The sequence below is a fragment of the Python bivittatus genome, unplaced genomic scaffold (genome assembly GCF_059951505.1).
Source record: "Python bivittatus isolate LINGU-HERP-01145 unplaced genomic scaffold, Pbiv_v1 ctg000020_np1212, whole genome shotgun sequence".
Lineage (NCBI taxonomy): Eukaryota > Metazoa > Chordata > Lepidosauria > Squamata > Pythonidae > Python > Python bivittatus.
Window position 1 is genome coordinate 98627131 of NW_028277030.1, and position 130265 is coordinate 98757395.

The 130265-nt window shown below is 39.9% G+C and overlaps 2 protein-coding genes across 8 annotated transcripts; one reads left to right on the forward strand and one right to left on the reverse strand.

Moving 5' to 3' along the window:
* Positions 1 to 22819: 22819 nt before the first annotated feature.
* On the reverse strand, positions 22820 to 39813 carry MRPL14 (mitochondrial ribosomal protein L14). 2 transcript variants are annotated; one of them, XM_007437487.4, is made up of 3 exons: positions 39649 to 39813; positions 27388 to 27481; positions 22820 to 23698 (listed from the first exon to the last, which is right to left on the reverse strand). In XM_007437487.4, the coding sequence occupies exons 1-3, from the start codon at positions 39758 to 39760 to the stop codon at positions 23335 to 23337; spliced, it is 570 nt and encodes a 189-aa protein (XP_007437549.3). In that variant the 5' UTR covers positions 39761 to 39813; the 3' UTR covers positions 22820 to 23334. The 2 variants fall into 2 exon arrangements, with proteins under 2 accessions (XP_007437549.3, XP_088001256.1); XM_088145130.1 differs by lacking the exon at positions 39649 to 39813 and adding an exon at positions 39116 to 39251.
* Positions 39298 to 120656, forward strand: TMEM63B (transmembrane protein 63B). Of its 6 annotated transcripts, XM_088145108.1 has the most exons (26): positions 39302 to 39451; positions 52067 to 52219; positions 54574 to 54643; positions 82647 to 82848; positions 84522 to 84605; positions 87155 to 87189; positions 92021 to 92111; positions 94239 to 94276; positions 96111 to 96253; positions 97477 to 97528; positions 97667 to 97775; positions 98166 to 98236; positions 98695 to 98775; positions 102401 to 102524; positions 103108 to 103241; positions 104030 to 104167; positions 104435 to 104588; positions 106074 to 106180; positions 106936 to 107022; positions 108082 to 108147; positions 109428 to 109590; positions 112650 to 112755; positions 113399 to 113566; positions 114722 to 114837; positions 116181 to 116264; positions 117938 to 120656. In XM_088145108.1, the coding sequence occupies exons 4-26, from the start codon at positions 82669 to 82671 to the stop codon at positions 118100 to 118102; spliced, it is 2496 nt and encodes an 831-aa protein (XP_088001234.1). In that variant the 5' UTR covers positions 39302 to 39451; positions 52067 to 52219; positions 54574 to 54643; positions 82647 to 82668; the 3' UTR covers positions 118103 to 120656. The 6 variants fall into 6 exon arrangements, with proteins under 6 accessions (XP_088001230.1, XP_088001250.1, XP_088001234.1 ...); XM_088145109.1 differs by lacking the exon at positions 54574 to 54643; XM_088145113.1 differs by lacking the exon at positions 52067 to 52219 and having other exon boundaries at positions 39303 to 39451.
* Positions 120657 to 130265: the final 9609 nt, after the last annotated feature.

Consider the following 130265-nt stretch of genomic DNA (forward strand, 5'->3'; position numbering starts at 1 on the left):
TGATTCCCAGTTGTTCTTATTCCAGAAAACACTGTGTACTGGATGTCACAGCCCCTTTATCTTTCCTAGATTCAAACTGCTCCTAAACTGGGTGATTTTGGGCCAGTCACTCTCTCTCAGTCCAAGCTACCTTTCAGGGTACTTGTTGTGGGGATAAAATGAAGGGAGATCCCCAGGCTCCTGAAGAAAGGAGGAACGGTGGAATATAAATCTAACAAATAAATTAATCTAGTCCAGCTGTCAGCATGAAGCTATATGCAGTCATGTTGATGCAAGTCTGATACGTATTACAATTGAGGTAGACTGTGCGTGGATAAGAGTTCGTTGAATGCAACAAGCAGGGCTGAGTCCTGGGAAGCAATGAGAAGCTTGGCTGTACGGAAAGAAAAAGTTTTCTCTGATCTTTCAAAGCAAAAATGGCTTACAGCTAGCAAACCTCTTCTGACTCCCTCCTTCTGCTTCTCTCCAATGTTCTCTTTCCAGTCACTTTCATTATCTTTTTGCTCTGTCCCATCTTTGACCCTTTTCCACCTTCTTTTTGACCAGCCTCTGTAGAAACCTAAAGCAGAAACTTAGCATTATGTTGCCACCTAGTGATCCCTTCATGTTTTGCGGTCACCTCTCCAGATAATGACAAACCATGGTTTACTTTCTGATGTTTTAAGACAGGAATATAAAGTATGCAACATGGGGGCCTCCCTCTCCTTTTGGCTTTTTTCTTGTTTAGTTTTGGGGAGGGGGTAAAGAAGAATTTCATGACTTTAAACCTCCTCCAAATCCTTGCCCCTCTTGCTTTTGCTGCACAGTCTGAGGTAGCATTTTAATCCAGTAGTATTGACTAGAAAATTGTTAGCTATTTGTCCAATAATGCTGCATGGATGATGATGATGATGAAGAAGATGATGATGATGATGATGATGATATATTGGATTTCTCCAACGCCCATTTCCCCCTTAATAGGGGACTCTGGGCGGTTTTAAAATCACATATAAGGCTAATGTAAGATTTTATACTGCACATCATAGATTGTTATGCTACAGTTCTGCAATTCAGAAAAACCACATATACAAACATACCATCTAGTTCATATACAGATGTGGGTGATGGTCCTCCAGCGGGCTTCCCTTCTTCTTCATAGAGACCTGCCTGGGATACAAACATGACTGAATCAAGGCATAGTTCAGTAAAAACATGATGGCCACATAATCATCACGAAAGCCAAGGGAGCTGCAAACGTAATGCAACAAACAAAATCAACTCCTACAATGCTAATTGAAGAAAAAGATTTTGAGGTGATATTTTTGTTGTTTAGTCGTGTCCGACTCTTCATGACCCCATGAACCATATTGCGCCAGGTGATATTTACACGACCGCAACACTGGTCCCACTCACTCTTCCATCATGAGGGCAATCCATAGCCAGGGCGATGCTGTAGCTCATATTCCCAATGAAGCGGTAGAAGATGATCAGTAAGCGAAGAAAATCGGAGTCTTCCCTGAATCTTAGCTACGACCAAGGGAAGGGAAGGGCACTCTGACAGGTACTTGTATCACGTCATACCTAGGAGGAGGACTGGGACCTTCCTTTTAATCCCTGGTTTTGGGAGGGGGGGGGATTTCTTCTAAACCAAGTAAAGGCTATTTTAGAATTACACCACTGTTTCCCAGCTGGCACCAGCAGTATCTTTCAGAGAAGAGAAGAGGCAAACAGAGCAGCCCTTCTAGAAGCAGTGAAATTTGACCCATTCGGCTCTACTGTACGAGGTAAAGTTGCCTATCCTAATTGAAACTTCTCAGTTTCAAAGGTAGTCCCTCATCAAAGGGGTTGGCATAGCCTTGCCACCCACCCCTCCTGCACCCCGGGAACTTCAGGGACAAGCAACCCAGTACCTTTCACTGTTTTAGACATCAGCTGTGGAAACTGTATCTCAAGTGGAGGCTACCATGTTTTGTACCTCATTCTTCCCTTTAAAGCCCTCTTTACCTCCTATGAGCTGCTCATGGAGGTGCAGGGTTAGGGAGCATCACACAGCCACAGTTCACCGTGCCTCCATTCTACTTAGATTCTACTCTACTTAGCATTCTCATGAGCTTTACGATTCTGAGCAGGGAAGTCTGGGAGCTGAAGTTCCAACAGACCTAAAAGCAGCAGGTCTGTATTGTGGAAGGCAGGAGATGTTGGGCACTCTTTTGCTCCTTCCTAAGCAGGTTCATCCTTCCCTTAGCTTCCTGTAGAGATGTCTTTGATGGAAATACGCAGGAACCATTACACAGGCAAAAGTGCTGAAATATTTTTTAAGTCCAGAGCAATGAGATAACATTCAGAAGTGGCTCAGGCAGATGCTTCCCTAATTCACTGGAGTATAAGAACAAGGTTGATGTTAACCCCACCAGGAAGGCTAAGACTACTTTTATTGAGAGTGGCTATAATACCAGAATCTTGCAAGTCTGATTGTAATATATCTCCTCCCATGTGAACTAGGGAGATGTCTGTTTGAGTCCCTTCCAAATGTTATCTTCTTGTTCTGGACTTTAAAAAGGTTTCAGCCTCTTTTGCCTAGGTAAATGGTTCTGGCATATTTCCATCATGGTCATCTTCCTTACTCTCTACACTCCCCTATGAGAATACTTTCCTTTCCTTGAACTAGCTGAGCATCACAGCAGTTGCCAGCTGCCAACACTCCACAGGTGGTTTGATAGCATGTCCCTGGCTCTGCCTAAAAATGCATGATGTGTAACCTAGCCATTCCCAAGAAGTGACAGCTGAATAAAAGATGAGATATTGGCTCACTGGGAAGGAACTGCAGAGCAGTCCTGCTCACCTTTAGGGTGCCTGTTTCTCATCTAGCTGAGCCTGGGCTAGGTTAGGATTAGCAAATGAACAGTTTGCTGGCACAGTTTGATCTTGAGATGTTCTCCTGCTGCTGTTGCATTTTAAGAGGTACAGTATGTAGCAAATGCTGCAGTTGCCTCTGACCAGTTGTACATTTCGATATCCAAAATAATTGCCAAGGTTACCTCAATTTGGAAACCATTTTTTGATTATAATTCTATATATGGGCTTGTACCACATCCAAAATTTGGATTTCTCTTGACAAAATGTCTTAATATTTTAACATGTAATGATCTGTTAGATGAGGATATTCAACTGCTTGGATAGAAATTACTGCAATTCTTAACCTACTTTTATGATTCATACTATATTATTGCTGTGGATACTGTATTTCTGTATTGCTTGGATTTAGCAATGATCTGTAATTTTCAATGCAATATAATATGCTCTGTTACATCCAGTCCTCATTTAGCAACCAAGTTCCATTCCAACAAGCAGGTTGTTAAGCAAAACGGTCACTAAGTGAACACATGACTGAGAAAGCGAGAGAGAGGCTGTGAAGATCACTGGTTGCTGCCTTATCATTCAGATAAAGTTCTCTCATACAGCTATGCCAGCATTATTCTCACTCCGGCATGCATTGTCGTCAGGCGCATGAAATTTGGTCATAAATGTGTGCATTAGTTCAAAAATTAATTTTTTATTTCTGTTGTATTTGTGAATGGTCGCTAACCAAGGTAGTTGCTAAACAAGGAGTGGATGTATTTATAACTAATGAACTATTGAAAATGTTATCTTAATTCTACCCTTATAGATTCCTTGTTTATTCATGTGTTTTCTTTTTCTCTTTTTTGCCTTTTTTTGCCTTTTTTTCTTTTCTAAAAAATACTTAATAAAAATATAATTTTTAAAAAAGAAGCTGCCAATGCAGAAAAGGTTTTCTCTGTATCAGGTTAAAAGGAGGAGGTTTCAGAAGACACTGCGAGTCTTCTGCTTCCCTGAGTTTAACTCAAAAGAAATGTTTCCAAAAAGAGGTCTATTGTTGAAAAGGGCAGCCCAGTTTCATGTTTTCTTCTGCTCCTCAGAACATAGAACCACCATATAATACTCCTCACTAATACAGCAAACTGAACTGCATCTTACACAGTCGAAAGAAAAGCCAAGCCAGGCCTGCTCTTCTGACATTCCTGTGTTCCTTGAAACGTTTAGTACTTAGGCCTACAACAAACAAACAATCACCAGACAGCAGCAAAGAATTTGGGGGCTTTGTGGTTCTTTGCTATCACTTAGCAGTTGTCCAGATTTTTGTGGCCCAGATCCAATAGTCTTATTAATGTTTCCTTCATTTTGCCAAAGCTTCTCCCAGAAGGTGGTTTGCTCCACGCCTTTCCTGAAGCTCTCCGAACCTGCTCCCTAACCAGCCTGCCTAACTTCCTCTTTTTGCTTCTGGCTCCCCTTCTCTAAGCTGCACCTGAGCTCATAGGAAGACTGTCTTCTTTCACATTTCTTCATAGTGACTTGTTGACTCCTGGTGGTCTCTCAGTACCTGAACACACCCCACCTGCTGTGGTAACACTCCGTAACCCAAAGGTGGGATTGTCTCCTCCCAGGCATGTTGAACTGCACTCCAATCTTTTGGGCACGTCCATGCTGTATTTTATTAAAAGTATTATTCTTTCCTCTTGGCTGGTGGCAGGTCAACCACTTGCTTTGCATTTAGCAGCCTGTCTACAGCTCCTGTTCCTCTTCCAGCTGGAAAACATTTTTCATGTTTTGCCTTGCAGGAAGATGTTTTCAATATGTAGCTTAAACTGGAAGGGTGGCAAATGTCTGTGATTACAGAGGACAGTTCTGGCCTTGGGATCCTACTAAATATGAAGATGGAGTCGCAAATAAGATGCTCAGTTGTGCAGCACAATTCCCAACAATACTCCATACTTGGGATTGACCCGAAACAGCAGCAGAAGGGGCTCAGGTGGTCTACCACCCTACTGGCAAGCTGGTGCCTTCCAAATATGTTGAATTTCTGCTCTAGCCTTTTCAGACAATATGGGGACAGGCTGATTAGGGATTACAAGAGTAGGTCTGACACAACTGACTAGCATTGCTAGAAGAGCCATGACACTGGCTGTGGTGAAAGAAATGGGCAGGGTGAAAGAAATGATCCATAGGACAGAAAAGGAAATTGTGTAGATTTGCCAAAGAATAGACAGTTAAAGACTGAATTCCTTCCCCCTCTTAAGAAAAAATCCACACTGGTAACATTAATAGTGCTGTCTTAAAATGTTGATGTTCCATTATAAAAGGATTTCTGCATTTCTTTAACTACATTTTTCTCTGGCAAACTAATATGCTAAGAATGACAGAAACTAGAAGGCATCTCACATGTAGAAGTTCCTAACATCCTCAAAACGATATAGCTGTAATTAAGTACGCAAATAATACTTAGTTTTCTCCAGGCACAGAGAAGCTTGACATTCCTATGGCACCAACAATAGCTTGCCCTGCAGAAAGATCATCAGGGAAAGGTTTTCAGAGCATTAATGTCAAATCCCCCTTTAAACATAACAGCTGAGTGAAAAAAAATTGGCAGCTGATAGATGAATCATCTTTAAAAAAAGTTTATCAGCTGACATCTTAATTCAAGCTCCAGAAGTCTTCCTGATGAGAAAACTCAGCTGCAAGTTGCTCATTGGTTACTTAGATTTCAAGGTGATGCTCACCATCCGCCAAGCCAAACGGGTGTAGCAGCCTGAATCTCTTGGCTTGCTAGTTGCCAGGCTAGAGGCAAGGAAGTGCTCCCTGGTTGCAAAGCTGGAGCACACCTGCTTTGATGGAAAAGCTGCAGGGAAGGGCCTGGATCCAGATCTAGAATATGCACACACCCACTCCAAAATTTAACAACAAAGGAAAGCGCCAAGACGGGGTGGAAAGCAGCTACGTGAGCTTTCTCAGGGAAACCCAACCTTATTGTTAAAGCTGCTGCTTCCCAAGGCCTTGAAAATTCTCTTGCTTCAGTTTATTTTCAGCTGTAGAATTTAATACGCCCGTGAACAAAGCTTTCCAAGGCATGCCAGGGAAAGAGTGAAAATGTGAGAAGTCTGAATGGGTTCACCCTTCAGAGCACTTAGACTTCCAGGCTGAATCACAAAGTCCTTTCAAATGAGTTTCCACTAAGTTTGGATTGGTCACCAGATTTCATGAGCTCCCCAGCATTTTAAGGGTTTGGGTGCATGTAATTTTGGAAGGATAGTAGCATCTCTTCCCATTTTTTTCCTTCTAAACCAGTGTTTCCCAACCTTGGCAACTTTAAGATGCGTGGACTTCAACTCCCAGAATTCTCCAGCCAGCCATGAAGACACATCTTAAAGTTCCCAAGGTTGAGAAACACTGTTCTAAACATTCCCCACTCCCATGCAAATTCTGGTATTGGTCAGGTAGGCTCTGGCATTATGAGAGCAAGGAGGAGGGGAGGACAACACTTCATATCTTTTCAATCATTATTATTATTTTAAAGCTTCCTTTCCCAACGACTAGGTTGGGCTCTGGATTTGAACAAACTCCAATTTCCAAGGTAGTTTGGGGTAATTTGGAAAAAGTCAACCAACTATGTGGTTTGAATTTAATCATAAATAAAATAATAAACAGCTTTAATCTGCTGTTAAAGCTAAAAATCAAAAGCTGCTGCCTGAGCATTCACAGAAGAGGCACAAGTGACAAAAACGGTATCAGGAACTAAACTCTGCACCCTTCATTAAGTTGTGATATCACCCTCAAGTATGTAAGGGGCAGAATTTGTATTGTGTCATCATTCCCATATTTTGCCATCATTCTGGCATCATCAGGGTTAGCTGCAAACACTTCTGACTTGTTGCCAAGTTCCAGTTTCAATCTACAGGTAGTCCTCACTTAGCAACCACAATTGGGATCAGCAACTCTGTCACTAAGTGGGGTGGTCATTAAGCGTGGTCATGTGACTGTGTTGACTTACGTCAGTTTCGGCTGTGATTAAGTGAATCACCGCAGGTCATTAAGCACAATGTCATGTGACCATGACTTGCAACTTCCTGCCGGATTCCCCCTTGACTGTGCTTGTTGGAAGCTGGCAAATGGTGATCATGTGACTGTGGGACTCTGTGTGCCAGTAAATGTGTGCCGGTTGCCCAACACCCGAATCACAATCTTGTGACCAGAGGGATGCTGCAATGGCCACAACTTCAAGGACTGGTTGTCTTGTTTTTTTAGCACTGTCATAACTTCGAATGATCACTGAATGAGTAGTCAGTAAGCGAGAACTACCTGTATTGCTTCAGACCTTGACAGCTGCACAAAAGGGGGGGGGAGTTTTGCCACTTGCATAAAATACTATAGTGAAATGAAAAAGGCAAGGACTGTATTAAATGAATAAGTTCCTTCTAAGAATAGTGTGATCCCTGTGATCATACCAGCATGGGTTGCCCAAATCACTGCTTATTTACTTACATATTTGCATTTGGATGGAGAAATCATGTAACAGGGTCTGTTTGGATTGATTGGGCAGGCAGAGCTGGCTGGAGAAGTTGAGGAAAGGAGGAGCAGGGACAGCTTTCAATCAAGCTGAGCAGAAAAGATTGGGAGTTCAGGAAGTCTAATCTGAGAAAGTAGTTGCTAACTAGTTTTGAGATTCAGAGAAAAAATTAAAAATATGGTTAAAAAAGCCTATGTTGAGATGTGTTGGACTAAGACATAGGGCTATGATCCTACTTGAAGACAGCAGAATTGCTATCAGGAGAAAGGATGACCAAGAGAAGGTCAAGATGGTATTTGGAAAAAGGAAACACCTCATTTTCTTTTTCCCTTCTTTTGCAGAGGACCATTCTGTCCCCCCTCTGTAGAGAATGTGCAGTATGCCTTGCGTGGTGTTACAGTGGAGAATACATTCAGTCTTGGCCTTTGTAAAGAATTCATCTAGCACTGTCTTATGCTGGTCTATGACCATAATAAAGATTTCATTTGATTTGATCTAGAACTGTCTTCAGAAAGCCTAAAGAGAGGAAGGTGGGCGGAGGAACTCCAGTTGCTTTCTGAATTAAAGAAGAGAAGAGAGAAACATACTCCTGAACGGAGCAGGTTTTCCTCAGTACTATAGGGAGAACAAATAGTTGTTTCTAGATTATGCTCAGAAACTGGGAATAAGTTGGGATAAACTACCACTACTACAATTATTTTACAGCCTCAGATCCAGCTTTCAAAGTGCACTGGACAATCATTGCAGGACCAAATAATCACTATGGAGTTTCCATGCTGGGCTGGAACTAATGCTTCATCATGAAAATTAATGTTACCTGATGAAAAAAAAAAATTAATAGGAAAATGGCAACAATACATAACGGCATCATTCTCTTTCACTCTATGCTGAGCTTTAAGTGACACTATTTGGGCTGAACCTTGCTTGGTGACCTGTGAATTGAAGCCCGCAAACCTGGCAGAGAGAACTCAACAATATGGCAGAATGAGCCACTGTCATTACTAGATAATTCCTTCCTGAGTTGCAGCTTGGTTGTTTTCCTCATAGCTGGAACTCCAAATGAAAGAATGAGCATGAGTGGGACTGGTTGATCACATTCTGAAATGTGAATATACATTTTCACACAAAGAGGGAAGATGCCACATCAATTGATTCTTTGACTATCCCAGAGACAGCTGCCTTGAGTAAATTCAATGGGAATACGAGAATTCCCATGACTTGGACATTTCCCCACAAGCACTCTGCCTTGACAATAACTTGAATGACTGCTGAAAACTTGAGACTTTTCCAAGACCTTTATTTTGGAAAGACCCATGAAAACTCAGAGCCTCTTCAAAACTTGCCACCGAATTGTAATTACAAAAGTGACCAAAGGGGGAAACTATTAAATGCATGAATAATCATATTAAGCATTCAGAGATTAAAATATGTATTTTCCCTAGCCCCGTCTACTTCCTTGTCCCAGCCCATTTACTTTTTAGAATACGAAGGAACAAGTGGAGTTCTCCCAGCCTCCTTCCTCCAATGCAAGAATGATTCATTCTTAGGCAAAAAGGAAAATAAAACTAAGCTTTGATTTTCCAAAGTATTCTCACGATCAGGAGACTTTGATATTGACCTTATTATCAAATTAATCACAGGACCAGTTGTAGGGAGTTTCCAGATTTCTAGGCAAATGTGACTGCTGCCCCATCTGCCTTCTCCACCCAGGGAAGTACCTGGTGATTCTAATAATATCCTCTTAGGGGAGACTCCGGTAGAATCTTTCAACAGATTGTAGTTGAATCTGTTGAAAAAGATAATCCAAACTTCCACCTAGGCAATCAACATATTCCGTTTGCACTGAAAAGCCCACCTCCACTATCCGCCCCCAGTCTAAGATTTCTCACATTCAACTTTGCTGCTTTTGTCTTGCCATCATCTCCTGTGGTTTGGGAATGCACTGATGGGAGGATTTGGGCTATATAGTGTCAATCAAGCTTATGACAATCTTATAAATCTTGTCATTCACACACAGCTCTTAATATCTACACCACGTCTACCCTCTAGTGGTCATCGGAGACATTCACAACTTCAGAAGCAAAGATTTCCTTTCACACAGGATAAGGACACTATTTCACACCTAAGAAAAAATAGGGATTGTTTATTGATTATCTTAAATACCTTGGAACACATATCCCCAAAAAGAGACTTTTTGAGATTTAATGCTTTAAATGCTTTAAAGAGATTTAAGCATTTTAAATTGCAATACACAGATTGATACAAATTCTGAAAATTCCAATGAGTTTATGAGGAAGAATAAATGTGAGCGAAATGAGAATGTTGAGATCTATTTATTCTTAGAGGATTTTTAATGTTAATTCTGTTGAGATACTTTAAACATATTGATAAACTATTGAAAAAATCTGTATGGGATAGACAGATTCTTCCCCTGATTTCCATTAAACATATGAGGATGGTGGACTTAAGTTTCCCGATTTTCAACAATATAATTGGTCTTTAATTTTGATTTCTGTGTTCAAATGGAATGAAAATAATTTTGAATATAAACCATTATGGGTACAACTAGAAAGTTATTATTTGATTTCTTTGAACAGTTGCCAAACTCTTGGTTCTAATTTTAGCCAAAATTCAGTTACTGTTACTGTTTTAAAGATAGCGAGATACATTTGGAAAACTTTAGTTTGATCCTGGTTCTCATGAGAAACTGATCCTTTGGGATAACACTAATTTAAAAATGGTGGATAAACGTTTTGTTATTTTTGAAAACTTGGACAGAAAAGAGAATTATACTTTCAATCAGTTGACTTTAATACTGTACTCAGTTTTTAACATTTCTGAGTCACTACAAAAAGAATCTGGATTGCCTAAAAATGCTCCATGGCATTATACCCAATTAAAACCTTTCTAATAGTTTCTAATAATAAAAATGCTAAAAAGGAAACAAAAAGACCAGAACACCTCCTTGCCAGCAATCAACACCCAGATAAACAGGAATTAACACCAGGATTAACACCAGACAAACAATCAAGCAGTAAACAACAGCCTAATCAAGAAACAACCAAGGAGAAAACAACTCCCCCACCAACATTGACAGGACAAGCTACTGTATATAAACAGAGAGCAAACCCCACTCCCTTCTAACACTGAAGATGTTACCTAGTTGGGTAACAAAATGCCTGCAAGAAAACAACCAAGCTCAGAGAACACCAAGGACTCCATAACACTTTTCTGTTTCAACTGATACATTGGCAACTTCTGAAACTCGCAAATTATTGGGCATATTAGTGGAACTTTAACCTTCAGCTCAGTCATATAAACTGCAGATAGTTCTTGGGTTATGACCACTCGTTCAGCTACCATTCAAAATTACAATGGTGCTGAACAAGGGGGACTTACAACTGGTCCTGAGTTCCTGCTGTCATAGTGAGCCACAGTCACATAATCACCATTTGCAACCTTCCCTGCTGGATTCCCACAAGCAAAATCAATGAGGAAGCCATCAGGGAATGTCACAAGTTGCTCCCATAAAGTGCTGCTGCCACTTTTTCTCCCAAGGAGTCCCACTACAGCTCTCATATTCCATAGCACCTGCCTGCCCACCCGTGCTCTGTAGCAGCGCCCACTGCTCCACCCACCGCCTCTGCCAACCCACCTGCACTCAGTAGCACTGGCCTGGGGCGTTCACCCACCCACACGCAGCTCTTGTCAGCAGCCTGCTTGCATAGGACTCCAATCAAGTGAGGTCCTCTCTTAATGACCCGCATGGTCTCTGAGTTACAATGGCAACTGGGAGTGCTGGGATTACCATTACTACGTAATACAGTCATGTGACATTGCATTTTATGACATCACTTAGTGACAGAAATTCTGACCCCAATTGCCATTGTAACCCAAGGACTACCTGTACTGAACAGCACCAAGATAAACACTGATAATTTACTTTGGAACAAAGAACTTGAATATCCTATTTTACCAAATCAGAGGTCTGTCATTCTAAAGAACATCAGGAACTTATCTCATGATCATCAAATGAGATTATTTTATCAAAAATTCTTCCTCATTATTGACACCCCAAATGTTTAAGAAGGATTAACTGTTAGATTTTGAGATGTCATAGATGTAAAGGAACTTTGTTCTTTTGTTTTATTTTGACATAATATTGGCTTTATATTTATATGATATTGGAAAAAATAAGTACTTTTAGAGATGTGAATGCAATACTAAATTACGTACTGAAAATCTGAAACAAGGAACTTTGGATATAAAAGGCTTGGAGTGTAGCAAAAAAGATAATAATGCATAACTGGAAAGAGACTATAGTTCCAGATATAAAATTTTGGACTGAAGAATTATGATCACTTTCAGCCTTTGAACTGGCCGTTTATAGACACAATGCAAAGACTGATCTATCTAACTCCATGTGATCAAGGTTCAATCCGTTATTCAAAAAGTGGCCCCTTTATAATGTGATCACCTTTTTGTCATCTTAGTTTTTATATTTTTCCTTCTTTTTCTTTGTATTTGAGCAAATAAAATAAATGTGATTTTTTTAAAAAAATCTTATACATGACACAATTGTAAGCTAATTTTATTTTTATTAATCTGGAGCAACCAGACTAACAACCTTTTTTTTAGTATTACTGAGACTATAGCTCCAGTCCAGTATTGACCAAGCAGTAAATAAACCTAATCAGACAAAGGTGATGGGTAGGAAGCCCTTCTCTCTCATTTGTCCTGCTTCCTACATAAAAAACATCATCCACCTCTCCTCATCTTTCAGAATTCAATGGCAATACAGAGGTGACATCAACATGAGACTTTTTCCAGAAAATAATTTTCTCCCTTGCTGTGTCCAACTGGCTCCCACAAAATTCTGGGAGCGATCATTCCCATAATATGATTATTGCTTAAAGAGATCGCCACAGAAGCTGTTGTAAATCTTGAAATCATACCTATCAAAGCAAATGTACCTTTTAAACAGCAAGTAGAAATGAAGCAAAATCAAGTCTCCTTTATGCTGAGCTTGACTCCTCATTGACTTCATAGATGTGCCCATATCATTTTCTTTGCAATATTACAGAAGTATTTTGTTGCTTTCCCCTTCCAGAATATCTTCTTCTATTTCCCAGTCTGGCCTACAGTCTTGGTATTCCCTGGTGCTCTCCCATCCAAGTGCTAGCCAGTCTGCCCCCGCTTAGCTTTTTGAGATCAGCTAAGATGTTGTTGTTGTTGTTGTTCAGTCGTTAAGTCGTGTCCGACTCTTCGTGACCCCATGAACCATATCACGCCAGGCCTTCCTGTCCTTCACTGCCTCCCTGAGTTTGCTCAGTTTCATGCTCATTGCTTCAGTGATGCTATCTAACCATCTCATCCTCTGCCGTCCTCTTCTCCTTTTGCCTTCAATTTTTCCCAGCATCAGGATCTTTTCCAAAGAGTCCTCTCTTCGCATTAGGTGACCAAAGTATCTGAGCTTGAGCTTCAGTATCAATCCTTCCAATGAGCAATCAGGGTTGATTTCCTTTAAGATTGACTGGTTTGACCTCCTAGCAGTCCAGGGGACTCTTAAGAGTCTTCTCCAGCACCACAGTTCAAAGGCATCAATTCTTCAGCGCTCAGCCTTCTTTATGGTCCATCTCTCACAGCCATATATTACTACTGGAAAAACCATAGCTTTGACTATGCGGATCTTTGTCAGCAAGGTGATGTCTCTGCTTTTTAATATGCTATCTAGGTTTGCCATAGCTTTCCTCCTAAGGACCAAGCTAAGATACCAGTGGCTAATTCCAACCACTCATAGGACAGAATACAGTGACATTGGCACTGGATGTAATGTAATTCTTTTCTTTTGTTCCAAGATCAAATTATTTCTTCTGAGGGAGAGAGAAAAAACACACAAGAACCATGTTATTCTTGGTGGGAAACAGGCTGGTCTTCCATACTTAGCCAGAGTTTAAAAACACTGCAGTGATGGAAATGTGCATTTTTCTATTCTTCTTAGCAGATATACTTCTTTCTTTCAAATACTGTAGAACACCAATGAAAACTGTAGATGGCCTCATAATAGGGAAATATTTGCTGAGCTGTTTGGCGTGCCTCCTTAAGCTCCTAGGATAAGGGTTTATTCAAAATATTACACATAAAATATCTTCCTGAGCCAAGATTAAAATACACCCATTGTCTTGTCTGATTCCCCTGCTACAAGAATTCAGCATTTAATATGGCAGCAGCAGCAGGAGGTATTCAGTTCTAAAGAAATTCATAACCCAACAACTCAGTAAACTGAACAACTGTCTTTTAAGCCCAAATTTTCTTTTGTTAGGATCAGAAAAAATGGTTAAAAAAGGATTTAAAAAGTCAAAGATTTTAAGTAACAAAAATGTAGATTTTTGTACAGGAAAAAAAGATTTCTGAAAAAGTTAAAGTTAACGGGATTTTGAAATATCGTTTTCAATCAAGGATTTGCTATTTGCAAGATACAAGTTGGAAGGAGAATACATCATCTCTGCCCAACCACAGCTTTCTGTCTTCCATTTACTCTCAGATCATTCCCTCTTCTACCTACATTTGTTTGCAATTCAAACTTCATTCATTCTCTCCATGTGATCAATCCACCTCAATATCTTTTTTCCTACTCACTCCCTTTTGTATTTGACCCACAATTATTCAGCAATTCTGACTGGGCAGAACAGGCTGAGGTGCCTGGGGTATGGTCTAGTGGTGTGATTCAGGATGAGTTTGAGCCGGTGACCCCTGAGGAAGTGGACAAGGCTGTCTGTGCTGTCAGTTTGGCCACCTGTACTGGATCAGGGTCCCTCTTGGGTCATGAAAGCAGCCAGGGAGATGACCCGTGGTTGGGTCCATGCAGTAGTGTCAATCTCTTTGATGGAGGGGATGGTGCACCCAGCCTTGAAAGAGGTTGTGTTGCACCCCTCCCCCCTCAACAGGCCATCCCTGGACCCAAGAGTTTTCAATAACTACCGACTTGTCTCCAACCTTCCCTTTCTGGGGAAAGTTGTTGAGAAGGTTGGTCTGTAGCTGATCAGAACCCTGGAGGAAACGCATTATCTAGACCCATTTCAGTCAGGTTTCAGGCCAGGATTCAGTACTGAGACAGCTTTGGTCATGCTTGTTGATAACCTATGGTGGAGCCAGGATGGTGGTGGTGCATCCATCTTTGTGCTCCTTGATGTCTCAGCAGCTTTCAATACTGTCAACCACAGTATCTTTCTGAGCCAGCTCCATGGGTTGGGATTGGGGGTGCCATTTTATAGTAATTTTCTTCCTTTCTCCAGGGTTGGTTCCAGTCAGTGTTGGTTGGCAGGGATTGTCCCCTAGGCTCATTTGTGGGGTGCCACAGAGTTCTATTTTCTCTCCCCTCCTTTTAAACATGTACATGAAACCACTGGGTTTCATATGCCAGTCTGGGATTTGTTATCATCAGTATGCTGATGATACTCAATTATATCTTTCAACTCTGGGCTGGCAAAGTGAGGTTCTGTTCCAGTGCCTGGAGGCTGTGTGGGTCTGGATGGTATAGAACTGTCTCCGACTCAATCCTACCAAGACTGAATGGCTTGTGGGTGTTTGGATCGCTCAGATCTGGGGATATTCCAACTCTGACCTTAGATGGGGTTGTACTTCCCCATCCAAGGATGGTGCACAATTTGGGGGTCCTCCTGGATTCACAGCTCCTGCTCAATGAGCAGGTGGACGTTGTGTCCAGGAAGGCTTTTGCCTTCAATTTCATCTGGTGTGCCAGTTGTGCCCTTTCCTAGATTGGGGAGTCCTTCAGACAGTCACTCATGCCCTGACCACGGCTAGATTACATGGGGCTGCCCTTGAAGACCACCTGGAAGCTTCAACTAGTCTAGAATGCAGTGGTGCGGGCAGTGATGGGCATGCCTTGGTATGCCCACATAACACCTCTGCTTTGCAAGCTGCACTGGTTGCCAGTTTGCTTCTGAGTGATTCAAGGTGCTGGTCACCACTTACAAAGCCCTACATGGCACAGGGCCTGATTACTTGAGGGACCACCTGTTTCCCATAGTATCTCCCTGGGCCAGTTCAATCTAGCAGGGTTGGCACGCTCCGGGTTCCACTGATTAAACAAAGCCATCTGTCAGGACCCTGGAAGCACGCCTTCTCTGTAGCAGCACCTGCCCTCTGGAATGAGGTTCCCCCAAAATTTGAATAGCTCCCACCCTACTGCTATTTCGAAGAGCCTTAAAGACCTGGCTCTTCACCCAGGCCTTTGGAGAGGATGACTGGCCCTTTCTTCTTTTTCATTCCCTTCTGGGTTTATTTTCTCTGCTGTCGTTGTTGTCTTTTTTTTTGGAGGGGGGGGTACTGATCTTTGTTCTTAAATGTTTTTAACAATGTAACCCCCAGAGTTGCTGGGAGTCAGGCAGCATATGAAAAAATTCAGATGTGATCAGTTTTACAGCAGCCTAGTGGAATTATTTGATGTACTACGATCAGTAGAGACAGCGGCTGAATACAATACAGTGGGGCAAAAAAGTATTTAGTCAGCCACCAATTGTGCAAGTTCTCCCACTTAAAAAGATGAGAGAGGCCTGTAATTTTCATCATAGGTATACCTCAACTATGAGAGACAAAATGGAGGAAAAAATCCAGAAAATCACATTGTCTGATTTTTAAAGAATTTATTTGCAAATCATGGTGGAAAATAAGTATTTGGTCAATATCAAAAGTTCATCTCAGTCCTTTGTTATGTATCCTTTGTTGGCAATGACAGAGGTCAAACATTTTCTGTAAGTCTTCACAAGGTTTTCACACACTGTTGCTGGTATTTTGGCCCATTCCTCCATGCAGATCTCCTCTAGAGCAGTGATGTTTTGGGGCTGTCGCTGGGCAACACGGACTTTCAACTCCCTCCAAAGGTTTTCCATGGGGTTGAGATCTGGAGACTGGCTAGGCCGCTCCAGGACCTTGAAATGCTTCTTACGAAGCCACTCCTTCGTTGCCCGGGCGGTGTGTTTGGGATCATTGTCATGCTGAAAGACCCAGCCACGTTTCATCTTCAATGCCCTTGCTGATGGAAGGAGGTGTTCACTCAAAATCTCACGATACATGGCCCCATTCATTCTTTCCTTTACACGGATCAGTCATCCTGGTCCCTTTGCAGAAAAACAGCCCCAGAGCATGATGTTTCCACCCCCATGCTTCACAGTAGGTATGGTGTTCTTTGGATGCAACTCAGCATTCTCTCTCCTCCAAACACGACGAGTTGATTTTAGACCAAAACATTCTACTTTGGTTTCATCTGACCATATGACATTCTCCCAAGCCTCTTCTGGATCATCCAAATGCTCTCTAGCAAACTTCAGACAGGCCCAGACATGTACTGGCTTAAGCAGGGGGACACATCTGGCACTGCAGGATTTGAGTCCCTGGCGGCGTAGTGTGTTACTGATGGTAGCCTTTGTTACTTTGGTCCCAGCTCTCTGCAGGTCATTCACTAGGTCCCCCTGTGTGGTTCTGGGAGTTTTGCTCACCGTTCTTGTGATCATTTTGACCCCACAGGGTGAGATCTTGTGTGGAGCCCCAGATCGAGGGAGATTATCAGTGGTCTTGTATGTCTTCCATTTTCTAATTATTGCTCCCACAGTTGATTTCTTCACACCAAGCTGCTTGCCTATTGCAGATTCAGTCTTCCCAGCCTGGTACAGGTCTACAATTTTGTTTCTGGTGTCCTTCGACAGCTCTTTGGTCTTGGCCATAGTGAAGTTTGGAGTGTGACTGTTTGAGGTTGTGGACAGGTGTCTTTTATACTGATAACAAAGTCAAACAGGTGCCATTACTACAGGTAATGGGTGGAGGACAGAGGAGCCTCTTAAAGAAGTAGTTACAGGTCTGTGAGAGCCTTGCTTGTTTGTAGGTGACCAAATACTTATTTTCCACCATGATTTGCAAATAAATTCTTTAAAAATCAGACAATGTGATTTTCTGGATTTTTTTTCTCATTTTGTCTCTCATAGTTGAGGTATACCTATGATGAAAATTACAGGCCTCTCTCATCTTTTTAAGTGGGAGAACTTGCACAATTGGTGGCTGACTAAATACTTTTTTGCCCCACTGTATAAGTTAAATCATCATCATCATCATCATCATCATCATCATCATCATCATCATCACCACACCCACTTCTTAAGTACCACAGTCTCATTGCAGTCAACTTTTTTTAGTTTCCCTTGACATCCCCACTGTCTCTTCCACATAACAAAAGGGGCAAAACTCAGCCATGCTTTTGACAAATACTCATTTCTCACTACAACTGTCCAAAACATCAGATGCAAAGAGAAAAAGATGCTTTCAAGTTGTTTTTGTTGGTGGGGGTGGGGGTATACTAACAGAATGGCAGAAAGAATTTATGAATAGGGGCTTTGGACTCTGTCCATCAGCAAGTAACTCTCCAAAAGATCAAGATCAAAACTGGGCAGAATCCAGCCAAGGACTGTGGAGAAAAACATCCTGAAAAAAAAATCCCTAGTGTGTCTTTATGGGAAAGGCAGATGGGCAGTAATTTCACATGTTCACCACTGCGCTCTTCTAAGTCCCCTTCTTCCTGGTCACATCACTCAGAACAGCATTTATGCAATTTGTCCCATGCTCCCAGTACACACATATACAGAAGCCCACGCAGATGCTACATGAGGGGAGAGCAGATTCATGTCACAGATGCAATTAGGAAAGCTTGTAGAGCACAGCTTCTAGAATTTTTTCTAAGCCAGTTAGCCATGTTCTGCAAGCTTTCCTTAGCTTGTTCATATTTCCCATTAAAGTAACTCCACACTCTGTAACATAATTACTTTCACTTAATACCAAGTAGCTTCTACATCATCTTTCCTTACATCTACTTTCAATTCATTCAGTTAGGGGACTAATCTATCTTCTAAGAGGACTTTCTCTTCCTGCAGCTATTCTATTTCCACTGCAATTTCTTCCACTTCTGTTCTCTTTCTAGGTCTAATTTTCCCCCAAGATCCATTCTTGACACTACAAAATAAAGGTCTGTCCCACATTCAGAAGTTCATTAATTCTCTCAATCTTTCATCACAACCAGCCAACTCAATCATGCTTTTAGATTCATTCCTTTGCCCTGCATACGCACCCACAGACTTATGCATAAACCATGCACTCCAAATAAACAGAGCTGTCCCTAAGCAGATGCTTGCTAGGCACCCTTCTCATTCATCCTTGGGTCACCAAATGGCCCAATTATCTTTTCTGTACTCTTTTGTCTTGTTCCACCCACCCACTCATGTCACCTGACAGAATACCATTTTCTCTACATTTATTCCAAATGTTGTAGTTTTTCCCCAAACTCATACCTGGTGCTTCCATTATTGCTACAGTGACCATATATCCTTATTATAAAAGACAGTCCTTTATTTCAGACAGCTGTCCTTTAGATTTATTTAATTTAATTATTTTCTTGGGTTTGCTCTTGAATTTTCCTTTGTAAAGCAAAGTTATAAATCTAAACAATTTTTTAATCCTTATGAACCTCTTTCAGATTTGCCCCTTTTTCAAGCCTATCCTTTACTTTTTCTAAGAAAATATGCTCACTGTGATTATTATCATTCACTGGAATGTAACAAGCTGCTATCACCAACCTGTGGATCCCTATTTTCAAACACACCCACAGCAATTTAGATGACACCAAGTTCAAACTTTCTGACACACGTATTAGCTCTTTCCTTCATAATAAAACCTATACCTTCACTTTCCTGGATATATCATCAACTCCACTCCACAAGATGAAATCACCATTCAAATCCGTTACACCTTTCCCCTTTGTGGGGAAACACACAACTTATACATTCTTTTGTTTGTCAATTCACTCTTTACCATTTACTCTGTTACATTTCAAATTGCAAAGTTTCCTATGCCATGATTGCAAAGAGCGGATTCCACTACCATCATGGCTTTGGTAAGTCCAGGCTTTAACATAACATTTTTTAGTAAGATAAAGTATACAAGGTTACCTGCTTTATTTGTATCCTTGCCATGTGAAGCATTCCCTGTTAACACTAAGGAGAGTACCTGTTAATTTTGGCCCAATTCAGCCAGCATGCCACAAGCACAACCAAAGCTGTCTTATTCTAACCATCATCCAGCTATTCTATGCAAGTCAGAATCTTTACTGTAAAGATTGTCTTGCAAGCCAACATACTGTTACCCACATCTCACTAACTAGAAGGTACATGCTGTGTACCGACACACTCAATATATACACTGATTCCAAAGGATAATTTATGATCTGTAAAATTTCTCTCAATCAGTATAGGTTACAGTTTAATTCCACAATTTTCCTACCATAAAATAGATCAGTATTTCACATCCAATTCTTGTCAAGTCTGCAAGTTTTGTGGAGTTGCATGTTCATAATACAGAGAATCCAAAATGCAGCCCAGGGACTCTTTACTCAAAAGTAAAGCTTGCTGACTTTAATAAGGCTTATTCAAGGTAAAGAATTTTCAAAGAACTGACATGGAGAAAAATGAAAAACTCATGTATAACCATGCTTTTTAATGATGATTCGGTATTTTTATATATATCTTTTAAAACAAGGAGGGAATGAGAAGTCAAAGTTCCTTATGAATGAGCACAGACACTACATGATGGTATGCCTCAACAACTGGAGCCACTGAGTCATCCTTGGCTGATCTCAGAAGCTAAACAAGTTCAGCCCTGGTCAGGGGATGAGGAACCACCTGGGAATTCTAGCATTGTTGGTTAGACTTGGAAAATCCCAGAATAAAATCCCAAAACAAGGCAAAGACAAGCCACATGCATAACACTATCAAGAAAATTGCATGGATACAATTCACCAGGAGTCCTTCTTGTCAGTCTTTCACCTTTAGAACAGTAGCCCTGATGTTTACCTAGACACAATACATTGTGATATCCCTAAATTAAATTGCAAAATCCCATGTACATCTCCTCAGAAAGAAGCACTGCCAAGTTCAGTGGAACTGACTACCAAGTCACTGGGTGAAGAACTCCAGCTTCAGCTGGAGCTATTGGTTTTACAGGCATTTTTTAAAGGGCAGCAGAATTCAGAATCTTTTGGGCTAAAAGATTTTCAGCTTAGAGGTAACGTTGAGCTAAACTATGTATTTTAACATAAATTTCTGCTCTGAATCAGCAGAAAATGAACCAGCCAAAGCTTGAACATGAAAGCTGCAGCTTAAATCAGAATTATACAATTCACTGACAAGAGACAGAGAGAATCAAGATATTTAGTAGTTACTAAAACATTAACAATCAAACCTGGAGGTAGGCAGATTTCTCCTCTGCAGTCTATTGTACTGCAGTTTATAGCACATGGCCCAGCTTCCATCCCATAATTAGATTCTGAGCACAGTTGTACAATCTCTTTGCATAGTACAGCTTATAACTGGAAGGCATGTACTAGTAAGAGGAGCAGTGAACATACATGAGTTTCAAAATTGAAGTCAGCCCTTTAAGGTAGGCCAGGTCAAGAAACAGACACCATAGAGATTCCAGGGATGCTATTGTTATGGGGTGTAATAACAGTATCTTGAAAGCCTGTCCAAGTTTCCCTTTGTCCCTTCTGAGACTACAGTATAGGAACCCAGGGAGGGATTATTTTGACTTTCTTTCTCAGGCTTCCTTCAAACTCTGAGCTGTGCAATCTTTTTTATAAATCCTTCCTAAATGGCTCATTCATATCTTCCCCAAGGTCTGCTCTATATTCCTTTACAATATGTTTAAGATATGTAATAATTCCAGAGAACTATTGCAACTGACTTGAAAAGAGACAATTAACTTTACTGGAGCAAATACAACAGCCACCAGCAATGGTACCAATTTGATCACCTAAGTAAAAGGGAACTCTGTGATTTTTGTCCTTGTTCCTTTCAGACAATTGCTTGTTTAAGTATTCACTGTTAATAGAGGGGAATAAAAACACTTTACATATATTCAATACTGAGGAACTTTTCTCAACAAATAAAATCCCTGAAATCAAGCCAGCAGCACATGCACAAGGATTGCCACAAGATGGCACAATGAGAAAAAAAAAACCTCAATGCTCCCCACAGACTAAACCAACTAAGGATTTTCACTCTCATTTCTTACATGTTAACTTTGCTTTTAAAATGCTAAATACTGCACCTCCTACATATTTTTCCCACTACCTTACATTTTTTCTACCATTTCAGACCTTACATCCTTTGGAGGAGCTACACAGAGCCTGAATATTACTGGGGAACAACCAAGGATTTAAATGTTCACTATTTCAAAGCTTTCTTAAGAAAGTATACTTGATATAGGAACAGCAGTCAGCAGGCAGAATGGCAAAGCATTAAGTACACTTCCATGCTGTGGGAATCCAGATTATTTGCCGTGATTATTTTGTCTATACTGTACTTTCTGCATCAAAGTAAAACAGAATGCGGAATCAAGGCTTTGCACAGCGGTATCTCCTAGAAGTCATTCATCAACAACACAGAGACAACATTCTCACTCACGAGATCTGTATACTGTACTTGGATTTATTCACTGTCCCTAATTTATCCAGGGCCAATACAGAATTATCAATACAGAACTGGGGTTTATTTGTCAAGGACTGCACAGAAAGACACAGGACTGAGCAACTGGAAACCACCCTGATGGAAGATGGGGAACCTGAATATCCTAAGGTCTCATAACTTATGAAGGCCAGAAAGATTGACACGGTACCAGGATTTAATTTTGAAATGGCATCACAGAAGCCTTCTGCAATCCAGCACCTCCCAAGTGGACTACAATTCCCATCACCCCAAACCAGCACCCTGCATAATGGTTATCATAGGGTAGCAGCACAACATATCTGTAGAGCACCAGTCTGGGGGAAGCAACACTGCAATGCACACAACATGCTCTTTCTTACACTGTATTTATTTAAACTGCCACCCATAAATGACAGGGTGGTGTTGGGGTAAAAGCCCTGCACTTGTATCTGGGAGAGCCAGCTTCAGTTCCCCCCTCAGCCATAGCAATTCACTGAGGGATTTCAAGTGACACGCTCACTCTCCGCCCAACCTATCTCACAAGACTGTTGTTGTGGGGGGAAATGGGAGGAGGACATGCTATGTTTGCTACCATGAGCTCCTGGAGGAAAGGTAAGATAGAAATCTTACAAATAAATTAAAAATACATTATTCCCAACACTGAAAAAAGCAAATAATGTTTAACCCATTGATAAATAGGTGACCTGTATTCTCCACATCTGTTAGTGAAATTCCAAATCATGGATATTTAGTTCAGAACATAGAAAATATCTGTAAAACAAAGAGGGAAGACAAATATTAAAAATGCAAAGGAAGAAATTATAACATGACAGAAAAAAATATCATAGTGAGGAACCTCATAATAAGAGTAAAGTAAGGTATTTTCTAAGAAAGCCAGGAAGAGAGAGAAACAGGAATAGTAATATCGTTTATGACATTCTTTTATGTGCTAGTTCCTTTTTATTTGTCTTTATCAATAACACAAAACAATGCTGGAATTTATTTTAAAAGTTATTCCTGGTTGGAATGTGGACAATGCAAATATAGAATGTTTTAACAGAATAAAACTGCGAAAGAAAAAACCCACAAAAATGACTGGAGATTAATAGAGAACAACAGCTGCCCAAATCTGTTGACCCTTTGAATGGTCCTCTCACATTTCCAGTCCTTTGCTTTCTCCTGTACTACCTCTTTCAAAAGCATAAATCAATCAAAACAAAAGTTATTAACCCTCTATCTTTAATTAAGCTAGAAAAAAGAATGGAAAGCGTCTTTCCCCAAAGATGTCTTAGGAAAAAGTTTTTAATTTCTATACAGATACAAAGCCTTCACACACACACATCCCACTTTTTTCAAATTCTTCTTCCTCAATTCTGGGAAGGAAAAGAGAAATGCAGCTCAAGAGCCTGTCCCACAACGTCCCTTTGCTTGTCACACAACGCCCCTTGCTTGTCAGAGAAAGTTGGAGGCAATGGCCAACACTTTGGAGAATTCTTTTTTCTTCCTCAGCAGAGAAGGCACGGGAACTTTGATTCGTGTTCCAACTGGGTTCCCATTATCTTCAATGAGCACCACGTTGTTAGAATCAAACCGAGGAGTCATGCGAGGCCCAGGAAACTTGCACCCGACAATTAATGCCTTTTTCTTTTCCCCTTTGATAGCCAGAAGGATTTGGTCACCCACTTTGCCCACACCATTTTTAGTGTAGACGTGGATACATTTTGGAGGTCGGCGATATGGTGTGTTTCCCAAGGTGCTGTTATCAACCACTCGCACACGAGTCATCTTCTGGATGTAACTGCACACACTGCTGAGGCTAATAAAAGAGAAGAGAGAAGTCTAAATACAGGCAGATCTCCTGGGGACACTAAGTGAAGCAAGCTCACTTCAGGATCTAAAGTACAGGACTCTCTCTCTCCCCAACCTTGTGCCCTCCAGATGTTGGCCATGCTTCTTGGAAAATCTGGAGGTTGTCACTCAATATAATTGGGGGAAACCTGCATTACAGTGACTTCCTTCAGGATGAAAACAGTACTGTGCCAGAAAGTTAAACCAGCAATATAGACAATGAGGGGCTGAAAGTAAACATATAAAAAGTTATTAAAGAAGCATGATACCTCTTTAGCAATGCATACGCATCTCTGTGGGGAGTGAGAGTGACAGAGAGAGAAAGCACCCATCCCATTATGAAGCTTGATTTGCTGATAATGCTGATTAAATCTTTATCTGGCAAACTTTTCTGGCTTGTCCTCCGCCACCCCCACCTCCACCACCCTCTTTGCTAGCATTAGAGTTTTAACAAATGACTTCAGTGTTCTGCCTCTTAAAATCAATTTATGTATGGCACACTTCCTTTATAAAATAAGTCACTTGATTTTTTAAAAGAATTACAGCCATACAAGACACAGACATTTTAATCCTAATAGACTTTAGAACAGTGTTTCCCAACCTTGGCAACTTTAAGATGTGTAGACTTCAACTCCCAGAATTCTTCAGCCAGCCATGGAGACACATCTTAAAGTTCCCAAGGCTGAGAAACACTGTTCTAAACATTCCCCACTCCCATGCAAATTCTGGTATTGGTCAGGTTGGCCCTGGCATTGTGAGAGCAAGAAGGAGGGGAGGACAACACTTCATATCTTTTCAATCATTATTATTATTTTTTTAAAAAGAACTACAGCTATACAAGACACACACATTTTAATCCTAATAGATTTTAGAACAGTGTTTCCCAATCCCATGGCTGGCTGGGGAATTCTGGGAGTTGAAGTCCACACATCTTAAAGTTGCCAAGGTTGGGGAACACTGCTTTAGAATAACCACTCACTATTTTAAATCTATTTGTTCTATTTTTTTCATGTGTTTCAGGTGTTTGCTACATGAGGACTCTTTAACCTAGTTCTGTGCATGAAGATGGATCCAAAGGGCAACAGCTGCTTCCAAGCCCACAGGGGCACTAATGAAGCCCCAGTCAGCAACTCCTCAAAAAAGCTGAGTCTTTCCTCTGGGACTGTGTGGCTGCTCTCTGTTGCTGCAGTGTGATCCCAGGAAAAGAGGCATTTGGTTTCATGAATTGCCAACAGCTGCTCTGTATATGTAACTTTTTCCAGCTGATCCAAGGTACTGCACAACCCCATTGATTATATGTCGCAGGATGTTTCATTGTGATTGTACACTACTGAAAAAGAATGCAAAACTAAACTTCCAGGAAAGTTTGTCAACCATTATGAATCTTCCCACTTTGTCTCCAGCTACACTCCCAAGGTTCCCTGGAAGTCTCTATTTCTATTGTATATCTATACCAAACTTTGTCCCCACTAGACTTTTTCTTCTTCATGGCCAAGGACCATGCTGGCTAGATATTCTAAAAATTGCAGTCTGGAGAAGCTAGGTTCAGGTCAGTTGGTACAGACCATACTGAGCTAGAAGGACCAATGGTCAGTGTTGGGTTTCCCATAACATAATGGCATAGTCTAAGTCACAGTTTGTTGAACAAGCCCTAATAGCCTGATTCACACTAAGATTATACAACATGTCTGACAAGCCATAACTCCTGGGTTCACAGTTCCCACTAAGCCAAAATCAAGCAAACCATTTTATAACTTAGTGTGATGTGAGATCCCAAGCAGTATGGAACCTTTTGGTGTTCTGAATCTGGCTTTGAATATGGAGAGGGCAAATAGGCAAAATAGCAATACGAAGCCACATAAGTTTAAATATTTTTGTATTCTCATTTCTGAAGAACACTCTAGGTGAGTTATTGGTTCTAGAGAACACATTTGTTATGAACTGCATCTTGGAAAGTACTCATCTGTGCAGAAGACACTTAGCTGGCCTCAGGGCCTTCAAGGCCATTTCTGCTTTTAGTTTACAAGGATCACTCCAAAAGTTGAGGAACAGCCAGCCTTTCTCTCAGGCCTTCTTTCTCTCCACCAAGTATTCATGGACAAATCACAAATGTCAAGGGTCTTTGTTCCCTCTTCAACATCAAGTATTTTGCAGAAATATTTCCCACACACTTGTAGAGGAGCAATGTAATGACAAAGGGGGAAGGGTACATATCTTTACCTATCTGAGTCTAATGGTTTTTGGAACACAAAGCTGACTTACTGAATTGGATCACTGATAAAAGAAATTAAAATACTGTCTACTCCAAAAAGCAGATGTGTTCTATAAGGCTGCACAGAAGGCTTTCCTTGGTGTTATTATTTAAAATAAATGTTTCCCTCATAACATTTGATCATGTTTGTAATATTGAAAACTGTTCTGGGCTCTAGCACTTGCTGGGGATAGAAAATCTGAAGATACTCTAGTCACTCTTCTCATCAATGAGTTTATTACAGAAATAGATACTTGATAATCAACCAGAAATATATATCCTGACACATTTCCATAAATTTGCCTTTCTTTCTTTTTCTTTTTACTAGTCCAGCCACTAATGCAGGTGATTTGTTCCCCTATTTTATGGAAAAGCTACTTACCAAGTCAACACACACACACACACACGTACAATCTAGTTGTGTGGGCAACAATTGCCTCCAAGTGACTACCTGACCCACAACACCTCTTTAAGGCTGCTGCTGTGTTTCTTCTACAAGTCATAACAGTTGCCTCTCCTAGCTCTGAAGGAAAAGCTGGAAAACGGCCACAATGAAAAAAAAGCCTTACAAGAAAGACATAAAATAGGGCCCCATGCAACGTGCAGAACCTGAATAAAGTACTACTGAATATTATTTTTCAATGGCAACAGAAATTAGTAACTGTAAAAAGGGGGGCAGCTTTTGGGGAAGTGAGAATGGAAGGCCATGTCACACCCAGAGCTGGGTCCAAATGACCAGGGAACTGCCTCTACCGCCCTGTAGTCTCCACCACCCAAGATGGTGTTTTGCAGAACTGCTTCTAATACGTATTCTCAAGCACTATGAAAAGGTGTGGGTGGCTGGGACATGGGGTACTTTAAAACTATTTTATCATACTAGAATATATTTAAGATGGGGAGAGAGCATTATATAAAGCATGCATGAGAGTAACTGTGTAGGGAATCAAGCTAGCGAGGGTGGAATCAGCAGTTCCGAAACCAGAGAAGCATTATAAACACTAAGGGGTGCATCTCAATTTCAAGGCTGGGGAGAGAATTTAAGCCTGGGTGGGTGGGTGGATGGATGCATGGATGGATAATGTTGCTTTCTCTGTACTACAGCAAGCAGTTTTCCTGTGCAAATGTGCCTTCATTCTGGAGTGCCACTAAGCAGTTAATCTAGCCATGTGGTGCCTGAAAGCTTCTGCTTTAACCAAGCTCCTGAATATGGGGTTAAGTGCCTGGAGAAGAGTCTTTGTAAGAAGAGGCAGGTTCCAGTCCTCACTCACCCACAGAGTGAGCCAATCACTTTCTCTCAATCTAATCTACTTCACAGGATAATGAGAATAAAATGAAGGGTAACCACACATAAATTGCCACGAGCACCTTGGAGAAAAGACAAAACATAAATATAATAAAATAAATACCTGAAATATCGTTTATTTGTCGCACTGCTGATCTGGGGAAGAGCCAACCCCAGGTACCGATACAAAAGAACCATCAGGATTCCAATAAGAAGCCCTGGGTAAAAAACAAAAACAAAAAATGTTAATTTTTATTTATATGAATAGAGCAAACTCCTAGGGAAAAGCAGAATTTTTTATTCTGCTATCCCTTGAAAGATCTCAGATGCTTGCATTGTACTGTTAAATCACAGCACCACACTGTCCTCCAAAATAAATAAATAAAACAGAATTAATGCGAGGCAGTTATACATAACACAATGGTACTGTACTTTAAAAAAAACACACTGCAGGACTGCTTTCTTCAAGGGCACAGATCCTCATTGTCAAAATATCTTTCTGATTTTACAATTGCTGGTTGTTAGCTGCTAATCTTTGAGGACATGAGTACAGAGCACAGTCATTTAGCACAGCATTCCCTACCCTGACTGTCTCCAGTGGATTCTGAACTGCTGGCTTCACAGCTATAAAAGAAGGAAGTTTTTTAAAAATTCAAAGGGCTGACAGAGATACCCATCCCTTTGTTACTTACCACTTTTTCAGAGAGACTAGCACAAGCATTTTAAACTGCATAATTTTAAAAAGCTTATTTGGTACCAAAATTAAGGATGCATCCATTTAATTGCTTTATTTGCAATGGGCTGGTGGTATGGGATTTCTCACCAGCAGTTTAGAAACTTAAGAAAAAAATTTGAAGTCATCCAATAGAAATCAACCAACAATATTTCTGGAATAAAAATCCATTTTAGGAATATAAATAGAATTTTTAAAAAAATCTTTTGGAATGAAAATCATAATTATTCCATTGTGGTTACATCCTTTAATGTAAATCCTATGAATATACTATACTAAATTTACTTTGATCAGTTTAATAACTGAGTTACATTTGCATTACCATCAAACTATTTATTTTTGACCCCAGGCACATTATTGCAATAGAGAACCTCTAATTCTTTTCCCAGCTTCAAAAATACAATGTACAGTAATTATAAGCAAGATTCTCTGCCCAGTTTTTAAGCCATCTCCAAAATACTGGTTTTACATTAAGATCAAATTATCAAAAGTCATATTTGTATGCATTTTTTAAAAAATTTGTGAGTGTGTAATTATATACATGTGTGTGGATTCCTAGGATATCACAGAACTCCAAACATCTTTCAGATGCATGGAACAAGATCTTCTGGGTCAAAATGACGCACATGGAAAGGTGTTCTTAGCAATCAATTGATAACTTCAAAGTATTTGCGTATGTATTATTTGCTTTATTTATTTGTTTGTTTAATCAATTTAGGTAGCTGATCATCTCGTCATTCCACACTGGTGGAACATTTATCACTAAAAAAGATGTAAATCAAGTCAATGGACAGTCTGTCTCTATTATCTGCATTCCAATAATACACAGGGGGGAAATTTATCCTCTTCAGTCTTTTTCGGTTGAGCAATTGAGTCAAGCAATAACTCTAAAGGCTGTCTTTTCCAACTGGAATTCAGAAATACAAAGCTTCATGACAAAATGGTGTGAAGTATACCGGACAAGCCTTGTATCAAGGAGACACAAGACTACGTAATAGCCTTCTCTATGGACTAGGTATAATTTGTTTTTTAAAAATTGAACTGTAACAGTGAAATTGAAGAAAATTATCTTCATTTCCATATTTGAATATTTTTTAATATTTTTTCCATTTTGGGGATGTTTTTCTTCCTTTTTTGCATGTGTGTGTGTATATACACCATACATATAAATAAAGTGTGTGTTTTGTTTCTGAGGATTTTTTCAAATAACAATTAAATCAGTTTTTTTCTTTTTTCCCTCATTTTTTTCCTTAGGTAGTTTAGGGTAGGGTTTTGTTCTTTTTTTAACCATATATTTTATTATATAATAGGGTTTGTTTCTTTTAAAGTATATAGTATTTTATATAATAGTAATGTAGCTGCATAATTACATACTGCAGTTAATCCAAAATACTACATATTAATAAGTAATAGTTTTTAAGAACTGTTAAAATGCTGTAAATTGAGGTAAAACAACTCTAAAATACCCAAGGAAGATCCATTACCTGAAATTAACATAGTCTCGAATATTAGGATTAAAGACTAATCCTGCTCCAATTTAGATCTATCATCCCGTGCCATTTTTTCCTGTATATTTAAGGACTACTTTCAATGCAATGATATATAAAGAAATGCCATTATCCCTGCACAAAATTAGGGGCTATTTCTTCCTTTTTTACATATAACTATTTCTTCTTTTATTCGTCTTTTCATTCCTCCTAGTTTTCTGATTCTCCCCTCAACAGTCAATCAGTATTCAATCCCAATGTGAATACTCAGTACTCAATGACTGAATTTATATCACATGTTAACTAAGACAAAATGTTGTAGAAAACCACCCACTGCATGATGGGTCAACATGGCCATCACATTAAGTTATAATATGGTTTATCTGTTGAGGCATAGCATGTTATGTGAACACAGCAATTCTTTTGGCTAACCTGGTTTTAAGGTTTAGCATGTTGAGTAAACTGAGCTAGAAGGGCATTTGGGAGGGGACATACCCCTTGATAATAATTTCGTCTGTACTTCTGCAAACTCTAAAGTTTCCTCAAACTGATAATTCATGACTGGCTGTTACATGGAGACTCTATTCTAAAGATTGCAGAAAGAATCTAAGATGTGAAATACCCAAGGTAGGCAAGAAAAAGGATATCTGCAATTCTTTATTATTTATATCACAAAAAGCCATTTTTTCAGGCAGACTTTGACATTTCATTTTTTTTAATTCAAACTCACTGATAAAAAATAACTGGTAAACCAAGAACTAATTTGTATTCAGAGTGTAAAGCTGATATATTGAAAAGTGAGTTTTGACACAAGAATATTCTCATTACTAGCGGCACAGTTTTCATAAATGGAAACATCAAACACACAATTATTTTCTAACGTTAAGCCATAATTGCAGTTACTTAACCTCCTAAAATCAACCATTTACATAAGCATAAAAGGGAATCATTTGAATACTTTGAATCAAGACCTATTATTTTATCTCATTCCCTTTATCTGCTATGAATTATTTGGGCACAAATCCAATCTGAATTCAAAATAAACTGCATAAAGAATGGAAAGAAAGAATTTATCTAAGTATGAGAGTAGACATTTGGAAAATTACTTAGGACTTTCAAACTTACGTTCTTCTCCTAAGGCAAATTTGGGGAAGCAAGACCTACAGGGAAGATGGAGGGCTCAATTCTTTCCTTACCTGCAAAATCCACAGATCATTTCAAATAGGACTAGCACAACTAGATTCTAAAATCAGCCAGTTTGGGAGCAAAACAGCAAGATTTTGCAAAGATGGAAATTCAGCAAATGTAGACAAAGCCTCCTCCATCTGTCAGTTGCTCAGAAAAAGTGTAGCCCTGTCCCCAAATTATGTCCTGATATATTGTTTGTAAATAACAGAAATGCACTGGAAATCCTTCTGTTCTGGAGTGACAGAGATATCCCTAACATGCTAATTTTATATGTGCAGGAAATTATTTGAATGTGACCTGCAGTCTGACATGGGGGGGGGGCTTATTCCCTCAAAAGGAACAGGATAGAATTCTTTGGCAATAACCTTAAAGAAAAAACAGAACAATTCAGCCAACAGAAGCCAATGTTTGAAGTACAGCATTAAAAATCCTCAGGGATTCCATGTAGGCTTCATACAAGGAAACATAAAGCATTTTTTGAAAGCTGGATTCCAACTAACAAAGCCTTAGAGTCCTCCAAATTATGTAGATTAGCACACTGACACAAAGACTAATTTGTATTGGTTTATTCTCCTGCTGAGATCTTCCTGAAAATATTTTTATCTTGACGTGAAAAAATATGAAGTGCAATTACCTTACATTTTAACATTTCAACTGCTCTGACAGCAGAATATTTCATGCTTACTCTCAAATATCTAACAGGAATTTGAAGTACTTTGCCACTCTTGACTGGAGGAGTTTCTGAAATCTTGCAACAAGATTCTCAAAAGCCCATGGGAGTGTGGATTGCTATACTATGTAAGTGTCAAGTTAAATCACCTAAGTACACCTTCCTCCAGCATCTTTCATAGCTCCTTTCCATCCCACACAAGAAAACTGAGGGCCTTTCTTGAGTTATTTCTTGCAGAAAGGATAACTAACAGTTACCAAAACAGTGAACAGATGGAAACTGCCCCATTGTTCAGTTCAATCCCCTGCAAAATAAGAGTGAAAGAAGACAAATAATTTTGCCACCACATTGCTTATACAGAAGTGTTTCATCTGGAGGTGGAACACTCATGGGAATTACAGTATTGTGTTATCATTGTGACCTTCCTTCTAAAAAGACTATTAATCAGAGATCTTGGATTACTGTTCTTTGGATGAACTCTTTCCAGTCTGGAGGAAGGTCTGACTCTTTTCATAGTATGTGAAGCCTACAATAAAAGGGAAATTTAATCTATATTAAGGAATTCCCTATGTATGCACTGACATTAAATTCTGAGCAGGACCCCAATTTGGTAATTTAGAATATCATCTCAGAGCACATCCCAGCCCCCCCTCCAAATCCAAATCTTGGCTCATAATTCCAAATCTATATCTACCCCTTTTGAAATAGTGCAATCACTACTGAGGGCACAAAATGTCCCTCAGTTCATTTCAGACAAACAAAATCAGGAGGCTTTGTTCTACGTATCTTTAAATTTTGCTTTTTAAAAAAGGAAATTGCCATTTTGTTGTTGTTTTAATTTCTTAGCAGAATTAAATGAAATTTACAGGCAAAGTTGCTCCTTTTGGAAGTTTTATATATTACAAGTTTCAAAAACAGCCTTTCCAATTAAGATTTCCTCAAAAAATAAAACAAATCCAATCCATCAGCATCCCTATAATTTGGGGAAGTAGTAATTATGAAATGACACAGAAGTTGCCCCCTAACTAACCTGCCAAAATTTCAAGTTGAATGTTAAGCATAATGAGGGAGGGCAAAATGGTCATAAAGTTAGTCTTAAATCTGAGTGTAAGAAGTATATCAAACCTCTTAGATTATAGGAGCTAATTAGATCAACTTCAATAAATGTTCTTTAGCTTTCAAGTCTTCCTTAGGATTTCAGGGGCAAAGAAACATGATTGCCCCCACCCCAATTTTTAAAATATAAGATTTAATACTTGCTGGATCTTACTTAAACCTTAAGCATTTTAATGGAAATGTGGCAGACCTGACCACAAACATCAGATACAGTGGGGCAAAAAAGTATTTAGTCAGCCACCAATTGTGCAAGTTCTCCCAGTTAAAAAGATGAGAGAGGCCTGTAATTTTCATCATAGGTATACCTCAACTATGAGAGACAAAATGGGAAACAAAATCCAGAAAATCACATTATCTGATTTTTAAAGAATTTTAAAGAAAATTACAGGCCTCTCTCATCTTTTTAAGTGGGAGAACTTGCACAATTGGTGGCTGACTAAATACTTTTTTGCCCCACTGTATATTGCTTCAGTTTGTTCTGTGTGTGCTTCCAGTTGTTTCTTGGGGTGATAGAACAAACTTTTTTTAGCATATTAAGGATATTGGGGAAGACAGATCCTTCCTGTTTTACAATCATTCATAGCATTCCACAATGCAAAGGATGCAGCTCAGATGTTTTGAAGTATGCGCACATGTTATGTTCTGACAAATGTAACAAGTATGTCTCATTGCTAAAGTCTTATGCATGCCTATTTGAGAGTATAAGAGTGCACAAGAGTTTAGCTTTGAAAAATTGATCAGCAAATAATTTTCTGCATTAAAGTAACATTATTACAGCAAAGCAATGAGTTATTTTTATGCAGCCAAGTATTGTGTAATTAAACTAAAAATAATGTAACTTAAAACTCAGCTGTCTCTCCATTAGGTTACTAACAGCCCTACCTGAGTTGCCCTCTGAACCTCAATTATCAGCACATATATTGTAAATAGAAACAGAACCACAGAGTCCATTAAAATCCTTTGCATCTATTTGCAATCTGGTTGCAATTTTCAGTCAATCACGCTGACAATGAAGAAATAAAATCTATACTTGAAATCAACTTTAATTCACTGACTGAATTAAAAGACAGCGGAAGATCCCATTAACCTCAGATTTGTTGTTAACAGAGGTAAATGCAGCAAAAAATTCTAAGTCAGTTTGAAAGTATTTGCGGAAGAATCACAGAGTTGTACCCAGCCAGGATAATATCTGGGCCACATCAGAGATAAGGATGTTGATTTTGTAAATGTTGGTGGTAACTTTGTGTTTAATTTTCTAACAAATATGTGAAAAGATTAAGCTTAATTCTTTGTTTTCTTCTTTTCTTTTCTTTACTATTGTTTTCATGATGTTTATGTTGGCAAGGGAAGAGGTGGTAAGTGTTAATTTATATATACAATTCAAAACATGCAAATGTGTATATATGTGTGTGACAAAGTACAATGTGTGTGACAAATGACAAAGTACAAGATCCACCATCCAAAGGGAGTTGTTTGACACAAGAGTTTGACATAACAGTGAATATACCCTCAGGCTATATTTCTAAACGGAATGATCACTTATTAAAGAAATTTGAGATTAAAAGGACTTAGTGATATGCGGATACTTCTGTCTTTAAATCATTCTGAAGAAAAGAACAGTCCACCTTTGCTTATTAAATATGTGCACATACATTAGAGCATATTGTCTCAGAGGAGACAGTAGACAATCTCTTCTAAGAAGGCACCAGTTCCTCCTAGATTCACTAAGTGCTTTCATTTTTTAAATCTGTACCAAGTTATTCAGGGGAACATTTTTAACTGACCAAAAAGCTTATTGACTGAAACTAAACAAATGCTCTTGAAATAGCCCTAATTAATAAATCAGGTTGTTTTCTCCACTGAGAATCTTTGATCTAGCAAAACCTAGGAGAGTTTTTGTTGATTCACTATTTCCTCTCTACTATCCTAAATCCTTCCCCAAATTCTACACAGAATTATACACCCCTTAGGGAAAAAACATCCCTGCTTCTGCTCACAAAAGCCTGTACTGGATCAAAGAACTACCCATCATTGAAGAGATTTAATTGTATATAATACATGATGTAGTGGCACTTTGGATTCAAAGGGAAGAAGGGGCTTCAGAACAGGCAGAATGCCTATGTAGCACCTATCTGTAACCCCTCAAACCCGTGTTTTTCATTCCGCTGGCTGGGGAATTCTGGGAGTTGAAGTCCACACATCTCAAAGTTGCCAAGTTTGAAAAACAGTGCCTTAAAGCAAGTGCATCTTTTCCTGAGATTGTGCTGCAGCTGCAGAAGCCTGTCATGAGATTTTGGGAAAAGACTCAGCTGCTTTAAGGAACTGTGGACAGGTGCTACACAATGCCCTCTTCCTCCTTCAGTTCCGAACTGCTACACAGTCCTACGGCATAGTATGAGGGAATCAAAAGTACAACCTCCAAGACTATTACACAAACAATCTAAACTTCAGACACAAACATACATTTTATATTTATAAATCTGGGACTGTACCCTGCAAATGCTGAACCAGTATTCCCATGCACAGCAGTTAGCACAGCAATGTGGCAAGACTGTTTTCAGGCCAAAGTGAAGGACCTCTCCTGGCAGTTCCCTTGGATAACCCTTAAGAAACATTAACCTAAAATTAATCCAAGCTATCAATTTGTTCTGTAACAACGGCAACAAAATGCAACCAAATTGCTTCCTGAAACTGCAGAGTGAGAAATTGCCTTTCAAGAGAGCCAACTTTTCTGTCCCACTCTAATCTTTCCTCTAGAATGCTCAGTGTTTCTGCCAAGCTGCAATCTCAGCTTTAGATCCACAGCAGTCAAGAGCAAATATTATTTTTAACATGGAACTGTTTGACATACAAATAATACCCCTGGATATCAGCAGTTTGAAGTATTCTGTGGGGGCGAAGAGAGGCTTGTGGACAAATTGCCCACTATCAAGTAGCTCACAGGGCCTGTCACTGAGTCAATCACTCTCTCTCTGCCCTGTCAGCTGACTGGCTGGAGTTCTCAGAACTCCCTTAACCATGTCACTTAAAGGCCCTCCCCAGCTGCACTTCTCCACAATGTCCACTTCCTCCTTGGCCCCATGACATTGCCCTTATGTCACTCTAGCTCATGAACAAAGCAATCTTAAGTTGTCCCTAGCTGAACTATCTAAACAGAGGATTCCTCCCTCATTTCAACATCATCCAATAGTAGCCTCAAGGTGTATAACATTGGTTAGACTTTGTTATCCATTTTCTTAGAGGAGAAATCAGGTGAGCAATCATAGGAGTTAACAGAGGAGTACTGTAGGAGTGTCTAACTAACCAGCCTCCACTGCAGCCTTTTTAATCTCCATCAGCACAATGGCTTCTAGACTCTTTTCACTCTCCTGCCTCCCACTTCCAATACCAACTTCTCTCAAAACTTTCCATAAGGAGGGCTCTCCTCCACTATTGTATTTGGGGAAGACGAGGGATATGTTTGTGCTAGCCCACCTTAACAGTATTTTGAAATCTATTTCTGCTATAACATATAAAAGCCCCTCACTGTGGTTTTCAGAAAATAATGAAGGACACTGAACTGGCTGCCGTTGCTTATTCATTCATTCCCCTGTATTTGTCAGATTCAATTATTGCTGCCCCCTGCAAGTAAGAGAGTGGTTACCCAACAGTTGTTCCATTTCAGTTCTATCACTCCCAAGGCACAATCATGGCAGGATTTGCCTCCCTCCTCTGGGTTCTATTTCTGTCACAGGGTTGTTATTATGGGAGTAAAATTAGGGGAGACTCCCACCCCAATTCTGATGTCTTGAGAGAAAAAGGTGGGATACTCACAAAGTAAATCTAAACAATGTTGGGCCATAACTCTTTGAATTTGTGGACAGCACTAAGATTCTACAATTGTTTTCTACAATAGTACAGGTAGTCCTCATTTAGCAACCACATTTGGAACCTGCAAATTGGTCGTTCGGTGAAATGGTCACTAAGTAAAACCACAACTGTGCTTATGATCTTATTTCAACTTTTCTTTGCTTTACAGACCTGCAAAGATTATAAATGTGAGGATTGGTCACAAAGTTACTTTTTCATCACCATCATAACTGCGAACAGTCACAAAATGAGGATTATCTGTACTCTTAAGTGTTAATTGTAAGCAACAATTAACTGTCAGACTAATTTAATGCATGTCAGCAGCTAATGACTGAAAGGGAGAGTTCCACACTTTTCTTACCAAATCTCCTTAGAGTTAAAAAGAGAAATCTTTAGTTGCACAAGTGCTACTAGATTTGATTCCAGCAAACCCTAATTCATCTTGCAGTTTTTGTTTGCCTGGATATTTGTTTTCTTATTCTTATTTTTCTCATCCTCAGTTTTTCATAGCCTCTTATGCAGATATCCCACCCCCCATGAAACGTAAAACAGGTAGATATGAGGAGAAAGGTACCACTTTTAATAAGTTAAACTACGTCTCCTCCTATCCCAACTTTAAAGAAAGAAAACATGGGTAGGATTCATGTAGTGTCTGACAGAACGTTAAAACTCAAGGATGCAGATGAAACCTTAGCAAGAGCTAAAAAGTCATTCACCACTATTTCATCTCACACTGGATACATCTGATGAGGTGACTGAGCTTAACAGAAGCTATGTACAAGAGATAGGTTACTCTTTAAAGGCCCACAAGAATATTCTTACTGTTATGAAAATTTGATATTCCTGTACTTTTTTCTTTGTTAATTTTGCTACTTTTATGTTACTGTAGCTTTAAGAAGAAAAGCCAGACTCAGGTGCTTTGACCTTCTCTTTCAGATGAAACTACTGGTCATGAGTGCCTAGCCTACACTCCTGGGCCAGGAAGAAGGCAGAAAAGCTTCTCATCCATCTCCTTTTGTACATCTCTATAAAGACTGTCTTTAAATGTCCAAGTGCCGACATTGGCAATACATACTAATAATTGTGGACATTTTATTTATTTATTTATTTATTTATTTATTTATTTATTTATCACATTTATATAGCTGCCCATCTCACACAAAGCGACTCTCACATGTTCTCAAAATGGGTAAAAGTACATCCCACAGCCAAAGCAGACACCAAGGTGCAAGAATGCTTGCTACAGGGTCCAGATCAGCCTTGCAACAACCTCAAGCCCGGGAACTGGAACTGCATTAAAGTCTTTAAGGGAAAAGACACCCTCCAGCGAAGATGGAAAGAACTCCTACAGATTCTACTAGCTACCAACACAGCAATTCATTGCCAGGACTACTGTACCCCACTTGGCACTGTAAGAAAGCACATCTCACCAACTGATCAACTTCAATGCAAAAGGTCTCTACCTCCATATTTTCTTTCTTCTTGTTCCTCTACCCTTGAATTTCCCTGAGTTTCCAATGCATCCTCAGCAATACTGGATCTTTCCTCCACACTGAGGAGATGAAGCATTTCAGATGTAGTTCAATTAAGACTGACCTTTAAGTGCCCCTATCTCAAAGTATTGAGAATCATTGAATCGCCTGTCCCTGATTACAGTTAATAGTTCAACCTCTTGATCACTAAGTCTCATTAGGATGGTCCCTCTATCAAAATATTTCCTCTTTGTTTGTACTGTCCTATTGATTTAAAGCTTACCTATGTACAAGAAATGTATAAAAATCTGTATTAGCATGCTGTAAGGAAAAAGGGACAAGACCCTGTTTGGTGTACTGGTGAGTTCTAGTCCTCCCTTAGGCACGAAGCCAGCCAGGTGACCTTGGGCCAGTAACTCTTCCTCGGCCCTAGGAAGGAGGCAGTGACAAACCACTCTGAAATCTTGCCAAGAAAACTGCAGGGACTTGTCCAGGTTGTCACCAGGAGTCAAGACTGACTCAAAGGCATACACATACACAAGGGAAAGGGGTATATCAGGGTAAAGAGAGAGATGCCTGTCCCAATTTCAGATTTTAAAATAAAGCATTATTCCCTTTTGCCCTACCTGCAAGTGCTGCAAATTTCCACTACATTTATTTGGGAGAAACTGCCATGGACCTTGGTGGGATTTTGTTCTCAGTACAGGACAGAAATTGCTGTAATTCTGAACAACACTAACTGAGGGGGGACCTTCAAGCCTGAGCTGGTTTAATACTGCTGAGTTTAATGGGCTTAATCCCAACTGTGTTTAGAGGACTGCGGTCTTATTCTGAAATTCTGCTGATCTGGGGACTTACTGCTCAGCAAACAAAGACAAGAGCCCAGTCTTCTGGTCTGTAGAAGGACTGTACATGTATTCGAAATCGTAAATGCACTTACACACGAGTAAGTACCATACAATCCAACGGCCTTATTTGTAAGTAAAATAACTTAAAATAGCACTAAAAGGCTGCAATCCTACTCAGGTTGATCTTCCTGATTTTCCAACTCCGAGTGGTATTCAAGGTTGTGATGCAAGGTAGGCCTTCTCGAGATTAAGGCTGCAATGGTAAAATCACTTGCTTAGGGTTAGGAGTGAACCTCGCACAACTCGTGGGCTTTCTTCAAACGAGCTGTACATACGACCGCGCTGCACGGCCTAGCTTCTTTCCCACCACTGGCATGAAGTCCCGTCCTAATTTTAGCTATTCCGGCCCTCCAGCTCAAAGCCGCAAGAAAAAAAGGGAGCCGCTCCCACCCAAAAGGACCCCCCTCTCTCCCAACCCCCATCACTCACGCTCTCCGGCCCAGACGTTCTCCTGAGCACGCAGGCGCAAAACAGCCTTCCGAGGGAAGGGGGAAAGGGCGCACATGCGTAGAAGGCGAGACTCTTTCGCCGGCGCCGGGCGAAAGGCCACGCCTCTTCGCTCTCCTCTGCCTCGCTCGCTCGCTCCCTCCTTCCTTGTTCTTTTAGCCTAGAAGAAGCTGGAGCGGAGAGGCGCGAGCCAATCAGGCGGGGAAAAAGGAGTCTTCGTTTAGGAAAGGGGAGCGTAGCTAGGTCCGAGTGCGCTGGAGGAGCGAAGGAGAGCAGAGGCTGAGAGGCAAAGAGGAGCGGCTCTATCTTGGACGCGGGGTAAGCCGCCTGGTTGTTGCTCCTAGTTTCATTGCAATGCCGCTTTCCTCCCCCCGCCCCCCACCCGCAGCGGTAACAACTCCACAACCCTGTTTCCCAGGGAGCCCGGGAAGCTGGGTCACCCCGAGAAATCCTGTGGGAAATGGCTTTCCGTGTTTTCCTCGGCTCCCTCTCTGCGCCGGAGTCTGTTTACTCACGGGAGATCTGCGGCTGAGCGTTGTTGTTCCCTCCCTCTGCCTTGCGATAGAACAATGGAAGCGGCGGCGTTGCTGCTCGGGGTTCCTGGCGATCTGGCGCAGGCACACGCATGCAGAGGTGGCGGCGAGCGGGGAGCGCTGCCTCTCGCCCTCTACGTGTGCGCTGCCGTCCCTTTGCGGAGCCCTGCGGCAGGACCGAAGGCTGGCTTGCGTCCCGCCGCGTTCCTCCCGCTTGGTGGGACTCTCTCTCTCCCCCGCTGGGCCGGACGCAGTCTCCTTCCTCGCCTTCTCCCACCCTGGAAGGCCACCTGGGCGAGCTGCTGCATTTCGTTGCAGTTTTCTGGGGTTTCCTGCACAATGTCAGAGGGGGAAAGGAGGAGGACAGGATGGCTATTTGCCACCAGAAGGTCGTGGCCTTGGTTTTTTTCGGACCCGATGAGCCTGCATGGGTTGGCTGGTCCTGTGTGCGTAAATAAGGCACAGGTATCTAGATCAAGATGGCACGGAGAGAAAAGGAGCTGGGCGCTTCTTTGTTGCTGTTTCCACTCTCGCCGGTGTGATCATGATCATGTTGGTCCGCGATGCTGCAGTCACTCCCCCTCTTCCTTGTGCATACAATACAGCCAGGAAGGAAAGTAGAGGGAGAGCCTGTGAGGGAGCAAGTTGTCTCTTTCATGCGGCTTTTGTTTGGGAAAATTTTACTGCAGCTTTTGGAAAACACACCAGATGCTTCTGGGAAATAGGCCACAAAAGCGGCAGGCAGGGAGGAAATCAGATCAGTTCCAAGCCATCATCTTTACCTCCTGCTTTCCGCCACAATAGAAGCTTTCTCTTTTTTTCCATGGATATTCTCCTGGAGATACAGTACACGAATTGACTTGTTGCTGTCAGTCAAAACATCTTCCCCTAACAGTACTGGGAGAAAAACGCCCTCCATAGCTTGGTATCCATTGGCTGTGTTGAATTTCAGCTCCATAGTCTCCATTCAGTCTGACCTCTGGCTGTGAATTATAGGAGTTGAAGTCCAACACACCCTAGGAGACCAGGTTAGGGAAGGCTGGAGTAATGATATGCTGTGAAATATGACAGGCTACCAGAACAGGCATCTTCTCTAAATGTTTCTCCTCTGTTGTAACATTATAATACTTGGGCTGTTCTCCTCCTTGCAACATCTAAGTCTACAAACCATTCTAAGACTAAACGATAAGGGTTTGTAAAGATGTTTTAATATGGATCAGATCTGTTAAACTTTTTAAAAAATCTGCTTCTGTACTGGCTTGCTTTGCCCATTTTTTCTTTCTCCCTTTAATTCATTCATTATTTCCTCCTTCCGCTACCTTACATTTATCTACTTCCTTTGAAAAGTCCCTTCAGAGTACCTCTGCTTTTTTTCTGATTATATATTGGATTGAATGGAAAAGCAAGCTGGATGGAAGTGGGGAGGAAGCTGTAGAGAGAGTCCTCTGAGATTCCATTCCGGATGATTATTATTATTTTGCCATTGTTGTTTTCAAAAATCAGTGTTGCCATTTATTCTAGATTTTGGCTTAATCTTAGTCAGGTCTGCTAATGTGGGTGTGCCTGGATCTCAGTGTGTCAACATCTGATGATAAACCACTAAGACAGAGGTGACTTGCTTAGAATTGGTGGAGCAGACTGAAGGCTGAATAAAGAGGTCTATGTTGAGCCTAGCAGTCAGGTGGAACAGAACAGATGTTTTGTTCCAAAGCAAAATGCTTGGCAAGTAATACATGTTTTTTGATATTGGGAAAGACCTGGGCTATGTTACCTGCCTTTAGATGACGTTTTAACTAATGATTGGCTTCTAGATACACAAATGCTATATGAGCATTTTCGGAAATTGGTAAAAAATGGATATCCATTATTTGCCATTGCAAGTAAATGTATCCTCCCATTGCAAATGTAAACCTTGAAGGAAGGAACTGTTATTCTCATTAGAGAGGTGGAGCTAAGCTAGGAAATACTGACCTTCCCAAGGTTGCCCAAGTTGTTAATGGAGTTTAATGCTACTGCCCCAGAGATCTTTTCTTCTCATTGAAGCATTCAGGTCCCTGGTTAACTTTATCCAAATGTAAATTTCAACCATTGATGGTATGGCATATAAAGATTCCTTTGAGACCATCTTGGCTCCTGGTGGCCTTCTGGGCACATCTTTGCTGTTTTCTTGGCAGCAGTATGGAAATGACTTGCCATGGCCTTCTGGGATTTTTCCTTTGTCTTCCCAATCTAGCTTTCAGCCATGGAATTCCCTGGAGTCTCCCATCCTGTGCTAACCAGGGCTAAACCTGCCTGCCTTCTGAACTCATTGACAAGTGAGTCAAATGCTGCCACCTGCTGAGGAGTGCTGAAATGCAATTGTGCTGTAGGTAGAGAGTCAGAGAAAATGAGTTGGAGCAATAGCCTTTGGATCTGAATTTACTTTTTTCCCACTTGAGTCCTGCTTATTGTAATGCAGCCTGAGAATTGACATCCCTGAATAGCTTGTAGTTCTTCATCCATTACAACTTAGGTGAAGTGTAGTCAATCCTTATGTCTGTCAAATGGGGGTGGGAAGAGAGAGAGTTTTGACAATGTATGCTGCATCAGTTTCCATAACTGGCAGTTATTACTAAGAAAAAAGGAACTAGCTTGTTGGTAAAGTATAAGCACTGTGAAAGTGTGTAAGCGAAACTCTACTTCAAGGGATGGTTTATACCAAAAAATAGTATTAACTGAAAGTGCAAGATCAAGGCATATCACTATCCATATAACTTCATGTAATTAATATGGCAAGTACAAGGATTTACTGTTGGATGTTCTGTATTTCTTAAAATGTTAATTCATTTCTGATGTTAAGTGAGAAATGATTCCGTTCGTCTGGATGTCCGATAATTGAGAAATCAATTTGCTAGTAATTGCCATTATATATTCAAATGCAACTGTGCTCATTTTGTTTAAGAAAGGAAGTAATGTAAGCTTAATGCTTCTATTTATTTATCTCCAGTAATTGTCAAACGTGCAAACCTGGAACAATATAGTGCTACATAGCAGTAAAAATCACATTAATCAACAATGCAAAAATGTGAGAATTATTTATTACACTGATTAAAAGACTAGCAATTACCCAAAAAATGAAGATATGTAGGCTGTCCTGTCTACAGGCTTCCAGTCCCTGCCCTCCCAAAAATGGAGGATATTGGCAAGAGTTTTACTGCCAAAAAATTGCGTATATAAAAGTGTCTCATTTTAAAGTAAGATACTGGCTGGATTTTTTGTGTCATAACTTTATAACTTTTCTTAATAAATATTATCGATCAGAGTTGCTAGCTCCTTGTTCCTTGGATTAACTGTTTCCAGCATAGATTAAAGAAGGGAACTCTGACAAATGATAAGACAACAAAGAAGGGAATATTTCACAGTGGCCCAAAAAAGTCAGCTGGTATGAAGCAGGCAAATTCATTAGATATGCTATTATAAAAACGCTTTGTTGCCAATTCCTTCCAGTAATGCATACCTGATATTTGGAATTGTAGAGGAATACGCAGCTACGTTTTTAGTTATTTGAAGGTCATGCAGAGCAATGATACATATGTTGGTTTAAATACAAGTTCCAATGAGCTTGGTGTTTGTTCCCTAGTCCCTCTCTTTAGGATTTTGTACCATAAATAAGCCTCCTAAGAGATAGGAGGTTATCAAAGACATGGGCAAAATTTTAGTAAATTTGCTCTTTGAACCAAAGGTTTCCTCTTTCTTCTAAGGAACTGGAACAATACTATAAAATGGATATGCTATAAATCCAAAGTTGTAATTCATAGCTTTTTTTAAGGTAACAATCCCAAGGGGATATAAGTTTGAAAATTTAAGGCAGAGGATGACATAACAGCAAAGTCACATCTGATAACTTCCATACTAACAAGATTTGAGTCAGAAATTTAAAATAAGCTGCTTTATATATTATGGTGAGGTCAATTAATTGTTAGATATTCTTTAGAATACATAATGCCAGCTATAGGAACTATAGGTTAGAGATTTAATAATACATTTGAACTTTCTATGAATATTTACAGGAAAAGCTATATTATTTGATTGTTGTAAGAAAGAAACAGGTATAGCTAATCTATTCAGATTCAGAATTCTGATGTTATCCATATTGTTGATTCAATATGGCTTTTAATATTATGAAATAATTTTAAGATGTAATTTGGAAACACTAATCTGATTCCTATATTTCACTAAGGCATAATGTGCCTTGTTTGGTTTTGACTCAATGTGTTGTGTCAACCCAACCATTGTGATCTGTAAGCCATGTGATTTACAGCTTTAGCCTGTTATATGAACGTTGTCACTTGTGGGTTATTTGATAAAGCACAGTTAAACAATGGCTTAGTTTTATGTGTGAACTCTCTCACCATCAATGTATAATGTACTTTAACTGTACTGGGCTCACTCCTTGTCAGTATACTATGCATTTTAAGTCTCCTACCCTGGCCTCCTTTTAGGGAAATAGCAATGTGAAATAGCATTGATTTTTGCTTCTATACATTTAGATGTAAATGTATGTGTAATTTGCAATTAAACAATGAATTGCATATATGAAAAGATAGTAAGGATGTGGGGAAATGTGTCATCTGCTTCTTTCTGGGATCCTTCAGGGCACTGAGGTTAAATGGAACTCTATAGCCCAGCAGCTGTTCAACTTGCCGCCTGTGTCAGTGCCCCCATGCTGTTGGCTAAGTTCACACACTTGGCGGAGGCTGCCAGCTGCTAGGCTGCCTTCTCCCCTTGTGTGAGTGAATTTACAACCCTACCCATACCCCCACATGATGAGATCTCCAGCCTGGTACCCACTGTCTGAACAGCCAAGCTTACCTGTGGGGGGAAAGGCTGAGACAGGCTGTTTCAGCAGTGTTCCTGCCATGGGGTTGTATGTCTTTGTGAGGGGAGTTACTGGAAAGGTTCTCAGTAGGGTCTCCACAACCCCCCTTCCCTAATTTGGAATCATTCTGCCTTGTTGATAAGTGTTGCTTTGAGGGCTTGAATTAACCAACCTCATGTCTGACTCGTGTGTTCGTACTTGGAATACCCCACAACAGCTCACACATAATATCACTGCTCCCAATTATAACAAGGAATCATAGAGACTGCACTCTTGGAATCTTCCTCTCTATCACTTATCTGGATTACTCTGCGTAGCATTTTGCTAAGCAAATTTTGATATGATGAAGCATAGCATTCCATTTTCAAATCATTTTCAAATTTTTTCATTCCTGAAGCATGGCAGCAAACACCACCCTGCAAGCATCCATGTGCTGCCCTTTTGCCTCTGGTGGTTTTCAAAATCAGTAGGGCTGGGAGGACAGTGGGCCTTTGTTGATCATCAGGGTCCGCATTTCTGGGTCTGCATTTCTGAACTCTTTAGTCTCTTGGTCTCTGTGGAGTTCTTGAAATTTGTTAGGACAAGAGGATGCTGTCTGTGAGCTACTCTAACCTGCAACTCCTTAAACACTCATAGATCTTGTTCCCCCCAAATCAGCAGCAAAATGGCTGGTTTTCAACATTGCAATTTGTGGCTTATTTTGTTTTATTTTTGTCAGATTAAAGGTTGAAAGGGCTCAGGATGACAGGTTGGCCTGATTTGTCTCTATGTGGTTTGGATCTGGGTTTGCAGATAAACCAGAGAACCACTCAATATTGGGTCAACAGAAGGATATGGGGGCTGAGGTTCTCTTAAATTGGAAGAGGAATTATTCCTGTGGAATCTGGTACTGGTTCTTCATGCCGTAAATGGAGAAGCTTCAGCCAGGGTGGCTCCCTTTATATGACCCAGGATGGGGCAGCCTAGGGCTGTCCTCTGGGCCCGACAGCCCACTTCCATTCACAGATTCATGAAAAATTCTCCAGCAGCTGCTGGGGAACGCCACAGGTATTAAGTTCCTACTTATTTGGAATTTTTCAGTACCCTTCGCATGCTTGAAATTGAAGGATGAAAGGCAGCAGTCACAGGTGCAGCTTCCATATTAAGTATCTTTTGTTTCTCCCCAGGCCATGAGAAGGATAGTTGATTTATTTATTACCATGATGCAATGATATCCTTGTAAACATCTTACACAATGGCACTCCCAAGAAGTAAAGACTGTCATATTGGAAATAAGTGACCAATGAACATTTAAATCAATGTTTTTCGAACTTGGCGGATTTAGATGTGTGGACTTCAATTCCCAGAATTCCCCAGCCAGGTGGCTGGGGAATTCTGGGAATTGAAGTCCACAGATCTTAAATTGGCCAAGTTTGAAAAACACTGATTTAAATGAAAGAGAATAGATAAGGGGAAGGAAAGCTGCCCTCAGTATAAGGAGATGAGAGAGCCAAATCTGCATGAGAGGCTGATTTGCTGGCTATATTGTTGTCAGTTTCCTAGCAAAACTAAGAGAAAACCTGGCTTGTACCACAGCTGTGAAGGCCTGCTATGAAACCATCTCTTTGTTACCCCCCAGAATAAACATGCCTTTATCAAAGAGAAATCTTAGGGATCGTTAAAGGACAAATTCTGTCCTGGATTTGTAAATGTCTAAAACCGGAAGCAAATGATAGGAATGCATAAATAGTTTTCACAATGAAGGGGAGAAATCACCAGTGTCCGGTCATTGGTATTTGGATATTGAATTTCATTGTAAAGCATGTGGAATCAACAGTGACCAGTTATATAGCCAAATATACTTTTACTTTTACATAAATGCGCATAGAATTTTGCTGCAGGTAACAGAATAGCTAACAAAATGCAAAACAATTAAGTGCAACACAAAGTTCATAATTTAAAAAAAACAAAAATGGTGGTGGCCCAGGAAGAATGGATTGGAGTCATAGCAGAATGTACACATTAAATACTTTAAATTATTTCAATATCCTGAAACAGTTTAATAGAAAAAAACATGTAAAGGTTAGGGTTATTAAAGGGAGTGTTAATAAATTTGCAAATATTGTAATGCCATTATTATTTCCACATTGTCAAGTTGTCAGGTTTATATTGGGTAGAGTTCAGGTCTCAGATCTGAAAAACTTTGCTCAGCTGGAGATGGTAGCAAAAAATAGAAATCTTCACGATTAAGTTAATTACTTTCAGAAAAGTTTAATAAGTAAGCATACAAGTTTAATAAATTATGATTATGATTATTGCCAAGAGTATGATAGAGATACCTAAAATAACACTGTGGGTACAAGAATACTAAAACAGAATTATTCAATGATATTAACTGATAGTGAGTTGAACTGAATCTGCTCATTGGTGACAACATCATGAGAAGGCCTGTTAAGAGTCTCCCTTCTCTTCTTTCTGAAGTGACAGGGACATAGATAAACTGAGGGGTCTTTCTGTGGCAGCCACTACACTTTGGAACTCCTTACCCCCAGAAGTCCATAAAGTTCCCTCTGTCATGGTTTTTAGAAGTTTAAAAGCAAATTAATTTCCCTGAGTGTCCATCTTGAAGGAGGGTTGATTTATTTCTGATCATTTATTGTTAGCATTCTTTTTATAATTTTGATTTATTTTATTGTTGCATTTATAGTTTTAACTTGTTGTAACCTACCCAAACCCTTTTAAGTAGGGTGGCCTATAAAAAAGGTTTGAAAAAAAGAAAAAGAATTCTGGACTGAGAAAGAAACTGTTGTTTCACAAAAGCATCCCTAACTTAAGCCATTCATTACTTCAAGAGGTGGCAGTTACTTCTAATGGAGATGGCTTTTCCCAATGGACTCGACAGCTTCATCCATCCATCCATCCTGGGTTCATCTGTTATGGCCTGGTTTCCAGGTGATCCCATGGTCTTCTGTTTTGGAGCTCTGTAGTAGAAACACTGGTTAAATAGAAACCAGTTTTCCCCAATCTCGTGCCTTCTTGATACCAACTCCCAGCCTTTCCAGCCAGCCTGGTTGCTTCTGTAAAGCCTTACCGATAACAATGGCTGCTAGACTCTGATTGTTTTTTCTTTGTTTTTAACTTTTCTCTGTGTTATTTCTTTCCTTCCCTCATTCTTTGCTGTAAGAGGGTGCTGTTCTGCTTCAGCTGAGAAGTCATACAGGTTCTTTCTTGCATTATACATTGCAGTGTGCTATATTTGCCATCCTTGGGCTTGACTAAGAAAATAGTCATGTTCACAAGTTGTATTAATTTCAGAATTATAATTTCAAAGAAATGGAAAAAATGGACATCAACTTGATAAAGACATATCAAATTAAGAAATGGGGTGTTTCATGCATGTTGGGCTGTGTGAGAATCTTTGGGCTGCAAGTAAAGCTAATCAATATTTAGTCATTTTTAATAGACTGTCAGAATTCTCACGTCCTTCAGAATCTATGAAAGAGTATGCCACAGATTGCTGGTATGATAACATTGGAAATGTAAGCCACTCTGCATGTTGAAAACAATCCAGAAAGATTTGGATATAAGCATTCCTCACCATGGCCCAGTTCAGTCCAAATATATAAGTATGGCGGAAAAGAAATCCACTCCTAGCATTCATTAGTACTTCCTTACGGAAACCTTCCTGGTTAAAGGAGAATCCAACTTCTAAGAAGGAAGGCTGTTGAGCTATTTTAGCAAGCAGTCTTTGACTGAAATATGCAAATATTGATTTCATGCCCTGAAAATAGCTTTGCAACCTGCAACTGATGTCCAGTAGGATAGAAGTGAAACCCCAGGCCTGGGATGAGGTTGCAAACTTTTTCACCTTGGATTTCATCAACTCAGTCCCCTACTCCCAGTAGCAAGCAGGGCACATTTTCAAGAGGAAGTGTTATTTCAACTCAGGCTGCCAGATAGAGGAGGAGGGAAAGATTTATCCAAAGTCTGATTTGCAAAGGAGATCAAGGTGGACATTATCATTTCTAATCCTTGATATAGAAATATAACGAACCCTAGACCACATTAGGTGAAAAGCTTATCTAAGGCAATGTTCTATTCCCACCATTCCCAATTAATGAGAAGCCTAAGACTGGACAGGGTCTCAGTAGCACTTCCCTGTTTCATTTTGGTTTGACTTTTTCAAGCAAAAGGTAACACTGAGAGAGAATATGGCTAGTTGCCCTTATTCCCAAATTCAGCTAGAGATGAACTCTGTGTGTATATAAGGGTATCCATATAAAAGATCACTGTGTTCCACTTTTCCCTATGTTAAATGATTTTGCTTGATTGATATATTTCTAAAGACTTGCAAAATCTTTTTATTTTTTATTACTTTTAAAATAACAGAAAAGGGAACAAAGCACAAAAATACATTGTCAAATAAAAATACATAGGTGCTTAAAAAGAAATAAGTGAAAAGAATACAGCAGAATATATATATATATATATATATATATATATATATATATATATAAAATGTTAACAACAATAAACAATTACAATACTATATATAGTTTTCTAACACAAACATTATGCAAGTATATATATATTTATTTCTAATACATTTATATAACTATCATGCCTTTTTCCCAACCTACTGTATTTTGCATAAATGAGTCCCATATTTCATTGTACTTATCCATACAAAATCTATGTCTATAGGCAATCCACTCATAGGTGGCAAGTGTCTTTGATCCATTGGTCTTTGATCCATTGAGTGAATGGGGCTGTACATTTATCTTTCCAATGCTGCAATATCAGTCTTTTAGCCATAGTAAGGGCATGGAGAATCCATTTAGATTGTCCAGTTGTCAGATTCCATGTACTAGGTATGTAATTCAAAAGAATATTATCATCTGAGAATTTTAGTTCTTGTCACAAAATCACATTTATATGGTCCACTACTTTCTAAGTATACAACATTGTAAAAACATGTGTTTTAAAGAAGCACTACATCTCCAACAAGATGCTGTCTTAGACAGACCTTTTCTATACAAACGTAATAGAGTCCAATAAATTCTAAATATTTTTGTTGTATAAGTCACAGTTTAAGGTCCACTGACACTCTTGCTATAGAAGTTAAGACACTCTCCCACTGTCTAGGCAATATAGGAACCTCTAATTCTTTATTCCACTTATCTCTTATCATCTGCATATCAAATTGATTTATTGATAGCAAATATCTGTAGAAAGTAGTAGGTTTTTTAGTTTTAAAGGATTTAACAAGGAACTTGCAAAATCTGTTTAATCAGAGATGGTACTGGAACATCTGTGAGTATCACTTTAATCTTATAGATCGAACAGTTTAACTTAGAAGGAGATTGTAAATAAAAAACAGTTTCAGCTGGAACCAAAGATTCTCAAAGTATATAGTGGTCAGTCATATTGGCGTAAAACATCTAGGAAGTCATCTGAAGAAGCATTCATATATCTAAAACATACTGACTACTTGATTTTGTCTATAAGTTGAAACAAGGTCATTCCAAAATTTTATTGTTTCTTCATGCACCACTTGAAATATGTGTTCTTAATCAGATATTGAAAAGTTCTCCATGCAACACACTTTTCCCCTTCCCAGTAACCTTTTTTATGGCCTTGTGAGACTGTTCAAGGGTTTCAGTTCAAACAAATGAGTCCTGAATTAATTTTGCGTTTGGAATCCATTCATTTTCATTTCTCTGTTTTCACTTCTGAAGAGAATGGAGCTCATTCATTTCATTTTTCATTTGTTTTACAAATAAATGAACACCCCCATTTTTTAAATGAAATGGGCCATCCAACGGATCCTTTAAAAAAAAAAATGCATATGCAGCACTTGTGCTAACGGTCTCCTTAAACTCAGAGACCTCAGAAAATGACATAAAATTAAGATTATCTGCACAAAATGGAGTCCCTAGGAATCAGTGTGGTGGAAGTGTAGCATTAAGGTCTATCTGAGCAATAATTTTATTTATATGGTGTTAGATTAAAATCCCACCCTTCCTCTTAAGAGTTCATAGCACTCCCTCCTCCTACTTTTTCCCTGTTAAGACATGCTGGGCTGAGAGAAAGCCTGGCCCAAAACAACCCAATTTTGTTTCCATGTCTGAGGACAGACAGACCTATACTTGTTCCCCCAATCCACTCCAACATCTAGGCCAGTGTTTCTCAACCTTAGCAACTTTAAGATGTGTGGACTCCAACACTCATAATGCTGGCTGGAGAATTCTGGGAGTTGAAGTCCACACATCTTAAAGTTGCCAAAGTTGAGAAACATTGATCTAGGCTGTCTCTTATGATATCCATAGGATCTGGGGCTTGTTTTTCTCTAGAGCAAATCCATATATGCTATGGCTATATCAAAACTGTGATGACTGGACAATATCTACATTTATTGCTGACTGGAAACCCCTTATAGACTTTTTGTGTGAAACAGAAAAAAATGAACTTATAATTTATGGTTTAGATTATTAGACAGGAATGTTTATAGAAAGAAGAGAATTATTTTGTAACTATAGAGTAAGAGGTAAATTTATAATTGTGGTTATAATTGCTATAAAGAAGATCGGAAGCTACTTCTTTGTATCTTTTTTCTTTCTTTTCTATTTTTCTTTTACTTTTTCTTTCCTTTCTTGCACTTTTAGCTTTGATTTCTTTCTCTTTTTCTTTTTCTTACTTTATATTAGTTTGTATTAGTTTTTATCTTCCTTTAAAAAAATATTTAATAAAAACCATATGTATGTATGTAAATAAAAGAACTGTGACGACTGCTGGATTTTGCTGGGGGTTGCACAGCAAGTATGATTCAATCTGTTCTACTTGTTTGGGTTCGCTGGCTTTGATGAACGGCTAATTGGGATAGCACGTAAGCAGAGAAATGAATCATGTGGCCTTCTGTCTTAGAACTGTTTGTTAATGACTATCGGTGATTACCCTATATCTATGCATTCTCCCTTGTGACCTGTTTAAATAGGTGTTTAATGAAGAGTCCCCTATGTTTATGGAATCTTAAACAGGGGGAGTTAATGGGATCTTGAATAGGGAAACTCAAATGTCCTGCTGAGATACTGGGCTGTAAAATAACAAGTATCAACTGTTTTGCAAGGAAAGCCCAAATGCATATCAGGAAATAGAAATGTTTCCGAGATTTTAAACTCCCCAGCTTTTATTTTTCTTGCTTGGACTATATGCAATTAACAGTTAAAGATACTGGAAGAGATCTTCTGACCAAGAAAGCATGAATAAGATCCATTTTGATTTATCTCTCTTTTTCTGTAGCATTGTAAGAAAATGTTTTTCTTGGGTTCTTGCTTAACATGTTACATTGTAAAATGCTACCATTGAGAAAGTCCTGGCAATTGGCATTGTCCATCTTGCTGCATGTTAACGAGTCTTATAATTATCCTGTTTATTGTATTTAATGATTGATTAAATGTTTCTGCGGTCCATAAACTCTGGCATTGAGAGATTATTATTTTTTAGATGTTTAAAGGTACTAGCTCTGTGATGAAATAACATGCAGTTCTGCATGTGTCATTTCAGAAGTCCATATGGATTGAGTGCCTAACTGACCTTGGGAACCCAGAGGAGGCAGCAAGACATTTAAGGGAGGAAACAGGGCTGTTGCAGAAAAAAGAGAAGAATCTCAGAAGCTTGAGAAAGAGACTCAGAGTAACCCTGCCTTAATTACACTAGGTATAAGTTGTGTGGGAGAGTAACTGGTAGGCTTTCAAGTGTCTATTTGCAGTGCCCTACTAGCAATAAAGCAGTCCTTGTTTCCTGAACTTAGCAACCTCAGAGGTTTTTATTATGTCCCATTGAGTTAAATGGCACTTATTCCAGAAAACTAAATACAAAGTCACACCATGGTTCATAACTTTCTTTTTAAAAAAGATTTTGAAATCCTGAATTTGTGTGAAACAGAATTATTGTCAATAGCCAATAATCCAGTAGAACAGGATCCAGCAACTCAAGCCCTAACAGACTCTGGAGACACAGCTTTATTCCTGCCCCTACCCCGGTCAGGTGCACACAGAGAAATAGTTTCTGCATCAAGGAGCCTTTTGCATTGAGATAGGTTCTCCCCACAGTTAACCTAGATTTTCTCTAACTTATTTGACCTTTTAATCTGATTTACCAGATCAAGTGGGCTCGAAATTCAGTAGTATTTCTGTTTGCATGTACCAAATAATTAAAATATTTAAATTAATAAGCTGCTACGGCTTCTAAGCTTCTTATGCAAAACAGTAGTGGGTTGGGGGTGGAGAGAAATGAGATTACTATATAATGTTGGATACACTGACTTCACCAGAAGGGCTGAAGCTGGCAAGACAGGAAGAAAAGAGGCTCCGACCAGGCCATTATGCCAATGCCCTGCAGGTGCCTTCTGCATTTCATCTGGGAAAAGTACAGCAAAGCATCCATTAACATGAAAGGATGGGAGAAAGAGATCTAAGATTTAAACCCTGTGGGCTTGATAGACTGACAAACGGATAGTGATAGAGGTAGATGTGACTTATTTAAGTTTGCAGTAAAGCTTTTGTCTAATCATGCTGAGTCCTTGGTAGGTTCTGCTGTTTAGTTACTGAGTGCAGGTGGTCAATATCTAAGACTTGTGAAGTAAACCTTCTCTGCAATAAGTCTTAACACTGAGAAAATAAAGGTAGGCAGATAGAGAACTCCTTTTTGCTAAAGATAGATAGATGATAGATAGATTGACAGATTGGTTTATATTTTTGTATGAATTATTCATATCTTATGTATCCAAAATACTCTAAAATATAAATACACATACATACATGTGTGTGTGTAGCTTGGATTCAAAGATGCTCGTCTATGAACATGAAAAAAAGTATACAAGGTTACAGGTCTCACTGACCCCTTTCCCATCGTATTACTTATCCCTTGTTTATAGTAGCCTCAGAAAAAGTAAAAATAGAGGCTTTCATTAGGTGGTTTTAATAGGGCACAAAAGATTGGTTTGTGTGTGCATTTATTTATTTGTTTACTGTATGTATGATACACAGAAAACCTATGTGTATATTAACGATCCAGTGCATTAATGTCTGTGTGTTTATGACATTTTATATAAAATGTCAGAAACTGTCAAATAATTTGCAAATTATTTCAGTTCTGCTGAATATATGTGAGGCTTCAAATGCTATATATAATGCTTCTATTTTTCCCCTACTATTTAATGAATATCTAAATGGGCTTTTTGTTTTTGTTTTACATAGCCAATTTAGCCATAGTCTTTTTTTCCTTTCCATGCAATACTGGCTGTCCAATAGCTTATCCAGTAACTTAGCTGTTGCTTGCTTCATTTTTGAGGGCATCCTAGGAATGCCAAAGGATAAAATCAGGATACATTTAGGCTTACTGAATACTCCAAGGTTTGCAGAAATACAAACAAAACAGGTTAATGTGTTGCGGGGGGGGGGGACGGGACTGCTGTGTTGGGTTTTAGTACCTGTTTTAGTCCAGGCTGTTTTATATTGTCTATGTTTTTAATTGTTTTAACTTTATATTAGATTTTGTAAGCTGCCCAGAATCTGTTGGAGTGCGTGGCCCTAATTAATTCAATGAAATAAATAAATAACTTCAGGAAAGATGCCATAAGGGGAAAGGCCCATGGACAGCCCAGCATAGATTGGCAGGCTTAGCGGTAGAAAAATCTAGTGAATCGAGAAACCATGGAATATATAGCCCAGCTCTAAAACTTTTGGTTGTAGGAATTTCTTGGTGCCAACTGAAATAGTAGTAGTTCATTCACTTATTTCTTTTTGATCTTTGATTAGTGATGCATATTCATCCAATGAAAATTGTGCTTTTTATTTTCCAAATTACTGGCAGATACTACTAGGTCATCATTTTTAAGTAATTGTCACGTAAAGTTTTACCTGTCTTTGTAATCACTGTAAGCAATTTCATTGTAAGGGGTTGAAATAAAAATGCATAACCCAGACAATGATAAAGCAGCCAAGATAAAAATTATATTTAATGATGGTCCTCTTATTTTTTTTTTCTTTATCTCTGTGTTTGTATTTCAGCCATAAAAGCAATTGGCTTGCTCAGCCCTGAAGACTACACCAAAAATAGTTCATGAACTTGGGGACTGAGGTGAATTTGCATTATTCGATGGCATGCCAATGACAGAACCTAAATAGAATAATCTTAAAAAGTTTTGTTGCTTAGAATCTAACATATTACTCATGCTGTGTAACATTCCTGCTGGGATATTTCTGGCCTGAATCAATAAAGTGTTTGTTACTTTATAAATAATAAATGTTAAGAAAAAAATTGATTTCCCCATGTTTAAAAGTTGGCTTTATTTTCCCTATCACATCTTTGACATTTATTTCTATGAGATGGCCAGCTAGAATACTGTTTTCTTATACATATACAAGTTGAGCAAATGCATTTCAGAGAGTTACATGGCTGCAGTTTGTACATTGTCTTCTCTGGTTCGCTGAATTCCATAGGAATTCAAATGACAATATAGTCTCAATAATTTTGGAGCATTCTGCTTCTCCTATTTTTGACTGATTATGTGCCATCAAGTTGATGTTAACTCTTAGGGACCACATAAATAGACCTTCCGGGTAATCTGTCCCCATCTTAGCCCTTCAGTTCTTCCAGTGATGTACCCATCACCACTGTAATCAAGTCCATCCACCTTATTGCTGGTGATCCTCTTTCCTTCCACCTTTCCCAGCATTTCTTAATGGAGCTGGGTCTTCATGCAATATGTCCTAAAATGTGATCATTTGAGCCTGGTCATTTGTGCCTCGAGTGAGAGCTCCAGGTCCTGAAATTCTCCCCCTTTGCAATTATTAATAACATAGGAGACCATTCTAATTATTTCTTTTTTAAGTTCAGATTTGGGGTCATTAACAGTTTTATAGTTTTAAATGTGCTAACAATGTCGTGCTTCCCAAATCTGGTTGCTGGGGATAATGGGAGTTGTAGTCTATATCTAGAGGATGCCAGGGAATGAGGCATTGAGAAATTAACTCCTCCAAAGCTAATGGAAAATCAGATGCCCAGATATCATTAGTGATGGATGACCAAAGCCATTACCGAGAGGAAAATCTGATAAAATAATGCTCAACAGGTTACAAAATGTTGGAAGTGACTGAACTTTTTTTTTAAAGGTAGATCTATCAAGGGTTCCTACCCTTCCCACTCACTAACCCATTTACAGAGTACAACAAATATTCCAACTCATCTTAAAGCTGAGATTTTCCTCTGAACGATTTTCTCCCCCTCCCTGCTGATTCTTTTTATAAATGATCTTTTAGGCTCCGCACTAAGTACTCCTGAATATATTCCAGTTCAAAGTTATAGAATGCCAAATGTTACTAATGGGGCACTGCTTAGAGAAGATACAGGCTATGTGGGTAAGGTAAAGGACTGAGGAATTGATGAGAATTCTATAGTCCAGTATTTCAACTTAAGCAAGCCTAAGATGTGTGGACTTCAATTCCCAGAATTCCCCAGCCAGCATGGCTGGCTGGGGAATTCTGGGAGTTGAAGTCCACACATCTTAGAGTTGCTATGGTTGAGAAACACTGCTGTAGTCACTTTGGTAGCCCATCTCATTAAAGAACAGGCAGAACTCCAAGGGGATGGCAGGAAGCAGGTGGCCAAGAAAGGCTTGATTTCTTTTACTTTAAAAAATGCAAATGCACAGGAACTAAAGAACAATTGTTTGAACTTCTGCACATTGTAGACAGAAAAAATGGACTGAAAAACCAAACCAAACTTGGCTATCATTGGAGCTTTCAACTGCAGCACTATTGATTATTCTCTCCCACCCCCACTCCCAAAAAAGCTTTCCTAGCACCTCCAACTTCCCCTGGAGTTACAAGGCATGGCCTGTGTGTTCATATTCTAAACACAGTTGATATTGTACTGCTGGCCATCTGCCTTTGGAGCTGCAGTTGCATTCTGGAAAACTGCCACCTGCTTAGTGCCATACATGTGAAAGGAGCTCCAGTGTTGACCCTGCTCTTGTCTCCTGGATCACAAGCAGCAGCATCCAAAATCTTTGGCATTTTCCTCCAAGCAAAGTGCATCTTCGCTGGATTCTTTCCCTTTTTGGGCCCAGGTGGTTCCTTAGAGATCCCATTTTTTAGTTCATCAGTTAACCGATATCTGTTTAAGCAAGACAAGCAAAGAGAAGAGAAGGTTCTGTTTCTGGAAGATTTGTTTAAATGACTCCTCTTTTGATCAGTGTCTCCAGTGATCAGACAGTATCACTGGAAGTCCTTATGACTAATCAGAAAGTTGTGTCAGCTACAGTTAGCTGGGGCTGAGTCATCTTAATTATATGCCACAGGCACTGTTAATATATAGCTAAACAAAGAGGACTCTTCCACCTTGGGCAACTTGTCCTATAACCCACTTGTCTTGATAGTTAAGAAGTATGATTAACATTTCTTCTAATTCTGTCTCCCTGTGGCTTACATAATCTGTGCTTCATTAGCTTTCTCAGCAATCTATGGTTGTTTTATATTACCTTCTTTATGTGTGACAGATTATTAAAGGACCCAACACAACATCCAACTCAACTGTAATTTAAACTTACTTCTTTGTAATTTCAGAAGAAAGTGCTTCCCTCTTATTTTCAGTAGAAAGGCCAAGCAACTGTTTCCTTTTTGTTTGGAAATGTAAATAGCCATTTTGAAATCCACCCCAATAATTTTCGTGGCATTTTTAGCCATTTTCTTTAAACAGAATTGTATTCCATGATAGGCTATGGGGTACTAGAATCCAAGCATGATTCCCAGTACTTTGAACTCTTCCATAACTTTCTGAAGTTCTAATGGGCAATTTGTTCTAAGCAAGAACATGCATCTCATTAACATATCTGAAGTTATCTAAAAGTTATCCCAATTATTCTCCCACATTCTTCCTAGGAGAGAAGGATGTAAGGGAATGTTATTCCAAGGGGTCATGTGGATTAGTTGTGGTGTTTCAGGAGCTTGGATCTACAGTAATAATTTTGCCATTTCTTTAGCATCCAATATAAGAGCCATGCTGGATGAAATCAAAGTACTGCATGGTGGTGATGACTGCTTTCCTCCCAGGGTGGTCAATCAGAAGTTTATGTGGAGCCCATTAGTGCAACAGCATCTTCCAAAATACATTCCTAACAATATCGCCTATGATATTGGAGATAATATATAGCTAGTGTGATTAATACTGTAATTTTATCTTCCATGCATTTCTCTAATTCCTTTTGAAAGACATGCAAGTTGGGGGCCATCACTATATCATCTGGTAGTGAATGATTTGGGGTTTTGTTTTGTTCTCTCATAAATCTGTCCTATTAGTTTCATGGATGACTCCACTTTCCCATGTTACAGGAGAGAGAAATGCTTCTCTCAAAACATTTTTTCCATGCCATGCATAATTTTATATACCAGTAGAAAAGAATATATATAGCTTAGGGTTGAACTGTGAAGTTCTTGGTGGTCTTTGAGCATGGTTGTTTGCTTGCAGATGTTTCATTACTCAACTAGGTAACATCATCTGTGCATCTACAAGCAAACAACCAAGCTCAGAGAGCACCAAGAACTTCAAAATTGTATACAGGTAGTTCCCAGTTTAAGAAAGAGTTCCATTCTGAAGGTCTGACCTTAAGTCAAATTTGTATGTAAGCCAGAACAATATTATTGTATAATGTATAAGTAGTATTGTGTAATGAACTCAAACCATTGTATATTTAACTCGAATTTTGCTACAGTAGGCTCTGTTCTTAACTATGGGTCATCCTTCAACCTGATGTTTTTAACCCAGGGACTACCTGTATACCGCTACTGTGTCTCTTCCCTATGTACCCTTTTTTCTCAGGTTAAAAAAGAAAAGTGTTTATGAATTTCCTTTATGGGGGAGTTGCTTCAGAATAATGTTAATTTGGTGAATCCTTTTGTGCATTTTGAAGCTTTCCTTTTTGACATGTTCTGTGATTAGAATTTAAACATTATTTCAGGTTGACTTATATTATAGACACAAATAAAAGTTCTGTTGTACTGATGGCTTTCATTTTCATTTTTAATCCCAAAAACAGAATTCAGTTTCGTTTGGGGTTTTTTGCATCCTTTGTTCTTTATCAACATTTTAGACCAGCTATCCACTAATACTGTTTTTGAATCATGTGTTGAGACGTGTCCCCCTATTCCTATCCCATTGTATGTTGTATCTATGGAATCTTTTTTCTTTTTATGTCAGGTTAACATGACTTTTTCTCCCTGAGTTTGTGGTGGTGGTTTGTCTCTTCATAGAACAGCTCATTAACAGCTCATTAACAAGGAAATATCCTTAGCCCAGCCTTTTATTTTAATTTAGTGTTTCTGGCTGATATCTGTGCATCTCTTCAGTATGTGCAATATTGTAATCAGTAAGGTTATCAGAATAAATAGAATATAGTTGTTTTCTGCATGGGATATATTATTTCTCTTAATTCACTACAAATGTGGCTGTTGTTGCTGCGACAGTTGTATACTCGTGACTCATAGTCTGTTTATTACTCACTGGATGATTTGGATCTGTCCTGAATAATTTGTTAGTAATCATCTTCAGAATATGGGCTTGAATTGAAAAATAAATAAATTGCATGCCAGAGTAAGAGCTTTTTTGAGCTATTTGTCTTCATTTTCTCTATGACAGTATTTAAAAATGTCTTAATAAAGATATGCTGCCTCTCTGAAGTCCTAAAAGCAATCAAGCAGTAAAAGGAACTAATTTTATTCAGCATGATCTCTCCTGGCTATTATATAGCTCCTGATAGTTCAGTGGTCAAGTACATGCTTTGCATAGAGATGGCCTGAAATTCAGTTTCTGTTCTAGGAGAGCAAATGGACTTACGTAGAAGTTATGCCATTTCTTCCCAGATGAGTTTAGTTCAGGCAGCATAGGAAGCCCAGGTGGGGTTCTGCATCCCCACTCTCTTCAGCTGTTGTCCCCCCTCCCCCCCTCCCGGTATATTTGTGCGTGCAAAGCTTTGGAGCAGTTTTACATGCACAAGGTTGTATGTGAGCAATTGTCTCTATATGGTTGTCTTTTTGAGTTCCAAATTACATGAAGGCTCTTATTTGCATTCAAGAATATTCTGTTGCTACATGTAGGACATACTGTATAGCTTCTCATAGAAGAGAATATATGTAGCTCAGGGTTGAACTGTGGAGTCCTTGGTGTCCTTGAGCTCAGAGAACACGAAGGATTCCATATAGCTTCTCCTAATTCAGCACTGTGGAGAACTTCTAGTTACACAAGTACCACACAGTCTCAAAACCCCCAAAATCTTCGTTCTAATCTCTTCAGTGATATCCCCATCAATCCTTCTACAGCCCTTAGAGACACCCCCACCCCTAAAAAACCCCCACAAATAACAAGACACATAAAAAGTGTGTTCCTGCCTACAAAAAGATTCCCCATCCCTGTCCCATTTTACTTGATGGTCAGAGAACAATGTAAATAAACTAAATAGAAGCCTGTTCTTTTGATGCCTTTAGACATGACTACACTGCAAGGCAAATGCATTTACTTTTTCAAGGATTGTTAGTTTGTGGCCTAAGCTCCCTCTTGGAATTGACTTGTTTGCTACCTTAGCTCAATACCGTGTCTTATATCCAGTTAATCTAACTGGGATAATTCCAGGAAAACTGCACTCTTTGGTATACATTTTGTTTCCCATTTCTACATCCCAACCAAAAGGATATCCATTTTCTAAGGATTCCTCTTTGTTTCATCTCTGCTAAAGATTAATGACACATTGCTGCTTATAGTCATTGATAAGCCTGGTTTTAGGTATTCTGGTTATCTAAGTGGTCCTTTACTGTAGAAGCAGCTGAATACTGGATTTCTGGCACACAGTTATATGGAAATCACCAATGACAAACAACTTATTTGTATAACTTTAAATGAAGCTGTAGGTTTCTATACATGGATCCAGAACTCTATGTAAAGTGGGCAACATAATTAATGGCTTCTAAATAATTATTGACAATAAGTCTCTGGTTCTGAAATTAGACTGATGCTTATGTGTGAATTACCTTTTATTTTTTCATGAGAAACTTTGGTTGGAAAAAGCCCCATTTCTGCTGGGCTTCTAAAGAACTTCTTGGAAAACATCTTGATTCATAACTTACGAACTTAACTGGTGCAGTTAAGGTGTCGGTGTAGGTCCAGTAAGTTCCAGTTCAGTCATGGAGCTCACTGGGTGACTTTGATCTAGTCACTGTCTCAAAGCCCAAATTGCCTTGCAGAGTAGTGCTGTTGTGGAGGATAAAGCAGGATATTGCTTTAATAACAAACAAACATGATAGGCAATGTATATGCACAAATCTATGCTTTCATTGGATAACAGCTAATACAGTATTTCCTGCCTTCATCCAAATACATGCTCCCGGTTTAGTGAATAATTATTTCTGTGCCAGACAAATCTGCCCTTCTACAGTATCCAGTAGGGTTATGGCAGGATTCTCCATTTGATCTATACAAGTACATGGGCAAGAATCAACATCTAAGAAGTGCCTTAAGGCCAAATGTTTAAGCAAGGAATTAAATGGGTAGTATAAATCTAGTGAGTCATTTTTCGTATAAGTTATTCTTGCTAGCTTCCGAGCTCTAAGGGTTAGATCACGCAAAACATACTCTATATCACTTTCACAATAAGACACTGTCATCACAAGGTCTACAGAGGAAATGTTATTCAAAACTGGAAAAGACTATCTTCTGCAGGTAGTAGAATCAATTATGTTTGTTGTCCTTTCCTGTAAATACCCGACATGATATTTGGGCTTAAAAATGACAATCAGTGGAACATGTAAATCTGACCTGATTTGGGCTTTTTGATTTTTATGTTAATATAATGTTATTTTTATCCTACATTGCCAAAACACCAGCTTAGGACAGATTGTGGATGGTTTTGGAAACTGGACGGAACCAATATCGTTCTAGCAGACTTTCACTAGCTTGATGGAATTTGTTTCTCCTCCACTCCTCCCATTCTTTCAACAGTGCATAATTTTAATAAAGCAGCATCTTGTAATTTGCTTTCCTGCGTTTCCAAACTGCCTGCCCAAGCTCTTCTTTTTGCTGGCACAGAGGATAGAATTATAGCTAGTTGCCTGCTGGGCACAGCAGATCCAGCCTACTTTCTTTCCTGTCCTCATCACCATAGTCTTTTCTAGCTAGGTTGTATACATCAGTCTTCCAAATACACTGGATTTCTTTTCTTACCAGGCTGCATTAACAAGCTGCCATATGTAATTATGACATGCCCTTTCCCATATCACCCAAAAAACGTTTCTGCAGAAATTCTTTACTGGTGTTCTGAATAGAAATATACTAAGCAGAAACATTGTTTTTATATTTTCATACTAAGCGTGCCTTTTCTTTTCAAATGTTCAAAGTTGTGAACCCAGCTAATATGTATGATCCTGAAAAATATGAGAGAGTAATAGAGCCAATAGATACATTGCAAAACTGTAGATGCCTTCAGGCAGTTTCAACATTTAGAAATCAGTAGCACACTATTACCTTCTCTAATAAGGAGGAGAAGCTACAGACTATGAAGCCATATGGAAAAGATTATTAGACTCAAGAACCTCTTTTTTATATTCAACCTGCTGTACCTCCTTGCTATACCTGAAATCTACTTCCTCTGACAACTTGCCATAAAATTATTTGTTTGTAATCTATTTAATTCTTTTCAAGACCTCCAATTACCAGAAAAAAAATGTATTTACATACTAAAATCTGTTTACATTTTATATAATTCCATTTTGCAATCATAAAAGAAGCTAATAAAAAATATTTTTAAATGAAATTATCTTAAAATATTGAAACAAGAGAATATTAATAGTAACAGCAGATGTTAAAATCACTTCAGATCTATTTCAGTCCTGTGCACATAACGCAAATCTAAAAGGGCTTCACATATAAAACAGATTTTACTTCTTCTGGAATATTCCATCCAAAAGAGCACCAGCAGAAGAGAAAAAGTGATCTCTCTGAATCTTGACACTCTACTTAAGTTGGTGCAGTCAAGGATTGCATTTGGCTTTTTTTTTTTTTGGTAGCTGTATCACCCTCTTATATTTGGCTTATAATTTACTAAGACGCCCAAATCCTTTCCATGTGTATTGCTTTCCCCCCATTCCAAACTCACGCCTTTGGCCTTTCCCACTCAAATGTAGGCCTTTGCATTTGTCCCTGTTGAGTTTCATCTTGCTGTTTTCTACCCATTGTTAGTTTGTCAAGATCCTCCTGAATCTTGATGCTGTTCTCTCAGATGTTTGCTATCCTCATTATCTTTATGACTTGTACAAATAAGATATCATTGTTTCTAACCCCATAGCCGAGATAAATGGATGGATGGATAGACAGATAATTGTACAATACTGGAATACAGCCTTACCATATACCACTCAACATTTCCAGCTTGATGCAGAGCCACTGATGTAGGTTCATTGAGTCAGGTTGTTCAGCCAGCCTTCTGAAAGAGTCTGCCTTCCCATGAAAGGATGCACCCCTCTCTGTTAATATCCAGGAAGGAAGTGAAAACTATCCTACTTCACCAGGCTTTTGAATCATACTTCATGGGGTTGCTGTTGCTATGTTATTTTACTTGTTGTGTTTATTATATTACTATGTAATGGTAGCATAGTCTAGCTCACATTTTGTCATCTTCTCTAGTAGAATCTTATGGGAGACTTCATTGAATGCATTGCTTAAGTGTTCCCTAACCCTAAACTGATCAGTCTAACCAGAGATCAGGCTGGTTTGGCATGACATATTCCTCATAAATTCATGCTGGCGCCTATCAAGCAATGCATTATTTTCTATAATACTTACAAATCAACTGCTTAATAATCTGTTTCAGAATTTTGCCTGGTATTGATGTCAGTAAGGAACAAGTCATGCATTAAAATGCCTCCTCCTGCATTTAACTTAAATTAACTAATTTCCAGTCTGATAAAATCATAGTTTCCCTACATGTTCAAACTGCTAGGTTCAAACTACAGTTTTTCACAAGCAGTTGGAAAACATCCAACAAGAACAAAGAAAAAGACCCATGATGTTCCTTCAAAACCTCTGAGAATCAGTGCTGGAAAGCAAAATGACCCATCAGCATCTAACTTCCTCTGCAAAACTAAATGATCCTTCAGCTTCTTGGGCAATTTCTTCCACTGAGCAGATGGAAGTTACTGACACACAAATGAAGCATACTCATACACCCCAATAAATGATGGTTTCATGGCAATTCTTTGAGGCATTCTCTGATTTCTAGTTATAAGAATCTAGATTCTTTTGCCCATTCATTGGTGAAGAGCGAAACCCTAGAAGCTTGAACATTTACTCTTGTGTATGCTGGGGTGCTGCTGTAAAAGAGGGCTGTCTGCCAGGTGTGAAATTCCATCCTTTCTGTTTGTTCATAGGGACCTAGCAAGATTAAAGCAACAAGAATAGACCGTAAACAAACTAGGTGACTTGACAGCACCCCAGCAAGACTGCTGGCAGGGGAAGAATAAAAGTTATTTCCTTTGACCTGAATGTCTGTATTTTCTCTTCTTAGAGTGTAGTCAGTCTTAATATAGCTCAGATCCCACATTGGGTAGGTCTGCAGTTTCTATATCCCTGTGCCACCTGGTGTTTCTTGCACAACTTGGTAAATATCCTCACCAACAGTATCAATTAGCTCTGGTTGCTGCTTCCTATTTCCAGTACAGAAGAAATTGCAGATGCTAAGGTGTAGTATCACTGACTGTCCAAATTAGAGCAACCCAACATTTTATCCCTCTCACTTAGACTTTTATCTCATGTCCTCATCATCTCAAGATTGAACTACTGCAGCATGCTCTACTTGGGACTCTCTCTTTAAAGGCCAGTCCAAGGCCAGTCCAGAATGCAGTGATCCATCTGCTGGCAGACAAAAGTTGATTTAGCAGAGCAACACCTCTTTTGCCACTGCTGCATAAATTTCAGTCTATACTATAATTAGAAATGCTGGTTATTGCACACAAAGCCTTCACTGCTTGGGTCCCAAATACCTTTGGGACCATCTACCTATTTGTTTGAGTTGTAAAGGCATGCTGTGAATTTCCACTCCCAAGACGCTAAAGCGGGGGGGGCAGGAACTTGACTTTTCTGTGGCCGCCCCAGACCTCCAGAAGATCCTCCCCGCCCCACTCCTGGAAGGGATGGCCCCTCTCTGTTAATATCCAGGAAGAAAGAGATAATTATCCTCTTTCACCCAGTTCTTGAATCATATTTTATGAAGTTTCTATTGCTATGCTATTTTGCAGGTTGTGTTTGTTTATTATATTTTATTCAGTCTTTAAAAGTAAGTTGTGAGTTGTAGATGATTTCATGGTGCTGTAGCTGTGTACACATCCAGCCAGGTATCCTCTAAATATATATTAAAAAAGAACAGAAAAGAGAAAATGCTCTAGGAAGCTGCATTAATTGCAATGGACTTAGCATGCCTCTGTCAGTCCCAAAATTAATGCTGGGCCTGTTTGATGCTGCCTCTATGACTGGGTAGCCATTTGGCCTGAGACTTAGCCTCAGTTATACCACTGAGCAATCTGCAAATGCATAAAATTGAGTCCCAACATTACTTTCTCTCGCACACTATAAGTCTAGGAACAGCAAACTCTTGGGAGTTAAGAATTTGCTGTTTACTTTTAATTACTTTTTTATTGCTATCCCTGTGGCCAGTGTTTGGTGTTCTTCAGGCTGCTCCATTTTCATGCAGCCTGAAGAACATGCAGAAGAACATCAATTTTCATGCAGTTAAAAGAATAGTCCTGTGAGAAAATAGTAACAATATTGGGTTTTCTTACTACAATTTCTAGTTGGTTTAAATTATTTTTTAAAAAAGTAATATACATGGGGAGATGGCTTTAACAATCCTAAATGATGTCTAGAATCTAATAGGAGATGTGAATGGGGAAAGAACTGAATGAAACCTGTTTGGTAGCAACCACTGCGCTACCAAATGTAATTTGTATATTGGAAAAATTGCTAAAGAAGTCCAAAGCACTCACTTTTGACCAATTCCTCATTTTCAGGATTTGGGGGGGGGGGTTGGTTCTTTTGATAAGGAAAGTCAAATTCCTCCAGAAATTTTTGGATTACTCAAACCCAGAAAAAGAGAAATTTTGCTAACATTAAAATTCAGATCAAGGAATATCACACCCATAATATGTTAAATGTATCAGAATGCAGCTGACCATTTTTTAAAATTCAGAATAAGTATAGGGAGTTCATCTGGACCAGATCACTGAAGCAAACAAAGCTCCTCGCCTCCTTTGGGTGAGGGGGTTTGAATATTAAATTTTAGAATAAATGATTAATTTGGAAAGCTAAAACTTCCCTTCCCAGCATGATTGGTCTCACTCTATATTGGGGTCTCTGGGCTGAATCAAGGAAGAGAGAGACAGTTTCACGCAACATACATACGTACATACATAATCTTGTACAAGGGTTGAATGAAAAGTAATGCCTCCACATCCATAACTTATTTAAACAGGAATAATTTAATAAAGAAGCAGGAAATTAATCACTGAAATGAGCTCTTTTATTACTTCTCTACATAATCACCACCATTTGCTAATTTCTGCTGAATGGACAAGCTTCTTAAAGCCATCACAAAAGAACTCCACATTTTGTCTCTTCCAATAGATCCCGATAGTCCTTTCTGCCTCTTCATTTGAATCAAACAAATGTTCCCAAAGGTATTGCTTCAATTTTGGGAAAAGGTAGAATTTGCATGGTACCAAGTCTGAATTCTTATGATGGATGTGCTAAGATAATGAGATCCAATATTGCTGATTAAGGACAATCTTAGATGGCTCATGAGGTATGAGACCTAGCATTGTCATGTTGCAGGGACATGTGTTTCTTGTACTTCTCAACTCTGCTGAATTGTTGTTTCAAAGTTTTGAGTGCTACAGTGTAGTGCTCTGAGTTGATACTGATGCCAGATTCAAATAAATCCATGTGAACAATGCCATCTGCATCCCCCAAAATGGTAACAATGAGTTTTCCTGCCAAAGCCTGGGTTTTGAAGTTTTTTTCCATAGGTGAAGCTTTGTGAAGATATTCCATGGATTGACGCTTCATTTCTGAGTTATAATGATGAGCCCATCCGTGTCTTGTCCGCTGTCACAATGATGTGAAGAAATTCCTCACCTTAATTCTCAGCGTGTGACAACAATTGCTGGCAAATTTCAACCTTCAAAGCTTTCATCTCTGCCATAAGCATGCAAAGAACCCATCTTGCACAAATCTTCTGATATTGAAAAAATCAATAATGTGACCCACGTGCTCCTGTGAAATGTGAAGCTTAACAGCAATTTCCCTTTGAGTGATCCATCAATTGTCCTTAATCAGTTCATCAACCTTTCTCATTTGAAACTCAGTTGCTGTCACAGGTCATCCATCAGTCTTGATCACACAAACCAGCTCTTTCTGGTTCACCATTTTTACATGTTTTGGTCTAGTGATTCACAATACTCATGTCAACACAGTCATCACCATAAACAATCTGCATTCAGCAATGAATTTCAAAGGGACTCCATCAGCAGTCAAAAATTCAATTACTTAAAAGACACTGAGGAGTATTCACTGCAGGCTTCCATTTCACAAACAATATTAACACAACCTTTTCTCACAGCAACTTCCTGCCAACTGAAGTGAAAGAACAGATGCTAAAGAATATGTCAGAGCTTCAAGCACATCAGTACTGCCATTTGTTGATGACTTATAACAGTGCAGGCATTATTTTACTTTCAAATGCTCATAACATTAATATCCATAATTTAAAGAAGCACATTTAAATACATCAAATGTAGAAAACTAGCTAGGGAAGCTGATGTAGTAGTTAAAGTGTTGGACTAGAAATTGGGATACCAAGCACAAAAGCTGGCTGAATGACTTTGGGCCAGTCACACTCTCAGCACAACCTACCTAACAGGGTTGTTGTTGTGGGGAAAGTAGGAGGCAGGAACATTATGTACATTGCCCTGAGTTGTACAAAATAAAGACAGTATATACATCTAATAAATAAACATTGGATAACAAGACTATTAAAGGAGTAATAAAGGAGGATTAGGAATAAAGGAGGATTAGGATGAGCAGATATATTTGCAAGGGTGTGCATAATGTTTCAAATTTGAAACTTGAAGTTGTTCAGACCATTCTGGAAAAGCCTTGAGTTCTAAACAGAGCAAAAGGTTAGAATGATCCATTTCAAATTTGGAACACCTCTTTTTAACTTGAAACTTGCTGCATTTGCCTTCTTTGTTGGCAGCCTAGTCCAATTGCAATCTGCCTCACTGAAACAATAGTGGTTACTAGAAGTGAAGATCTAGAACTCTTCAATATTTTGAAAATGATTATATCCCATATGCTATTATCTGGCAAAGTTTCTCCAAGGTGAAGGACCAGAGTATTTTCCACCTGGAGATGTCATGGCTTGAGTCACAACATTTTACATGCAGTGTAAATGAGCCATAACCCACCACACTGATTGGATCCACTGTTACAGGGAATCAGTGAGTTCCAGTTGCTTTGTTTTGGCACCCAGTGGGAAGCAGAGTGCTGTTATAGAAAATGTGTTCTGTTTTTCCAATAGATCACACGTATCTCTAGTTTCCCACTATGAAGGAGGATTGAACTTTCCATAAGTGAATACATACATCATAAAGTCTGAAATGCCTGCTCCCAAAACACTCTTGGGATGGTCTTATGGGAAGTGGATTTGCTCTCTAAAAAGAGACAGTGGCCAAAACGCATTGTAGTTTACCCAAGCTTTTGGGTTCTTCCACAGTCCTTTATGGATAGTTTACAAATTGGATCCTAACTATTGGAGAGATTAGGATTTTAATCTCGGCAATTGACAGTAATCATGTTCCTGAATGTATTTGTTTTATTCAATGTATTTATTCAATTTCTGTCCTTCCTGTCTACTCAAATGAGTATTCAGACTGGTTGCTTAGTTTTCATGCATCCAGTAGATAGAAACATTCTCAATGTTTGTTTGTCCCAGTTACTTCCACTTGAACATTGTGTCGAATCTGCTTATTGTCTGATTGGATTTTTAGCTTGAAGTTAAAGTGAAGTTGAAGTGAAGAAAACTTCTTAACAGGACTATAATGGTGAAAACAGAAATACATCCTATTAAATGAATCCATGTAAAATGTATTTGACTACCAAGTTATTCATTTCATATTATTTATTGCCTTATTTCGTCAAATATATTAATCCTCCCTACAGGCACCATAGATTAGATTAGAAAAGTAGGAAAGCATTTCATCGATGGATTTCTGGGATTTCCCCAGACTGACGAGTCCTCTACTCTGTAGCATTTGCTGCTGTGGCATTCTGCTAGTGTCAATAGAACATGTCTCTCCATCTCAGTCACAGGTTAAAATGTTTACAGGATGCCCTGCATCCTGTTAATTGTTGCATGTGGATGTAGAACGCATCTCTCTATTGCCCTTCCAGGATGGGGCTTGCTTGTTTAAGTGCAGGCCTTTTGACATGAAATCTTCTTCCACTGATATATCCTGCAACTTGTCAACATGTACTTCTTGTCATCTTTTCCTCCTCAGGTTAATAGACCTTCTACCTTAGGAATAATGATGACCTACACAGTGTCAGGGTATAGGAAGTAACTATATTAAGTAGGTAGTGAGGATGATAGATAGATAGATAGATAGATAGATAGATAGATAGATAGATAGATAGATAGATAGATAGATAGATAGATAGATAGATAGATAAAATTTGTCACCGCCCATCTCGTTAAAAACGGTTCTGGGCGGTTTACAAAGGACAAGGACAAGAGAGGAAAAGGTTTGTGGTTTCTTTGAGCTCAGTGCCCTGGCACTCAAGGGACCTTGACTCCAGCTGCTACTGTTCTGAGCACAGCTGTACTACAGGCTTGGTCTTTAATAGTATTCTCATCACAAAGAAACAGAGCATTAAAGAACAATTTTATTCTCATCACAAAGAAACAGAGCATTAAAGAGTAATTTTATTCCATGTCTTCTGGCCACAATTTGATTTCCTATAATTTACAAATAGAGGGTTCTTTAAGAGTCACTAGTAGCAAGTATTTCTTTCCGCGCAGTTCAGCAGTATAAAATAGAATTCTCCGCCAGATAGTAGCGGGTTCTTGTAAGTGGTTTCATCTTCAGTTGTCCTGCATCAGTTTACCTTGTTCTACATTAAATGTCACCTTTGATCAGATCTCCTGTTCTGTTACTTTAATTATTAACATCATTAAAGCACATTACAGTAGTAATATACACAAGCACATTATGATAGTTACATTTTATCACTTAATGTATCCAAATTGTTACATTGCTAAGCACCTGCCTTATACCAAGACTATAGGAACTACTTTATTGGGTGGAATTCCTTTGATTTAGGTCAATTCCTGAATTGTTTTTTAACGTCGAAAGCAGCAGCAGACAAATCTGTAACAATTGAAGATGAAACTACTTACAAGAACTCTCTATTATCCGGCAGAGAATTATATTTTATATTACTGAACAGTGTGAAAACAGCTGAACCACTTGGTGCTTGTAGAGAAAATCCCACAATGTACTTTTTGGGGCTTCATCTGTATTTGGTGAGCTGCAGGCCATGTTAAAGGACAAAAATTAACTTGATTAAATTGAAGTTACATTTAATTCAAGGTAAATTAATGAAATACCATTAATATGTTTGTTGTTGTTGTTCAGTTGTTAAGTCGTGTACGACTCTTCGTGACCCCATGAACCATATTGCGCCAGGCCTTCCTGTCCTTCACTGCCTCCCTGAGTTTGCTCAGTTTCATGCTCATTGCTTCAGTGATGCTATCTAACCATCTCATCCTCTGCCGTCCTCTTCTCCTTTTGCCTTCAATCTTTCCCAACATCAGGGTCTTCTCCAAAGACTCCTCTCTTCGCATTAGGTGACCAAAGTATCTGAGCTTGAGCTTCATTATCAGTCCTTCCAATGAGCAATCAGGGTTGATTTCCTTTAAGATTGACTGGTTTGACCTCCTAGCAGTCCAGGGGACTCTCAAGAGTCTTCTCCAGCACCACAGTTCAAAGGCATCAATTCTTCGGCGCTCAGCCTTCTTTATGGTCCAGCTCTCACAGCCATACATTACTACTGGAAAAACCATAGCTTTGACTATGCGGATCTTTGTCGGCAAGGTGACATCTCTGCTTTTTAATATGCTATCTAGGTTTGCCATAGCTTTCCTCCCAAGGAGCAAGCGTCTTTTAATTTCATGGCTGCAGTCTCCGTCTTCGGTGATCTTGGAGCCCAAATAAATGAAGTCTGTTACTGCTTCCATTTCTACCCCTTCTATTTGCCAGGAATTGATGGGTCCAGATGCCATGATCTTAGTTTTTTAATGTTGAGTTTCAAGCCAGCTTTTGCACTCTCCTCCTTCACCCTCAACAAGAGGCCCTTTAGTTCTTCACTTTCTGCCATTAGGGTGGTATCGTCTGCATATCTGAGGTTATTGATGATTCTCCCTGCAATCTTAATTCCGGCTTGTGATTCTTCCAACCTGGCATTTCTCATGATTTACTCTGCATATAGGTTAAATAAGCAGGGTGACAGTATACAGCCTTGTCGTACTCCTTTCCCTATTTTGAACCAATCGGTTGTTCCGTGACCGGTTCTAACTGTTGCTTCTTGGTCCGCATACAGATTTCTCAGGAGACAGGTAAGATGGTCTGGTACCCCCATCTCTTTAAGAATTTGCCACAGTTTGTTGTGATCCACACAATCAAAGGCTTTTGCATAGTCAATGAAGCAGAAGTAGATGTTTTTCTGGAACTCTCGTGCTTTCTCCATGATCCAGCGAATGTTGGCAATTTGATCTCTAGTTCCTCTGCCTCTTCGAAACCCAGCTTGTACATCCGGTAGTTCTCGGTTCATGTATTGCTGAAGCCTAGCTTGTAGGATTTTGAGCATAACCTTGCTAGCATGTGAAATGAGTGCAATTGTGCGATAGTTTGAGCATTTTTTGGCATTGCCCTTCTTTGGAATTGGAACATAAACTGACCTTTTCCAATCCCGTGGCCACTGTTGCGTTTTCCAAACTTGCTGGCATATTGAGTGCAGCACTTTAACACCATCATCTTTTAGTATTTTAAATAACTCAGCTGGAATACTGTCATCTCCACTAGCTTTGTTGTTAGCAATGCTTCCTAAGGCCCACTTGACTTCACTCTCTAGGATGTCTGGCTCAAGGTCAGTGATCACACCAGCGTGGACATCAGGGACATTAAGATCTTTCTTGTATAGTTCTTCTGTGTATTCTTGCCATCTCTTCTTAATCTCTTCTGCTTCTGTTAGGTCCCTGCCTTTTTTGTCCTTTATCATGCCCATCTTTGCACTAAACGTTCCTTTGATATCTCCAATTTTCTTGAAGAGATCTCTAGTCTTCCCCATTCTATTGTTTTCCTCAATTTCTTTGCACTGTTCATTTAAGAAGGCCTTCTTATCTCTCCCTGCTATTCTCTGGAAATCTGCATTCAGTTGCTTATATCTTTCCCTATCACCCTTGCTTTTCACATTCCTTCTTTCCACAGCTATTTGTAATGCCTCATCAGACAGCCATTTTGCTTTCTTGCATTTCTTTTTCCTTGGGATGGTTTTAGTTGCTGCCTCCTGTACAATGTTACAGACCTCTGTCCATAGTTCTTCAGGCACTCTGTCTACCAAATCTAATTCTCTAAATCTATTCATCACCTTCACTGTGTACTCACAAGGAATATGATCTAAGTCATACCTGAGTGGTCTAGTGGTTTTCCCTACATTCTTCAATTTAAGCCTAAATTTTGCAGTAAGAAGCTCATGATCTGAGCCACAGTCAGCTCCTGGTCTTGTTTTTGCTGTCTGTATAGAGCTTCTCCATCTTTGGCTGCAAAGTATATAATCAGTCTGGTTTCGGTATTGACCATCTGGTGATGTCCATGTGTAGAGTCGTCTCTTGTGTTGTTGGAAAAGAGTGTTTGCTATGACTAGCTTGTTCTCTTGACAGAACTCTATTAGCCTTTGCCCTGCTTCATTTTGTGCTCCAAGGCCAAACTTGCCTGTTATTCCGATTACTCCTTGACTTCCTACTTTAGCATTCCAATCCCCTATGATGAAAAGGACATCTTTTTTTGGTGCTAGTTCTAGAAGGTGTTGTAGGTCTTCATAGAACCGGTCAACTTCAGCTTCTTCGGCGTCAGTGGTTGGGGCATAGACTTGGATTACTGTGATGTTGAATGGTTTGCCTTGGATACGCACTGAGATCATTCTGTCGTTTTTGAGGTTGTACCCCATTACTGCCTTTCCCACTCTCTTATTGACTATGAGTGCAACTCCATTTCTTCTAAGGGTTTCTTGGCCACAGTAGTAGATATAATGGTCACCCGAATTAAATTCACCCATTCCCATCCATTTCAGTTCGCTGATTCCCAAGATGTCAACGTTCAATCTTGTCATCTCATGTTTGACCACATCCAGCTTGCCTTGGTTCATAGATCTTACATTCCAGGTACCTATACAATATTGTTCTTTACAGCATCGGACCTTCTTTTCGCTTCCAGATACATCCACAGCTGAACGTCCTTTCGGCTTTGGCCCAGCCGCTTCACTCTTTCTGGAGCTACTTGGAATTGCCCTCTGCTCTTCCCCAGTAGCATATTGGACACCTTCCGACCTGAGGGGCTCATCTTCCGGCGTCATATCTTTTAGCCTTTTAACATTGTCCATGGGGTTTTCTTGGCAAGGGTACTGGAGTGGGTTGCCATTTCCTTCTCCAGTGGACCACATTTTGTCAGAACTCTCTGTCATGACCTGTCCGTCTTGGGTGGCCCTGCACAGTATAGCTCATGGCTTCACTGAGTTACACAAGCCCCTTCGCCACGACAAGGCAGTGATCCATGAAGGGGATTAATATGTTTACTCCCATGTATTTCATTATTTCACTATTCTTGCAACATAAAACTATATGGTTTTGTGACAACTCATACAGGATTCTAGAGAAAGTGGCTGTGTGCATTAACTTTGAGGAAAAGCCATTGCTTTTATTTGTATATGCATACGTAGTAGTGACTTATATTTGAAATATGTAGTGATGAAAATGGAGCCTCAAAAAAAGTAAATAAATTTTATTTCAGGTTGCTCTACCTAAAAATGTAATTCTGTACTGCATAGGAACGTAGCTGCATTTCCATTTGCACCTAGTTTAGAAGCTTGAGAAATACAGGTTCCAGGAAAAGTAAAAGCTCACAAATTACTTGAGCAAATTAAATTTTAAAAATGGCAGAGTCTGGGAATGCAGGAAAATGTTTTCATTGGAGCAGGTGCATTTAAAAAAGGAGTTGTATATCAAAATGGATGAGTGGGTTCCAATAGTTCACGAATTTCTAACTTTGTTTGAAAAATATTGCAGGGAATAAATAATTGGAAAGTATTTAATCCCTAGAGAGAATTGTGCTGTAATATAGGAAAATCTACTGCTATTGATTAGTTGATGTATATTCCAGCTAGAACAATTATTTTAGAAGCCTCATCGAATTCTGCAGTTAAGAGTTGTTTCATCTAACAGCCTTACTAAAACGTAATTATCTGAGCTGCCTTACTGTCCCTAGCAGTAATTTCAAAATCTGATCTAATAAGGAAGCAGCTTGGAAGGAAAACTTCACTAAGTACCTCATACAAGGCAGAAAAGCGGGGAGGAGATGAGCCAAACAATTTCGCGCACGCGCTCTCTCTCTTTTTCAGACTGCAGATATTCCATTACTGTATAGCAAAGATTGTGAGAGCTACAGATAATTTAAAAATGCCCTGGTGCAAAGGGTGAATGCAGCACTTATTATTATTTCTCTGCCATTGCTCTCTTTTTGTATCTATGGTGTAGGCTGAACTTGGCAAGTGCACAGAATTTGCCATTTCCCACATCAGGTTTAATTGATGAGTGGAAGGTTATAGTTGTACTTTGTTAGCCCTTTCTACCCTAGCCTGAAGCATTTGGCCACCGAAAACTAGCATTGCCCAGTTCAGCCCATACTTTTGATGTAAAATATGGAAGTCGATTATCCAAAGGTAAGGACTTAGCCTTCAGGTGCCTGCAAAATTGCAAGCCTATACATGGTTACTAGGGAATGAACCATGAGATTTCTAACTAAATGTGAGGGGGGGTGCAGTCATTTTCAGTTTAAACATTAAAGAATGGTTGGGTTCCTATACTGATGCATATTTGTGCTATGTTTTCCTGCCATAATGGTAGCTCACCCCTAGAGTACACTGCCTTCTCCGTTAACCAGCCTTGTATGGTCCAGTGTAATTCCTGCCTGGTGGAGAATACCGTGGAGAATTCAAACAATTCAGCATGCATCCCCCTGAGCTTCTCTTCCCAGAAAAGTCTGCAAGTGTGTCTGCATGGGCAGGGCGTTACTGCTTCACTCTCATCCTTTGAATAGTACTGGGTGAAATTTGCTTGCATAGCCAGTGTTTAATTCATTCCAACTAGTGCTGTTGGAAGGTTTGAAACTTACAAACATTGCAAAGCCAGACATCAAATATTTACAAACAATAACATAGTAAGTTGAATAAAAGAGGAGCAGTCAGCAGAATAAAAAGTAACTTAACAGGGATCAATACGTGAATATTCCATCTTACTGCTAGGTCAGGTACCTGGGAAGACAAGTGGGCTTTCAGCCAAATGATATTCTAAGGTAGAGAGTTCCGTAGAGTAGGTGAGGTGCAGAGTGGTGGTTTACCTAAACCCAGCAAGTGAGGCTTTGGACACTGCCAGGATGCTGAGGAAAGCTTCTTTAGCAGATTGTAAAGGACTTCTAGGGTCATATGGGAAAAAATAGTCCTTCGGGTACGCTGGGCACAAGCTACTTAGAGCTTTAGAGGAAACATCCTCTGAACCAGAAGCCAGTGGTTGCTGTAAAATAGGATACACATGTTTCCATGAATCCTGGGCAGAGAGAGACTAAACCCAAACTACCACGATGACCTCCTCCTCCTCCTCCTCCTCCTCCTCCTCCTCCTCCTCCTCCTCCTCTTTCTGTATATGTTTAAAATGCAAGTAAACAGTGATTCATCTCAACATAAGACAAAGCCAAATCACTTTTTAGTGGAAAGTCAGCCTTTATATCCATGCCATCTTGGCTTTTCAGAGGTAAAACAGAAAACTTTTAGCTGGCACCTGCTAGGACAACTGTGGAATTTTCAGCCTATTTTTCTCCTTTTGAGGATGACATTTACTGGAAATTTAACATGCATTTTATATTTGCTTTATAGCTGAAAACTGGGGGAAATTACTACTGTTACTCAATGGCACAGTATTGCGGGATCTCAAGAAGCTACAAAGAGGGATTTGAGGTCTCTAGGGTACACACTTTTCCCTAGGGAAAAGGACTATCTATAAAATACAGTACTTAGTTAAGACACTGAAGGTTTTCCACCTCAATTTTATCATGCTTTGCCTCTCTTCCTTCATGGAATCAATTACCCCAAGATGTGGTGGACTTCCCATCACTGGATGTATCCAAACAGAACCTAAAGAGCCAATTTTGTACTAAGCAGAAGGTTGGAGGTTGGCCTAAACAGCCCTTTCTGTCCATCATGGTATGTCCTAAGCTGTAATTTAAAATCCTTGTATCTTGCTCCTGAATGTATACAATGAACAATTATTTATCTTTCTCTTTTAGAGAACCTGCTTAAGTATATGAAAATATGAATAAAAGCAGGGGAGGCTTTGACAGAAACAAGAGGTTATCTAGCCTGGATAAGGAAAGAATAACACTTATGAAAAAGTCAGCCTTACACCCGTTTCCAGACTATAAGAGAAATGCCATACAGAACAAAAAGAGGGACAAATCAAGAAGAAGGAATTAAGTAAGAATGACAGCTTGGGGAACAATCTTGTAAAGTCTGTCAGAACTGGATGATTTTGGATTAGAAAAAAAAAGGTCTTGAAGAATCAAAGTTGTGAGAAAACAGAGGGGAAAACACACATTTTCTTCAAACTGACTATGACTGTCACAGGCTTGATCTCTCCCAGTGAGAAAATATTATTCAGTTCCTAGCATTCCCCCACCCTCCCATTCTCTTGATCCATCTTCTCTGGTCTCCCCTCTGTTGCACAAACTACATTTTCCCATGTTAAGTTGCCAGTTCTGCCAAACCACATTTCTAGGTTTTTGTGCAATGCTTCTGCTATCTTGCTCATCCCCTTCAGTAACATTCATGAAACGTCTTATTGGCATGTACAAAATGAAGGAATAGCTGTGCTGTTCTTTGCTGTTCTGAAGCTGGTGCCCTCTTGCTGGTGAGCACAGATGACTGTTTTAAAAAGACAAGGGTGGGGGTAGGGGGGTGGTGTTATGGAAAAAGTAGTTTGGTTGCTTTTTACCAGTTTGATAAAATGCAGTCAAATATCTTTACGTACTGAGGACATCTGTAGGTTCCAGGGAATCTGAGGGAAGGAGATAAGAGACGTGGGGGTGGGAGGCACAGAGTAGAGCTACTGAGCCCAGAAAAATGGAGTAGTGACACTCACACAACCACATTCCACAGAAGAGGATATGGACAACCTGGTTGGGGGGCAAGGAAGAAGTCCTTTCCCAGTACTGTATAAAAAACATTAGGTTGCAAAGATCTTCACTGCACCAGAAGCACAGCTTTGAGGAAAGAGGCATACTCTGCTCAGCAAATCAGAAACAGATAGCTGAACCCAAGCAACTATAGTCCAGTACCTGAAAAACAGAACAGGCCGTGGCTCTTGCTGCTTCTCTTTTTTCTTCTCCCCTGGCTGTCACCTCTTTTCCCATTTCCTGGTGAAGGCAGGGCTGCAAAGTTGTTTGCAGAGAGAACTGCAAAAGAACCTGAGCAGGGCCTGAAGTCACAGCACCTTTTCCCTCTTTCACGGCTGTAGAATCAGACCAGCAAGTTGTTACCAATGAAGTCAGAAAGAGGGTGGAAGTGCCACAGGAATGATGGGAGATGTTTAAGAGGTGTGGTGAGTTTGTGGTTGGTGGATTGGTTCATGCTCCTGCAGGAAGAGTCTACCCTCAGCCTTGGAAACTCACTGGGACACTTTCTGAGCCCAGTCGCCTTCACAGGGAGGTTGTTGGGTTAAAATAATAATAATAAAAAACACAGAACCCCCTTTGTGGTCTTGGAGGAGAAGCAGGATAAAAATAGTTGGCTGCGCTCTAATGTCAGAAGTTATGCATATGCAAGAACTTGACCTTGGGTGAGTCAGCCTGCCCGTGCCTTGGGTGAGTCAGATGAGGACTGAGCAAGAGCCTGTTGATGCTATCCCTGTTGGACTGTCCCAGGGTGGGGCTAAAAGAGTGGCAGAAACAGAACCCTTTGGGAGAGTTCCTTTGCTACACAGACTGTCCCATGACACAGGGATTTTGTTAGTTGCTGGAGGGACATGCTTATGTAGCTGATTATCTTGCACTGTGGTACATATTTTTTGATCTCAGTATTTCCTGAGATTACTAAAGTTATAGCCCAACCTATAGACTGGAATCCGTTGATGATGTTAAATAATTGTAGAGTCGTTTGTGACTCAAATATTGACTTTGGTTGCTATGGCAGGAGTAATATTTCACTGGAAAAGATTTCTCTATTCAAAACTGGCTTACAAAGTCCAGGACATGCTTTGCTAGAATGTCGGATCTATAAGGTCAGAATCATTAGAGGATATATTAAGAAGCTTTGGAAAAAAACTGGTTTCTTCACATATGTCAATAATTGTATAGATATAATTTCTCTGCTTGTTTCTCATATATGAAATTGATGAATAAAGAAAACGTTCAAGTTGTATTTATAAGCTAGTGCAAATAAGGATAGCTGCTGATTTTTATCACTTGATATTATTGTATTTCTTATGCTTTACATGATGTAGAAGTAGCATTCGTAGAACTCTACTGATTATATTGTTACACATTATGTAACATTAATACTTCTTTTAAAAAAGCAATGCATTCACAGTTTTGTTGTTCGGTACCTTCCAACTCTTCATGATCCAACAGACATCAGTTTGCCAGAATTGTCTGTCATTAATTGCTTTAAGTTCTTGTAAGCTTATGCTTGTGTCATCAGTGATAATATCTAACCACCTTGTCATCCATCAGCCTCTCTTGAATGCCTTCGATTTTTCTCAGCATCAGGGACTTCTCCAGTGATTCCTTCCTTTGCGTTTGGTGTCCAAAATATCTTTAACTTCATAATCAGCGCTTCCAGCAAGGAATCTAATTTTACTTCAGAATTGAATTGTTTGTTCTTCTGGTGCTCCAAGGTATTCTCAATAATTTTCTCTAGCACCACAATTCAAATGTATCTATTTTTCTTTCTTCAGCCTTTCACATGGGCCACCTTTCACAGCCATATGTTTCAGCTGGGAATACCACGGCCTTGATAGCATGTACAATGTCAGTGTGATGTTTCTGCACTTTAATATTTTGTCCAGATTTGCCATAATCTTTCTCCCAAGTAGCTGGTTTCTATTTCACCACTGTAATCACTGTCTCTCTGAACTGTTGAGCCTAGGAATATAAAGTCTGTAACTACTTCAACTTCTTTTCCACCTATCTACGCTGGATTGGTATTGCCTATCAATGTAATTTTGGTTTTCTTTAATATTGAGTGGCAGATCAGGTTCTTGGTTCAATCATAGTTTAAGTTTTCCTTGTTTCCATCCAGTCCAGCATATTATATTTGTTGTTGATGTTTTTCCCAGTTGCTATTTCTTCTAGTCCAGCATTTTTCATTATATATTCTGCATATAAATTAAATAAACAAGATGACATAAACAACCTTGGTTACTCTTTTCCCAATTTAGAACCATTTAGTTGCAGGCAGTTGAGATGGCCTGGTACACTTAGTCCAAGGTCACCCAGCTGGCTTTGTACCTAAGGTGGGACTAAAACTACAGTCTCCCAGATTCTAGCCTGATGTTTTAACCGCTACACCAAACTGGCTCTCTGAGCTTAATTTTATGGGACTTATAAAACTATATCCTTCCTGTTCCATGTACGGACCTCTTTTAAACATTCCCTGACGCTCAGACCAGAGTGGCTGGTTCACAACCTAAGATGGGCAGTCTGTGACTGTATTTTGAGTTGGATGGTCTAATGTGAGTATGGTAAGAAGAGGGAGAGAACAGCCTTCGCTATAGAAGCTTTTTGGAGAAGTTGAAGCAGAATAGACTACAGGTAGTCCTTGACTTACGATCTTTCATTTAGTTGCTGTTCAAAGTTATAACAACACCAAAAAAAATGATTTATGACCAGTCCTTGCACTTACAACCATTGCAGCATCCCCACAGTCACATCAAAATTTGGGCGCTTGGCAACCGGCATGTATTTACAATGGTTGCAGTGTCCCAGGGTCATGTGGTCGCCATTTGTGACCTTCCCATCTGGCTTTCAACAAGCAAAATCAATGGGGAACCCCATGATTCCCTTAATGACTGCAATGATTTGCTTAACAACTGTCGCAAAAAGTGTTGTAAAATCGGGTGTGGTCACAGAGTGCCTCGCTTAACGACTGCACCACTTAATGACAAATTTTCCAATCCCTATTTTGATCATAAGTTGAGGACTACCTTACCTGTATGCTTGTGTGGTGCTGCCTGTTTCGTTCAGAGGAAGTGACACAGCTAACAGATGAGGGATGGGGCAAGAATATGCTAAGTATCCCAAATGGCCAGCCCAAACATTTTAAAACAAGCTTCTCCAGTCTGGCCACACTGAGGGGATTCTCTGGGAACTGTGATCTCAGCACATCCAGAAGTTGAGTTTCTTCCCCTAACCCATTCATTTGAACTCAAAACATAGGTCCTGTTCATTTCTTTGAGACTGTACTTGCTCCATGTAAATTAGAACCCATTGTGCAGTTCTTTGTATCCATGTTGAAAAAGAGGCCATCAAATCCACGGCCTTAGTAGTGGTTCTGCTTTGTTTTATCTCACATCCAGAACAGGAGCAGTGTCTGTGCATTTTAGCTCCATGCTAATCTGCCACTGTCTTTTCATTGTAAATTCCTTCTGTGGTAAAGGGAAGTAACCCTTTTTCTTCTGAAGGGTTACTCATAGTTTATCCAGGGTTATCCATTCCTGCTGGCCTTTGTCTTAGTATTTATTCCCCAGAGGATCCTCACAGTGCTGACTCCCACTTGCACTCTCAGATCTCAACCTTGCTGTTTTGCTTTTTGTCTTTTTGTCCATCTAGAGCTACAGCAGCCCCTCTCCCTACCTCTGCATCCCATCTTTGAATTTAATGCATAACATGGCTCTCTTCCCAGATCCTTTGTGCCTCTTATTAAGTAAGCTGAGTCCCAGCCAGATGGTGATTCCCTGTATGTGCACTGCCTGTCAATCAATATCCTGCATGGCCCTTTGTTTACCATTCTTTTGCCAGCCTGCATCCATGTGAGTCAGCCTCATTCAAAGCCAGAAGGAATTAATTAGAAAAAGCAAGGGGGGGACTCCAGTGATGTGACACTGCAGGTTTTATAATGAAGCATATTCAGCTGCCAGTTTCCACTGCTGGGATGATGTTTTGTGTTTTTCGAGTTATAAAACAACATGAAAGAATCAGACTTCAGCTGGGCAGCTTTAACATTAGACTCAGTTTGCTGTGCCAAGGCACCTCTGAGTTTGAGGAAATAGGTTTCACAGATTTAATTTAGATCAGGATCAGCAACACTGACTAAATTTAAACATCTTACTAGAGGCACATTTCCTATTTCCTTTTCTTTCTTAGTTGGATTGGCCTTAGTAGCTTTCCTGTGCCGATCCATATTCTCTGCAGAAGGGTAGGCTGTGGCCATACACTTGTGATCAGTTGGACAGAATGAACGTTATGCTTGTCCATGTACACTTGCTAGGGTAAAAACCCATGCTCCTGTATGACCTAGAGAAATTTCAGTGAGTCCTTGAGGTCCATGAAACCTCCAGGATTAGAAGGACATGTTTCAATGTAGTACAGGTAAAGGAGATGAAACTCCACTACCACTATCAAAACATGGGCAGATATTTTTTATACGGTCTCACATGTTTCCCAAACAGTGAGTCATTTTCTGAAAGGCTAGTGACAAACACTGCCTTAAACGCTACAGATTATAAAAATGGTATGGGATTCTATCTGCATGGTATCTCATCAAAAAGAGTATCCTGCAGTCTTATTTTCAGTCTTGGGCATTTAAGCAAGCTCATTTTTTTCCAGGCAATGATTCTTGGAGGCAGTTGTCAAAAGGAAGAGAAGTAAATTGTTAGCCTAGTAGAAGGAGCTTATTGGTGAGACTCAAGGATGTACCCATCAGGGAACAGAAAGGTCTGGTCTCTTGGGGACAAACAATATCTTTGGTCACAGTGGCATGTAAGATCAGTAAATAAATAAGTCAGTACTAAAAATGTTGATGTTTTAACTCTGTGCCACTTGATTGTGAACTAATACAATGATGACAATAAATGTTGGCTGTAAGAAACAATAGTTAAAATGGAAGGTCCCTGCTCAGAAGCACCATGCCGCTGAATATCAAATGCTAGCACAGCAGAATGCAACCTTCTCGCTCAGCTTACAGGCTTCTGAGGACAGCTGACCAGTGCTCAGAAAAGTCAAATGCTGGATTAGAGAGATCCTTAATTGCTTCTAGTCAGACTCATACATACGTAGGAATTATAACAAATTGGAATTGTTTTCAAAGAGAATTACTTAAATTTAGATTTATTCCACAAGAATGCCTGGGAGTGTGGCCTTAATATATCTGCAACCAGCATTTGTTTAATTTACAGGAACAAAAGTGGGGCAGTTGGAGAAAGTTTGCTAGGCATCCCCATCTCTTTCATAATATGCCTCTACTTTTCATAGATGGACCATTCAAAACTTATTACCAATTTCTCTTGAACCTGTGTAGTGTAAGAGGCTGTTATCCCAAGGTGGAGATGGGAGAGAAAAACCAGGAAACTAGTCCTTCCATATCCTGCTTGGTTTTTTCTAGTCCAAATGATCTGCTAGGTAAGCTGGCATTTTTCCCTTTTGCTTCTAACCAGGTTTTTTTCTTTCTTCTGCAGGTAAGACAATGAAGCAATAGAGATGCTTCCCTTTGTGATCGTCACCCTGGGCTCTGCAGGGACTACCTGCAGGTCCTCCAGCTGCAACAACAGCAGCACCAAGGATTACTGCTACAGTGCCCGCATCCGCAGTACTGTACTGCAGGGCTTGCCCTTCGGAGGGGTACCCACTGTCCTCGCCCTCGACTTCATGTGCTTTCTTGTAAGTACTGTTGTTCCCTAGCTTGATGCAAAGGTGTTCATCCCATGCAGAGGCAGTTCAAAGCACACAGTCTCTGTGACACTTCATACATAGGCAGCATGTTGATTTTAACTAGAGCTTTTTATCTAGGACCTTCTGCAGGCCACGTACTCATTCTGTTATTCCACTGCAGTTTGGCAGCCATGGTGCAAGGGCGCTTTGCCTGGGTAGGCAAACAAATGCCCTTTGGGGGACAAAGGAGGGTCAGCAACTCATGTGGAATGTGAGAGCGTATTGTCAGGATTGCTAGAAGCTCTCAAAATATCAATGTAAATAATTTATCAGTATATATTCCACCCATTCCAATAGCTCGGCCTCATTCCCAGTGGCAATTTATTCCACCATTTACGACCCATCATGAAAAAGGCAGACTTAGTTGGTGTTAAATGTATTTCTAGTGGGATCTGCAGAGGGATCTAAGAGTGTGGGATGGACTGTCCAGGAGGTGGTGGCCTGCCGGTAATTTGGGCCTAAGCCATGTAAGGCTTTATATCCCAAACTCAGTCCCTTGAATTAGCAACTTTTGTAGTTACTTCAAAACAGAGATGATGGAAATGATGACTGAACTAGAAATCTTTATCCAAATGCAATGGCATGGGTGCTCGATGGTACCTCTGGGATGTGCCACCCAGCACCCATGCCACTGCATTCTGATAAAGTTTCCTAGTTTGATGTTTGATTCCCCTGATCTTGCCAGCCTAGACAATCATAACAGTGGTCCATCTTTCCAAAAGTATCTGGTAAAGGTTCTTTCCAGCTCTGCCACCTGAAGTTCAATGGTGGCAGCAGAAGTAACTGATTTGAAGCCCTAGGTAGCTGGAGGAGCAGGGGAGTTTGGGGCCAGGAGTAAGCAACCCTTTGCACCTACCCACCTCAGCTCTTCCTTTGTTCTAAAGCACTCTGTCAAAAACAGCACCTGGGCTGTCTCATATACATTGAAAGTAGATGAAACGTAGGTTTCTGTGCACTGTGGTTACTGCCAAAGGAATAGAGAGCCTATGGCCATTCAGGTGTGGCTGAACTATAGCCTCCAGCTTCCCACATTATTAGTCATGCTGATTGAAGCTGCCCAGAATTGTAGTTCAGCAAAATCTGGAAGGCCGCAGATTCCCCAGTCCTGCCCTACATCTGTGGAAGGAGGTTCAATTCCTGAAAACTGTGGAGTGGGATAAGTTGCCACATCAGGCATAAAAATTCTGCTTCCTGAGTACAAGAGATAGTTGGTGATGCTGGACATCTATAAGTCTTATTTGGCAAACACGAGGTCTGAAATCTTTGTACTGAAAATTAAGTTAGCTGAAAAATCTGTGCTTGGTGCCAATGGTTGAAGCAATGTCCACCCAATCAGAGTCGAAGTGCGGGCAGAAAATTGGTCTGTATCCCTTTTTAGGTTAGCAGGCCAAATGCACATTCATGTTTGTCTTTTATGCAGTTCAGATAAGCCTCTTTTGTGATATGACTTGGCAAATTTGGCTTTTCCAGTGATGAGGTCCTGTGTTTTGATATGGAGGAATTTATTTCTTCTTTGCAGAGTATTTTTGGGTACAGAATTGGGATGGTGTTACAGGCTGGGCAGGGATCATTGCCAAACAGGGGGACTTTTGCCTTATATTTCCTTGTTTGCCTTTCTACAGGCACTGCTGTTTGTTTTTTCTATTTTGCGCAAAGTGGCCTGGGATTATGGACGTCTGGCACTGGTAACTGATGCTGACAGGCAAGTAAAACTTTTTTTTTTTTTTAACTAGGGAGTGGAGAAACATCTTTTGGGGTCAAATAACAGCTGGGCTGAGGTTAGGAAGAATTCTTGAAGCACTCTTGCTAGCCAACAACTCAAGACTTGGTTGCTCAGAGAGCTACTCAGGTACCCCAAGGACTTGTGCATGCCTAGTAAACAGCTTGATTCTTTTGTTTTAAAGAGTTCTGCACATATCACAAATTTGGGGAAAAATGCCTCTTAATTTAAAAATGAAATAAAAAGAAAATGTGTGCCCTGGAGATTAGCATCTGCTAAGACACCCATTCTGATGTATCGTATGGCTTGCTCAATTCTTTGGATCCCACCTGATGTCTCAAGTCATAGTTGTTGTAAACATAAGGCTATGGCATAGCAGAAAGTCCAGCCTGATCCCTCTTCATAAAGACCAAACTGAAGAGGCACGGCCTGTACTTTCTCCAAAGTCTTGAATGGCCGCCATGCCCCTCTAGCAGAAACCTGTTGGATTGTAGTTTTTAATGGGAAAATGGGAAATGTTAAACATAAAGGGAGTCATTATATTGACTATATTTAATTTTAATCAAAAATGAAGACTTCTTTGAGTTGAACTTGACCTCTGTCAACTACACAGACATGTCTACTTAGGGTTCTTGGGGGCAGTACAGATGTGTTTGCCATTGCCAAAATCCAGGATTCTTTTTAAATTTCCCAGTCTTTATTTATATGTCTACCACCTTGATCCAAATGAACTCTGGCCTGCAGTCCTGGGATTTCCCTTCCTAAAACAGATTCTCAAGAAGAGTATTCTCCTCTGTCATATTTGTCCCTCTTGTTGTTTTGGATTGTACTGCATTGTATCATATTGTATTGCATGTTCTGTTATACCCTATGCTGTTTTTCCACTAATAGCATTAAGGATGACAAAAATACTGAATGCTTTGCATCAACATCATCATCATCATCATCATCATCATCATGGGGTGGGGGAGGTGTTATTAAAAACGGTTTTTAAAACTCATTTAACAAATGAGACTCATAAGTCTTAGTAACTCAAAAGTTTCAGTGATCAACAGTCAAGGTACAAAGCAAGAATGGTCTTATGTTTGGGCTTAACTACTGAGAAAGCACTTCTTGATATTTTTTTTCTACCAAATGCAACTGCAGTGTCAGTAGGATTTGTCATTCAGAGTCCTGGTAACTCTCAGTCCCAGAGACAGAGAGTGAACTTGCTTACAGATGGTATGCACAATATAGAAAAAATGTTAACAGATAAGCAAAGCTAAGATAACAACTTTTTCTTAGCCTGCAAAATAGTTTGCCACAGAAGGCAGATCTTTGCTTTTATGGACATTAATTTTCCAGTGAATTCTGGAGCAACATGTGGTGCTTTTATTGATACAGACATTACAACTTTCAGTCTGCCAAAATAAAAACTGGCAAGAATGCCTGGTTACAAGTAGTGGGGTATCTTGAGTCAGAAGGTTGTAGCACCAAAGTTTGGATCAAACAGTACATCATTAATTATAACTTTACTGAACCGAAGGGGAGAGAAATAACTGTTATTGTCATTGGTGCTTATGTATATTGGTACAAATCTGCAATGGGAAGCAGAGATGCTTAGTAAAATTAAATAATACGATGTGGAGGGAGACTATCTGGCCTAACCTCTGCTGATACAGGAGATTGGCTGTGGTATCATCCATCGTAGACAGTTATTGTCTGCTTCTTATCCTCAAAAGAGGGAGAATCTATCATTTCCCCAGGCATTTTGAGACAATTGTATTGAAATCCTTGAAAGTTTATTGAAATTAGTCTCAACTAATTATAGTTTGGTTGGTTGGTATTTGTTAGCTGATATGTTTTTGTGCCTCTTGTCTTGTAATCACTACCCTGGAATTGCCTTTGGAGATAGTGTGAAATATATGTATGTAGTATGTATGTATGTAGTTCAGGGTGATAAGATGGAATAGAGAAGTTTAAAGTAGGGTTTTAAAAAGGGAAAGTTCCAACCCCAACAAGTGAGTATGAAGTGAGTATGTGTACGTAAACTTTATTTTCTCTTGGGATGACAGTATTTCTAAAGGGGAGACTCGAGAATACCAGCTAGTTTGTTTTTGCATTTATAGTTTTCATCTGCAGCTATTAACTGCATCTTGGGGTTATGCACTGTGTTTCTGCAGAATCTTATTTCTTATTTCTCTGGCTTGAGATGTTTATGCAACCACATTGGTTTAACATTTGAAATTTGAAGAAGCAAATGCAAGTCAGATTTGATAGGAAGGCAGAACTGATTTCAGAGAGAGCAGAGAAATGTTCAGAAAGTCAGTCGCAGTCCAGAAACATCTTTCCAATGTTGCACAGTGAGTAAGCTATAAAACAAAGTTTATTTCTTTTTTTCTGGTCAGACTTGGTGAAATGTTTCTTTCCTAGGACCGTAAAATGTCAGCCTGTGGGAGAGGAGGATCCTGACTCTTTACTAAGACAGTAACCTGTTGGTAACTCTCTCTCTCTCTCTCTTTTAATTTTAATTATTTTTCTTCTGTTCTCAGGCAGCGACGCTGGCAACAGGAGCAAGAGGAAAGGGAATAGTACGTTGTGGGTTTTTCAGCGTGTTTAATTCTCTTTTCTGCCACTGCTTTTACCATGTCCTCCTTTTGCTTTGGGACTAATCTTTTTGGAAACAAGGGTTTGATTTCTTTTATTTTGGTGTACACATTGATCACTGCACATTTACTTGCCCATGCCCTTTGTACTTCATGAGTCTTTCCTGACCTGGAGCATTCCAGATGTTACCCATTATAGATTGTGCTGACAATGGGTTATGATGGGGGCTGCAGTCCCCCATATCCAGAAAGCACCAGATTGGGGTGCACTGTATAAAAGTTAATGGTGTAAACAAGAACTTGGGGGGGAGGAGTAATAGAGAGGATTGCCATGGACAGGTATGTTATCACTGTACCCAAATTTAAACACTATTACTAATTTAGAAGTTTATAGAGTAGACCGATATAGGAAGCATTTTAGTTGATATTGGCAGGATAGACTGTGATGGGCAAGGTCTTATTACTTGTTGTTTTCTCAAAATTTGGTGTCAGAATAATCCACAGAATCCTAATGACCTAGTCTGGATTATTTATGTATTAATTGTAAAAATCCTCTGTCCTTCCACCATTTATAAGAGGGTTCAGGGAAAAAGAGTATCTAATTTCACAGAACACATGCTTAAATTATGCAATTCAAGAAGCAGAGACAGCAGCTACTTTGGATTACTTTAAATGGGCATTAGATAAATTCAAGGAAGATAAAGCTTTTGATGGCTTTTTGCCATGATGCCAGTATATTATCTCCAGTAAGAGTTTGGGGAGAGCATGAATTATTTCTCTATGATTGGCCACTAGAACAGAATATAGGACTATCTGGACCTTTGATCTCATCCAGCGTAGTTCTGATTGTGTTTTAAAATGTTCCTTTTGATCTTTGCATACATTTTAAACGTAAGCCCAGTATTAAAAAGCACCATCCAGTAGTGCAGCTTTCCTTTTTGCCATGATTCCACCAAAGTCTGCATTATTTTGCTGTTGGTGGATTGGGATAGGGAACACACACAAAAAATTCACTCACCAAATCTTCCTCTGTGTGTGTGTGTGTGTGTGTGTGTGTGTAGATATACAGTATGTATGTCCATGTGAGTGTGTGTGGGTGTGTGGATGGATGGATGAATAGACAAGTGACCATATGATCAAAATTATTCTCTTAGATGGGAATGGGGTGGGGGTGGGGAGTTCCCAAATTCCTTCAGATGATCTTGGATGCACATTTCTGTACCTATTAGAGGATCTCTCTCAACAGCCTGGTTGCCAGTTTCTCACTTGCTGTGGAGAGAGAGGGCAACTCAGTAGAAGCAGCTGCCCCGGATTCCATTGCTGCTCCCTTGCTCCCACCCTCTTTCACTGAGAGGATGGGAATCAAGAGCATGTAAGGCAGCACAAGAGGCTGGGGAGAGGGGATCTTTGCCCAAGGCCCAAATATTTGTATTTGTTGGTGATGAATTCAAGATCCAGCGAGTTCAGAGATTTTCTTTAGTATAACTTCATATTTTTTTCCGAAGTGGAAAGACAGAACCTACATATGTAACTCAACCAAATAAAGGTCTGGTGACACCAAGGCCATTAACACAGAAAATAGTTTCCCTACACTGCTTCTTGCCTGTGGCTTGTCCTGCCTGCATGATGAAACTTCCAGGAAATATAATACAAAGGAGCATTCACCAGTGTTTGGTCTTTTGTTTTGTTTTTTTACTTTTGTCTGTGAATCTGATAGAACTCTAGCAGAAGAAGTAGAGAAGTCTTCAAATGGGAAACAGTCGTGAGCAGTTTATAACACTACAGAATTATAGACCCATAAGATTAAGATTATATATCTCCTTTGGTCAGTTTCTAGTGTAGGTTCCTTGCTTAAGACCAAGACGTGGTGCTATGTCTTAATTTTCAGTAGGAATGAGGAGAGGGGCAGCTGAATACCCAAAAGGGCCCATCCATGCTTAGAGAGGTCTAGGAGGCTGACAGACCTGCTGGGATCCACACTCAAGTTTCCTCTTCTTACATCACCCACCATCACTTCTTACACTACTGAAATCTGCCTGGTAACATACTATCCTCTGGCTCTCCCTTGTGGCCAGATGCTTTCCATGTCTACTTTTTTATGCGCAGCAGTACATTACAAGGTAAAAGAGAAGATCTCCTTCAGGTCAACCTCAGCTCCTTGACATCTTCATGGACACATCCATGCCATTTTCTTGACAATGATACAGAAATGATTTGCCATTGCTTTCTTCTGAAATTTTTTTTAGCTTGTTAATATACAGTTGGCAGTTAAGTATTAGCTGGATCCTACTCCAGCTTAGCTTTTTGAGATCAACCAAGGTCACATTTTGTGACTGTGCAAATGAATATATAGGCAATTCAAAACTGTACTGACAAATATTCTCTGATTAGAGGAGGAGGAAATAGGATCATATTCATCCTGATCAGTATTTCATTAAATATTTGGTTTTCTGGTTTCAGTCAACATAGAGCAGGTGTTAGCAGTTGTTTGCAGTTGCCCAATCTCTAATACCTTTCCAGATTCTTGCGAGGTCATGTAATAAAAGCTCCAGCCTTCCTCCATGAAGATCCATGGGCTTTTACAGAAAAGATTAAGTCAAACATTGTATGGTTTGATTAGTGTGGTATATCTTTAAGACCCTCATTACAAAACTCTTAAGCATCAATCTAGCAGAAGCTTCCTGCACTGAAAGTCACAAGGAGTATTTCCTCCTTAAGACTCAAAGCATGAAAAGGGCTGAATTGCTTGGACTGGTTGCAAACACATCTTGACAGCCTCACAGGTAGGCAGGACTGTTATGGATTAAGAAACCCATGAACATAAAAATACACATGTAAGCAACCTGCTGGCTTTTGTATGTCTTGAACCACAGTTTCCAGTAACCCCTGTCAACATGGCCAATGGACATGACACCTGCTCCGTGCCCCCAGTAAATTGCACTATATCCAGGTTCTTCTGTCACAGAATGCTAAGCTTTTGGAGAAGTCATTTCAAGTTTCCTGAAATCAACTGGGTTCCTTCTATAATTTGTTCATAAGAAATTTTGATACTTGCTGTATAAACATTAGTATTTGAGCTTTAAAAAGAAGCAGAAAGAAATCCTATTTCTGATCCTTATAAGATTTAATGCAGATAAAGGAAGGGGTTAATCAGTTTAATTAATTAGTAAAATGGTAGAAATCGCTTTTTAATAACATATTGAACACCACATACATTAAAAACCAATATTATACAGTAATTCAAATGTAATTATTATGCATCCAAAAGATGTACCACAGACTAGATTTTCAGTTCCAATTTTCTAATTGTATTCAGTTTATACAATATGTTGTATAATTGTATAAATCCTTGGCAGTGATATTTAAATTTACCTGCTCCAAAAGATTTTCCATTCCAATTTTTGTTCACTTTGTACATCACATTGCACTAACACTTTCATTTTCTTAATTCTTATTAATTTGACATCCTTTACTAGACTGTTATATTAAGTTCCTTAGATTAAATGTGTCTTTTGTGTTGGCGGGATGTGGGTTTTCTTTCTTTCTTGGTGGCTATGTCTGTGTCTATGTCTATGTTTGTATTGTCTGCTAATAATTTTGTAGGAAGCCTCCTGGCTGCTGGTTCACAAGAAGGAATACGCAAACCCTCACAGCTGAACAGTTCTTAATTCATACCCCTCTCATTCATTCATCTTTTGAGGCAGGTGTAACCCTTTTTCTCCTCTTCTGTATCTTGTTGCTCCCATGTATGAGTTTAGCTGCGAAGGAGGTGATGGACATTTGGATCGCTTCTATCCTGTGCATGTGATAGATAGACGGTACCTGCATTCTTATGGCATCCCTGATCAGGCCTTGTGGTAGCACAGCAAATTGGAGAATGGAAGCCCCTCTCTTTTTCCTAGGCTGCAGATTGGAAGACCATTTTCAGTGTTTCATCCTTATTTATTGCAATTGCCTTTTTTAAGCTATAAAAGTGCTCTATAAGTTTGCAAATATGTAAAGCAGATGATTAGGCCACAGGGCACTACTTCATCAGCTGCCATTTCCCTGCAAAGTAGCCATTATCCTGCAATTGATGAGGTGTTATTTACTGTTTTTGTTGCAAGCACGGAGATTGGACAGCTGCCGCACCATTAATTTCTGTGAGGATTTGTTAGCTCGTGAACAGGGCCATTTGTACATTGCAATTGTGCCAAAGTAATGAATGTAAAATGTGGTGCATGGTACAGCTCTTAGCATCCAGAAGACATTTCAGTGAAGAAATACATGTCCCTCTGCTTAGATATGCTCAGCAACACATGGTCAGTGCTGCTGGAATCTCAGTGGGTGACTGCATGAGATTCCAGTACTTGGGAATGGGGCTTTATTGCCTGCATTTCTCTTTGACCCACTCCATGATGTGTCAAAATAGAGTAAATTATGCAAATTTAGAGATTCTACCACAGTTGTAGAATTCTTACCAAATGTTAATTGGTCAGAGTGTACCTTGTGCTTTTGGTGTGCACAGTGTTGCTTATGAAGCATCTTTCAGTCAAGGATTGGAACTATCCATATCTAAACCGTGGCTCCACCTGCTTTAATAGAGCCTAGTAGAGTTAGCTCTATCACAGATGTATATGCACTGGATCTGAGGGAAAGGAAAGAGAGGGGCAATCTCTGCTAATGGCTTTTCTCTTTTGCTTTCTGCCCTCTCTGGAGGTTTTCTCTTCATCTTGCCTGGGCCAAACTGCCTTGCATTAACTGTCCTGATCTTTGGGTTCTCCTCTTTTATGCTTCTGTGAGCTTCATTTAACAGGCTTTTCTGTTGTCATTTCAGTGTTGCGTCTGCTCTACACTCTGATAGCCATGATCGCTATGAACGCCTCACTTCTGTCTCCAGCTCGGTGGATTTCGACCAAAGAGATAACGTGAGTGGCAGCAAATGAAAGTTTGGTTTTTCCAGCTGTGATGCAGCCAGTTCTTTTCAGGATAGCAAAAAATTTGATGCAACCACTTTCCCAGGTGTAAAAGGAACAACTGTGATTCAGAAAGTGGAAATGCCATAGTCAAAGCACCTAACCCTTTTAATGAAAATCTTTACATCCATCCCTTCTATCTCAGTACAAGGAATACAGATCACACAAACATATATTAAAGGAAGTAACAAATCAATAAAATATAGCAAACTAAACAATTTGGAAAATGTAGGTAATAGCAGGGGGTTATATAAACTGGGTTATATAAACATGCAACGTCCATGTCAAGTTTAAATAGGGTTGTTCCAGTCTTATCAGAAATGTTCCAGTTAGGCTGGAAGCATTCCCAGCTTCACAACACTTCTAGAATAATTGAAACTCTGTGGGAGCACTGCTGGTAAGGTCAGGACAGTTATTTCTAGCTTAAAATGGGGCATTTTGAGCTTGAAATGTTTTGAACTTGGAACATTTTGCATACCACTAGTATAAACAAAAGCTGCCCTCCTTTCCTCCAGAAAGTAAAAGACAATTATAAATCTCCAAAGATAGCTGGTATGAGAGAATCTTCATATCCCATTTACTATCAGGCCATTTCTACTATATCTTCTCTAGAAGCATTCTTTCATCCTGCTTGTTCCACCCCAGTTTCAGTCACAAGAGCTTAAATGGAACATGATCCGTGATCCAAGGTCTCATACCTCTGTATGCTGAATGCAGTGATACTTTCAGGGCAGGGCTTCAGAATAGACATCAAGGGTCCCACTTCACAGAATGGGCAGAAAGGAGCCACAATGCAGCAGAGCAAACGTATTACCTCTATATTGAGTTCAATCCAGTACTGGTTGTTGATAGAATACAGCTGTTATAATCACTACATCTACATCTGGATCCAACTCATTGCTACCTAAAGGATGACTCCCATAGGACTGTAAGAGTCAAGACTCTAAAACTATCTGATTCCACTATTGAGAGAACAGAAGTGACAGAGAAGAGGCAAATGCTGTTGATCTCTTGCCCTACTTGTTAGCTCATAGAGATGGTTTGCTTATTGAAAGTGTGCTAGACACGTCTTTCATCTAAGACTGCTGCTTAATGGCAGAAGAAAGTTCTGAGCTCCACATTTGCTGCTACAGCAACAGCAGCTCATACTAAGGCAAGCTGGTGAAGCTTGCTTAACGCTGCAATTTAAATACAATCCAGAGATGATGCCCAAATCTAAATATCAAAGTCCCCTAGTTCGATCAGACCTGCCTTCTCAAGTACAGAATTTTCCAGGGCAGCTAAGCATACTTGCTTTACATTGTCCTATTGAAGAGGAAGAGTTGCCTCCTTCAGTTGTTTTTTTAAATTGTATTTTAGCTAACCTCAGGTGAATCCAGAGCTTGTTAATCAATCCCTCTTTTTTCCCCCACACCTCCATTTTGGTCATTTGTCAATGCTTGTCACTTGAGTTCACTGTTATTAATTATATATGTATCGTTACATATAAATCAGTAGCAGCAAAAACACATTTATGCAGTAAGAACGTCTTGTTATTTATCTTTCAGAAAACCATCCTGATCTCTGAAACAGTCTAAAGCAGTCCTATTTTCATCTCCAGACAAGTAACCCCATATTACTTGGGGCCAAAACTTTTGGACCAGTATTGTTTATTTATTTTTGGAGTTTAGGAAGGATTTTAATACTCATTATCATTGTCTGGTAATTTCTGTTGGAAACAGACTGATATACTTTTGTACAGTTTAAACCTGGAATGTAGAAGTTCAACAAAGTGATTTTTTTTTACAAGATCTTGGATGATGGCAATAGTGCAAGAGAACTAGCTTGTTTTATGGCTTAGAATTATTGTAATGGTTATCTGATTATTCTTTCCAGGTGTAGTGTTCTATGTCTTAGAATTGTTCTAGTCCATTCTTCTGTTTTCTCTCCCTCACTCTCAGCTGGGGGAAAAAAAACTAGTAGATCTGGAATTAGGCACATTGGTTTCTTATGATTGACTAGAATAGGCTAGTAGACATTCTGAAAATGAAAAAAAGTGAGAGAACTCTGAGTAACTTGGCTTTGTTTTGACTCTCATAGGGCTTTTGCTCCTGGTTGACAGCAATCTTCAGGATAAAGTAAGTTGTCCCATTTCCATGCAGATGTTTCTCCATTCTCATGAAAAAAAAAAGCCTTACAATTTTTTATGCTGTCACTAAGATGATAGAAGGTATAGCCCTACACATACGGAAAAGGAGTTTATATAGGAGTTCTTCATATATGATTATTTAAGATGAAAATATATTTAGGGACAGTCCTCAGTCTCTTCTGGCCAAGGGGAAGGTTTAAAGAGTCTATAAAGTGACAAAGAAAAGACTGAAGACTTCTGTCTTGCTTCTCTTTGGTTTGGCAATAAATTATGGGAAGTCCTTATCAGGAAGATCCCTTCTCCTATAACTTCCTGTTCTAAAAGATTGGAAGTTCAGACATACAGATCTGAAAATTGGAAAGGGCTAGAGAAACTGTATGCACAGTAATGGATCCATAGGATCCATTGCACAGTAATGGATCCATACGATAAGCAGAAGAGCTTTCAAAAACAAACTTTTTCTTGAAAATAAATTTTTAAAAACTTTTAAGATTATACCAATCCTCAGATCCCAATATACCGTAATGAAGGCTGACCAACTTAACAAGTCTTTAATTTCATATTTGCTAATAAATTTCAGAATATCAAAGGATAATGAGTTGTGTTGATTGATCTCACATACAGTTTTAAGGAGGAAGATTCCAGATGGACTTTTCATTTTGCAGTTGTCCTACTTCATTCACCAAATCTTGCATGGGGTCCAAAATTGTACAACTTCTTTCACCTGTAAATATCGAGTTGGAGGGAGGGGGCATTATCTCTTCCATGGTTAATTGTTTTGATCAAAATATTTACATTAAGGAAGGGAAAAGTGGCAATGCTGGGAACCTCTACATGGGGAAGGTGAAGTCCACATTACTTAAAGCAACTTTCTTCAGTGGCTAAGAATTCTGTGAATTGTAATCCAAACACATCTGGAAGGCATCAAGTTGGACAAAACTGATTTAAATAAACTGCACTATACAGATCTGCCTTAATAAAGATTTTATGTTCAGAAACATAAACACATTTCTTAGAAGTTACACTGCAGTCAAGTGTACTCTAGGTTCCATGGCTCAGGGATATCTGGCAATGCATCGTTTTTTTAGAGAACAAAGCGGGAGAGCTGATACCTCCTTTTAATACATAGAAAGTAACAGAACCCTATTAGCCAATTTCCTATCTGTTGAAGGATTCTTCAGTTTTCATTTGAGCCAGAGGTCAGTTCTAGAACCAGTTTTAAATTTCAGGGCTCTGAAATGTGTGCGATATAATAGTGAAAATAAGAATTCCTTCAAGCATGTCTTCTTTTCATTAACTTAAAGCAGTTAGCTTGCAGTTCTGAGAACTAGGAATAATGCACGGAAACCTTATTGCTAACTACCCCTTCATAATTCTTGATTTTAACTCTTCTGTATGGTCCATTACATTTTTATTGTATCCCACTTTTCAATTTTTAAAGAAGTGAAAGGTGGCAGATCAATGTTTTAATGAAGAAAAAGTAATTATAAAAATCAGTGGGCATGATATTCATCACCCTGGTCTGATCTACTCTACCTTCTCCATTTTCATTGCAGTTGCCATCTTCTGACATTTGCCAATCTCCTGAGAGACAGTCAGTCTGAGGAGCCGTCTTTACTGCTTCCAGTCTACCGAGAGTAGATAGCCAGTTGCTTGCCAGATGTTTAATTATCTACTTCAGAAAGGACATAACTCAAAGAGGAGATGCCTACTACTCTTAGCAAAGGCTTTCCTTTATTGGTCTGACTTTTGGTTGAACATCTTGACTAGTCCCAGGAGACCTCAAGCTATTCTGTATCTTACCCATTTCTCTTCTTTTCAAGGGATGATGAAATCAGGGATAAGTGTGGGGCAGATGCAGTCCATTATCTCTCCTTCCAGCGGCACATCATTGGACTGCTAGTGGCCGTAGGTGTCCTATCTGTGGGAATTGTCTTGCCAGTGAATTTCTCAGGGGATCTACTTGGTAAGTAGAGGGCATTTTTGTGTGAACTCTGCTGGGGAAAGACCTCACTCAGCTCTGGGACCTAAGTGTTCTACCGCTGGCCATGTGGGCCAAAAGAGCAGAAGTGATTCAGACATACAAGTGGACATATTTCCCTCAGAAAGCAATCTGAAATCTCATCCAGGGTTTATGTAGCCTGAGCGACGCCGTCCATGCATCGGCAAGCTTGGGGGAACGCCAAGATTTGCAGCTGTAGAAACAATATTTAGGGTAGCAGCCAAGGAGAGCTAAGCATGCTGAGTGGGCAGAGAAGGACAACTGACCTGGAAAAGGGGCTAGCTAAACAAGAACACTCTGCATTGAATAGTGTTATGCTCCTTGTAAATACTGTCTTTCAAGCTAAGAGATAAGAAGGAAATGTGGTAGTTTAGAAGACAGGGATGGCCTCTTCCAAACGTTTGCTCACCCCAGTCATTAAGCTGCAAAGCAGGAAAGGTTCTCAATATTCAGCTCAGCAAGATGGAAACAAAACATTACCATTGACTTAGATAGATTTTAAAGATCTCACATTAGAGCACTGTTGCACCATATGGAAATGTCCCTTTCTGCTCTATGGCATTGCAACCAAGCAGTGTAACACTCTGGCTTTCTGCAATTATATTGCTGAGTTTGCAGGCTGGAAAACAAGTCTTTTGTCTTCCCTTCCTTACTTTACAAGGGATGCTTAGATTGGATTGCATGGGTCAAGATTGGGTTGCTCTGGCAGTATGCATCCCCCAACCCCTCCTATACACATACAGCTTACTTAAATAAGCACATCTTAATACTTTGCTTTCCTTTATAACTGAAAAAAAATCCTCTTGAAGGGCAATCTGGATTGGAGGAAGTGTTTTCCCTCTAATACTAGTAAATGCTTTCAGCACTGAAGCAGTTTATGGCAGCCTGGACTCAAGGTGAGTGGAAGAGAAATTCCAGACTGGGAAAATGTAGCTGGCGCAGGCCTAACACTTTCCCTTGGCTGAAGAATCTGCAGAATTTGAAAGTCTTCTCTTAAACTAGATATCTGATGTTTTACATTACAGTGCATTATTTATTACAAATCATTTGGAGCCTCTAGGATAAAAGCAAACTAAATTTAAAAAGTAAGTCAATAAATCATGTCAACTATGAGTTTCCTCTCTTGACTGCTTCCTGTTCATTCCTCCCTCTCCTCCCTCCCTTCTTCTCTCTTTTTTTCTGTCCAGAAAATAACCCCTACAGTTTTGGCAGAACAACTATCGCTAACTTGAATTCGGGGTAAGTATGATCACACATTCGGGGTGTTTCAAGATGTTCTATTTTGGAGCTCTGAGAATCATATGGGTTGGCCCTTAGCCAAATGAGCTGTCCTCTAGCAGTGGTTGAATTCCGTTCTCTTCTTTAATCCTATGGCAGGAATAACCTCTTATGGCTACACACATCTTTTGCCTTCTTGTACTTGCTGCTGACTGTGTACAGCATGCGTCGCCACACCTCAAAGATGCGCTACAAGGAGGATGACTTGGTAAGTCTAAGTGAGCCCTGGACCAGGTTGTCAGCCTCCTACCACTCCATCCTAAAGTAAAAGGAGTTAGGAACAGGCCAAGTCAATGTTAGTTCTCCTGGTACCTTGAGGTTTCTTCTCCCCAAGGGCTGGGTGACCTCAGAGAGGTGAAGACAAAGTCCCAAAAATATTTTAAAGTATCTTCTCTTTAAAAGCAGCTTCTTAAAGTTTCTTCCAGCTAAAAGAGTTTTAATTGATGGCTCCTCAAGAGCCATTGTCACTTGACTAATACCTTTCCCCCAATGGGGAAAGATTGGGACTCACGATTCTTTGAAGAACACTACATAAACATGTTCATTAAGTCACCAAGAGATGTTATTTTACTTATTTGTTGCCTCATATCTGTTCTAGGTGAAGCGGACTCTTTTCATAAATGGCATCTCGAAATACGCTGAACCCGAAAAGATCAAAAAACATTTTGAGTGAGTCACTCATACTCCATTCTGTCAGGGAGAAAAATCTCTGCTATTTTTTTCTGTACACAACTGTAGCCAATTCAGTAAGCAGGAATGAGAAACCCGTGACTCTCAAGTTTTTGGATTCTAGCTCCCAGGCTCCCTGACCAGGAAACAGGATGGGGGCATTATGGCTTAATAATATTTAGAAGGTGGCAGATTCCCCACTAAGACAGTAAAGGGATGGTTTAGATAGAAGTGATCTCTATTCTGCATAATAGAAATGAAGGGTATGGTCAACCTTCTGTTCCATTTCCTCTTTTTCCTTCTCCACATCTAAAAGGAAACTTCAAAGGCAAAAAGCAAAAGGTGCCATTCCTTTTCAGGATCAAAAGCACAACTACAGTCTTCAGTCAGAATCCTTGAAGTTTTACTCATTCTTCAGGAATCTAATAAGTCACTCTGGGTATCTTTCTTGTTTGCAGGGAGGCCTATACAAATTGCACAGTGCTGGAGGCACGGCCATGCTATGATGTGGCTCGGCTGATGTTCCTTGATGCAGAAAGGTACAGAGCTTGGGGCTTTCTCAGTAACTACGGGCAATTACTGTTGGCCAAGGCCACAGTGAGTAGGGCGATTATGCAAATCAATCATAGCTGTATCACATATGTAAGCAGGATGTTTCCTGGGGTTTTATGAGAAGCATTAGGATTTATTTTGTTTTTAATCATGTTAATTGAATTTTATGGCGTTCACTACAGTTTTAATAATGCTTACCTCAAAGTGATGGAAAATTATGCCAAACACAGTATTGTGGTCAGATGAGGTTCTGGAAATGGCACAGAAGGGGGGGGGGGTCACGTGTGACCCTGAATCTCAGGTTGCCTTACCACTGTTGGGAGGACAGTCAAATTGCAATGGAGAGGAATTCTGGGAGTTGCAATCTTAATGTATCTGGAGGGTGGCATGTTGAGGAAGTCTGGGCTATTCTTAACCAAGGTGATATCTGCAGTAAAAAGCCTCATCCATTTTTAATATTCTTAATAGTGAATCCTGTACATAGGGTGGAGGTTAAGGGTGTTGGTTCTGGTGGACAGCATTAAGAACATAAAGAGCAAAGTTCAGATGGATAAGTATTGGAAAACAAATAGGGCAAAGTTAGAAATGGGTCAGCATTGACATACAGTCAGGTCCAGAAATATTGGGACATCGACACAATTCTAACATCTTTGGCGCTATACCCCACCACAATGGATTTGGAATGAAACAAACACAATGTGCCTTAACTGCAGACTGTCAGCTTTAATTTGAGGGTATGTACATCCAACTCAGGTGAACGGTGTAGGAATTACAACAGTTTGCATATGTACCTCCCACTTGTTAAGGGACCAAAAGTAATGGGACAATTGGCTTCTCAGCTGTTCCATGGCCAGGTGTGTGATATTCCCTCAGTACCCCAATTACAATATGCAGATAAAAGGCCCAGAGTTCATTTCAAGTGTGCTATTTGCATTTGGAATCTGTTGCTGTCAACTCTCAAGATGAGATCCAAAGAGCTGTCACTATCAGTGAAGCAAGCCATCATTAGGCTGAAGAAACAAAACAAACCCATCAACGAGATAGCAAGAACATTAGGCGTGGCCAAAATAACTGATTGGAACATTCTCAAAAAGAAGGAACACACCGGTGAGCTCAGCGACACCAAAAGACCCGGGAGACAACGGAAAACAACTGTGGTGGATGACCGAAGAATCCTTTCCCTGGTGAAGAAAACACCCTTCACAACAGTTGGCCAGATCAAGAACACTCTCCAGGAGGTAGGTGTATGTGTGTCAGTCAACAATCAAAAGAAGACTTCACCAGAGTGAATACAGAGGGTTCACTACAAGATGTAAACCATTGGTGAGCCTCAAAAACAGGAACGCCAGATTAGAGTTTGCCAAACGACATCTAAAAAAGCCTTCACAGTTCTGGAACAACATCCTATGGACAGATGAGACCGAGATCAACTTGTACCAGAGTGATGGGAAGAGAAGAATATGGAGAAGGAAAGGAACTGCTCATGATCCTAAGCATACCACCTCATCAGTGAAGCATGGTGGTGGTAGTGTCATGGCGTGGGCATGTATGGCTGCCATTGGAACTGGTTCTCTTCTATTTATTGATGATGTGACTGCTGACAAAAGCAGCAGGATGAATTCGGCAGTGTTTCGGGCAATATTATCTGCTCACATTCAGCCAAATGCTGCAGAACTCATTGGACGGCGCTTCACAGTACAGATGGACAATGACCCAAAGCATACTGCAAAAGCAACCAAAGAGTTTTTGAAGGGACAGAAGTGGAATGTTATGCAATGGCCAAGTCAGTCACCTGACCTGAATCCCATTGAGCATGCATTTCACTTGCTGAAGACAAAGCTGAAGGGAAAATGCCCCAAGAACAAGCAGGAACTGAAGACAGTTGCAGTAGAGGCCTGGCAGAGCATCACCAGGGATGAAACCCAGCATCTGGTGATGTCTATGTGTTCCAGGCTTCAGGCTGTGATTGACTGCAATGGATTTGCAACCAAGTATTAAAAAGGGAAAGTTTGATTTATGATTATTATTCTGTCCCATTACTTTTGGTCCCTTAACAAGTGGGAGGCACATATGCAAACTGTTGTAATTCCTACACCGTTCACCTGAGTTAGATGTACATACCCTCAAATTAAAGCTGACAGTCTGCAGTTAAAGCACATTGTGTTTGTTTCATTCCAAATCCATTGTGGTGGTGTATAGAGCCAAAGATGTTAGAATTGTGTCGATGTCCCAATATTTCTGGACCTGACTGTATGTTCAGTCAGGGATCCCAAAACATGGCTGTAATGGGCTGTGAGAGTAACTCTGAAGAACAGGAGGAAGAGCCACAGCCAAGGCAATGGTCAAATAAGAGAAATCTGAGTCCAAAATAAGAATGTAATTTGAGAACGCATTTCAGACTTGACCTTCTCTAGCTCTCTTTGAAGTAAAGGCAGGAAGGGGTAGGCACATTCAGAGTTGCAAGATTCTGCTACTATAACCCTATAATAAAAGTAGCTTTAGTATTTGTGATTTTGGGGTTCAGGTCTGGCCTACCACAAAGGGCTGACTATGGCATGTCAAGGACTCCTAATCAAAACCAAGTGATGCTCAGAACATTCTATGAGTGATGGACCCAAATTCAGGAACCACTGAGATGTTGGATGCAACAAAATGGGAGGAGGAATGAATTTGATCTATTCTCTGGAACAATGTCATGCTTACCTACCTTTCTAGATTTGTACAGTGAAACCTGTCAGCTACCTCTGGAAAGCAGAGCAACATTATTAGTAATCTTATGGTCTATAAAGGGTTAATTGCTTTCCCAGTCATCACAGAGATCCAGTAACAAAGTGGGCTGTATCCGTTTATGGATTAGCAGAGCAACTATATCAAAAATAAAGTTATATATAATCAATTAAAACTCAAATAAATAAAATTCAGCCGTAAGACAAATCACTTACCACACCTTAAAACCAGCATGTAAAATGAAAAAGATTAAACCTAATCTTAAAATGAGCAATTGCCCTACCCCACCAGATATAGGTACTCATGTTTTTGAGTCGCCATAACACTCCACCTTAATCTAGTCCAAACATTGTTTTCTCAACTGGGAGGCCTCTATGACATAGACTACTCCTTCCTCTATTAAATGTCAATTCCTTGCAGTAGGAAGTTTCCTTTTACATTCCTACATTTAAATTTCTTTTTAAAAGTGCCCAGGTATTGCTCCATAATAGTTGAGTAAAGTTGACATTAAAAAATGGAATGAGCTAGATCCTCCAACACTAGTTCTCAGTACACACAGAATCCTTCTTGAGCTGGTATGCCAGAAAACTGGCTAGTTTGCGCCATTGTATTCGTTTGCTGAAAATGCAGATGGGTAAAAGCCTTCTGATATTCCATTTCCATACTGAAGGTTGTATATTAATGGAAGATCCTAAAGTGCAGGAATTTATATTGGCAAACTGAAGACTAGTGGGATTGTTTTACTGCAAGAGAAGTATGTGCAGGTACATACAAATGAAATCTTGTTGTCTCACCACACTTAGCCTGTACATAGCTTACTTTGGCTTATAATGATCAAGGCTAGCTTTTCTGAACTTCCTCTTTTCTCATATTCTTTTGTTTCAGAAAAAAGGCAGAACGTGGAAAAATCTACTTTACCAACTTGCAGACCAAGGAGAATACCCCCTCAATGATCAACCCCAAGCCCTGTGGCCATCTCTGCTGTTGTGCTATCAAAGGCTGTGAAGAGGTGCAAGGAAGGACTGGTTAATGACAAGCGACTAAGGGATGGTGCTAGGAAGCAGTATAAAAAAAGAGAATCCAGGAAGGCTTGAGATCTATCTCCGGAGATGATGTCACTGTCTGACATTGTTTACAGCTTGTGCAGGCAGGGAAAAGAGTTTGAGATTGGTTACCAAAACGTAGGGCTCTGTCTTTGCTATGGCACCTTGTTTTTTTATGGCATTTCTGAGAACCTTCTGAGGATTATGTGTATCATATTCAGTTGCTGATTATTCATGATGAGAGAGAGAGTTTGTATATATTTTAATAATCAAAATGGTCCTTATCAAAATGGATCAGTATTTAATTATCCCATTTTTATTCCCACAACAGACCTAAGCTAATGGATAGTGATTTGCCCTCTAACATACTTCCTCTTAAATGTTTTGCATTTAATGGACTGTAAAATCAAAATATTACGATTCAGGTGATCAGTAATTCTCATTTCTTAGGTAGATCATTGAGGAAACGTGATGTTTTTATATGTTGGGCTAGTAATTTAGGATACCCACTTTAGGACTTAGGCTCTTGTTTTGCGGATATTTATTTAGGTGGAAGCCATTGAGTACTACACCAGACTGGAGGAGAAGTTGAAAGAGGACTACAAGAAGGAAAAGGAAAAAGTCAATGAGAAGCCACTGGGCATGGCGTTTGTGACTTTCCATAATGAGGCCATAACAGCTATGTGAGTGCATGGAGGTCAGGCTAGAGAAACATTTCACTTGTAGAAAAGAAGATGGAGGGAAAACATCAAAATAGACAAATTAAGATCCATCTAATCACAGAGATACAAATAAAGAAGAGAGATGGTCAGCAGTGAGGTCAAGTGACTGTTGTTCTCCCACAATCTTAGGTTTTTTATATGTTTGTTTATGTTTGACTGTTTTTAGATTGTTATCTAGTTTTTAACTGTTGCTATGTTTTTACACTACCCAGAGTCACATCTTTGTGAGATGGGCTGCTATATAAATATGCTAAATAAATATATAAAATGGCAAATCCCAAGTGCTGCTGCTTCTGAAAGACACATTAGAGAACTTGGCTAATGCTCATTGGGAGACCTGTCTTCAACAGAAATGTCTAATTTTCCCTTAAAGGCTTCAATGCTACTTCATTTTGTAGTAGATTTGTACATTAATTATGTCCAATTGGACAGCATTGCAATTACAGGGCCCCTCCCAACTCTACAATTCTGTTTGCAATGGTCTTTCTGAATCTGTTCCAATCCATTTCATTGACTTAAATCTGAGTGGGAGGGAGGAAAGGGAAGGAAGGAGAGACGCATTTTTTTTACACAGCACCTCCAGACTTCATAATTTTCTAAAGTTCTCTCTTAAATTGTGTCCTTTTTTCCCTTTCTGTTCTAGTTTCTAGCACAATATTTTGAGTGGGTTGGTAGCTACTGTCACATTGCAAAAATGCATAAAGGCCTCTGATCACCTCCTTATCTATTCCCTTTCCACTTTCTTCCAGAATCCTTAAAGACTTCAATGTCTGCAAGTGCCAGGGCTGCAAGTGTCGTGGGGAACCCAGGACTTCTTCATGCAGTGAGTCTCTCCACGTTTCCAATTGGACAGTCTCCTATGCGCCTGACCCTCAGAATATCTACTGGTAAGTTGGCCTAAAAAAGAGAACTCGCTGAGTCTTTGTGCTTCTTATAGGAATGTGGGAGTGCCAGCATGAGGGATCCTTCTTCTAGAACATTAGAAGGGGCTCAGGCCATTGGTAATATTGTTGTGAACAGGCTAGCTTTTTAAATGGAATTCAGAAATGAAGAGGATGGCCAGGATACCATCCTAAAATACAGTCCAATTTTCCATCATTGGTTTTGGATTCTGCCACACTTAAAAGAGATTCTTCATGTTTTCTCTCTTCCAGGGAGCATCTCTCAATACGTGGCTTCTTCTGGTGGTTCCGCTGCCTGATCATCAATGTGGTGCTCTTCATCTTGCTGTTCTTTCTCACCACTCCTGCCATTATCATCACCACCATGGACAAGTTCAATGTCACTAAGCCTGTTGAATACCTGAATGTAAGATCTTGACCATATGAGGCTTATAATAAAGGTCTTCCCCTTTCCTGCTACGTTCAGGGCATAACAGCAGTAGCAGCAGTTCAAGCACAGCCCCCTCCCTTCTCTTGGCTTGAGCCTAGTCTTCTGCATGTTCTTTCAGTATCTAGCTTTTGAAAGGAAAACAGAGGAAGAGCCTATCATGAAGTCATTTTGTAACTGCAGCCAGTGAGATTGCAAGGATAAATAAGGGAATCTGTATTGTTAGCAGTAGTAATCAGAGTTAAATGACTGCAGGAGTTGTTTGTGGCTGAAATGTTAGGGTTAGTTGATGGATCATAAATATAATTCTACTAATGTTTTTTAAATGTTCCTAAACTCAGTTGTTTTTTTCTTTTCAAAAATCACTGGGAAACAGGCTCAATCTGGTTTAGCAAATGCATTAATGCTTAAAGTATATGTGTACATTGATGCTTGAAGGTTAAAGGATACATGATAACATATTTCCAGTGGAATAAATATATATATCTAAATAAAAATCAACTTTGTGTATTCTCTGGTGCAGCCCTTCCTCACCTAGTATCTTGCAAATGTGTTGGGCTAAATTCCATAATCCCTAGCCGGTAATGACAAAGTCAGACTCATGTAGAGGGTATCCCTTTGGGATGGCTGAATTAATGGCATTTCACTGGACAATGTTGTCATTCATTTGCTGAAATTCAAATAATTTAAATTGGCCTTGGGCAATTGGCCAGGTAATCCCCCAGCTTGAATCCTACTTTGCATTTATGGCATCTGAAGCCATTAAAATCCCAAAACTGCAAAAGATCCACATGTATTTTTACCAGATAGTAGAACTGATATATTGAATTCCTCCTTTTTCTGAAAAAAATCGTGTGTCTGAATTTGGATCTTCATCTGCTTGGTTCTGTAACTCTGAAGTGCAGCCTATGTTAGTAAGCATAGTTCAAGAGTAGGGTGGGATCCTAAAACAGGAGATGCCCTCATCCTTTTCCAATAGAGAAATATAGGAACTGTTCTAATCCATACTAGATTTGTACAAATATGTGCATTCTATTTGCCCTATCCTCCCATTGTAACTTGGGAGAATAGATGCTGCCTTGAACCTGTTCTGGGTCTTTGTGCCTGATTCTAGACGACAAGCACAAGATACTGTATTCCATCAGCAAATTTGAAATCCTTGTATATGGGAACAGAATATGCTGTCAACGTGCATGCAGAAATCTCTTCATATTCATATATGGAATAAATTTGTCACCCAAAGTTGGGGTTCTTAGATATTTTATGCCTCAGGATTTCTGCTTACATACTATGCCAAGGGAGCTAAGACAGTGACCTGCAAAGCTATTCTGTATCTTCTGATCTGTCCTTTTAAACTGTGAAAGGTCACTGTGTGGCTATGAATCACACTGAGAAATGCAATGTTCTATGTTCTTCTGCAAGTTGCTTGGAACAGGTGATTTATTCTTTCACTTTTCTTACCAGAACCCTATCATCACCCAGTTCTTCCCTACTCTGTTACTGTGGTGCTTCTCTGCTTTGCTTCCTACAATTGTGTATTATTCAGCATTCTTTGAAGCCCATTGGACCAGGTAAGATGGAAAAGAAAAGTGGAGTTATTCAGAATTTATAGCCAAGAACTGTTGCTTATAATTTTTCTTCCTCATAACCACAAAATCATAATCTGATTGATCTTTTAATTTAAAATAATTTTGTGGACTTTGTATAACCTCTGTAAACAAATGTAAGGGAGACTGTCAAGTTTTCTCCAGTGTTACTATTGGGGTAAATAACAAGGTAATTTTATAGTAAAGATTCCTTCTGGGCATATTTTGAAAAAAGAAAAAAACACAACTGATCTACATGTTGAAACATGGTTTGCTGCAATGCTCTGTTCTGTGCAGTTCAATCTGTGCCTGCAGACTCAAAATTGAGAGTTTCAGATGTAAAATAAATACATTTGATAACAAGATGTTTTACTCACAAGAACTCTTGGGTATGAGTATACTTATCTCTTCATATCACTCTAATACAACTTGAAACTCAGCTCTATATCATTATTAGTCTTTTCTTCTATATTTTCTTTAGGTTTTTCTTTTTTTAGGATCTCCCTCTGTTGCTCAGTGTCATTGAAATGTATACTTATTGTTTGCCACTGTTTCAGTGTTTTTAACTTTTATTTGTTGTTGTGCATTGCTCAGAGCCATTTTGGAGTGTAATGGTATAGAACAGTTGATAGCAAATAAGTGAATCTTGCATTTCACCACTGCATTCACTTTTCTTCCACGAAAGCTACTGGAAGTAACCATCTTCATTATAAATCTGCTAATATTCTCTGTGCCACTAGGTCCGGAGAGAACAGGACAACCATGCACAAGTGTTACACTTTCCTCATCTTCATGGTCCTGTTGCTGCCATCACTGGGCCTGAGCAGGTAAATACTAGCAATTTTACATATGCTGCTGTTATCCAAACAATTTTTTAAAAAAATCAAATCTCCCACGTTGATCTGAAGAGGTAGAACTTTAAAAAAGTAACAAATGATACTTTATAATGTTGTATGTAGCAAGATATTTCCACAGTGTGTTGCAGTAGTCACTGATCCACGACTTTGCTTCAAGTCAGCTAATATTTCTCTCAGCTTCTAGAAATAGTTCCTCTAGCTTGATTCGAGTTTCCTGTGCTGTCTGTGATGAATTCATTCCAGCTCTTTATATGATAATTTCCAGTCCATTATTTCAAATGTGAAATATCAAAAGTGCTTTCAAATAATCTGAGGCTCTGTAACTTAACAAAAAAACAAAAACCCACTACTCCTGAATTTCTGTGCTGGTGTTCTCATTAGTAATCAGAACATTATGGCAATGTAATTTTGAATAACTTTCCTAGAATGTCTGGGATCTTTTTTCTGAGCAGGTGGTATAGGGAAAGGCAAAAATAATTGACCATAAGACCTAAATCAACTTAAACATCAGGAGGAATTACTTTTTCCAAAGTTGACAATATTTTGGATTATCAGGAAAGGCAAGCTGCTAAATGAAAAGCAGTCAAAATATCTGATTAGTTTACATAAAGGGACAGTAGCAGATTTCCTGCAACCTCAAGGTGGCACACATTAAATGCGGGTGCAGTTTTGATCATCCAGTTTTCATGCTGGGTGGAGGCCAACAACCTGAAGCATAACCCAGCTCAGGTAGAAATACAGTGGATAGGTGGGTTTCAGCTTAAGAGTGATCCAGACAAGATAGCGCTCCTTCAAAGCGAGAGGTGCCATAGCTTTGAGTAGTTTTCTTAGATGCCTCCCTAATTCACTGAACTGTAAGAAGGAGGAGGAGGTACAGCAGAGGCACAATTGCAAAATTTTGTTATTATAGTCAGTTTCAATAATAATAGTTTTAGCCTTCCTGTGGGGTTAATTTTCTGGTCTGGTCCATAGTGGGGCTGACACTTCGTAATTACATCGCACTCTTTCTTTCTGTGTTTCTCTTCCTAGTCTGGATGTGTTTTTCCGTTGGCTCTTTGATAAAAAGTTCCTGGCTGAAGCTACCGTAAGATTTGAGTAAGTCTTAAAATCTTTTAAGAATATGTATGTATGTATGTATGTATGTATCTATATAATATTTGCTCTTTTCACATCCTGCTTTTCTTAAGAAGCATCTTCCAGGACAGCCAATCTATTTTAAGTGCTTAAACAGGGAGGTACAGATGTTTTGGAATGTCATATATTCATTTTATGAGGTTTTACATGACTTCCTCTGCTCCCTCCTTAGGTGAAGGGAGGAACTTCTGTATTTTTATAGTGTACATCCTGTGTGGTGTTTTTATTAATATTAACCACCATGGAGGCAATACCTAATCAACTTCATCCTAGGTGGAATACATCAGGGCAGCCAAGTCTCCCTAATATCTGATTCCACACCTCACTTTCCCCCCATTTTTTACTTGTCTCTCATGCAACTCCCACTTTTTTTCATGCTCCTAGTAGCTATTTTTCCTTAAATTTCTGAAGTGTATATTTTGTCTGTCTGTCTGTCTATCATATTTATATAGCCCCCATCTCACACAAGATGATTCTGGGCGGCGTACAACAGTTAAAAAGAATAAATACATAAAAACAGTTACACATAACAAACTATAAAAACACATAAAATAGGAGGGGATAAAATTAATAAGGGAGCCATTGTAAAATCTCCCTGGTCCCCTGGGAGACCCAGGCCTGATCACATAGCCAGGTCTTGAGGGACTTATGGAATGTTAAGAGGGATGGAGCTAATCTCACTTCTGGGGGGAGAAGATTCCACAAGGCGGGCGCCACAGCAGAGAAGGCCGTGCTGTCAATGTATAATGTATATGCTGGGTATAAAGCAACTATGGGAGATAAAAATGGCTCTATAAACAGATGTGTTTCCAAAAGTATTGAAGAACAAAACAAAGTGATTGTATTAAAACATATATGACAACACATATAGATTGAGGAGTTTCAGTTGTGTAGGACAGCTAATAGCATTTTAGTAGTGAGTTAGGTAGTGGAGACCTGCAAAACAACATAGCAAAATTTAAAAATTGCCAAGAAGTTTCCATGAGTGGTTTGTCATTCCCTCCTTTGAGGATGATTGTTCAGTTTCACAGTCTAGCTGACACCTGTACATTTACTGTTGACCTCCCATCTGATCTTATTTAGCTTTTTCCAAGTCAGCCAAGGTCAGCTAAGTGCCGCCACCTGGTGTGACAATATATCCAACTCTAAAGTCAGGTATGCTAACCACTTTCCTCTCTGCACAACGTCATATCACACTGTTTTCAGATTGCCAAGTTGCTTTTGCCTCTCTGTTTTTCCAGATGCGTTTTCTTACCAGACAATGGGGCCTTTTTTGTGAACTATGTAATAGCTTCTGCATTCATTGGAAATGCCATGGACTTGCTGCGCATCCCTGGCTTGCTTATGTACATGATTCGGCTTTGTCTTGCCCGCTCAGCTGCTGAACGCAGGAATGTCAAAAGGGTAAGTTAGTCAGGCAAGGGAAGAGCAATGCCTGTCATGCATCCAGAGGCAGAGGTAAGTATAAAGTGGTTGTCACTGGAAATAACCAACAGACAAGCATGTCCTGCATTTATTAGAAAAGTGCAACAAAGAATAAAAAAACAGGCACTCCTCTTCCTCCTCACTTTGGGGCAGAAATTATCTAACAGGAAGAACCTTCCATGGAAGTCATTCTGAGTTTCTTGGAAGTAGTTTTGAGAAATGTAGTTCTGCATACTTAGACTTGTGCATACTTCGGCAGAGGTAGTGTTTACAGAAATACAATAGCCAGTTGGCTTTCATCCTCCCAGAAAAATCACAGCTACAGTTTAGGAGTAACTCTGTTGAAATGAAAGGGAGAAACTGCTGCTAGCAACTCAGCATAAGTCAAGTTGAGCAAAGGTTCTTTAAGAGGGACAAGTTTCAGTGTCACCTTTCCAATCATTTATCTAAAATACGTTCTAGAATTCATTGCAAGTGACTTTTGGAAGGAGACCAGTTAAGCTCACCAGGCTATATTGTTTCTTCCAGAGTTCCCAACAATTCTTTCTGCATGTTGGAACGATGAGAGAACACTACTTTTGAGATAATGCTTGCCATCTCCAGTTTTTAAAAGTAACATCTACCACCCAATTATTGCAGGACACTTTTCTTTTCTTTTCTTTTTTACCCCAAGTAATCTTAGGTGATTACACTGATTCAGATTGATAACCCTAACATGTCTTTATGATTTTTCTGATTGATTCATTGATTGATTAATTGATTATGTGCCATCAAGTCAGTGTCTACTCTTAGCAGCCACATAGATTTTCTCCATGACAATCTATCCCTGACCTGGTCCTACAGGTTTTCCAATGGTACGCCAGTCACCACTGTAACTGAGTCCATCTACCTTGCTGCTGGTCATCCTCTTCTTTTCTTTCCTTCTAACTTTCCCAGCCTCAGAGCCTTCTCAAGAGAACTAGGTCTTTGCATAATGTATCCAAATTAAGTTAATATGAGCTGGTCATTTGTGCCTTAAATGAAAACTCTGGATTGATTTGTTCAATTATTGTGATGGAGTGGAATTATGAAGGCCAGGCTCAGGGAGATAAACATTTTCTTAGCTCACCAGAACAGTGTGGGAAGAACAAGAGGATGAGACTGGCACCTCCCTGAGGAATTCACACTGTTGTGACTGGCTGACTTTGGGAACTGGGGTTTCAGTCTGGGAAGATTCTTGCTAGAGGTTGTAGCTAATAAACATAGCTGGACTGAATTTACATGGTCTCTTGGAGTTCCTTGGGTTAGGCCTTGACAATTATCCATTTGTTTGTTTTCTTGGCTGTCCATGGTATTCTCAGGAGTCTTCTACAACACCAAATTTCAAACGCATCAATACATTACTTTTTCTGCCCTGCTTTTTCAAAGTCCTACTTCCGCTTCCATGGAGCATCACAGGAAATACCATTGCTTGCACAGTTCTTATCTTTGTAGATATAGACACCTCTCAGCATTTGACTGTCTTTTTCAAGGACTTCATAGCTGGTTTACCAAGTGCTAGTCTGCAGCATATTTCTTGACTGCTGGCTCCTTTATTGTTGACGGTTGATCCTAAAAGGCACAAGCTATCTACTACTTCAGTATTTTCATTATCAGTTCTAAGGCTGGTTGTTGTACCTGTTGTCATTAGTTTGGTCTTCTTTATATTTAATTATTAATTATATTTAATTATTTTGTATTTAATTATTTATTTCCACGGGTCCCTATCCTATGGAACATCCTCCCATTGACAGTCTGGCAGGTCCCCATTCTTTCAGCCTTCCTGAAGGCCATAAAGACCTGTCTCTTCCCCCAGGAACTAGGATAGAGTGATGGTAGCCTGTGGATGGTTGCTGGAGCATCCCAAGAAGATGACTGAAGGGCTAGGTTTTTAGTCTTTGCTTTTATAGGTTTTATAGTTTTGTGGTTTTACTGTGGTTATGAGCCACCCAGAGTTGTGCTCTAAGATGATGGCCATACAAATCATTAAATAAATAAATAAAATAATTTTAGTTCCATTTTTTTCACTGTGCTCCTTGACTTTTATTACTAGAGCTTACAAATCCTTTGCATTTTCATCTGTCAAAGTAGAGTCATCAGCATAGTGCAGGTTATTGAAGTTTCTTCCCTTGATTTTAAAACCATGCTCATTTTCTTCCAATCCAGCTTCCTTTAATTCAGCACATAGGTTGAATTAATATGGGGAGAGTTTACAGCCTTGTCTCACGCCTTTGACAACCTGAAGCCAGTCTGTTTCACTATGTTCTGTCCATACTTCAATTTCCTGGCCTGTATACTTTATAGGCTTTGCATAAGAACGATGAGATATTCTGGGATTCCCATTTTTCTAAGCACATTCCACAGTGTAGTTGACATAACTGAAGGCCTTTCCGAAATCAGTGAAGCACATACTGTCTTCTTTTTGGTATTCTTTGGCTTTCTCAATTATCTAGCAAGCGTCAGCAATAACGCTAAAGCCAGCTTATACATCTCGGATCTCTTCTTCCATGTAGGACTCTAATCTGCATTGGATGATCCTAAGCATTATTTTACTAGCATGTGAAATTAAACAACAACAACAACAATGGTTTATACACTCTGTTAAGACTCCTTTCTTGGGTACCGGAATATAAATTGACCTCTTCCAATCTGTTGGCCACTCTGATGCTCCAGATTTGCTGGCATAGCTTGGTTGGAATATGACTTTTCTATTGAGTTATATATTTGTCCCCCAGTTTCAAGCATCCAGATTCACAGATGACATTATGCCAAACACAGAAAGCCTATTGGAGTTTTTGCCCTTTGATATGCCTATAACAACTAGAAAGCGCAGCTTCTACTATTTTGGGATGCAAGTTGCCAGTTAGTCAGCAAGAGTATATTACCTGACCTTACATTACTATGAGCATCATTGGTGCACAGACAAGTTAACCTGTGACCTATGGCTTGTTTTTGATAGATAGCCAGAAAATGTTAATTAGCCTTTTTTGTGTGCTGATAGGAATTGTTTTCTATTTTAGCATCAAGCTTATGAATTCCAATTTGGGGCTGCTTATGCTTGGATGATGTGTGTCTTCACTGTGGTAATGACCTACAGCATCACATGCCCCATCATTGTTCCCTTTGGTGGGTATTACCACATTTCTTTGACTTTCTTGTAGCTAGTAGCATTTTGACAAGTAGGTGTATACATAGCCATACTGGGCTTCATCTTGGATCATTAATGAGACTTAGGATCTGGTTATCTCCAAGACTGCCTTCTCCTAATAGAATTTGCCCATCCAGTAAGAACCAGTGGAAGGGGCTTCCTGTGGGATTTGATCCCTAAAGAATATTAACGTGGATCGGGATCCTGGGGATGAAGCTTCTTGATGGTAGCCCCCTCCTCTGGAGCAGACTGTACCAAGAAAGCAGGGTGGATAGCCCCATTCATTCTTGTGACCTACAAGACTGTTAAGACCTGAGACTTTAGGAGGCCCTCTGGGGATGGAGTTGTTGTAGAATGTCCTCCTGAGGAAGTGGCATCATAACAGTGTGTGTTATCATAATATGGGATTATTGGGGGGGGGGGTTGTATGTTTTTAACCTGATTACTGTATTTATGCAATTGTAATCTGTTTCAAGTTGGTTTGATTGGAGTGCAAATAAAATTTAAAATATGCATTAATGTATTCTGGTTGATGAGCCTTCTAGAGAAAGGGATGCTCCCTAATCCAACTCCTGTTTAATTAAGATTCCAGCTAATACATTATTTTCTCTCATCTCTTAGGTCTGATGTATATGTTACTGAAGCACCTGGTGGACAGGTACAACCTCTATTATGCTTATCTACCAGCCAAATTGGATAAGAAGATCCATTCAGGGGCTGTGAATCAGGTGGTGGCAGCACCCATTCTATGCCTCTTTTGGCTCCTTTTCTTCTCTACTGTGCGCACAGGTGAGTCAAATTTACAGGGACTAAATTTTGTGGGGTTTAGGAGGTGTTATTTTCATTTCCAGCATAGTTTCTAACTCAGCAACATGCTGAGCAGCTATACCAGCAATGTAAATAGAACCACCTTCTGATCTTCACAAAAAGCAATTGAAGGAGCTAATTGATTACATTACTCTAGTGCCTTCCCCCACCTGGTGCCTTCTAGATGTATTGGACCAGCTTGCACCAGTCAGCTTGGACTAAACTCGTAACACAGATTTTCCTAGCCAGGTACCCTTCAGATGGTCAGAAATGACCAGTCTGAGAAAGGCTGTCCTACATTTGAGAATTAGGAGGTCTGGAGAAACAAGGATGAGAAGAGGAGGAGTCTGATCTCAAACATCATTGCAGCGTGCTAGTGCAAACCATAGGCCCAATTGGTTTATTATCCATCAAGGCAACATGACAATAATTCACTGCATTTGGGTTAGGACAAATCTTTCCCAAAGAGCTAGGGATCCACAGGATACCATATTTACCATTTGAGAAACAATTATTTTTATTTTCCCTATATTTTCTACATCTGTATTCCAGGTTGCCTTCAGATGTTATTAGACCCAAATCAGCTTAATTTCAGCCCAGTTGTTGTTCAAAGTGTCTTCAGGCCATGTACTGGAGTTCTTACTCTATTCTAGAATCTAATGTTTGGGCCTTTGTAGAAGGCAAAAGAAGCAAACACAGAAGGTCAACTGCAGCTATTGCTGCCATCCCTCCGTCCTTTTCTCTTGGAATGCTGCTTCCATAAAGCATTTATTTAGGATTGCTTTCTGCCCATACAGTGTCCATACAGTGTCGCTTCTGATAATATTAAAGGCCATCATAATTCCTGCATTGTTAATGGAGTCCCCTGGAGGTTTGCTGTAGAGTCACTATAAGACTTCGTGATAATTTGGGGGTGGGGGGGTGATTCTATTGCTTATCAAATGGTAGGAATCTGCAGCCAAGAGAAACAGGAATGCCTAGCTGAGGGTAACTGTACTTTCTGTAGCAGAGAACAGCAGAGTCCCCTAACCTTTCTTTAGGCCACACCTGCTATGAGAAAGGGTTGAAGTAGAGTCATCAGCAGGACAGATCAGATTTGTGTTGGCTAGCTTGACTGTTACTATCTGCTTTCCATAGGATTCCTGGCTCTCACGTCCATGTTTACTTTTGTGGTTCTTGTCATCACCATTGTGATCTGCCTATGTCATGTCTGCTTTGGACACTTCAAATACCTCAGTGCTCACAATTATAAGGTAAATCTAAAATATATTCAGGGGAGGGACATTTTTGGCACAGCCACAGAATTAGGTTCAGGTGGGTTCTTTTAAAAACTGTGGTCCGTGTTTGACTAGTAGACTTCTGGGTGTACCTCAAGGTGCTGGTTATCACCTTTAAAGCCCTACATGATGCGGGCAATTACTAATGGGACCACCTGTCTTCAGTTGTTTCTGCCCATCCCACCAGCACAGTAGGTGTGCTCTGGGTCCCCTCAGTGAAACTCTGTCATCTTGTGGGACTCAGAAGAAGTGCCTTCTCTGTTGTGGCACCTTTCCTGTGGAACAGCCTCCCCTGGAGATCCAGTGGCCCCAACCCTGTCCGCCTTCCAAAAGACTATAAAAGCTGGCTTTTTTCTCATTTGTTTGGGCTGGGTTGTTAGCACAGCCAAATGTAGGCAAATTTAGGATCAAGGAAGATGTGTGAGATGGCTCAGCTTTTGTACATTGTATTTATTATGGCTGTTTCTTAATTGCATGTTTGTTGTTTTTATTGATCTGTATTGTTAGTCTCCCTGAGTTATTTGCTTAAGATGAGCAGCCATATAAATGTCCTAAATAATTAAATAAAGGAGGGAAGTATCTCATGTACATCTACCTTGTACTTGTATTGAAGCAGAAGGGGAAAAAACATGTAAGCTTGCAGTTTTCTGCTTTGCCATCTTTATGCCCAGTTGGAAAAACTGGTCCCCATACTAGATGTCCTAAGACTTACTGTTTCCACCTGGGAAATTGACGGCCTTTTCATGTGTAGCCTAGAAGGTGTGCTCCTGGGGCTTCTTTCAGGGCAGGAAGGAAGAGCAGTGATGGGATAGCTACCCGTGTGAAGACTGAGCAATCTCTATAGAGGATAATTCTGGCACATGAACTCCCACATGGTTCTTTCATTAAGGGAGCCCTGCAAGAAGAAACTAGAAGGAACAAGCATTTAAAGTAGACCTTACATTTTTCTTGTCGGGATTTCCCTCTGATGTTTCTTGGATCCCCTGTTGAGATCCCCTGTTTTATTAAGCCTTCCCAGCTGAAGTACATAAAATGCTCCTGCAGAGTAGATGGCAGGAGAGGGGTTGGAGAGAGATATTTTTATTTATTATATCATCTTGCACTCTGAATGATTAATATAGAATTAAAAAACAACATAGCCACATGAGAAAAACACAGTCACAATAATAACATAGTCATAAAATCCAGGCACCTGAGGACATTTTCACCCAACTCATATAACAACAGTTACATCACATCTTCAGACCCCATGCTTGAGGTATGAGAACTGGCCAGCAACCAGGCTCGCTGTTGTTTCATGGCATACTATTGTCTTCCAGATTGATCACACAGAGGCAGATGTCGTGGATGGAAGAGAGAATGGGCGGCCTGCTGCCAGTCAACCTCCAGCCCCTAAATCAGCTGTGAGTCTCCAGCTCCTCCGCTTGCCTTCTGCCTCGCCAGATGTTCTGTGTCCTCTTATGTCTGACTTTGGGGAGGAGGGAGAGGCTTTTACAGATTACCTTTCAGGTTCCCCCCTGGTTGGCTACACACAGGCAGCATCCAAGAAGCATGGGCAGGAAACAGGCTTCTTTGTTACTGGCCCTGTCTGAAATGATGGACCTGCAAACCTCAGTTTTTGCCCCCTTCCCAGTGCTGTTTGTTCACTTTTGGCCTTTGTCTCTCAGCTGGACAGTGAAACTAGACTGGTCAGTGCCCCCCTTTCTCTTTCGCTTTGTGGCTCTAACACATTGGCATGTGCTCCAAGTGCTGCAGAAAGAGCTGGGGCCATCATTTCCCAGTGCAAAGTAGCTTTAAGTGGAATGAGAATATTGATTCATTAAAGGCTTTGTGGTACGCCCCTTCCCTATGCTCCAGATCGCTGAATTATCCAGAACAAGAACTTTGGAAATGTGAATGGTTGCAATCATGCCACAGAGAGCACTATACAGGCTCTAATGTGGCTCACAGAAGCTTAGAAAAGTCTTCCAAATATCAGCTTTAGTTTGCATAATGTGAAATAGATTGGTTGGTTTTACTAAACATAGGGAAAATAGGAGATTACTGTAATTGTGATCATTTCCATCATCATCCATTTTTCATAGTATTTGTTATGTAAAGTCCTTTCAAATCTTCCATGCTGATCCAGAGCCCTATGTGCACTCTGGTAAATATGCAGAGCTTCTGTACTTGTCAGTTTCCCTATTTGCCCTCTAAAGGAGAAGGAAAAACAGCTTGCATCATCCTTTGACTTGAAAAGTGTTCTCTCAGTCCTGTTGCTCCTGTAAGTCAATAGGGATGCTTCTCTCTTTGCTGTTGCATATCGAGAGTTATGAGCATGAAGTTTCATTGATAAGGAACTGGGAGATGTTGCAGAAGCAGGTCAAACTATTGCAAATGAAGCAAGTTTTGAATGGCTGCATAGTATCACAGTGTGGGTTCATTCCTGCTTTTGATGAAGGCTCCTTCACAAAGGTTTCTGAATAAGAAAAGGCATAAGAAATACTTCCTACCTTGGTGGTTTTCTATTGACTTGCTAAAAGAAGGGCTCAAATCAAGAGGTCCTGATCGAGAAGCACAAGGCAGGAAAACTTTGGAGCAAGCAGTGGAGCTGTCATATAGCTATTTCTCACCTGAAACAGTACTTTTCTCCTATTGGATGTCTCAGAAAAGAACTTGTGGATGTTAATTGAACTACAGCTCCAGCATCCTTTATATCTGGCAGTGCTGGGGAGGGGGTGGCTATTGGACATTGTAGTTCAACCATACCTGGAGAGCCAGTTTCCTCAGTCTTGAGTTAGGATCATCTTTAAAGAGAAGTGAGGTCATCCTTAATGAGAAGTCAAGCATGACATCTCAGGCATAGTTGCAAACATGGTCTAGCATTTATAACATAAGCTCTGGTGTCTGTAGTCCTTTTTCCTTCTTCCCCCCTCATGCTAAAGAAAACCATTATATAGGGTTCTTTTTGATGCCAGCATGATTGCTCTCAAGCTTCCATCTGCATGGCACAGCCATCATATTCTGCTGCCAGGTTTCCCATACAGGCAGAGAGCTAACGGGTCCTTCCCTCTTCCCCTTTCTGTCCACTCCACAGAAGTACATTGCCCAGGTGCTACAGGATTCTCCACCAGACGGTGACGTGGCTGAGTCTGAAGAACAGGGGTCCCAAGACGAGGAGCTCATCAACCCCAATGGCATTAATGATACAGATTTCCAGTCGTGTGAGGACAGCCTGATAGAAAATGAAATCCACCATTAGGGATTGTGGGAAAGCACGAGGGGGCAGGGAAGTCCTGAGAGTTGACAAGGCTGCTGTGCACTGTATGTATATGTATGTGTGAATGAGCAATAGAGGGAAAGACCAAGGAAGGGGAAGAAGAGCACCACATGCTCCGCACCAACCATCAGCACCTCCCACTCACTTGGCTGTTGCATTATTGCTCATTCCAGGGTGGGGCAAAACCATTGGACCTCCATTCTCTGTCTTTCCTATCATTCTCCCTCCTCCTCCTCCCCCCCGCCCAGGGTAGGAGCAGAAAGTCTCTGATAAGCTACCTGCCATTCCCACTTTCTGAAGCCCTACAAATCCAAGATGGAGTCAAAGGAATGACTTTGCTGCTTCATGGTGTCAAGGAGAGGAACTGAAGCAAGGACATCAGAAGCTTGGGTGTTTCCTAATGGCAAGAATCTATTCTGGCAGGGAGCCCATCCTGCCCTGGACTGCTACCCTTCTCTAGAGTCACAGACACTAATAATGTATTAGGTTCCAATGAGGACTGAGCTTTAATCAAGGTACTGAATTTCTAAGCTAAGAATATGGGTGGCTTTGAACCTGGCAGGAATCAGTGGTTCCAGCCAAGCGGAGCTGTTTTTAATTGTGTATAAATTTCCTACTTGCTTGTGCATCAGCAAGCATCTTATCTCAGGTGGCCAAGATGCCACCTTATGATAACCTTGGTCTTGGTCATTTGGTCTCTCCGAGGCTGGCTGTAAATAAGCTGTCAAGAGTAAGAGGGATTGAATGGAAGAGGCCACCTGCTGCCATGAACACTACCCAATGAAGGCCACAACTGGAGAGTGCTGCCTCACAGCAGGTGTCAGTGAACAATTGCTGGTAACCCCTGTAGCTCCAGTGGAAAAGTGCCTGTTTCAGGGTGAGAAGAGGTGCAGGGGACTTGCCAGGAGAGGGTTCAGCAGGATGAGCAGCCCCTCCAAGTATCTCTCCACTGCTTCCACCCTGAATGTGGAATGAGGCACAGTGATTTGGGCTCTGCAGCAACTTTGCACATGTGTTTTACCTTCAGAACTGACTAAAACCCTGCTTTCTTGTCCTGTCTAATTTCCCAGGAGGGAGAGGAAGAGAAGGGTTGGTTTTCTAAATTTGTGACCGGGAAAGGTTTCCACTGAATCCCCAGGATTGTAAGGTTTCCCAGCAAATCCATTTGTGCCTCGGAGCCTTGCATGAGGCTGCCTGTGTATTCCATAAGAGGCAGGTCAGCTGCTTTCCCGATTCCCACAGCCTTGCATGGAACTCCAAGGAGCTGCCTTACAACTCAAAGGGTTGCCATCTCTTGACCTGCTTCCCAGGTGGGAATTCAGCTACTGGGGCCTTTTCCTTCAAAAGTGGTCTTTCTGTGGGCACTTTAAATAAATCCATTTAGAATAGAGATGAGGCAAAGGGTGAACAGAGTTTTGGCATATAGGCCCTGCTTTTTCAGATGGATTTTAGGGCGATTGTTTTCCCCTTTCACCTCTGGACATTCTGGGCTTCTGCCTGGCATATTGCTTAAGGTAAACCAACTCTCTTGAGCTGAATCCCTTTTCTGGATGAAACCTAGGCAGAAGGATATACTTTGCTGCTAAGCTATCTTAAAGTTTTGCCTTCTTTCCTCTGCACAACTCTGCCCTTTGCCTGCCAGAATCAGTACTTGAGGAATGCTACCAGTGTTACATAGAGGCAGAGGCTCTATCCATCTCTCCAGTGGAGATGGGTATAAATTAACTCCCTTTGTTCTTCCAGCCAGGGAGCTTGAAGCTTTTTAAGGGAGGTGAATTAGCCAGGTGGGAGCAGGAGTATGGAGACTTGCCACATGGTAAATCAGTACTCAAGCACAGGTACTGAAGATCAGGCTTAGTCAAGACTGTGCAAGTTGCTGACTGTCAAGAATCCAGCTAAGAAGCCCTTTGCTTTAAGCCTCTTGAGTAGGAGAAAGACCTGGACTTCCCATTTCCCTTACAGGAGGAGAGATAAAAGTTTGAGGAGCCCATTTCACCCCTTGGAAGCTGGGCCACAGCTTGTGGTGGGGTTTCTTTTCTGGAGCTATCCTAGATGTTGGTTGGGAGGGGTAGAGGAGCCTGAGCACATCTCATTCTTCCCCTGCTGTCATGGCCACTGTGTGCAACAGCCACTCTGCTGCTGAAATTGCACGTGGAATTTTATTTTAACCGTTTGTTCCAGGATGTTTCTTCAATGCTGTCTAGAAATAGTATGTGTTCCATGCCAGAGTTTCCTGTCCTGGTCCCTTGGCACCATATTCCTTAAAGCCCCGTCACCAAGGCTAGATCTGCATCAGCCCCACAGCTTCCATCTGGGAACATGGAGATAGATCTGACATCTGTGTATATACAGCTGCCATGCAGGACTGGCTGATGCCAGTGGGGATTGGAGGCATTGGGTGCAGATCATTGGTGTCCCCCTCCTGCAGGGAGCTCTATTCTAACTGGCACTTTGTCTGTGTAGAGATGTGTATAAATACCCTGTACATATTTGTGTAAAAAAGGAGAAAAAAGAGGAACTTATCATATTTCCATTATGCTTGTGTGTGTGTGTGTATACTATCTAAAAGTGGATTGGAGGGAAGACATAAGATTGACCAGTGTTTGAAAAACAGCAGGCAACACCACAGTTAGGATGTATGGGGATAATTTAATGAGAGATAAGCACTTCTGTGCACTTTTATGTTAGCACCCCACTGGGAATTGCATTTCCCTCAGCACCATACTGATGCTGATTCAACATTGAGAAGAAGGAGGATCTCACTGTGGGGTGGATTCATCATCATCAAGCTCTCTAGTGCTATACTAAACATTTCTTGAACATGTTTTGCAAATTTTTTCATACAATTGGACAGAGAAGAAATTGCTAGCAGTGTATTTCCTAGGAAAAAGAATGCCAGTGTCAAGCTCATAGATGGGATGCAGCGTTCTTGATCTTTCACTAGTTACAAGATGGCTCAAAAATAGGTCCAGGACTAAGGCTACGCAGCGGTTCAGATTCAAAGTAAAAAGGAGATTTGGGGTTCAACAGATGCAACTGGAGCATCTCTCTGCAACTCCTGAAGCTGGGGTTGCATGGTAGATGCAGAGGGTGCTGGTATAAGGAGCTATATTTATTAGATTTGTATTCTGCCTTTATTTTACACAACTCAGGGTGGTGCACGTAATACTTCCTCCTATTTTCCCACAACAGCAACCATGTGAGATGGGTTGGGCTGAGCAAGAGTAACTGGCCCAAAGCTACCCAGCCAACTGCTCTGCTTAAGGGAGGACTAGAACTCACAGTCTCCCAGTTTCTTGTCCAGCATCAAACTGCTTTTCATTATATGAACACCTCCACACACTCTGAACAACCTTTTTGCCTTCAAATCCAAAATACCGCCTGGCCTTACATTGTATACCTCTGCAGTGATTTCCTGTCTCCTGGGCTTTCTCCATTTAAATTCCAAATGAAATGTCATGATGAGACTTTTCTCATGATGGTTTTTTCAGACTGAAAATGGGGGTGGGGGGGGGACAGGCAGGCTGCAAAGTGCTTAAGAGAACACTACCAGGTATAAAATAAACTCAAGAGCCACGAAAAGACATTCTAAAGAGTATGAGATAGAAAGCAGAAGCCTCTTTTCAAGGAAAGAAATAGCATCAGCACTTTTCTCAGAAAATAACTTTTTTTAAAACACACGTAAAAAATAAGGCATCAATCAATTTAAACACCAAATGTATAAGTGGAACATAAGTATTTTCAACATTGCAAATCTGATTTCTATTTACAGAATGCGTAAGAAAAGTTGGAAACACAAGAGAAACACCTCATATGCAAAAGTGGGGGCTTAAGTCTGTGGGACTGAATATGTGGAGGCAAGAAACCAGTTAATACTTGGTCTAAAACAACCTTCCACCCAATGTCTCCAGTTTTATAAAAGCAACTAGAATTCTCACTGCTGGCTGGGTACACTTGGGTTAGATGCCAGCCTACATTTTGAGGGTTCCAGGTTGAGAACGCTGTTTTAAGATATTGGCAACAAAGGCTCTAGAAGGAATTTAATGATTACTGGAATTTTATCATAATCCCAGAGTAGATGGGACTAACATCTATTTGTTTGGAATTCTGTTGTTAAAATGACTAACCATCTTAAATTACAGTCATGACGATGTACTCAAACTAAATCTACATCACATCTTATGCCATGCCTCTGTAGACAGCATACCTTGAGATATCTTTTCTGCAGTTTAAAATACAAAGAAAAAAGGAAAGATAATCCTTGAAAAAAAATCTCCCCCTTTTCATAGCATGGTGGTGTGATGGGCATGGAAGAAAAACTTTGCTAATATGAAGTAGACACAAAATATGTTTTTCCAAGCATGGCTTTGGGGTTCTATCTGCATTCTCTGAAATGCTCAGCATCAAGCCTGCAGTGATGTTTTGGGAAAAGGGAAGGCGTCTGTCTAAAGTGCATTTCCCCAAACACTTGTCCTTTCCTCACTAGCTGAAAGCCAGTGCAGACCTCTTATTACTGGACAATTATGTAAATCCCAGCTTGGGACAAAACCAACACAAGGAAAATTGGTTCCTGGCTTGAAAGTGTCATTAAGGGAGCCAAGACTTTTATGGGCTAAAAGACTCTGGACATCTGCCAGCTATGAAGACAACACGTCTTTCTTTTGATGCTTTACCATTGCTGTCTGTTGCTGCCTAATCGTGCTGCCAACTGGATCTGAATGAGATGGCAGTGAAATGAATTCATCTTCACTGGAAGCAAAAACAGTGAAAGAGGTTCTCAAGATGAAAAGGCAGCTGCATTGGATAGGGGAGAGATTGCATGTGGAGCATGCAGCCCTTTCCCAAGGTAAACGTGAAGCATGATTAAGGTTAAAGAGCAAAAAAACTCTTAAGTTTATGGCTAAAGAAGAACTACTAATTCCAATTCTCCCTCTTATAAACTCAGATGCAAGGAAAGGGATCTGTAACTCCATCCTCTGCAGCAACACAGGTACTGAAGAACCCCTCCCCTTTTTGTCCCCAAGCCCCTTGATTCTCTCTCCATATATTCTGGCTTGCAGACAGGCCATCGAGGAGAGGCTGTCTCCCATCTTCGTTACTGAAGCCCTGGTGAGAACCAAGCTTGGAGCAAGTGATACAGTGGGGCAAAAAAGTATTTAGTCAGCCACCAATTGTGCAAGTTCTCCCACTTAAAAAGATGAGAGAGGCCTGTAATTTCCATCATAGGTATACCTCAACTATGAGAGACAAAATGAGAAAAAAAATCCAGAAAATCACATTGTCTGATTTTTAAAGAATTTATTTGCAAATCATGGTGGAAAATAAGTATTTGGTCACCTACAAACAAGCAAGATGTCTGGCTCTCACAGACCTGTAACTACTTCTTTAAGAGGCTCCTCTGTCCTCCACTCGTTACCTGTAGTAATGGCACCTGTTTGACCTTGTTATCAGTATAAAAGACACCTGTCCACAACCTCAAACAGTCACACTCCAAACTTCACTATGGCCAAGACCAAAGAGCTGTCGAAGGACACCAGAAACAAAATTGTAGACCTGCACCAGGCTGGGAAGACTGAATCTGCAATAGGCAAGCAGCTTGGTGTGAAGAAATCAACTGTGGGAGCAATAATTAGAAAATGGAAGACATACAAGACCACTGATAATCTCCCTCGATCTGGGGCTCCACACAAGATCTCACCCCGTGGGGTCAAAATGATCACAAGAACGGTGAGCAAAACTCCCAGAACCACACGGGGGGACCTAGTGAATGACCTGCAGAGAGCTGGGACCAAAGTAACAAAGGCTACCATCAGTAACACACTACGCCGCCAGGGACTCAAATCCTGCAGTGCCAGACGTGTCCCCCTGCTTAAGCCATACATGTCCGGGCCCGTCTGAAGTTTGCTAGAGAGCATTTGGATGATCCAGAAGAGGATTGGGAGAATGTCATATGGTCAGATGAAACCAAAGTAGAATGTTTTGGTCTAAACTCGTCGTGTTTGGAGGAGAGAGAATGCTGAGTTGCATCCAAAGAACACCATACCTACTGTGAAGCATGGGGGTGGAAACATCATGCTTTGGGGCTGTTTTTCTGCAAAGGGACCAGGACGACTGATCCGTGTAAAGGAAAGAATGAATGGGGCCATGTATCGTGAGATTTTGAGTGAACACCTCCTTCCATCAGCAAGGGCATTGAAGATGAAACGTGGCTGGGCTTTCAGCATGACAATGATCCCAAACACACCGCCCGGGCAACGAAGGAGTGGCTTCGTAAGAAGCATTTCAAGGTCCTGGAGCGGCCTAGCCAGTCTCCAGATCTCAACCTCATGGAAAACCTTTGGAGGGAGTTGAAAGTCCGTGTTGCCCAGCGACAGCCCCAAAACATCACTGCTCTAGAGGAGATCTGCATGGAGGAATGGGCCAAAATACCAGCAACAGTGTGTGAAAACCTTGTGAAGACTTACAGAAAATGTTTGACCTCTGTCATTGCCAACAAAGGATATATAACAAAGTATTGAGATGAACTTTTGATATTGACCAAATACTTATTTTCCACCATGATTTGCAAATAAATTCTTTAAAAATCAGACAATGTGATTTTCTGGATTTTTTTCCCCATTTTGTCTCTCATAGTTGAGGTATACCTATGATGAAAATTACAGGCCTCTCTCATCTTTTTAAGTGGGAGAACTTGCACAATTGGTGGCTGACTAAATACTTTTTTGCCCCACTGTATCTGGCCCTTTATAGCATTTGTGGCATAAATTCATTCATAGAGTCCTCAGGCTCTGTATGTATTCATGGCATGTAATTCAATTGTATTATTCGTCTTAGTTTGTTTTGTTCATCTTGGCCATTGAGTAGATTATATAGCCCATAATGGTCATCGTACCAAAGTCCAGCACTTCACAGCCTTCCTCTGAATTCTAGCCCTGCCAATTGCCTCCCACTAACATACTGCAATCCTATACATCTACTGATAATCTATTCAGTAATCAATTCAGTAAGGGGCACTTGCAGGTAAATCAGTGTAGAAAATAAAGTCTAAAACTATTGACCCGGCTCAGAGGTAAACATACAAAACTAAAGACTATGTATTCACATAATAACTTTAAAAAACCCTCTTAATGGGATTTTCAGTTCTAGGGATTCCTGGGAATTGAATAAATTCTCTGTATTAAAAATTTAAATTCTTTCATACTGAATTAGCTGGGTGTTCACATACTATTAGCCGATCTTCATTCTGCAGACAAATGAAATCCAGGCTTGAGCTTGTGTTGAATGCAGTTGTGGTAACTCGGGCTTCTATGAGTCCTTCATACTTCTGGGACCTTTCTTGGGCCCTGTAATGTATTGTTTCACAGCACAAACCAAATATCTGTTGGTAATCTCTGCAAACCCTATAAAGCCAAAGAAGAAAAAGGCTTAAAGTGTGTGGATGGATGCTGTTACTTTTGATGTCTCCCATATGTTTTTTTAACAAGATTTCTTTCATGATGCTATTCTTCACTAGCACATGTAGATAGGTCATTCTAAATGCTTAGGCAGAATGTAAGGGGTATATCAAGCCAGAGGGAACTTCCACCTATCTAATGCAGCATTATTTTCCTGCAAGTAGCCCCAGATGGCAATATGGCAACCAATCTCCCCTGTTTACTGACCCTCAACAGCTAGCATGTCATGGTCTGTTAACTCTGGAAGAAAAAGATGGCATGTGCAACCATCACTGCTACCTATTGATGGCTTTAATTGTTGTGAATTTATTCATTTATTTTAGAAAATGTATATGGATGCCCATCTTACATATGAATTCTGGCCAGTTAATAATCAACAGAAACAATATAATAAATCCTCTATAAACAACCAAAAACAATTAAAATAATCATAATTTGATAGTCAAGCACCATACAACAGACTCAACCACACAAATCACTCCTGTATTGGGCTTATCTCACATATCAGCCCAGTGCCTGGGGGGAAAGGCAAGCCTTCAGAGTCTTCTGGAAGACCTAGACATCTGGGGTCCTCTGCATCTCAGGGGGAGGTTGTTCCATAGGGCAGGGGATATGACAGAGAAGGGATGACTCCTCAGTCCTACAAAATGACATTGTTTAATGGAGGGGACCTGGAGTGCAGCCACACTGTTAGATCCGGTGGTATGGGAAGATTAATTTGAGTTAATTCCACTGTAAAGCCCTTAAAGCTAAAAACCATTCAACCATTACCATTTTTTCAACGGTAGGATGAAAAATGGGCATTTTAAGCTGAGAAAATTGTGTCCACAGCCCCCCACTTACGGGGCATCTCACGGTTTAATATTCTTGTTTCTTTAACATGCATTGACCACTTTGTTCCCAGTTCTTCTATTAATGTGTGTACAGAAGCTTGGCACTTACCACAATACTCTTTAGTTTCTGATGAGTTTGATTTACTAACATCATATTGGGTTTTGCATATTTGATGCTGCCATTTGCACACTCTTATTTTCCTTCAATTATTGCACAAATCCACATATTTTGATTCTATTTGTCTATGGCCATTCAGCAAACAAATAGATCATCCTGAAAGAATGGAAAATTAAATCTATCTTTCCCAACAGGCCCTGCCAAATGGTCCTACCAAAACAAATGGTTTAGTAGGTTATCAATTCACTTAAAATGATAAGAGGAAACATCTTAAATATAAATTAAAATTGGGCTTAAATTCATCTTAATTTCATTTATCTTGCCCTTAATACTCAATTTTATTTATTTATAATTTTTATTCCATGGCTGTCACCTGGTACACAACTCTGAGCAGCTAACAAAGGTTCAAAACAGTGTCACAGAATAAGAATCAAACAGCCACTCTGGGGGAAGAGAACCTTCACAGTCTGCAAAACAACCTCAGTGGTGGGTACACTTAGTATTCTAGCCCAATTCCGGTGAAAAGAGTCAGGTCTCCAAGGTTCCCCTAAAGGCAGGCAGGGTCAGAGCTGTGTGGACCTGAGGGAGAATATTGGTCCAGAGATGCAGCAAAAGAAATGGTTCCTTCTATACAGACCTTGTTTCATTTGTGCCAAAAGCTGGAACTAACCTTAGTTTTACCAACTGAGAAAGCTTTTCAGAAATACCAAAATAAAGTAATTAGGTACACCCTAAAACCAAAGGTCCTAAACATAGACAAATTATAACTGGAATTAATAGAAGAGAGTATGTGTAGCTCAGGGTTGAACTGTGGAGTCCTTGGGGTTCTCTGAGCTTGGTTGTTTTCTTGCAAACGTTTCGTTACCCGGCTAGGTAACATCTTCAGTGCTAGAATGGAATGGGGTTTGCTCTCTGTTTATATACAGTGGCATGCCCTGCCAGTGTTGATGGGGGTGGGGGTTTTGTTTTGTTTTATTTTTTCCCTCTGGCAGTTACTTGATTAAGGTATTGTTTACTGCTGATTGTATGTCTGGTGATAATCTTGAGGTTAATCTCTGCTTATCTGGGTGATGATTGCTGGTGAGGAGCTGTTCTGGTCTTTTGTTTTCCATTCTACTGTCTCTTTTGAATAGTGTGTAGATGTTGTTTATCTATGTGCCTGTTGGTGGCTGCCTTGTCTGAATACCAAGCTTCCAGGAATTCTCTCGCATTTTTGGATTTAGCTTGGTCTAAGAAGCTGACTGTTTCCCAGTTGAAACTATGGTTAAGTCTGTCCACGTGTTGTGAGATTAAGGAATTTTCATTGTGTCTTCTTACTGCTAGTTGGTGTTCATGGATGTGCTCTGCTAGCCTTCTGCCTGTCTGTCCTACATGGTGGTTGTTACAGTCCTTACACTGTATGCTGTAGATGACTCCTGTTTTTTCTTCTTGGGCTACTGGGTCTTTTGGTTTGCTTAAGATGTTTTGGAGGGCTTTAGTTGGTTTGTATGCTACAGAAGTGCCATGTGGTTGTAGTAGTCTGTTGGTAGTTTCTGAGACGTTTCTGATGTATGGCAGTGTTATCCTTTTCATAGCTTGTGTTGGTTGTGTTGTAGTAGGTTGCTGGTCAGGCAGTTTTTGATAAAGTTGCATGGATATCCATTTTGTTGGAAGATGTTTTATAGGTAGTCTGTTTCCTTTTACTGCTGTTCTGGGTTGCTGCAGTGTGTTTGTGCTCGTGTAAATAATGTTGTTACACAGCTCCTCTTGTGGGAGGCTGGGTTGTTACTTTGGTAATGGAGTACTTGATTTGTGTGGGTTGTCTTCTGATAGACTTGGGTTTCTAATTGGCTGTTCTTTCCTCGGCTGATGAGGATATCCAGGAAGGGTAGTGTGTTGTTGTTTTCTTCCTCTCTGGTGAATTTTATTCCTTTGAAGTCGTTGTTGATAGTTTTATGTGTCTTCTCTAGTTGTTCCTTTTTTATTATAGCAAAGGTGTCATCTACATACCGGATCCATACTTTAGGTTGTATGTGTGTAAGTGTTATAGTTTCTAGGTGTTGCATTACAATCTCTGCTATGAGTCCTGACAGTGGTGATCCCATGGGTGTGCCTCTGATTTGTTGGTATATTTGCCCATCAAACTGAAAATAGGTAGTGAGGCAGAGGTTGATGAGGTCCATGAAAGAGACAATAAAAAGGAAAACAGAAGACCAGAACAACTCCTCACCAGCAATCATCACCCAGATAAGCAGAGATTAACACCAAGACTATCACCAGACATACAATCAGCAGTAAACAATACCCTAATCAACGAACTACCAGAGGAGAAAAATAAAACAAAGCAAAACCCACACCCACACCCACACTGGCAGAGCATGCCACTGTATATAAACAGAGAGCAAACCCCATTCCATTCTAGCACTGAAGATGTTACCTAGCCGGGTAACGAAATGTTTGCAAGAAAACAACCAAGTTCAGAGAACCCCAAGGACTCCATAACTGGAATTCAGTGGCATTAAATCTGATTTACCCCAATGAAGTAATCAGACAAAATACCAAACTCTCTAATTAAAGATCAGGGATAGACATTTCTGCTGTTATCTATGAAATATACGGTATCATTATGTATAGAGCATTATGTTATGCTTTGCCTCAGTATATTACATGCAATATTTTAGAATTTCTAAACAAGCAAGAGAGAGAGAAGGAAATTTTACCATGATGAAACTATAACAAGAAAAAACTACCTTGGTAATCACTTGTGATCTCAGGACCAAATTAACCATGTCCAAAATATAAAACTTTGGGGAAGCCCAAAACTTGCTTCAGAAATCTCTGTGAAACCATGTCAATGCTTTCTCAGCATCCAAAGAAAGAACAGTTGCTAAATTCTGTTTATTTTGAGTAATTATAACATCATTTAGAAATCTAATGCTATCACAACATTGAAAAAGGCATATAATCATGTCAGAGCAGGATACACAACTATCAAAAGTATAATCTGTGGGCCAATATAGCTGTTAAAATCTAAAATTCATCACTGAAACAGTCTAAAATTATAATACATAGTATGATCCTTAGCCAGCTTGCATATCAAAGACTATTAAAACAGACTTATTTGTATAATTGCATTAAAAAAGGAGATTAAAAACCAACTGTATGCAAAACTCAGGGCTCTAGAGATGGAACATTCTAGACTGTTTTTCTTCCAGAATATGTCAATCCAGCCATTCCAGACATGGTTTGGTAGTTCACAGTGGTTCAAAGTGGCTTAGGGGCTCAAAGTTCAAGTCACAGCGTCTCAAAAAAGGCTCTTGTACAACTGAAAAAGAAGTAACAAGGGCAGCAAACATGTTTGGGAGTTAGAGAAGCCCTTCTACAAGTATGATTACTACAAAGCCTGAGGCCTTCTAGCTTAGGACAAAGATGAGTAAGGGAAACATGGCAGAAATATATAAACTCATACATGATATAGAAAAGTCAGACAGTTCAACTCTCTCACTATTGTTATAATTCAGGGTTATGTATTAAAAATAAATGCAGGGAGGTACAGGACCAATAAAAGGAAGTACTCCATTGCTGAATTGTGGAATTCATTGCTGTTAGATGTGATGATAGACATCAATTTAGATGGCAAATACATGGAAGATCAGGCTTTGACTGGCTACTAGTATGCTTGATGGGTGTTCAAGAAAGGTAAGAAAAAAACCTTCGTTTCTGGTGATAGCATGAACAGGTTTGCCATTTTCTTAACAATA

Coding starts and splice junctions, on each gene's coding strand:
- MRPL14 (XM_007437487.4), bottom strand. CDS start 39,760: ATGCGTGTGCCTGCGCCAGATCGCCAGGAACCCCGAGCAGCAACGCCG. Junction 27,482..39,648: donor CGCTCAGCCGCAGATCTCCC/GTGAGTAAACAG, acceptor TTTTTTACCCAG/GGCTTCTTATTGGAATCCTG. Junction 23,699..27,387: donor ACAAATAAACGATATTTCAG/GTATTTATTTTA, acceptor CTCTTTTATTAG/CCTCAGCAGTGTGTGCAGTT.
- TMEM63B (XM_088145104.1), top strand. CDS start 82,669: ATGCTTCCCTTTGTGATCGTCACCCTGGGCTCTGCAGGGACTACCTGC. Junction 82,849..84,521: donor TCGACTTCATGTGCTTTCTT/GTAAGTACTGTT, acceptor GCCTTTCTACAG/GCACTGCTGTTTGTTTTTTC. Junction 92,112..94,238: donor ATTTCGACCAAAGAGATAAC/GTGAGTGGCAGC, acceptor TGACTCTCATAG/GGCTTTTGCTCCTGGTTGAC.